Below are 144,179 nucleotides of genomic sequence, written 5' to 3' on the forward strand. Positions count from 1 at the left end.
AGGATCAGTGGCTGGCGCCCGGGCCACGGTGAAGTCTTCTCCACCTGCACATGTGGTACCTGGGCTGGGAAGACTTAAACAGTGGGGGCTGGAACAGCTCAGCTCCTTGGACAGCTCTCTCTGTCCTTTGTGATCCCTCCACGTGTTCTCTCCAGCATGGCAGCTTCACGATACCCCGACATTGTATAAGATGGCTCAGAGCTCCAAAGGTGGATGACTCAAGAGGGAGGGCCAGGCAGAAGCTGCATCTCCCTTTACGACCTAGCCTCCAAAGTCACGTAACATCATTTCCATCGCAAGACGCAAGGATCGCCTATATTCGAGGCAAGGAAATGAATATCCACCTTTTGATAGGAAGAGAGTCAAAGAATTTGTGAGTGTGTTTTAAAACCACTGCAAGCCCCAAACTCCTTTTCAGCTATATGGGGCAGGATTTCACTTTTCAGGAGGGCTATCTGCCTCCAGTCAAACTGCCCTACTCGTTATTTTAAAACCACACTCAAAACTTGCCCTCTCGAGTCCTCCATTCACCCTATTATCTCTGCAAGGAATGCTCCCATTTTGGCCCCTTGATCCCGCAAAGCCCATCTCACCCATAGGTCTCCCCCTTATAAGTTCAGTCTCTTGGGACTTCCCTGACCATCCAGTGGTTAAGACTCCGTGCTTCCACTGCAGGGGGAATGGGTTCGAAGGCCGGTCGGGGAACGAAGATCCCGCATGCCGCACAGTATAGCTCAGTCTCTTTCTTTTTTTTTTTTTTTTTTGCCGTACGCGGGCCTCTCACTGTTGTGGCCTCTCCCGTTGCGGAGCACAGGCTCCGGACGCGCAGGCTTAGCGGCCATGGCTCACGGGCCCAGCCGCTCCGCGGCATGTGGGATCTTCCCGGACCGGGGCACGAACCCGCGTCCCCTGCATCGAAAGGCGGACTCTCAACCACTGCGCCACCAGGGAAGCCCTCAGTCTCTTTCTTATGCCAATTATTCATTGTAAAATTCTGTTGGCAATCAGTCGTTCTGTGCTTTGTGACATCTATTCCCATCTTGATGTTTGGTTTAAATCTTTTAGGATTTAATTTCTCATGTGGATACTTTACGTCCTTAGTTGGCTGGCCAAGTCTTCATCATAATCACCATCTACAGGGCACTTGCTACGGGTCTGGCATAGTATCGATAATTGGTCCACTGACAACAGTCGCTAAACTTTTCTGGACAAGAGGCTGGAAACACAGGGATTAGTAACTTGTTTTACTGATGAGAAACTAAGGCACTGACAGGTTACCTCACATGGCCAAGTTCACATAGGCTCGGAAGCTGCAAAGCTAGAACTCAAGCCCATTTCTCCGTATTCCAAAGCCTAAACTCTTATCCCCTTGGTTGACCCATCTCTTACTTTTTATCTGTATGTCCTCTATCATCTCACTCCGGCCACTCAAAGAGCATTGTCAATTTGATTTTAAGGTGTCTACCTTGATTTGATTTTAGTTTCTTTACCTGGGGCTTGGGAACAGTGTCAGACGTAAGCCGAGCATAAAGGAGTTTCTTAGGAATAAATTAAAGTGTACGCAGTTAATAGTGTGGGTTTGACACAGAAAGATGACTTGAGTTCCAAAAAGTACTGTTGCAAAGACTTTGGAATTAATTCTTGGGTCTTCTCCTGGGTCCTGAGTTGCCTATATTGCCTGGTCCAAACCCTTCCCAGCTACATCTCCCCACTTCTCAAAGACGAACACCACTTTCTTACACATTCTTCAAGCTTCAGCTTTTCAGAGAAGTCTTACAAACCCCCCCGATCCACCACCACCCTTCCCTTCGAGCCTAGATCAGTTCCCCCATTACGCCCTGCTGCAAGGTGAATTATGTCTCCTATAAAGGTATGTTGAAGCCCTAACCCCAGGAACCTGTGAATTTGACTTTATTTGGAAACAGGGTCTTTGCTGATGTAATCAAGTTAAGATGTGGTCATAAGGTGGGCCCTAATCCTGTATGACTGATGTCCTTGTAAGAAGGTGAGAAGTGGCACACGGGGAAAATGCCATGTGACAACAGAGGCAGAGCTTAAAGTGACGCAGCCAAGGGTTATCTGCCGCTACCGGAAGCTGCAAGAGGCAAGGAAGGGTTCTACTGTCCAGGCTTCAGAGAAAGGAGGGCCCTACTGACACCTTGGATATGGACTTCTGGCCTCCAGAACTGTGAGAGAATAAATCTTTGTTGTTTTAAGCCACCCAGTCTGTGGTTCTTTGTTACCACAGCTAGGAAATGAATACACACCCTATCCTACAGTATTTCTTGGATGACCATATTCCAGGTAAGTGTCAACCCTATGAGAGCACAGTCCTGCCTTGCCTGCTGTCATACCCTCGGAAAGCACATAGTAGGACCTCAATAAATAGTCCTTACCTGCGTGTACGGGTGGACGTTCCTCCGCTCCACGTTGGTTGAACATTATCCAGACCCGTCACTGTTTATGTCACCCCAGAACCACATAGCCATGGATGGTGCCCATTTGGCTGGATCCTTCTCTCACTGGGACACACCGTGAATTCAGAAGGGCCTGGAGACTTGTGTCTGCCCCATCTAACCGTCTTAATCCCCCTGCTCAAGGATACCCTGAGGATCATCTCGGCCCCGCCCAATAAGCGCCTCACCCTCTGAGTAATTAACTAATGGGTGGTTAGAAGTCATTAGACGCCTATCAGAGTTGAACAGCCAAGACCTCTTTGGAAGTCTTAAAACAGAGATTATTGACGCCGCACAGGCCTCAAAGCCAGGGAAATAAACCTAAAAACTCCATGGACTGAATCAAACTCCTTGCCTCAAATGGAAGAAGGCACAGGCTCCCAGCATTCTTATAGCCTGAGCTGTGTTCCGCCGCTAACCTCTCTCCTAAATTGTGCATCCAAGATAGACCATTATTATAATGAAATACCTCAGCCAGGAATGTTCTGGGTTTCAGCTGAAAGGTTTTCTTTCTGACTGCTGTGCTCACAGGCACTGCCTTAATTTGGGGGAACTTCCCCTTGGCCGTCTTGAAAAGACTTCGACAGGTCTCTTTCTATTCTATTTAACTTGCTTCATTTCGGCGTGTGGGTCAGCATGCCCCATCCTAATGATGATGAAAACTGGAAAAGATGCGGCAGCCCCAAGAAAGGATTAAGGAAAGAGAGCCATCATTTTAGTGAGGGAGACATGGGAGCGAAGCCTCAGGTTCTAGAAGGTCCCGTGTCTTCCTGCCCTCTGGGAGACAGAGCTGAAGGGAAGAGGTTAGACCTGGATGTTTGCAGCCTCTGGACCCTCCGGGCCTCCTGGTTAGAACTGTGAGTTATAATGGTCATTGCACAGGGCTGTCCCAGGAGGCTCTGACTTTAAGAGAAGTGTTAAAGTTCAGTGCTAAATTCTGAAATGCTGAGAGCTCAGACTTAAGGGAGGCCGAGTGACTGGAGGCCTGGTCAAGACTTGAGGAATAAAGGGCTTGCAGGCTAGCTGGCCATTTGAGGTCCTGTTTACATGTTGTCTGCACGTCTCTTCCAGCCTCCATCCCGGGTCTCAAATTGGCGGTCCCTGGACCAGCTCTGGCCCTCACACATGTTTGGTTTAATCTGCCCAGTGCGTGTTGGTTTTATATTTTTTAATGCAATTTTACAAACTGGTCAAGATTTTAAAAATGAGAAATTCCACACTAAAATTTCCAGTTCCTCTTGAAAAATCAGAAAATCTAGTCCGATAAGCCGGTATCTCCTGTCCCCAGTCAGGTGGAGAATACCCACCCTTACCCACCTAACTCACTCCTCTCATAGGCCTGGCTCTGGTGAACAGATAGTTTGGGACACCCCACCCCCAAACATTTAACCCCTAGGCAACATTGTCCTCTCATATATTCTACAGTAACAAAGCAAATGTCACCCTTTCCACAAAGACTCTCCACCCCACCAGACAGAAAGATTCCCTCCTAGTCCTGTTACAGGCTTGTGTTTCATTTGCCTAACTCATTTGGGTATAGATCCTCCCCTCCATCCGAGTTATCTGAAATAACTCCATTCATCCCTCATGCTGAGCCACAGGTGTCACCTCCTCCATGAAGCCTTCCCGGACAGTTCCTTCCTGCCCCTCCAAGATAAGTTAAACACCCTTCCTTTGTGCAGCCATTAGCAGTCTGTTTCCCCCCATCCAGGCTCTTAGCACCCTGCATCAAAATGTCTGTTTCTTCTCTGTCTCCCCTGCTGAGCAATGGGGGCTGCGTATGAATTCTATAAACTCAGCATGAAGCTCGGAACCTGGCACCTGGGAGGGTCTCTGAAAGTGTTTGAAGAGAGAGAAAGTGGGACAGAGAGGAAGAAAGGGGTCTTTGCTCAGGACAGTCAGAATGCTGACAGCAAAAATGCATAATAATAATAATAGTAGGTAGTAGTAGTAGTAATGATAATGATAGCGCCTAACACCTACGGGGGCGGGGGCTTTCCATGTGAGTCTTTCACAAATTAACTCATTGTGTTAGCTTAGGTCTTCTGGGAAGCAGATGCCTAGGTGGAATCACAGTCAAGGGATTTGCCGGGATGCCTGTGGAGGATGGAGGGTCAGGACACAGAAGGAGGCAGGGGCAGCATGCAGACTACAGTGGGGTCTGACCCCTGGGACGGGAGAGGGGGAGGAAGTAGAGGGACTGGGCAGGAATTGCCTAAGACTGCAGCTCTGAGAAAGTCTCAGCCAGGGTGACAGGGAGTGCCCGACAAGGACCCCTGGTAGAGGAGTCCCGAGCTGGGCAGGAGGGGCCTGGCTGTAGCAGCTCAGGCACGCACAGTCATTGGCTGGGGGCAGCCCCGTGGACAGCGTGCCTTCGGCGTGAACACTGCGGTGGAACTGAAGACGGGTCAGCTGAGGGCTGTCAGCCAGCCCCTCCTTAACAGCTGGGAGGTCCAGCCCCACTGCTGCAGCACCTGCTTCAAACTCATGAGAACACCTGAAGAGCCATTGTTCTTATGGCCCTTTACCAGAGGATGAAACCTGGCCTTGGCAAGGTGGGTGATGTGCCCTAAGGCCACACACACACACACACACACACACACACACACACACACACACACACACACAGCTCTCAAAGATGGAAGCAGATATCAATACCAGACCAGCTGGCTCCCACTTGTGTGTGTCTGTAGCCACCCTGCCCTGGGGCTCAGGGATCTCAGCAACCCTTGGAGAAAGACAGTGATGGTTTAGGGTGCGGGCTGACGGCTCAAGGTACATTTTACCGACGGAGAAGGAGTATGAGACTGTGGGCCGGGAGCTGACTCGTCCATCCCGGAGTGAGGCCAGCAGGCAGGCCTAGGACTCCTGGCTTCTCTCTGTAGCCCAGAGGAAGGAGACTCAGAGGCATCAATGCTGGGGCTTAACAGAAGGTGGATTTCCACCGGCTCCTTGTCAACCCCTCTCTCCCCACACCCCGATAACGATAACACCAGCCAACGCCTCAATAACAACTTTTATGTGCCGGGACTGTCGAAGCATTACATCTTTGCACTCCGTTAACCCTCCGGCAGCCCTAGGGTGGAGGCGCTTTTCTATTCTCCCATTTCACAGAGAAAATTGAGGCGCAGAGAGGGGAAGATGCTTACCCAAGGCCACAGCTTTGTAAATGGCGAAGCTGAGATGCAAGCCCATTAGGCCCTACTCTTAAGGGCTCCGCTACCTTCAGCAAAGCAAGTACAAAGAATGTATTTGACGTACGTGTGTGTGAACAACAGCATCTTTGGAAAATGGTGGTTTTTATTGAGCTGTGAAATACAGCTGTTGCTCAAATGCAGAAGCTTCCTAAAGACGCCGTCTTCAGCACAGCCTCCCGGCCCCCCTCCATCTACACCCCCACACCCACACCCCCGATTGCAAGCCCCGGGGGGCGGCAGGGGCTGGTGCCACCCGGCCTCCGCTCAGGTCAGGTGGCTGGGGCAGGATCGGGGCGGGGTCGGGCGGGCGCCGGGCTAGTGGGGCGCGGGTCCAGGACGCTCGGCCGAGCGGCGGTCACCGGCCTGCGTGCGAAGCCGAGGCCGCGCCCGCACGCCCCTGCTCGCGCCGCGCCTGCCGCCGCCACCACCCGCCCGGCCGCCCGGCCGGCCACGGAGCGGCCGCCGCAGACTCGGCGGCGCCAGCGCACCTGCAATAAGGCCCCGCCGCCGCCGCCTTGCGCCCAAGGCCGCCCGGCCGCGCGCCGCTGATAAGACGCTGGGAGGGGGTCGCGGGGCGCAGGGGGAGTTCCCGGCCTTCTTCCGGATCGCGCTCTTCGTTGGCCGTGTCTCTCCCCAAAGGCTCTGCCTTGCCGATCTCTTTCTCCTGTCTGTGCCCCTCGGCTCCGTGTCACTTTCCTCTGCCCCTCCCCACCATGTGCCTGTGTGCCATTTTCTCACGTATATACCTGTCTGTGGTCACTCCCAGCCCTTTCTGTCTCACACTACCCTCTCTGTTTCTCTCTGTCTCTTACTGTCTGATTCTCTCCATCTCTCTTTATTCCCTCCTCTCTCTCTTTTTTGGTCTCTCTTTTTCTTTATGTTTTTTTTTGGGGGGGTTGCTTTTATTTATTTTTCTTATTTTATACATATACATTTATCTATTCCTTTTCAAATTCTTTTCCCATTTAGGTTACATAATATTGAACAGAGTTCCCTGTGCTCTACAGTAGGTCCTTGTTGGTTGTCCATTTTAAATATAGTAGCGTGTACAGGTCAATCCCAAACTCCTTAACTATTCCTCCCTCCCTTCCCCCCATATCCATAAGTTTGTTTTCTAAGTCTTGAGTCTTTCTCAGCATTGAATCACTCCACCCCTGTTTTCTCTCTTGTTCCCCTCTTTCCCTCTCTCCCTGTTGCCTGTTCCCTTTCTCTCTCTTCCTTCCCTTGCTCGCCAAATCGGTCCCCTCCGCTCCCCCCTCTCTGTCTTCTCTCAGTGTCTCTCACTGTGACTCCCCCCTCCCTCTCTCCCCCTTCTCTCTCCCTCTCTTTCCTTTTCCTCTTTCTGAGTCATTCCTTGCCTCCCTCTCTCCCTCCCACCCCCTCACCCCATCTCCCTTTCTATTCCTTGACCTGCATCTCCCTCCTTTCTCCCTCTGCCCTCCCCCCCCCCCCCCACACTCTGGCCTCTCCCCGACCCCACTCTCAGAGTCCTGGGCTCTGTCTCTCCGTTGCACCACCACCTGCCTGCCTGCAGGAGCTAGGCCTTCAGGGCCAGCTGGGGCAGGAACAGCTGGACCCCAGGCCGGTGGGGCTCGGCAGGTGTCCTGACATCAGTGGGCAGGGCTGTGCTCACCTGGGCGCCTTTCATCTGAGGCTCTCCACACATTTCACAAACAGTCATTAAGGCCCGCCTGGGGGCGGGTCAGGGAATATCACAGCCTGGACTGTTTGGTTATCTTCATTATTAATAAACACCCCCTCTCCCTTAAATGAGTTTAGTGCTGGGGACAGAATCTCGGCTGACGCCCAAGAGATTAAGGTCTCTCTGGGTTGCACAGGACAAAGATGACAAACTGATAGAGCAGGGACATGAGATGCTGTTGCTTCCTTCCCGCTGGGAGCTTAGGGGCTACCCGTTCTGAGAGCACTCCCCAGGTCAAGAGAGGAGGCTGGATTTCTCAGAAGAATGGGTCCCAGCCCTGTGGTCTACCAGCCAGGTAGCCCTGCCTCCAAGGAAGAAGCTAGCAGGGATCCCAGTGAAACCGCAGCCTCTCTGCTCTTGGCTAAATCAGGAGGAGTGGCAGGGAGACCAATATCCAGGCTTTATTTCAGTATTCCTTTCCTTGATCAGGTGGTACATCCAGATATTACCCATAGATAAACAGCTAGAGGCCTCAGAAGCCATAAGCATGGGCAACTCAGGAATGGATCCAGGGCAAAGCCTCTGGGCAGAGAAGGCTATGCCAAAACACATTAAGGGGCAGCAAAAGCTCTGCCATTTGAGGCAATTTAAGTCCACATTCAAGTCAATTTTCCCAACCAACATCTTTTCCCCCCAGACTCCCCAAAAGGGAGATTTCTGGCGCCTACGCTGGTGGTGGCAGTCACAACTATTGTTTATTGTTTAAGCACATAGCTCCCTGTAAATAAAGTGTTCATTGAAGCCTCCAGGGTGGTCAAAATGGGGGGAAGGTGATACTGACAAAATGCTATGGGCTTTCGAGTACTTTCCGCCAGCTCTGCCCCCAGTATCAGAAGTTACTGGTATAATTCTGTCACTGAAAGGCCCTCACTGTGTGACCTCAGGCAAGACACTTGGCCTCTCTGGGCCTCCTCCATAAAATAGGATGTAAAGATTTCTTTGGCTCCTTCAAGTCTCTGGCCAGGCCTTTTCTATCTCCTCACCTCACACACATTCCCCATAGGAAAGACCTAAAGCACCTATTCCAGGGTTGCCAAACTTCCTGTTCTAAATGCCTGTTTTATTTTTTAGCTGTGGGAGGGGATTTTTGTTTTTTTTAAATAGACAAATCTAGTAGCATATCATGACATTTTTTTTTAAAGACTCATGCTAGGATATATTCTCGATGTGAAAACGAACATTCTTGAAATCTGCTGTAATTTCCCTTTGGTACCAAATACTCTAGTCTATTGGTAAAGACCTGAAAGTTGTAAAGAATTTTTTAAAGACTTTTTCTTATCATTTGCAGATATTTTAAAAGATTTTTAATAGCATCACTTATTTTGACTGTCATCGAAAAGAATTTCGCCTTCACTGCTTTAGCAGTAGTTCAGCTAATAAAGTAAAATTAACAAAACATTAACTGTAGAATCTAGCCACTGGGTACACAGGTATTTGACTGTAAAATTCTTTCACTTTTCTGTCTGCTTAAGCATTTTTATAATAAATTCTAGGAACAAAACCATAGAATGTCAACCAGCACCTCTCTTGTTCTTCTAAGAGAATACTTAGGTTTTTTTTTTCTCACTTAGAAGTTTTTATTGACTCCCAAGAATTCAATAAAAAAGCTTGAAGAAAACTCAAGTTTAAAGACAACGGAATTAGGTCTACATAAGAGCAAATTATCAGCAACTGTAAGTAATTGGAAGCTTAGTATCTGAGATCGTGAAGGCAATCTGGCACTAGCAATGTATCAATTCAGAAAAACTGTTAAAATTTGTTTTTAAATGTCCGTGAATTCTTTAGACCACAGCCAAATGAAAAGTCAAACGCAAAGTATGGAGAGCTATTAATAAAAGTGTAGAAATATAGGAAACTAAATGTTTTCCATGAGTCTTACTCATAACTAAATGAGTCCTTAACTGACCGAAGACCAGAAAAGGGAAAAACTGTATTTTAGATTTGGGTAGTAGTCTTTAAAAAAAAATATTTTTTTTCATTATATGTACATTCATGTTACATTAGGTGGCTACTTGAAGTTACCAAATTAGTAATACCTTAAATACCAGAATGGAAGTGTTCTTAAAACTCAATTAGAATTTTGAAAATTAACTTTCAATTTTCACACTTTTATTCCATTCTGGAAAGTGCCCTTGATTTTGATATACAACAAAAGCAGATTTTTACTGCAGAGTCCAGCATTTAATTAGAAACCATTTTGATCTCTTCTTGTTACATAAGTCTTTTTTTTCTTTAACATCTTTATTGGAGTATAATCGCCTTACAGTGTTGTGTTAGCCTCTGCTGTACAACAGAGTGAACCAGCTATATGTATACATATATCCCCATATCCCCTCCCTCTTGCGTTTCCCTCCCTCACACCCTCCCTATCCCACCCCTCTAGGTCGTCACAAAGCACCGAGCTGATCTCCCTGTGCTATGCGGCTGCTTCCCACTAGCTATCTATTTTACATTTGGTAGTGTATATATGTCCATGCCACTCTCTCATTTCGTCCCAGCTTACCCTTCCCCCTTCCCGTGTCCTCAAGTCCATTCTCTACGTCTGCATCTTTATTCCTGTCCTGTCCCTAGGTTCTTTAGAACCTTTTTTTTTTTTTTAGATTCCATATTTATGTGTTAGCATACGGTATTTGTTTTTCTCTTTCTGACTTACTTCACTCTGTATGACAGACTTTAGGTCCATCCACCTCACTACAAATAACTCAATTTCGTTTCTTTTTATGGCTGAGTGATATTCCATTGTATACATGTGCCACATCTTCTTTATCCATTCATCTGTCGATGGACACTTAGGTTGCTTCCATGTCCTGGCTATTGTAAATAGAGCTGCAATGAACATTGTGGTACATGACTCTTTTTTTTTTTTTTTTTTTTTTTTTTTTTTTTTGTGTTACGTGGGCCTCTCACTGTTGTGGCCTCTCCCGTTGCGGAGCACAGGCTCCGGACGCGCAGGCTCAGCGGCCATGGCTCACGGGCTCAGCTGCTCCGCGGCATGTGGGATCTTCCCGGACCGGGGCACGAACCCGTGACCCCTGCATTGGCAGGCGGACTCTCAACCACTGCGCCACCAGGGAAGCCCCCATGACTCTTTTTGAATGGTTTTCTCAGATTATATGCCCAGTAGTGGGATTGCTGGGTCATATGGTTCTATTTTTAGTTTTTGAAGGAACCTCCATACTGTTCTCCACAGTGGCTGTATCAATTTACATTCCCACTAACAGTGCAAGAGGGTTCCCTTTTTTCCACACCCTCTCCAGCATTTATTGTTTGTAGATTTTTTGATGATGGCCATTCTGACCTGCGTGAGGTGATACCTCATTGTGGTTTTGATTTGCATTTCTCTAATGATTAGTGATGTTGAGCATCCTTTCATGTGTTCGTTGGCAGTCTGTATAACTTCTTTGGAGACATGTCTGTGTGGGTCTTCCGCCCATTTTTGGATTGGGTTGTGTGTTTTATTGATATTGAGCTGCATGAGCTGCTTGTATATTTTTGAGGTTAATCCTTTGTCAGTTGCTTCGTTTGCAAATAGAGCATATTTAGTTTGAAAATCAAACTTCTTGTCTTTAAAGGTCAGAGTCTAGCTAATAACTGAATTACTTGAGTAAGCTGGATGTTTAATGGTTCTTTTCGAGGAAAAAGAAATGCTGCCTGTTTGGCAGCCCAAAGCTAGCCTGGAGGATCCATAGAAACGACCTGAAGGTAGAGAAATCTGGAATCTGTTTACACATGGGCCACTGAGTCACACTCTGACGTTGCGTGAGCAGGTTACCTGTTTTTCCATCTGTGAGATGCGGGTGATAATGCAGGACTGTTGGGACAAGCCAGCAGATAACTTCCAGAAAGCCCTTTGAGCTTCTTGGAAATAGCACTTAAGATATGATTAGGCGCCAGCATGCTGCAAAGAAGCGTGCCTGGTGGCAATGGGAATGATCCGAGTTCACTCTGGGCAGACGTGGTCATCGAGCTATAAACAGAACTTTTCAATTCCTCCACCTGGTGTCTTTCCTCTCCTTCCCCACCCTTCTTCCCTGCAACCCACCACCAACACCAGTCCCACCACCAACACCAACCCTTCACCAATACCAAAAACACCACCAACACCACTCCCAACAGTATCTATCACCATACTCTCTCTGGAAGCTCCTCTCATCATTCCAACCTTGCTTATCTCATCTCCCACAGCCTGAAATGCCGCCTTCTCCTAAAACTACTGCTCTCTCAGCCCAGTCACTTCTTACAGTAAAAATGCCCATAAGAACCAGTAATTACTATTACAGCTATCTCCATGTTATTTGGTTGGCCCTGTGCTAAGTGCTTGAAAATCATCGTTTCATTTCATCTTCATTCTTACTATCTCCCTTTTACACGTGTTTCTAAGACTAATAGCTACCAACTCCAAAAAACTTTTCCTAACTTATTCCATTAAGATACAACTCCTGCTGGGTGATTTTTCATAAACGGTGTCCTGGAGTCCTCACCATGACCAGGCAGGATAGGACATCCTGTCCTCACTCCACAGATGGTCTCCCTTTCAGTCTTCTTAGTGCTGCTACCCTCCCCGTATTTCAGTACATTTTCTTTGACTTTGTCAAGAAGCTGTTTTGTCAGTTTCCCTGGTATTTCAAGGGTGTGTAGATGCCTGTGAGGCATGTATTAGGTTAGATTAGATGCTGTAACAAACAACAATCTCAACAAAAGTTTGATTCTCTATAATACTATAAGTACAACAAAAGTCAGCAGAGGGCTCTGTTCCATACAGTCATTCAGAGATTCAGGCTCCTTCCGTTTGGTAGCTCTGCCCTTCTCTCCGTCCTTGGGGTCTTCTTCATTTGGCAAGTGGATGGGAAAAGAGAGCATAGAGGATGGCCTAGACAATGGGAATATCACTAATGCCCACCATCTACTGGACATAACAACCACAAGGTCTTACCCAACCCCTGGAGACACTGGGAAAAGTAGTGTAGCTTGTGCCCAAGAGGGAAAAAAAAAAGTGAATTCTCTGTCACAAACTATCAGGAATACATATATGAAGCAAAGAAACGTTCTTCTTCTGTAACAATTCCAAGGTTGAGCATTTTCAGAGCTGTGCACCTCACCTCGGCCCTAAGTAACCTCTCTACAATACACCAGCTGGGATTCCCAGCCCCTTGAATAAAAATAAGAATATGTGACCTAGAAGTCTTGACTCTCTGCTAACAGAATTTCCTCAGGGCAACAATAGGAAGTCTGACCACTTCCAAGTTTAAAATCTATCAATGACTCCCTAGGAAAAAAAATCTCCTCTTCTTGGCATGTTATACCCACCCTTTGGGACATGGCCCTCCTCACCTTCTTAACCTCATATTCCATCACTGCCACGGGGCTATTGCAGTTTCCTGAACACACCAGGCTCTTTCTCATCCCCAGCCATTTGCACATGCAGTTCCCTCTGCCTAGAATGCCCTTCACTGTCCCTGCCAATAGCTCAGAGCAAACCCCTCCTCGTCCTTCTCAGTTCAAAAGACACTATTTGTTGAAAGCTTTCTCGAATGCCATCGTAGGATCCTAGAAGATGTATGACATTGCTTGTAGCTATGGGTTTGCATTTTCTTCCAACAGTGACCCCCCTACTCCCACCTCTGACTGACAGACATAACCTCTTAGAAGTCACAGTCTTTGAAAGAAGGAGGCTGGGGTCATGCAAATAGCAATCTGTGATCTTTCAAACTGGCTGGCCTCTCTCCACCTACGAGTTACAGCGGTCGCTATTCTTTGCTGACCCCAAAACATCCACTTTCCACGTCTTCCCTTCTGAAACAGTCCAGTTTCTCTTTCCTTGTCCAGTGGACCCCTGTGTTGATTGAGAAAAATCCTGATTAGTCAAAGCTAATCATGTGACCCCCCCTTCCCTTGCTAGTGATTGGTTGAAGAGAGAACATGTGACCCATGAGGGGCTATGTGCTAGGAGCTGCTTGCAAAGCTTCTTTGTTCTTATAAAGAGATACAAGGAAGAAATGGACCTTTGTCTGCCTTTAGCCATTGGTGTGTGAGAACCCCTAACCCTAACACCCATTGGTGTGTTGCCTGAAACAGCAGGGCCAACGGGGCAGAACCAACCTAGAAAGGCTGGCCAAGGAAAAGACAGAAGGAACCTCAGTCTTCAGTGTTGTTGAGCCTATGAATTACTCAAACCTGGTGCTATCCTAACTGCACTGCTTGATCTGTGAGATTATAAAGTCCCTAATGTCTAAACCTCCTGAATCTTGGCTTCTTGCTACTTGAAGTCAATAGCAATTCTAATAGGTGACAATGTAATTTATCATTCAAACACTTTTGAGGTGTGCAAGGAAACACTATTCATAATTACACCAAGACAACGAACGTGAACTGGGACTAAAACAAGTAAAGTGGCATGTTCATCTTAAAGCTCAATTAGATACATCCAACTTAATTCAAGTTCATATGCCTGTTGGACATAAACTTTCATTTCCTCATCTGCCAAACGGGGATGATGTTATCTAATTTGAATCATTGGTGTGAGAATTAAATAAGAAGGGATGTGAAGTACTTCCAACGGTCTTTAAAACATCGCAGGTAGCTTTCCTTCTTCCTACATACTAAGGAGAATTCTGGTCTACATAATCAGTTTATTTCCCTAACTCACCTTCAACTGTTGCCATTCTGAACCTTCAGGTTCCATTATACAGAGTCACAAGAACAGAGAATAGGAATAAGGAAAAAGCGTCCATAGGTTTTGTGCCCATTTCCCAGTGTCCAAGAGATACAAATAAAGAACTTGAGGTATTAGGAAATTACTTTTTGGTTGTCTGTGTTTTATTAACAGTGATGGGGGGGCCTAAGCCTGAATCACACAGCTCACAGATGCCTTACAGTAATAAGTGAGAGAATGAATGAATAAATGAATGAATGATTGCCTTACTTGGACCAACAACCAGGCAAGAATCTATCTACCAAGAATACAGCTCCTCGGGCTTCCCTGGTGGCGCGGTGGTTGAGAGTCCGCCTGCCGATGCAGGGGACACGGGTTCGTGCCCCGGTCCGGGAAGATCCCACATGCCGCGGAGCGGCTGGGCCCGTGGGCCATGGCCGCTGAGCCTGCGCGTCCGGAGCCTGCGCTCCGCAGCGGGAGAGGCCACAACGGTGAGAGGACCGCGTACCGCAAAAAAAAAAAAAAAAAAAAGAATACGCCTCCTCTAAGTGTGGATCCGAAAAGAAAATACGTTTTGAGAAATGCGCTATTCCACTTCATTCCTACTTTTCAGTGGCTGCGCTTCTATGCTGGCCATTCTGTGTCCTCTTGTTCTCCATGTCCCAGTTAGATAGTAACCTCAGGAATAAAATCAGCCACACCTATAAGACAAATCTTGCAGAAATCCCTGTGTCGATATGGTTCTTTGAGGAAAAAAATCTGATGTAACTAACAAGGCAATCTTACAGTGCCTGGTCTTCAATTCAAGTCAATCAACATTTATTGAGCACCTACAAGGGCTCAGGCACTGTTACCCCATCCAGAGGTACCTGAACTTAAAGAGGAAAGGGAAGGGCAAGACTTAGTCTAAACTGATTGATTTCAAATGCGCTGCCAAGCCCCTAAGGGAATGTTTCCCCACAAAGGGAAATACTTGTGATTTGGGAACCTCTCTGAGTCCTCATCATCCCACTGAATGAATGTTCTGTTGATCCCTGACCTACAAGTTTGATAAGTCATGAAAGAAAGTAGGTTAAAAATAAACTCAAAGGACAGTCAGCTTCTTGATCAGCCATATTGAAAGTTTTTAAACAAATATTTAATATGATTTTTTCTTATGATTAAAGAAATAACACAGAAGAATTTGGGCAATATAGAAATGCGTAAAGAAGAAAATACAAGTCACCAGTCAGAGAATTACTGGCACTGTGTCCACCCTTACACAATTTTTCTTGATGTGTGGATACAGATATGTTTTGGTTTTTGGCTGAAGTGGTATCCCATACTGCAGATTCTTTTAATAATTTTTTATTTTATCCATCATTAATATTTCCTCCTATTCTTTAAGACCATGGTTTGACTCACTATATATAGTTGTCCTTTGTATATATTTTCTGTAAGAATCTACTGCTGAGTAGCTAATTTCCCTTTTCCCTATCATGTCGTTATGACCATCTTTGTATACATGTCTTGGTGACATCTCTGCCTACCTGTATGTCATCTGGCTGTCCCCACCACCTCAATAATTGTCACTATTTTTTCCCCCATTTGATAGGCAAAACACAGTATCTTGTTGTTTTAATTTGCATTGATTTTATTGTAATGCTATTGAATAGCTTTTTATAGCCTTAATTCACCATTTATATTTCTTCTTTGGAAATTGATCACCCATAACCCCACCCTTTTTTCTATTTATACATTTATCTTCTTACTAATTTATAACAACTCTTCTTTACATAATAAAACCAGTAATCATTTTACTCCCATAATGTATATATTTTCTCCTAGTCACCTTCCTTTTGATATTTATGGTGTTTTTTGGTTTTCATTTTTTATTTGGTTTAATATATAGCTTATAGTTTTGCCTTCCTTTTAATGACTAAAATAAAAGGCTCCTCCATCCAGTGTTCAAATAAAGGTTTATCTATATTTCTAATTCTTTTCTGGTCTTACTGTTTACAGGTGACTCAAGCTACTTATATTAATTAATTTTGCTACATGACATAGGTAAGTGTTTGACTTTATTTTGTCAAATAGTTTATCATACATCACAGCATCATTTTTCACTTAATGGTCATTTCTCCATTGATTCGAACTTCTACCTTTATCGTGGATTTGATTCTTATCTATGATTGGGAGTATTTATGGGATTTTATATTTAATTCCATGTATCTAGGTGTCTATTTCGCATTAGGACCATACTGTTTGAATTATTGTAGCTTTATTATGTTTTAAATTTGGTAGTGTAAGACCTCTTTTATTTTTCGCATAAAAATTTATGGCTACTCTCACCTAATTTTAACTTTAAAATTGTTTTCACTTAATTTTGATGAGTTCTTTCTAAAAATCTTTTTTTGGGAATTTTATTAGGTTAATTTTTTAAACTAGAGAAAGTTCTGGTTCTTTTTTTTAAAGGCTGTGATTATTTCTTAAAGTTTTCCATTGATTCAATCAGGTCATCTGCAAATAATTACATGTTTATCTCTCTCTTTCTAGTTTATCTTCATCTTATCTGTTTTTTCTGCTTTACTGCATTGGCTAAAACTTCTTAAAAATTATTAAATTAAGGGTGATCACAGGACTCCTTGTTCCTGACTTTAATGGGAAGGCCTCCATTATGAATGATGTTGTTAGTGATTTCGAAAAAGATAATCAACATTAGGTTAGGGAAGCATGCTTCTACTTCTAGTTTAATGAAGGTTGGTTGTCATTTTTTGTTTTAAATCACATGGACTTTGTATATCAAATACCTTTTGATCTACATCAAAATAACTCTGTTGGACCATCTTATATTTCTGGTTTAGACCCTGCTTCATCATGACGATTATTCTTCTAATGTCGGATTTCCAGCTGTCCTTTGGAGAGCACTAGGGTTCTATGGAGCCCCTCGGGGAATATGTGGGAGTGGGTTTAGGAATGAGTAGGGAAGAAAGGAGAAGTTGGGGTTTAGGGAGAAACAGACCCAGACAGGGTTGTCCAAACCACCCTTGCTGCAACAAATTCAGACCTCACAAAGTATTTTATTGGAACAAAGCTTCTTAAGCAAACAAGCAAATAAATTACTACTTTTACATACCACGTGATTTAATACCTATGTTTCTTTGTCTACTATGTTCTCATTTATATTCATAAGTGGATACGGCCTGTGGTTTCCCGTTTTTAGTGCTGAATTGGCGTACTCTCTCGCATTATCTATGGGAAAGGTTTAGGATGACCAATCTGTCCAGGTTTCCCCAAGGCTTTCTAGGTTTTATCAGTAGAAGTCCTGCATCCCAGGAAACCACTCAGTCTGAGGGAAACCTAGACAGTTGGTCACCTTGACAGTTTATGGAGAATGAAAATTTATTGTGTCTTGAGCATGGAGTACAACTCACTGATAAATTCCTTTTGACCCAGAATTTTGTTTTTTAAAGGTGACATGTTGACACCTTTGCAAAGGTTCTTCCTGGTTTTTATACATATATAGAGACACATACACATGCATGGCCTACGTATATATCAGATTTTTAGTAAAATCATTAATATTTCCCTAGAATATTTTCCATGTCACTAAAACTTTCCAAAGTGATTAACGTAGAACAGGGGTTCTCAACCAGGGGTGATTTTGCCCCCTCTAGATATTTGGCAACATCTAGAGACATTTGGGGGTGTTATAACTTGGAGACAGGGGGTGCTACTGGCATCTAGTGGGTAGAAGCCAGGGCTGCTGCTAAACATCCTGCAATGCCCAGGACAGCCCCTCACAGCAAAGGATCACCCAGGCCAATAGGGAGGAAGTTGAGAAATCTTCCCCCAGAGCTGCGTGGGGCACCCTCTCATGATTTAAATACCCCTATTATAACTTCATATCTTGTTTCTCATTGCTAACTTGGAATATTTAGGTTTCCTCATTTCCTTTTCTTCTTTGATGTTTGGTCCTCTTAAAAATGTGTTTTTTAAGTTCTTAAAAACTTGTTTTTAAAAAACAAGTTGTGTTCTTTAAAGTTTTTAAAAACAAGATTTTAGAAACTTGTCCTCTTAAAAATGTGTTTGTTTCTCAGAAAACAATCTCTTAAATGTACTAATTAAATGTTGGTCATTTTTCAATCCTTACTTTCTGGTTTTATATTAACCACTTCTCTTCTTCTGCATTTGCTTGGTTTGTTTTGATCCTCTTTTGCTAACTCCTTTCATCACAAGCTATTAGGTGTGAATCAACAAGACCCATTCCCAGCTGACATTCAGTGACACACACTGTGGCTTGACATCATTTTAACCATCAAAGTCGCCCCAAAGGCAGGGGGCAAGTGGTCGAAGCATACATCACAATCTGTTTTCCAGCAGAAATCCTGGCTCCAACAGCTGGATCGATTCAACTCACTGTGTTTTAACTAAGCCTACTAATGTCCACAATTATAAAATGGGATTTTCTTTCAAAAATACAAAGAACTTGAAATTAAAAAAAAGATTCATAAGGAGACCCAAGTTATATAGGATATAAAGCAAGGGGATGAAAGAAACAACTTTAAAAGTTGGAACAGCTGGAAGGAGGGGGGATAGGGTCCAAAACAAGTACCAAAAATGAATGGAAATAATGGTGGTGGCGAAAAGGCGGTGAGAGGGAAGACAGACTGCAACAAAAATAAGTATCAGGATTGGATGAGAAGGCGATGCATAGTCATGAGTATCCTCTGTGCATTCCCCCAGGATAGAGATCATCATTCCTCTTTTATAGATAAGGACGTGGGGAGGTTTAGAAAGAGCAGATAACTTGCAAAAGTCACAGGGCTCCAAGAGGCAAACCCATGTGTTTTTCTGATTCCAGAATCAACATTTTTCCCCTATGCCAGGAATTTCCTCACAGTTACCCCTCTCAGGTAAGAACTAGTCTAAGAATCTCACCACAAAGCAGTTTCTCCAACGTCCTCTGTTTCACACACTTACGCCTGAAGGAAAAAAAAAAACACCCACAACCGAGAATTCACCTAAGCTGGGAAAAGTCCACATAAGGAACATAAACCTCTAGTTTACAAGAGCAAGGAAAATCCCCCTTGGGAAGGTGCTGGAGATGGCTGAAAAAGACAAAGTCTGGGAACTTAGAAAGAAAAGCTACAATGGGTTTGACAGTGATCCTCGTGAGCTGTCACATCCCGGGGGCACGCACATCCATGGAGAACGATGGCAAGGAGGATTATTACTTGATCACGTGACGGTTGCCAAATGCCCAGCGGGGCAGTGAGGGTGGGGAAAGGGATAAACGTTCCTTCTACGGTATCTGCACACAGGAGTGTGTAGCTTTGCCCCTGCTTAGATTTGCCTGTGAAACCTCTTTCATTCAACTCCACAAAGGGCACTGACCCAGATGTTGGCGATCTGGGGATTATAAAGAATCAGCGTGCGGGCAGAGAACTCACGATCAGTTGGAGGAGACAGGTTCACGAACAAATAACCACCACAACGTCCTCCCCAAGTAGGACGCTGTTGGGATTCGGTGGAGGAAGAGAAGTTCCAAGGTCAGATTCAAAATACTCATCTCTCTATATTGGAATATTATTCAACCATGAGAAAGGAGGAAACTCTGCCACTTGGGACAATATGGATGGAGCTTGAGGACATTATGCTAAGTGAGATAAGCCAGACAGAGAAAGACAAATACAGCATGGTATCACTTATACGTGGAATCTAAAAAGAAAGTCAAACTCGTAGAAAAAGAGAGTAGAAAAGGTATTGCCAGGGGCTGGGGCGGGGTTGGCGGGGGGGGGGGGGGTTGGGGGGGGGTGGGGTGGGGGGGGGGGCGTAAATAGGGTGAGGTTGGTTAAAGGGTACAAACTCTCAGTTATAATATGAATAGGGTCAGAGAATCGAATGGAAAAACATGACGACTATAGTTATTAACACTGTATTGTATAATAGAGATTTTCTAAGAGAGTAGATCTTAAACGTTCTCACCACACACACACAAAAAGATAAATATGAGAGGTGATGGATGTGCTAATTAGCTAGGTGAGGGGAACAGTTTCACAATGTACACATGTATTGTCAAATTACCATGAAGAAAACTTTAATACCTTACAATTTTATTTGTCAGCTATAACTCAAAAATGTTGAAATGTTTAAAAAATTAAAATTAAAAAGAAGTTTAACGTAATAGCCCCTACCTCCTCGTTGTAAAAACAAGTAAATATCCATTAGGTGTCTGACTCTCAGTGAATGCTCAGTTGTGGTACCTATTAGTAGTGATCATTAATGTTTATTAAAATATTTAATGGTTTGATATTATTTTACAATATACTTATTACTCTTATATCATTATCATAATTATTGTTATAAATGTGAGATATAAATTAATATAATTGACTATCCTACTGTTGCTATAAATGTTTAATATACAATTTTTATTCTTTAATACTAATATTTCGGCGGATCCTTATTCTTTGGGAATGCCAGCCCCCTTGCACAATATATACCATATAGTAGTTTTTATGGAAATGACCGCCTGAGCAACTCTTCATTCTTTGCTCTGCAGGCTGTGCAAATGCCTTATGAGGGTCAAGAGCGTGGATTCAAGCCAGACTTAAAAGATCTGTGACCTTGGCCAAGTTATATAATCTTTGGTACCTTCATATTCTCGTCTGTAAGTGATGCAGTGGTTTCAGCCTCACAGTGGTTGTGAAGTATAATTAGGTTAATTACATATAACACGTGTCAGGCACATAGGAAAGTGCTATGTGCTTGTGTATTATTATTATTATTATTATTATTGGATGGTTTCTTCATCTACAGATAGTCCCTATGACCCAAACCTGAATCCCCATGAGCTGCCATTTTCCGGTAGGTCCAACTGAAGAGGCTACCAGTGATTCTGGCTTAAAGAAAAGGTGGAGAGTGTGTTCACATTTTTGTCTGCTGTGAAACAAGAACCCACAGATGATAATCTCATAGTTGAGGCAGTCCCACCCTTGGTACCAAAATTACTGGACTCAGACAAGACCCATTTGTTGTTTTAAAAGTGGCTGGAGAATTTTCCTTTGGAGCAACAAAGCTCTCTCTATCCACTGTTTCCTTGTTGGGCAGCCTATACTTATTCGTTCTTTCATTCACCAAATATTTACCGAGCCTCTGCTCTGTGCCAGGAACCCTGCTAGTAGCTAGGATCTTGCCACAAATAACGCAGTATGGGCTTGTCCTTATAGTTTTACGTATAACGATAATACATGCACATATTACATATAATGTATAAATAAGAGAGCTTATAATCCTCTGTTTAATATATTTTTAACATATTACTAATATATATTATATTACATATATATATATGAGCTTAGAATCCAGTAGGGAGACAGACATTATTAAAACAGCTTTTATTCTAGTGGAGAAATAAAGGAAACAGCCCATTTGAAACAGACCAGGCCTTCTGCAAAATATTTTTTGCTCTGTGTAGAGAATCAGATTTTTTTCACTTCAATCAAGTTTAGCAAACATTGATTGAGCATCTATTATGTTTAAGGCCCTGTGCTAGGTACTCTGAGGATACACTGACAAAAGAGAAGCTGCCCTCAGGAAGCTTGCACTCTGGCATGATTAACGTTCATTCTCAAGGTGCTCATCTCTATTACAGGGAGTGGGATGGCTGAGGGAGTGGGGCCTGGGACCTGATCTCAGGTGCCCTAGCTGCCTGCAGCGGGCACTGCCTACCTATGACCTTGGACAGGTGACCTTGCCTGAGTCTCAGCTGTGCATCAAAGTAGCTCCTAGCTCATGAGTTTGCTGTGCAAATTCAATGGCGTGCTATGTCAAGGGCCAGCAAGGAGCATGGTAAACACTCTCAAAAGATAGCTATTAGTATTGCGATCATTTTAGCGCATCGTGGTGGAGTAGAAGGATATCACTTTAAAAGCCCTTTTTTGAATTCAGAAAGTGCTGGATTTAATAAAGAAGACTGTTGGATTGTTTTTCCTGCTGTTTTTAAAAGTCAGAACGGACCTTGTTACCTTCGACTGCAATTTTCTGTTACGCGGGTTGTTTTTGAGGGCCTCTTGCCTTTAGATAAGGCTTACCTGTCAATCTCTATTTAGGGTGACCAGCTGCCCTGGGTCGCCAGAGCCTGAAGGATTTCCCAGACTGTGGGACTCTCGGTGCTAAAACCGGGACAGTCTCCCACAAACCGGAATAGCTGGTCTGTGTGCTGGGCCTTCACGTACAGTAGATCACACGCTTGCACGTGTAAAGACTCTGCGTGTGCTGCCGTGCGAGCCTCGGAAAACGAAAGCGACACCTGGACAACACCCAGCTGGGTCTGGCACACAGAGGACAAGGTCTGTGTGACACAGCAGGGTCATGAGACCTGCTGCCATCCACCTTGGCGGTTCCTAAACCACATGCAGCCTCTCAGTGACTCATGAGGCTTCCAAGCAGGAAGCTGGGAAGATTTTTAAGTGATCTGGGCCTCAGCTTCCAATTACTCAGGGCAGCCCTGGCCCCTGACAGTAGGTGTGACCCCTTCTGAGTCACTCTGGAAGCCTTCGGGATGTTGATAGATATGAAGGGTTAGAGGGTCCATGCGGGGTGGCAGAGCGATTGCCTTTGCTTTTTTCTGAGGGTTGATCCTGGATACAAATGTTGGCCCTGCTACCTTCTAGTGATGACTTTGGGCAAACTACACACCCACTATGAGCATCAGTCTCCTCTTTGGAGGACTCGATGAAATAATATATACTTCTCACTTAGTGTAGGAAGGGCATATAGACAGGACTTCATAAACAGTAGCCACGACGGATTATCGTTGCTGTTGGATCAACATTATTATGAATAGAATTGGTATTATCAGATATTGTGAACATAGCTATTTCCTATTCTTCATCCTTCAAGTAAGCCATTTAAAATAGCTGCAGAATCTCAGATGAACACTTCCAGGAACAATAGCAATAATTTAGAAGTGGTGGTGAGCCTATTTACAAGTTTTAAAAAATGATATTCAGGTAGGATACATTTAAAACACAGATTTTAAAAAGATTTAAATCTTTTCTTTTTTTTTCCGGCCTTGGAGAAGACAATTTTCTCAAATTCTCTTGGTCTAAATCAGTCTCTCCCAGGGAAAGTATGTGTTATTTTATGAAATCACACCAAAAGAGGAGGGATTCAAGTGTTAAACAGGTTTGGACAGATGAATGGATAAAGAAGATGTGGCACATGTATACAATGGAATATTACTCAGCCATAGAAAAGAAGGAAATGATGTCCTGTGCAGCAACATGGAGGGACCTAGAGATTATCATACTCAGTGAAGTAAGTCAGATAAAGACAAATGCCATATGATATCACGTATATGTGAAATCTAAACTATGACACAAATGAACTTATCTACAAAACAGAAACAGACTCACGGACATTGGAAACATACTTATGGTTACCAAAGGGGAAAGGGGGTGTGGGAGGGGTAAATTAGGACTTAGGGATTAGCAAATACAAAGTACTATATATAAAATAGATAAACGACAAGGTCCTACTGTACAGCACGAGGAACTATAGTCAATATCCTGTCATAAACCATAATGGAAAAGAATATGAAAAAGTGTATATAATTATATACATGTATAACTGAATCACTTTGCTGTACACCAGAAACTATGCAACGTTGTAAATCAACTACACTTCAGTTAAAAAAAAATAAAAATAAAGAGTTGGGGACTTCCCTGGTGGAGCAGCAGTTAAGAAGCCACCTGCCAATGCAACGGACACGGGTTCGAGCCCTGGCCCGGGAAGATCCCACATGCCATGGAGTAACAAAGCCCGTGCGCCACAACTACTGAGCCTGCGCTCTAGAGCCCGTGAGCCACAACTCCTGAGCCCACGTGCCACAACTACCGAAGCCCACGCGACTAGAGCCCGTGCTCTGCAACAAGAGAAGCCACCGCAATGAGAAGCCCGCGCACCGCAACGAAGAGTAGCCCCCGCTCGCCGCGACTAGAGAAAGCCCGCGCGCAGCAACGAAGACCCAACGCAGCCGAAAATAAATAAATAAAACAAATTTATAAAAGATAAAAATAAATAAAGTGTTAAATAGGTTTGGAAAGTATTGAGTTAAACCAAATTCAATCCATTTCTTTACTGAAGGACTTCTACAAACTTTGTGTCTCTCCAAGAGGGAGGTAGAGTGTGCTGCAGTCTCCCCTCTTACTTGGCCATGGTACCCTTTGTCGATGGAGTGTGAATCAGTGGACTGGTGTTGGGTAGAACAGAATGGGAAACTCCTGATCTAGATATTTCTGTGCAGGTCCTAGTTCCCACTACATCTCAGCCCACACCACAAGGCCTGGCTTCCTTGGAAATCGGTGCTTGATTCCTGGTCTCTGAGTTCTTCCATTTGGCCACACAAGAGCTCTCCTTCCTGCACTTCGCCTTTACCCTGGGGTGATCCTGGGTCCTCCCCACTGACCTCCCAGGGAGTGTGGCACCAGAGTCTGAACAACCACAGAACTCTCTCTGTATGTCTCACGGCTCCTTTCTGGGACACTGAGTACCTTTTTGATCCACCAAGATGTTTCATTTCTCCTAGGAGAGGCTCGCCATTTGATGAGAATGATGAACACATTGTTGACCATTGTGATGATAAAACAATTAATAGCGTGTCTTTACAGAGCACTTACCAGGTACAGTGCCGTGCTCCACCCCTGGGAAGTGAATACTATTAGTATCCCATTTTCCAGATGAGGAAACTGAAGTTCAGGGAGGTTCTATGACCTTCCCACAATCACCCAGCAAGTAAGTCTGAGGATCTGTATTTGTATGGACCACCATGAAATCGACTTAATCCAGAACCCGTGTTCCTAAAGTACATGATGCGGATTCACTCAAAAATACAAGGAACTGGAGATCTTAAGTGAACTCACACTGGCCGAACTACATCCAGATGATCACAAACAGGGGCCCTGAAAAACCCTCAGCTCCAAAAACCAACCTAAAATGCCTCAAAACATAACACAAGCAACCCAAGCCCCACAAAATATGGCGGCCAATGACCTGAGCCTTGGATAACGACCTCATCTTCAACTTCACTGTGGCACGCAGCCCCATGAAACATGCTAATGTGATTCACAGATGCTTTGGCTTTACTCTGTCTCTGCATTGGCCATGTTTTGCTTTTTTCTCATCTATACAGTGGGGTAACTCAACACTAAGGGAAATTGCCCCTCCTCGTCCCGTGACTAAAAGATTCTTCCCTCACCTGGGTTTCTTCCGGAGTTGATCCTTCCATGAATTAACAACAGGCCGAGAATCACCTCCGCCCACCCCCACACCCCAGCCAGAGGAGATAAGGCACCACCTTACTTCCTGCATCAGACTGTCTCCTCGTCACGGCGCCACTGAGGTGACTGGCGCCTGCCGCTGCCTCCCATCCCATTGGGTAGCAGCTTATCATCTCTGGGTGAAGGGAAGTGCTGCGTGTGTCCTCACAGGGGCCGACTGTAGAGAGGCTTGTAAAAGGTGCTGTATAAATCAATTATTAATACTAATCAGAGCATAATAGCACCCTGAGCCGGAGACGGGAGGCCTGGAGACAGTACCCCCTTTGACACCGTACCAGGGGCCAGGTATCTCACGAATTATGAAGAGCTCTGAGGAGAGATGACCCGAGAGCAGTAAGAATTAACCCCTTCTCCGCAAATCCCGCCTGGTCTTTCAAAAGCCTCTGCCTGACAGCACTGCCTGAGGTAGAGAAGGTTCCAGAACTTTGGAACTGTAGCACCTTGAAAGCAACGTTTTAGGGCCACCACTTAACTCCTAAGCTCTTCGTCAAATTCCGTCAGGACGGCCGTTTGCCCCGCTGGACTCTGGAGAAAACGGTGCCCACCAAGACGTACTTCTCACAAGCCAGCTTGCCACTGCTGGGCGTGGGGAGGGCGCCATCCACAGGACCAGTGAGCTGGGTTTATTTTCTCAAGCCACTTCCTGTTCCCTCCTGGGATCCACCTTGTGGGCTGGGGACAAAAGGAACAATTTGTTCAGGTAATGGATGAGATGAATTGATTCCGTATTTATTCTCTGACGTTCTAAGACCTTGGTCTAGTTTGGTGACCCTCCTGAGAGTATTCGGATGTCTCTGTGGGTGGTGTAGAAGTCACACAAACTAAATTTCCCTGAGAAAAATTCATATGGGTTCTTTCAGAAATAAATATTATGTATCCATCCCATGGCACTTTTAGAATCTACTGGTGACAAGATGGCACGTCAGAAATGGACAGTGGTTAATACTAACACCCTAAAGGATGGCTATCCCGGCCCCAAGAAAAAAATGTGACAATAAAAATGAATATCTGTGCAGCGTGAACTGCCTGAGAATCTAGGGTACCGAAAAAAGGTGGTATAGGAAGGATGATGGAATCTTGGAGGAAATGAAATGGAGGAGACTCAGAGAGAAGTGGTACAGAGAGGGAGGCCTGAGGATGGCTGAGTGATGGTGGATCCAGACGGCAGGCAGCAGCTCCAAGAACACCTCAAATCATCCTTTTTTTTTTCAGCCAGTGAAGGTGGCATGGTAGGCAGAACAATGGTCCCCTGCAAAGATGTCCACATCCTAATCCCCAGAACCTACGAATATGTCACCGTGCATGGCAAAAGGGACTTTGCAGATGTGGTTAACTTTAGGATCCTGAGATGGGGAGATTATCTTGGACTATCTGGGTGGGACCAATGGAATCACAAGATCCTTAGAAGAGGGAGGCAGGAGGGTCAGAGTCAGAGAAGGAGACATGATGACAAGCAGGGTCAGAGTGATGCAATTGTTGGCTTTGAAGAATGGAAGGGAGCCACGAGCCAAGATGTGAGCAGCTTCTAGAAGCTGGAAAGGGCAAGCTTCTCAGTAGAGCCTGCAGAAGGAATGCAGCCCTAGGGATACCTCGATTTCCGAAGCTCTGATCTTCGAAACTGTAAGATCGTAGACTTGCATTGTTGGAAGCCACTGTATCTGTGGTCCTTTGTTACAGCAGCAATCGCAGACTCATAGCTCAGTAAGGTTGGGCCATTCTCCAATCTCAGCCCTATAAGGAATGCGTGCTCACTTCACAGAAACATGTTAAAGAAAGGTGGTCAGTGTGGAGTCTCATACATGATTAATTTCTAATAATCATTCAGTTGCTGAAGTTTGGGGATCATTTACTTAAAAAATTAAAAGAGCCTTGTACATTTATTCATTCATCCAACAAATATTTACTGAACAGCCCCCGTGTGCCAGGCTCTCTTCCCCGTCTTGGGGATGCAGATAGGAATGGTCCAGACGTGGAAATGACAGCCTCGTGGAGAGACACATAGTGACGAGGTAAACAACTAAATGACTTCCATCATTGCAGACAGCGATGAGGGCCATGAAGACGATGAAGAGTAGGTCCCTGAAGGCTTCTGAGGAGGTGACACTCGAACTGAGATGAGCCCGTGAAGCCCTGGGGGAGACCCCATGGAAAGCCCTAAGGTAGGAACTGGCTTGGTAGGTCCGAGGAATAGCAAGGCAACCAGTAAGAGAGAGAGCCCAGAGAGCCAGTAAAATTGAGAGAGCCCAGAGAGCCTGGTGGAAAGTGAGGTCAATGAGGGACTAGAGACATACCGTAAAAGGTCTTACTGACCACGGTGAAGAATAGGATTTTAGTGTAAGTGAATGGGAAGCCATTGGAGGGTTTTCTGCAGAGCTGAGTGATCCGTTATATAATGTTCTAAAAAGACCTTTGGTTATCATCTCATCACTCGTATCACATCACCCTCAATTGCATTGCAGGATGCTTCCTTGAGGGTAAGAGAAACAAAGCAGAATTAGACCAGGAACTGATCCTAACCCTACCGACGCCCACAACAGAGTGTGTTCTGCAGGTCAGCATCTCCGGTCAGGCATGCCAAAGAAAGAAACAGGGCCCTGGCTCAGCGATTCTCAAACTGTGTAATCCATGGACCCTTGGCATCAGAATCCATGGGCGGTTATTCAATATGCAGAGTCCTAAGGCTTCCCCAGACCAGTGAAATGAACATCTGTGAGTTGGGTCCTGAATCTTCCTACTTGAGAAGCATTTCGTGAGATTCTAGGCCAAGGAGGGTTTGATCCCCACTGCCCACCTTAGGGAAGACATTGCAGGTAGAGGCAGAATCCTGAGGGGTCAAAGAAACGAGGGGCCAAAACTGTGTCAGGGTTACTTCCTGTAGGTATCTCACAGCTTCCTCCCAAGCCAGTTACCTCAAGGTTATACAAGGACCAAAGTGGGTTAGGTTTACGTGGGCTCTACCTAGTTGTTATTTTAGTTATGCCATTGAAAGGATAATTTGCACATACAGACAAACATTTCTCAAATCCCAATGGGCACACAGATCCCCTGGGACCTCGTCATATGAGACTGATTCAGCAGGTCTGGGGCAGGGCCTGAGAATCTGAATTTCTAAGCAGTTCCCAGGCGATGTCAGTGCTGTTGGTCCACGGACCACCTGCTTTGGACTAGCAAAGGTAGAGACATCCAAACCTGCCAACAGCCCTCAAATGGGTAAATCTCCGAGGGTGGATGGGTAATAATTACCCTCTTGTACACCTGAGTGGTTTCCCACACAGGAGCTCGAGTGTAAATTTCCATTCTGACACTAGTTGTGGCTTTGGGGATACGTTACTTAATGACCACGCCCCCAGTTTCTCCATCAAAAAATGGGATAATAATGGTATCTATCTCAGAGAGCTGTTATGAGGATTCAAGGAGCAAAGAAAAGAAAAGCAAGGCATGTCGTAAGTGTGAACACAGTATGTGAGAGCTATCGGTCTTAACATTTCCCTCCCTCTTTAGACGTAGCCTCACAAAGCATCTAATATTTTTCTTCCATACCCTTTTGCCAAGCCTGGATTCTGGCATCTAGTAAGTACTCAATGTGTCTGAGGAATGAATGAATGAATGAATGAATGAATATAAGCACACCAAATCTATTTACCTTCCGAGACACAGTCAAAGGAAAGAATAAGGAAAAGGGGAATTCACATTTGGTGGACACCAATTCTGTGTTGGGCAGGATGCCAGTTGCTTTACGTACATTATTATGGTTCATTCTCCCAAGAGAACCTAAGATGTAGGACATGGAAAATCGGCAGGTTGAGGCTTAAAGAGGTAAAGACACCTGCCCAAGATCCCGTGGCCATTAAGTGACAGAGGCAGGGGTCGAAGCCGTTTCTAGCCAGGGAGGCTTTCCCTCACCAGCCCCATGACCCCAAACCCTCTCTGACCCACAGAATTTCCCATTGAGAGAATTAGTCACAACTGGCTTTGATCAGCTGGGCGGTCAATGCAGTCCTAGTTCAGGGCATTTCTCTGGGGCCCTTATCTTTATTAACTGTGAATTTATCTCCCTGCAGAGATAGGGCTCTGGGTGAAGGGTCCCCCTGTCCACACCTGGGTGAGTCTTACCCGCTTCAAACAGGTCAGCAGGCAACTGGGAGCCTTGTAATTGCCTTCTTCCTCACCTCGCCCCGTCCCTCAAGTTCAAACCAGCACTATAAACACGGCCTCCAAGACCAAAGGTATGGGAGGTGAGGCATCAGGGTATTAACATGTAATCCCTTGATAAGACGAGCGAATTTCACAGCACCATAAATTAATTCCTGTCCTCCAGAGCCCGCGAGGAGTGCAGAAGGTGAAGAGCAAATGGAGAAATAGAGAGAGGCCAACAACTGTACAGGTAGAGCAGAGCAATGCTATCAGAGTAGCAGGAAGTCCCGCCGACCGTCCCCTCCTAGCAGGTGAAGGGTTTGGTCTGGACCATCCCGCGTGGTCTGTGACATTCTGTGAGTTCATGGCAGGCTTCACGGAGAAGAAAAAAGAAAACACTCTGAGAAGGGGCACGAGAGGGCTTGAGCCACCTGTTCTCGATGGTATCACACTGTTCATCTCACGGCCCATGAGAAAGAAGTACGTGGCTTTCGGTTTTTCAACAAGGCGGAGATTCCCCCCCAAATCAGGCCGAAATGCCCCCTCTCCGAGTGAGCCTAGAATGAGTGGATGGTGACCTACAGGCATGCTTGAACTCATGCCAGCCTCATCGGTCAAAAGGTTGTCATCCTGATCTCAGGAGCCACCTCAGTGAGAGCCCTTAAGATTCTAAAAGGTCCACCCATATGAAGCTTGAAAAATGGTTCAAAAACCTTCCAGTCTACAATGATCCCTAATGAACACAGTCATTTCCCAAGTACTTATTTGCAAAATTGTCTATAGCTACTTTTCTCACTTGTTTGCTTCCTTTTAACAAATTTTCGGAATGCCCACCAAATGCCAATTATAGGAAGGCCCTGGGGATACTACAGTACCCCAGATGTAAATCCATGGCTTCCTGAAATTCCTGATCTAGTGGAGGATAAAGACAAGTCTACAGGAAACTATAATATACTGTGACAAATTATGTTATGGGAGCCAAGTCCTGGTGGGGTTTTGAACAAACCCCCATATGGGCTTGTTTTTGCTACCCAGCAAATCTCTTTCTGATCCTTCACCCATTTGGAGTCAGCATACACGTGGAAAATGCAAAATCATTTCATTATTAGCTAAAACCAACTTACAAGGTAAAATTGCTGTTCTAATAACACATTCCACAGGCAATCATCAAATATATTTAGACTTTCTGCTTCTCAGGATGGTCTGCAGCTCTCTTCCAATATAGATGGTATGAGATTGCCCGCACTCCAAAGGCTTTAAAAGTGTCATTTGAGCTGTAGAAAATAAAATGAAAATCTATTTAGCCATAGAAAAGAAGACGAGCCTTTAAGAGTCCGGCTTCGAGGAACTGTTTCAGGATCGAGATATGGTTAAATTCAAAGACTCATCTGGACCTGGCAACTATCTTTACCTCCCTAAGACAAGAAAGAAGGAAACAGTGAGAGAGAGAAAGAAAGAAGAAAGGAACGGAAGAAAGGAAAAGAAGGAAGGGAAGGGAGGGAGAGAGGAAGAAAGAAAGAAATGGACTCAAAACCACAACCTGATTTTCAAAATCAGTTCACATAAACATGTGCGGACTTCAAATGAGCTGAAATCATTTTTGAATCAGAAGTCAACAGGAGCCAATGTCTCAGACAGGTCTCCCCAGATTGGTAAAAGAAAAACATGGGAATGCAGCCATCTATCCTAGGATCTATTTCCAGGAAGCTGGGTCTCGACTGCTGAAGCTGATGGGGACCACAGATGTGACCTGAGCGAGGTGGAAGGTAGAAAGTGGGTAGGAAGAACAGGACCCTTTAATGCCTCTGCTTCAGAAAAAAGACTGAAATGGGTTATCAAGACAACAACAGTAACAATACGTATTAGTAATGAGCCAAAGGAAACAGCTAGAAATAAATCTTTTCAAAATCATCTATTTAAAGAAAAATATGTAACAGATGTTAAATAGGAATGTTGGCTTAAATACATTGATGAGGGTGAAAAGAGAGAGAGAGAATTTGATCATGTGGTTTTAACTCCTATAGAAAACCTAGTCAAGGGACTCTGGGACCAAATTGCATACAGGTGCCTGGAAGAACAATGAGAACCTCTGAGAACCCAGTCAAGGAAACGATATTCTGGAATTGACTCTTTTACTTCAAAACTGTAACTTATCCATTCTTCTGTTTATCCATGCATTCATTCACTGCTCAGATGTCCATTATCTACACCCCAAGTACAGGAAACTGAGGTACAGGGAATTAAGTGACTTGTCCGGGATCACACAGCTGGGAAGAGGGAGAATGTCGGCTCTAGACCCCTATCCCTTAAACACTGTGTTCTCTGTCTTTAGGTCCCTGGCATATATTTGGCATCAGTAATGTTCTACCCCGACTCCATCCCTCCCACACTTACCCTAAGTAGATATTGCTAATTGATTGCTACACTCTTTCCACAGTTCTTGCATGAATCCTCTGAATCTTTCTTAACACACCACTCCATATAGTCACTACCAATCAATTGGCATTGGCATGGGTGATAAAGCCAGTTTGACTGAACCATTTAGGACTATTTGATTGCAAGCAACAGAAGCCGACTCTGGGTATCATAAGCTTAAAAGGATATGGGGGAACTCAAGATGATTGATGGGTGTGTTCAGGAACCAGGAACTTCCTGGAGGCTTGAGAACAAGTAAGCATATGACAGGTTTGTCTGGACACCTCCACTAAAATTAATGTGTTATAAGCATATCTTTTTCCCTGTCCTTGAGTCCTTCTGATCAAGATAAAAATTCCCAGAATGTCTACTGGTTTATTGGTGTAGCTCGATAAACTGTCTCAATAAACTGTAACTGTCCACTGAAACAACAAGAGCAAAGATGGGTGAAGTGCCCACAAAGGTAACGAAGGGGCTATATTAAGGGGGGAGAATTCTGGGAAGCCCAAAACCACATCGCCAGCACCACCACCAACTGTCCACTGCAACAGATTTGATCTACACCCAATTAACCTGGTCCAAGAATTCTAACAGGGCCATGCACTGCTGAATGGGTTATCTGGTTGGACTGCAAGTCGTCACTAAAACAGTTCTGCTGACGATTATAAATCGAGCCTGGGTGACTTCAGGTGGGGAACTAACTCATCAACCAGAGAAAGAATTGGCCACATCCAGGATGGGCCTTTGAAAGCCTCTGATGAAATCAGCCCGTTGATTAAGGCAATTAGCACCATTAGGAAAGGAAGTTGTTAACCTAAATCAGTTATCCACAGACATCTATCACACTAAAGCATTCCTCTTTGTCTTGAGCGTATTGTATTGTTGGTGTTTCAGTGGTGATGGCCACTAAAAATAAAGGATTATTGTTGATTTTCTATTGATATAGCCGTTAATGTATTGGTGCCTGTGTGTCTAGGCCGCTTACATGTAGTGTACGGAAAATAGATGTACTAACAATAGGAAGTGAGTATTGACTCCCATTTGTCAATTCAGGAGGTAAATATTGACCAAAAAAAGTGCTACTAGCTTTCGACGAGCTAAAAGGCAAAACGTTCATATCAGCTCAATTTTTCTTGAATTCTTTGTATCATTTATCTTCTGCAGTGCAAAGGTTCAGATGCATGGATGTAATTCTTCATCTCTGCCTCAGTATCTACTTCAGCCTCGTTAATCACGATTCTAACGCTCTTTGTGCCAGTGGGTTTCCATCTATATGAAAACTCCTCTGAACATTTCACTTTACACTAGCAAATTTAAGTCTTCTGTACCAATCTTCCATACTAACCATGATATCATTTTCTTAAATCCAGCCTCAAATGCACAGAACAATTGTCTATGACAATGACAATTCACATTTATTGAACTTTGGCCACCCAGCCCTTTGCATAGATCTCTGGTGATTATATCCATCTTATAGAATAATAATAAGATAATAATAGTTATTGTTTATGTGCCAGGTATGAATTAATTCAAGTATGAATTAATTCAAACTCTCAACTAGCTCTGAAGGTAACATTATTATGGCCAACTTACTGATGAGGAAACACAGGTATATAGGAAAGGTAAGTCCTAATATATACCTGGTAAATAAACCCAGTTATTCTGAATATAATCCCCCCACCCCCACTCCCACTTGTCCATGCTTCTCTGTATGGACTTAGTGAAAGTTTTGTAGCAGGTGTCAAGTTTCAGGAATATATTTTTGCTCTCATAGAAGCCTGTCCTGGTGTGTGGCATGCTCACGTTTGTGTGTGTATGTGTGTGTGTGTTTGCCCCGATTTCACCCCCAGATAAAAGGAACTGGAATTTATCAGTTCAGGAAATTTGCTAAGGTTATACACCCAACGAGTGAAGCAAGAGATTCAAACCAGCCTCTGCCCCCAAACTTTCCTCTGTAGGGCAAGATAGAGTCTGGAAAGGTGTGATCTTTTAAGAGAAACATAGTTTTTAAGCGTTTTGTTTTTGGAATGAACCACTGAATTTCTGCATCACAGCAGTGCCTCATTAGCACCTACAGGAATAGAGACGACGTATAATGCCTATAATGTTGTATGTTCTGATTGGGGCCCGGAATATGACTGCAACATCTAGAAATATCTGCTTGATCCATTGGAGTGACCTAGATTCAACAGATCAAGTAAGCCTAGGCTGGGGAGGGAAGGAAGGTTGCTGAGGGCAACCAGGGAGCATGAATATGAAGAAAATCACATGAGGGAGAAGGGCCAATTGTTCCAAGCACCCTGGCTGACGGTGCCCGAGAAGGTCAGACTTTCACAGAGTCATCAAAAGGAGGTTTAAACACAGCAAACCAGAAAGGCAAGCTGGGCTTTCCCTTGGGAGTTGAATTGCCAAGAACTTATTTCAAAATACCTTAGAATTTCTGCCAAGACAACACTTCTTCAGCTGGTTAATTAAAACTGGGTGTCAGCAGTGCTTCAAAATCACAAGGAGAGGTGTCAGTTTCAGGGCATGCTTGGGAAACCTCACAGGTTTTGATCTCAGGAAGGAGTTGCTTAAGGGCTCTGGGTACCTCTCGGTCAAACAAGCTGGGGAAGAGGCGTGGGAGGGAGGGAGGAGAATGGAAAGGGAGGAGGCCACTGAGACAGGGACTCAGGATCGATTTATTCCTTAAGTCACTTAGAATCACACCCCGATTTCTCTGGAAAGATTGAGCTTCCAAAGTGAAAGTTCCATCTCACTTTTGGTTATTGTTCCTATTAAAAGTTCTTTAAAGACAATTACTACCTGAAAATCCCAGATCACCATGTATTGCTTTGCCCTCAGAAATAACCTAATTAGCTAGGTGGTTGGTTGGATGGTGAGGGAAGTAGAATTATCCCCCTCCCCCGAGAGATCTACTTCCTAATCCCCGGAATCCCAAGGACCTGTGAATCTGTTAGTTTATGTGGTAGAAGATTTTGCAAGAGTGATAAATTAGAGATTTTGAGATGAGATTATTCTTGATTATCCAGATGAGCCCTAAATGTAATCATAAATGTCCTTCTAAAAAGGAGGCAGGAGAGTCAGAGAGAGGAGATATGATGATGGAAGCAGAGGTCGGAGTGACATGGGGCTACAAGCTGGGGTATTCAGGCATCCCCTGGGAGCTGAAAAAGGCAAGGAACAGATTCTCCCTTGAGCCTCCAGAACATGTACAACTCTGCTGACACCTTGATTTGAACCTCGTAGGACCCATTTTGGACTTCTGACTTCCAGAAGTGTAAGATAGTAGATTTGTACTGTTTTGATCTACTAAGTTTGTGGTGATTTGTTACAGCAGCAAAAAGAAACTGATACAGACGTTGACCTCATTTTTTTCCTTTAGGAATGACTTGAGCTCACTTCCGGTGACACATAAAATGCAACAAAAATAACCCAAGGTATAGTTGGTTTAGGAGATTTTTTCCTGAAAAACAGACAAGACTATCGAGTTTGAGGGATAAAACATCAGAGAAAGAAGTAGCTCCGCGGTGACCCATCCATCTGCTAGGTACTTGTCCGGCTCTCAGCTTCCTGGCAGCCAACATGAAAACGACGAATCAGAAAGTTGTGTGATTCTCAAGCCTGCACAAAACCAAGCCAATTGCTCAGAAGAACAGCTATTCTTCATATTAAGACCAGGAAACCACCTTTTCTTGGGGTCCCCATCAACATCTTCCTCGTGTGATGAAATGGAACAGAAGTTACCTGACCACGCATTCCCTCCCCACCGACGCTTGGGACATCGCTATGGTCTGGAAGCTGAGACACAGAGCTGAAAGGTAGTCCCGGGGACAAAGTGCCTATAGCCTGAGGGGAAAAGCGAAATAATAAATATGATGCAGTTAAATGGGGATGATCGAACTGGGGAGGATGAGGGAAGCCCAGAAGAGACACCTACCCCAGCCTGGGTACAGTGAGGAGAAATTGCTTCCAATGGTATCCAGGTTGAGTCTTGAAGGCTGGAGAGGGGTAACCAAGGTAACCAAGCAGAGAATGGGTGTATGTGTGTGTGGATGGGAGGAGGTATGGGGGAGGTTGAAGACATTGTAGGAAAAAAATGGAATAAATAAAGATACATGGGAACGAGGGGTGCCCAGCAACTGTGCTGAATTATGTAGATCACCCCCACCAAGATTCCAGGGAAGGGGCAGAGGGTGGAGGGTGCAGGCCTGGGAGGTAGGGAAGGGTCAGATGCTGTCTAAAGAGCTCCTACTTCTTTTTTTTTTTTTTTGCGGTACGCGGGCCTCTCACTGTTGTGGCCTCTCCCGTTGCGGAGCACAGGCTCCGGACGCGCAGGCTCGGCGGCCATGGCTCACGGGCCCAGCCGCTCCGCGGCATGTGGGATCTTCCCGGACCGGGGCACGAACCCGCGTCCCCTGCATCGGCAGGCGGACTCTCAACCACTGCGCCACCAGGGAAGCCCGAGAGCTCCTACTTCTAATACGCTTCCCTACAGAAGAGAATCACAGCATTAGTGAGCCACAGGTGCTACTTAAAACACTCCCTCATAGCATCTTCCACTAGAACATTCTAGGGAAGAACTTGAGTATAAAAACTGACTATTGCTTATTGAGCAGAGACTACGTGGCCTTCATTCAGTAGATACCATCATTTCTCTCATTTGACAGAGAAAGGAGTCCAAATGGACTTTCTCAGCATCACACAGCAACAAAGGGGCCCAGGAGAAGTTGAACTGGGTCTGTCCCCTTCCTAAGTAGGAAGACCCATCAGATATCAGGAGATTAGGGCTTAAAGAAATGTCAAGGTAGAGTTCCCCCTCACCCCCTAACCTTGAAATGACCACCATGGATAAGAGAGAATTTCTACAATGAACATTCATTCATTCATCCATTCATTTATTCAGTAAACATTTATTCAGGGCTTACTACGTACCGGGCACTCTAGATAAAATAAAGAACCAGGGCTTCCCTGGTGGTGCAGTGGTTGAGAGTCCGCCTGCCGACGCAGAGGACACGGGTTCGTGCCCCGGTCCGGGAGGATCCCACATGCCGCCGAGCGGCTGGGCCCGTGAGCCATGGCCGCTGAGCCTAAGCGTCCGGAGCCTGTGCTCCGCAACGGGAGAGGACACAGCAGTGAGAGGCCCGTGTACCGCAAAAAAAAAAGAAAGAAAGAACCAAACAGGCAACATCCTTGAGCTTTTTGGAGCTTAGATTTTGGGGGGAAAAGATAGCAAATGCACAAACAAATAGAAGTATAATAGGTTGGGCAGTGATAAATGCTATACAATACATAAATCTGGGCAAAGGGTGAAAATCCACCGTAGTGATTATGCTGTGGTAGAATGGGGGTCAGGGAGGAATATGGGATTGGGGCAGAGAGCAGAGGCAGCTCCACGAGGAGTAGCTGTGTTTTAGCTCTTCAGTGGTGGGCTCACGGGGGTTTATTTTATAATCAGGCTTTCATAATTATATAAATGCTACGTATATCGTTTTGGGCGTGTCAAATATTAACTGACAAACATTTTAGAGGTTTAGGGGACGCTATTTTACATTGGTGGTCAGGAAAGCCTCCAGGTTGAGTTGGCATCTGAGCAGAGATGTAAAGGAAATGAGAACTTGTGCCATATCTGTGGGAATAGCATCCAGGTAGTGGAAACAGCAGGTGGGAAGACCCTATGTGCTTGAAATTTTGCACAATCAGTGGTAGGAACAAACCTTGGAAGCACAGAGCTTCCCAGGATATCCTCCTGATAAATAAAGATGTTCTCTGTGTTTTATACTCTTCCTCATTATTCCAAGGTCTTCAAAGGAGATAAGAAAAAGCCATTAATCCGTGCATTCATTTGTTCACTAGACATTCATTAAACACCTGCTGCGTGATTATCACTGGTGATAAAAACAGTGAAAACATGGACCATGCCTTTAAAGCGTTTATAGGAATCGAGGGGAGGAAATTGGGGAAGATGGAGGCGAGACTAGATGTTCATCTTGCCCCTTCCTAGGACCCTCGCACATGAACTTGATTTGAGTTCTTCTAACCTCAGCTAATACGACAGGGTACCAAGCCTTGGCTGAGAAAGCTCTCCCAGGTCAGGCAATTACTCATGACTCAACCATCAGAGACTTTCACGTTCCCTGCAGGTGGCTTTCGCACCTTGTAAGGAGCCACGCACGATAACGTTTCCAGCCAGCGATGGCCCAGAAAGTGCCAGGGCGCACATGAGTTATCTGCACCCAAGATTTGCTCAAGCACCTGCTTGTACAGTGACAGAGAGCGTCACGTTTAGGAACATTGCACCAGAACTAGAGATTCTCAGGAGAATTAGCACAAACTTCCCAGCTCTCTACCCACTACCAACTGCTAGAGAAATCATAGGAGAACGAGGTAAAGAAAGTGGTTTGTACAAAATGGAAAATTCTGTAAATCTAGTGTAAAGATTTTCCTACGACCTATGGCGTCAAAGAAGGTTGCTTAACAATAACCACCCCAACTTTTGGGGCTACTCTCCCCACTTGCTCAAGCGAGAGCTTAGCTGTGTGTATACTGAGCTATCCTTGCCCCCAGGTTTCTTGAAGAGTCCACAGGAGTAATTCACCCATGGATAAAAACAGGTCAACTGATTGCTCAAAAAGTTAAACATAGAATTATCATAGGACCGGCATTTCCACCTGTAAGGATATACCCCCCCGCAAAGAAACTGAAAACAGATACTCAGATAAATGCTTGTACATGAATGTTCATAGCAGCATTATTCACAATCGCCAAAAGGTGAAGGAAACTCACATGTCCATTAATCGATGAGTGGATAAACAAAATGTGGTATTTTCATACAATGGGATATTATTCATAAAAATTAATGAAATTCTGATACATGGTACAACATGGATGAATCTGGAAAATAGGATGGTAAGTGATACATGTCAGATACAGAAGGTCACATATAGTATAATTCCATTTATATGAAATTTCCAGAATAGATAAATCCTTAGAGACAGGAAGTGGAAATGGGGAGTGACTGCTTGACGGATACAGGCTTTTCTTTGGGGATGATGACATACCTTTGAACTAGGTAGAGGTTGTGGTAGCACAACACTGTGGATGTACTAAATGTTGCTGAATTGTATACTTTTCAATGATTAATTTTGTGGTATGTGAATTTCACCTCAATTGAAAACAAATGGTCAGCTTATTGGCTGCTACGATGTTCTCACTGTGCTGTGGACACCCATTGGCCACTGCCAGGTAACCACTGGGTTTCACCACGTTTGTTAGCTACAACTTGCTTTTGCCAGCAACGGTTGGGTGCCACTATCTCCTGTCGGGTAACCTGCACAGCTGAAGACCTGGAGTTCTAGAAAGACCAAAGTGTCCAATCCCTTTATTCTACACACTTCACTTGGATTTGATTTTGAGCAAAATGCAGGCAGGAGTCACTTAGAAACAGAAGGATATGCAAAGCAAGCGGTAGATGTTTGGGTCTCACACTAAACCTACACCAGAGTCCTTTCAACTTAGAACCTGCTAAAAGGATTAGCCCTTTGCCATCTGCAAGGCTGCATGAAAGCCAGTCTGTCTGTCGAAAGACTCTTGTAGGCACACCCCAGCTCAAGCATCGAGCTCTCCCTGTCCTTTGATGAAGCCAGATCTGCTTATACGGATGTGCGGCAGGGGAATAACGGACACCTGCTAAGAGAATAAGAGAACTTTGCTGGGGGGAGGGGGAGCGACGCTAGATACAAGCACTTTGCACTGTACATCATCTGTACGGATGGTAGAGAATGAATTATTTCTTCCCAATTTGGCGCCATCATCCATCACAGTCAATTTGCAGTCCATCTGGAAGGTTTCAAAAACCCAAGGATGGGGCTTCCCTGGTGGCGCAGTGGTTGGGGGTCCGCCTGCCGGTGCAGGGGACGCGGGTTCGTGCCCCGGTCTGGGAGGATCCCGCGTGCCGCGGAGCGGCTGGGCCCGTGAGCCATGGCCGCTGAGCCTGCGCGTCCGGAGCCTGTCCTCCGCAACGGGGGAGGCCGCAGCAGTGAGAGGCCCGCGTAACGCATAAAAAAAAAAAAAAAAAAAAAAAAAAAAACCCAAGGATGGGATCAGAGTCACAAAACAGTCACAGCAACAAGCCTTTCTAAATGGATTATAATAAATACAAACATAAAAAGAGTTCCCTGTTTAGAGGAATTTACCCTGTGCTGTGCCTTACACTCGAGTTCCCTCATTGAATCCTCTCAACAAACTTATGAGGGGGGAACTATAATCATTCTCATTTTGCAGATGAGAAAACCAGGGCTCAGAGATCAATGGAATTCCTGTGGTCACACAGGTAGAAAGTGGCGGATTTAAGATGTGGAGGTAGATGTCATTGACCTGATACTGCATCTCGGTCGTGATGCAAGTGTTATGAGCTCAATAAATCCTACACTCCTCTGTCTACACTCTTTCCACTCAAAGTTCACCTTGCTTCTTTGTAGTGAAGTAAAACTGCATCAGAAAAAGAAACCCCTCCCTTTAGACCCTTCTGTCTTTTCTCATCTTTCTTGGATATTTTCTCATAGCCAAACATAGAGGTGGCTTACAAGACACATGACATAGATTTGGAGACAAAGGAAAATGTGTTTTGTGTGTATTGAATTTGGCTTTCCCCAGTGGGGTTGGTTCATCCTGATAGTCCCAGTATTTGCAGGCAAAAGGAACTCACCAGAGAGAGAAAATATGAGTGTGGGAGGCTGACTCTTTCCCTGCATTAACGGACTGGGACCTGCTGCAGGGACTCAGAGAAGAAATACTTGCTCATTCTATAGTCATCAGTGCCTCCTCTAGCCTAGCCATCTGCCACGTGCTAGGGAGTAGCAACAAATAGGAAAGACACAGTCCCTGCTTTCATGGAGTTGCACCCTTTTGGAAGCATAGATTAAATAATAACAATTGTAAAATAAATAATGCAATCAGACTGTGATGAGTGTTGTGAAAGGCACATAGAGGATGTCATAAGAACATATAAAAGAGTCTGAGTCAGAGCACATAAAGGAGAAAGAAGGCTGCAATAGACCGAAAACCCAACATGAAGTGGCTTAAACGAGGTAGAAGTTTGTACCTCTAGCATCTAACAGAAGTTGAGAGAGAGCAGCTCAAGGCTGATATGGCAGGAGAGTGGTGACATCAGGGACCCAAGACTCAACTTTTTGTACTACTTTCTAATATGTGATCGAGTCTCATAATTGGTACATGGTTCAAAATGGCTGCTGAAGCTCCAGCCATCACAGTCAAGTTGTAGCCACAAAGAAGGAGGAAAGAAGGCAGAGAGCTAAATAGGCTTCTCCCACTTGGGTCACCTCCCTTTAAGCAGTCTTCCTCTGAGGCCCACACATCAGTTCTGCTTTTATTTCATTGGTCAGAGCATTTTAGATCACTGGCTGCAAGTGATGCTGGACAAGGTACAATAGTCGTTTATGATAGGCAGCCATGTGCTCAGCTTAAAAAGTGGGGCTCTTGCCACAGGAAGTCCAGACTATTAGAAGGTGTTTGTAATAAGATGAAGAAGTATTCTTCTGTTCAAGCCTCATTTTCGTCACTTACCTGCTGTGTGAGCTAGGACAACTCACTTAACCTCTCTGAGCTGCAGTTCGCACCAACAGCACTTATTTCACAGTGGTGCTAGAGTCTTAACTGAAGAATGTAACTTGAATGTAATTGCTTTGCAGAATCAAAAGCTGAGTATGCCTGAAAAGACCCATTATACTTCATAAAACATTTTCCCTTCCTCCTTTTTATTCCTCAAGATCTGGCAAAGCTGGAATATTTCCTTGGGGCAACTGATTCCAAATTTCTCTTCCGAAGACCTTGACAATGACCTTCCTGCTTAAGGGGCTGATCTCAGAGATGGAATACAGGAACTTTCAACACAGGTTCCGAATCATGACAGTGGCACAGGGGTCATGCAAAGACACCTTACGGGAACAAGGAACAAGGCACGCTACTGAGGGCTTTCAGAGGCTGTAATCAACACCCCCAATTGCTGTCAGAAGGAAACCTCTTTAAAGTAAGAGGGGGCTGGCTGGTCTGCTTTGCAGGCTAGGAAAATGTTCATGGTGCTTGGTTGCTAGATGGAACTTCGGGGAGATGGTTGCCCCTGGAGCTGTAAGAAATCAAAATAAGCCTGGATAGCTGGGGAAGTGGTACTTTTGACTATAGCAAGAGCAGTGACAGCTAACTGTGAGCCTACAGTGTACCAGGCACTGTGCTCTACCCTTAACACGTAATGTTTTATTGACTCCTGGATATAGCCCTCTAAGTATGTCATCTTATGATCCCTTTTTTACAGATGTAAAGTTTGATGCAAGAGGCAAAGTACCTTGCTCAAGCCTGTGCCACTAGCAAGAAGAACAGGTAGGACAAAGTTACAACAGATGGAGCAGAAGTGGGAAAGGCACTCCATGCACCAGGGACCTGATGAGCAAAGGCTGGGGGGCTGGAAGGGCATGGCATGGTGGGGCTGTGAGGAAACAAGACTGGATGGAGCAGCTGGTTCACAGATGGACAGAGGATAGGACAAAGTAGGTCCAAACCACATCATGGAAAGCCTTGAATTCTGGGTAAGATACTTAGACTTTACTCCCAAGGTAGCAAGGAGCCATTGAAGGTTATTGAGCAGAATAGTGACACAATGGAGGAAGATTTAGGGAAAGCTTTGTCTGATCAAAATAGAGCCTCCAAGTTATTATTGGTCCCTGGACTCAGGCCATATGGTTGCCCTGCTACACGGTGGGCAGTGGTATTTCCAAGGTAAAAAGTCACGAGTTAAGTGGAAATGTCATTAAATCCTTGGCGTGGGAAACTCTGCAGGTTACAATGTCAGGCTGAAGGACCATCAAGAAGAAGCCATGGTCCCAGGAGCAGTTTTGCAGGTTAAGTTCTGAGAGCAGCTTTCCCCAACCGGCCTGCATTGGCCCCAAGAAGTACCCCTCAGTGATCCCTGAACTTCCATACCTCTCATCCCTGCGGAATGAGGGGAGCAGAGAGATAACCCCAACTGCCACCCTGGAAAAGTGGGGCTATGGGAACCCAGAGGCCAGTATTTCTAACAGATAATTGCTCTAGCATTTAAACAATAGTTACTGAAGTAGCTCATTAAAGTGACAAAGGCAGTAATTACCCAGATTTTTATCTGAGGAATCTAAGAGAAATAGCAGGGGTTACATTTCTGCGTAACCTAAGAGCCTGAGAATCAGAGCAAAGCAGAATCACGAGGACCCAGACCAGTTTGGCAGAAATCTTTGCTCCCCTCTTAGGGGTTCACTGTACTCGGGAATGATCACAGATGTGGCCAAATTTCCTGTGCATTTCATGCTCACCAGGAATTATGCTCAGTGTACACTTGTTGTGTCTTTGAGGTTGCACAACAGCCCTAGGGTGAAGGCACAATTAAAAGCCCCATTTTACAGATGAGGAAACCGAGGCTCAGAAAGGGGATGTCACTTGTCCAAAGTCGTTAGGCTTGTAGGTAGTGGTGCTGGGACTTAAGTACAGGTGGTTTGCCCCATTCTGCTCACAACTCAAGGTCTTCAGGTATCGAGATCTCTGCCTCAAAGCCCAGCCAAGGGGACCCTCAACAAACCCTCAGAGATCGGTGATCTCAGCCTGCAGGGATCCAGGGCTAGTCTCCTGACCCCCTGGGAATGCCCAGAGGTCTTTGTGCTAGCCTAGTCGCCCCTGACACATGACTTTCTCAAGCCAGGTGGAGGCCACAGGAGGGAGGCCAGTTTGACCTGTATAGACTGAGGGTCTGGACACTATGATCCATGGCCCAAATCCAGCCCACCACCTGTTTTTGTACGGCCCATGAGCTAAGAATGGCTTTCACCTTTTTAAATGGTTGGAAACAATGAAAAGAAGACTATTCTCTCACATCTGAAAATTATATGAAATTCATATTTTAGCATCCACAAATTCAGTTTCACTAGAGTACACTCATACTCATTCGTTTATGTATTATATGAGGTTGCTGAAACTTTACAAAGCAGAGGTGAGGAGTTGTGACAGCGACCACACAGCTTGCAAAGCCTAAAATACTTACTGTCTGACACTTCAAGGAAAAGTTTGCCAACCTCTGACCTAGATCATGAAGGTTTCACCTGTGGGCATCATCTTGACTAGTTCGAGGATGTGCGATGGTAGAAAAACCCTAGTTTCTTGGGAGAGGAGTGCAGGGAGAAATACACACACCACTGGGGGTTTACACACAAAGGATCACACCTTTTAGGGTCATGGAGGAGAACCCAGACAACCAGATATAAATCCACAGAGAAATGCAAACATCCAAGGGAACAGGCAGAAACACAGGGAAATATCCAAGTGTACACACTCAGAATCTTCAAACCATCCAGGTGTACACAGACACTAAAGCACATAGGTAAACACACACAGGAAAGCCATACCTCCACACGTACAGACACACACAGACTCCCAGGGACCCAAAGAGAACACGCCAGCTACCAGGTGTACAAATATATATCATGCTACATAAACAAGGAGACGTACCCAGAGCCATGCAGGTAGATACACACACAAAGGGAACCCCTTACTGTCCGGGTATCATACACTCTCAGGTAAAGAAAGAAATGTCTTATTGTACACAGTTACACAAACATTCAGAGAGAGAGAGAAGGAAGGGCAGAGAGAAGGGTAATGAGAGACAGAGAGAGACAGGGAGAGCTACTGAGAAAGAGGGAGGGGGAGGGAGAAGGAAGAGGGGGTGGGGAGAAGAGAAGAGAGGAAAGGGGAGCAGGAGACCCCAGGTTCCGTCCCTCTCACCATGTGCTCAGCCCCTCCTGGAAGGTCACTAATCTAGGAGGATAGAGATTTCTTCCCTCATTAGCAGTTGACACAGGAGAAGGAAAGCTGTGTGCCCATGGCCAGAACAGCCCCTTCCCTTTACTTGTCGGTGCCGGGGACTCCGCTGGCAGTATGGTGATGCCTTGGACCCCACTCCCAGAATAACATTTCTAAATTATGAAAGGAGTCGAGGATTCCACTGAAAGAGCGGACTCAATCCCTAGAACCCGGGCACAAGGACAATCACGCCCGAAGATGCTAACCTGTCCCTTCCTTCTAAGGGCAACTTGCACCTCGTGACTCCATCCTTCTTCTCGCCACTCTTAAGAATTCCTTTCTGGGGCTTCCCCGGTGGCACAGTGGATAAGAATCCGCCTGCCAATGCAGGGGACACAGGTTTGAGCCCTGGTCCGGGAAGATCCCACATGCTGCAGAGAAACTAAGCCCGTGCACCACAACTACTGAGCCTGTGCTCTAGAGCCCATGAGCCACAACTACTGAGCCTGCGCTCTACAGCCCTTGAGCCACAACTACTGAGCCCATGTGCTGCATCTACTGAAACCCACACGCTCTAGAGCCCATGCTCCGCAACAAGAGAAGCCACCTCAGTGAGAAGCCCGTGCACTGCAATGAAGAGTAGCCCCTGCTCGCCACAGCTAGAAAAAGCCTGCGTGCCCCAACGAAGACACAACACAGCCAAAAATAATAAATAAATAAAAATACATAAATTTATTTTTAAAAAAGGAATTCCTTTCTGGAGGCATTTATGGAGCACCTACTGGGGTCCAGGTGCTGGGGAGACAGAGGTGAATGGAATGGGGTCCCTGCTCACAAGGAGCTCGCACTTGAGTGGGGATGAAGGATGGGTACCCAACGGTGACGTGAATCATAATCTTTTTGCAATCGTCACGTCAAAGATCAATGATCACGGATCCATCGCAAATATAATAGTAACGAAAAAGTTTAAAATATTGCAAGAATTACCCAAATGTGACACAGAGACGGGAAGTGAGCAAATGCTGTTAGAAAAATGGCGTTGACAGATTTTGCTTGACTCAGGGTTGCCACCAACCTTCAATCTGTAAAACACAACATATCTGCGCAACGAAAGGAGGGATGCCTGTATTTGGTTTGAGACTTCTAGAGTCAGAAGGGAGGTTTTGTTTGTCTTCGTTGGTTTGTTTCTCTTTTACAGAAATTCTCTCCCTGGGGAGAAGGAGAGAAAGCCAACAGGATGGTATTCCTAAGAGTCAGCACTCAGCCGCCCCCCCCCCGTCCACAAGCAACAGAGGAGACCCCTCTGCCTGCCCGCTTCCCCTGTCCCTGGGGATCTCTGGGAATCTGGCTGAATGACAGTGCCAGCTGAGATGTCCTGGGGGTTCGAGGTAGCAGTTGCTTCCTGCCCAGTGGGAGCCCAAAACACAGAGGAATGTTGGAAGGAAACCTCCCAGGCGGGTGGGCGGCTCCTCAAGGAGCCAGGGAGGGCTGAGAAGGGAAGCTATTCCTCCCTCTGCAGGAATATACGTATCCCTGGCCTCAGACATCTCGGCCTCGCATCTCTGCTTCATCAATGCCCAGGATCTCTGACTTGGCTTCATTTCCTTGGTGAGCTGGGCTGCACACTGGGGATGCAGAACAGAGCGGGGGTTGGGGGTCAAGGTGGTCCAAAGCTTCCCATCAGAAGGCATCTGGCCTCAGACCCTTCCGAGGCAGGACAGGTGGCACGTGGGCTGACCAGGCATCCCAGGGCTTGTTTGTCTACCTGCTCAGACCATGCCCCCAGAGCCGGGAGGCCTGTCAGATCTGGAAGTGACAGAAGAGTGAGCTAGAAGTAGAGATGGGCCCGGGTCCTCCCTGTACCGCCAGACAGCATGGAGGGGAAGGAAGCCGGCGTGCAAGGCCCAGGCACTGAGCACCTGTTCTGTTGCCACAGAGATGGGTCCTTGCTACCTCCCATCGTACAAAAGCAAACTGAGGCCTGGAGAGGTTCAAGCACCTGACTGAGGGCACACCGGGAATAAGAAACAGAGTTGGGCTCCCATTTGATCTAGTGAGGACTGAACGAACAAGTAGATGGATAGATGAATGCATGACTTCAGACCCAGAAACCACGCAAGGCTAGCTCTCAAACCTGCATGATCAGTGCACCCATGTTCACAGCAGCATTTTTCACAATAGCTAAAACATGGAAGCAAATGAACGGATAAGCCAACTGTGAGTTACCCATACAATGGAATACAATTCAGCCTTAAAAAGGAAGGGAATTCTGACACAGGCTACAACATGGATAAACCTTAAGGACATTATACTAAGTGAAAGAAGCCAGTCACCAAAAGACAAATACTATATGAGGCACTTAGAGAAGTCAAAGTTATAAAGACAAAAAGTAGAATGATGGTTGCCAGGGGCTTGGGGGAGGGGAGGATGGTGAGTTATTATTTAACAGGTAAGAGTTTCAGATTTACAAGATGGAAGGCACAGTGAGTCTGGACGGTGGTGACAGGTGCAGAACAATGTGAATTTATTTAATAAATATTTATTTATTTAATTGAACGATGCACTTAAAAGCGGTTAAGATGGTAAATTTTATGTTTTGTGTGTTGTTTTATTTTATTTTATTTTTTTGCGGTACGCGGGCCTCTCACTGCTGTGGCCTCTCCTGTTGCGGAGCACAGGCTCCGGACACGCAGGCTCAGCGGCCGTGGCTCATGGGGCCCAGCCGCTCCGCAGCACGTGGGATCTTCCCGGACCGGGGCACGAACCCGCGTCCCCTGCATCGGCAGGCGGACTCTCAACCACTGCGCCACCAGGGAAGCCCTGTTTTGTGTATTTTAACACAACCAAAAAAAAAAAAAAGAAAAGAAATGAATGATCAACAGCAGTAGCCTCGTATTGGTTAGCTGTTGCTGTACAACAGATTGTCACAAGGTCTGTGGACCAGCAATCCAGTCCCGGTTTCGCTGAGTCATCTGTTTCAGGCTGCAATCAAAATGCCAGGCAGAGCTGAGGTCTCATCTGAAACTCACCTGGGGAAAGACAGACTCCTGGTTGATGCGGTCGCTGGAAGAATTCAGTTTCTTGCGTCCTGTTGGAGCAAGAGCTTCGGTTTTCTGCTGGGTGTCAATCAAACGCAGCTTTCCCAGCATGGCTTCTGGCTTCCTCAAAGCAAACAAGGGAGAGCGTCTAGTCACTGAATGAAGTTACAATCCAATCGCCGGCAATGTCATCATGGAAGTGACATCCTATCCCGCTGCTTTATTCTACTTGTTTAGAAGGAAGTCACAGGTTCTGCTTATCCTCATGAAGAGAGGTTTATACAAGGGTGTGAACAATGAGAGATGGGGACCATGGGGGCCACCTTGAGGTCTGTCCTCCATAATTATCATAACCAGATTATCATCTTTGTTTCAGACACTGGGACATTATAAAATCTCACTCCCTTACTCTCAGAGATGAGCTTAGAGAGGTGGGTAGAGGTCACCTGGATCTCGCAGGCCTTGTCAAGATAAAGATAAAAATAAAGATTTGGGCTTCCCTGGTGGCGCAGCGGTTGAGAGTCCGCCTGCCGATGCAGGGGACGCGGGTTCGTGCCCCGGTCCGGGAAGATCCCACGTGCCGCGGAGCGGCTGGGCCCGTGAGCCACGGCCGCTGAGCCTGTGCGTCCGGAGCCTGTGCTCCGCAACGGGAGAGGCCACAACAGTGAGGGGCCCGCGTACCGCAAAAATAACTAACTAAATAAATAATAAAGACTTGTATGCCAATCTTAAAGCAATGGGCGTCATAGATGAATTTTAAGCAGCCAGTTGACGTAGTCAGATCTGTGAGCGGCGTTTTAAATTATTATTTGTAACTGCAATAAAACACATGTAACAAAATCTACCGTCTTGACCACTCTTAAGTATATAGTTCAGTGGCATTAGGTATATTTGCAGTGTTGTGCAACCATCACCACTATCTATCTCTAGAACTTTTCACCTTGCAAAACGGAAACTCCATATTCCATTAAAACAACAACTCCTCGTTGCCTCCCCTCCCCAGCCCCTGGCAACCACCATGCTTCCTTCTGTCTCTGTGAATTTGACTCCTCTAGCTTCCCCACGTAAGTAGAATCATACAGTATTTATCTTTTGGTGACAGGCTTATTTCATGGAGTATAATGTCCTCAAGGTTCATCCATGTTGTAGCATGTGTCGGAATTCCCTTCCTTTTAAGGCTGAATACTATTCCACGGTATGGATAGACCATATTTTGTTTGTCCGTTCGTCTGTCCATGGATACTTGGGTTGTTTCCACCTTTTGGCTACTCTGAACACGGGGGCGTAAATATCAGCTCGACATTCTGCTTTGAATTCTTTGGGGGTAGATACCCGGAAGTGGAATTGCTGGGTCATATGGTCATTCTATTTTTAATTTTCTGAGGCACTCCCCAGATCTGTGTTTTTGCAAAGGACACTCTGGTGGCTCTGTGCAGAATGGACCAATAGGAGGCAATAAGAGACCCATCAAGAAGCTACTATGGGGCTTCCCTGGTGGCGCAGAGGTTGAGAGTCAGCCTGCCGACGCAGGGGATGTGGGTTCGTGCCCCGGTCCGGGAAGATCCCACATGCTGCGGAGCGGCTGGGCCCGTGAGCCATGGCCGCTGAGCCTGCACGTCCGGAGCCTGTGCTCCACAACAGGAGAGGTCACAGCGGTGAGAGGCCCGCGTACCGCAAAAAAACAAACAAACAAACAGAAAAAGAAGCTACTATGGTTGTCCATTAGGGGAAAAAAAGATGGGGGCTCCGTCTAGATGGGGGCTGCTGACAGAGAAGGTGAACATGCCTGGAATGCAAATCACGGCTTTCCTGGGAGGTGTGGGACTCCTACTCACGGAAAAGCTTTTTAGAGAAGGGCAAGGAGATTGCTGAGATGAACCGGAAGTTTTCTACCTTCAGAGAGTGGCCTTTCACAGTGGTGAATCACACGGGCTTTGAGGCCAAACTACCTGGGTTGAAATCCTAACTCTTGCCTCTTCTCCCTGAGCCTCAGTTTCCTCATTTGTGGAAAGGATATAATAATACCCATTTCTTGGAGATTGTGAGAATTGAATGTGATCATTCGAGGGGGTAGTGCCTGATTAAAGTAAATGCTCGGTAAAATCTAGATGAATATGAAACCCCTACCAAATCTAGAATGATGTCGGATACCTAGCCTGTCTTCACACAGCCCTCAGCCAGGAAGGCTGGGGTGGTAGTGCCGCGTGTCCCAAGCTCCCTGTGGCATCAGCACTGTTACTCGGGTGGTCTTGGGAGTCAGGACTACAGGGCGCCCTTTTTGTATGTTTTCAGACACCTTCTGCATCACCCCCATCCATCACCAGACCTCTTGCCTTGGTCCCCTCCAGTGACTGACAGGCCCCTGAATTATAAAAAAGGGTGAGAGATATTTATACCTCCTCTTGAGCCTCACACTCACCCGCCAGAGGAGTGGGAAGGTCTTTCCGTGCAGGGGAAATCTATAAAGTCCTAGAAAGAACGATTTTTCTGCCGTTCTCAGCATCCTCCGTTAGCTCTGTTCCCCCTCAGAGGACAGCTGCCTCACGCTGTCTGTCCAGGTGGAGGGGGGCGGGAAGGGAAGGGGGAGGGGGGAGAGAGTGGGGGAGGGGAAGTGCCACCTGCCAGTCTCCATCAACTCTGCACCCTCCTCTTGCTGCCTCCTCAGAGCAAGCACTTTCCTCCTTTCATTTGTGTGTCAAAGAAGAGCCAACCCTTCAGATGTCCGTCACCTGCCTCTCCGTCTCCTCCTTCAATACCCTGAATCATCCTCTTCTAGTCAACTCAAAGCGAGCACACGCTACTCGGACCTGGTTCTGAGCACTCAGGTTCACCGATGCCTTCAGTGTCATGGTTCTGTGTATGAGCTATGAAATACGACTGTCCGGGGTTCAAATCCTGGCTCTACCACTTACTAGCTGTGTTCATTTTGGACAAAATACCTTATGACAAGGTGCCTATTTCCTCTTGTTACAAGTTGAATGATGTCCCCCCTACCCCAAATTTCATAGGTTGAAGTCCTGACCCCTCAGTACCTCAGCCTGTGACCTTATTTGGAAATAGGGGCATTGCTGATATAATCAGTTGAGATGAGGCCATGCTGGAGCAGTAGCTGGGCCTCTAATCCAACATGACTGGCATCCTTATCAGAAGAAGTCTGGACACAGGCGTGCATGTAGGGACGACACGATGTGAAGATCAAAGTTGTGCTGCCACAAGCTAAGAAACTACTAGATGCTAAGAGAGAGGCCAGAAACACATCCTTCCCTAGTGCTTTCAGAAGGAGCACAGCCCTGCAGATGCCTTGATCTTCAGCTTCTAACCCCCTGAACTGTGAGAAAATACCTTTCTGTTGTTCAAGCAAACCAGTTGGTAACATCATTATACCCATTTTACAGATGCAGAAACTGAGGCAAGGAGGAAGCTGAGCAGATGTTACCTGTCCCAAATCATACAGCTAGAAAGTGGCAGAGCTGGGATTTTTTTAAAAAATAAATTTATTTATTTATTTTTGGCTGCGTTGGGTCTTCGTTGCGGTGTGTGGGCTTCTCGTTGTGGTGGCTTCTCTTATCGCGGAGCATGGGCTCTAGGCGCGTGGCCTTCAGTAGTTGTGGCACACAGGCTCAGCAGTTGTGGCTCGTGGGCTCTAGAGCGCAGGCTCAGTAGTTGTGGCAGCTGGGCTTAGTTGCTCCACGGCATGTGGGATCTTCCTGGCCCGGGGCTCAAACCCATGTCTCCTGCATTGGCAGGCGGATTCTTAACCACTGTACCACCAGGGAAGCCCCAGAGCTGGGATTTTGAACCCACCCAGTAAGACTCCCACCTACCATGATAAGAGGTCTGGCTCACTGGGGTATCCACAGGTCAGGGGGAAAAATCTTTCAACTCAACCACGCAAAGACACTCTCTGAATCCGGTCCCTCCTACGCACATCTAGTGGTTTCCACTGAAAGCATTTCCCTGAGGCCTTCAGAGCAGCTCCTTGGCTCTCCAGAAGTCCCCAGCTGGGGCCTTCCTTCCTGTTTTAAGAAGTGAAAGCACAGGGACACCAGGCCGGGCCCAATATAGTTCCAGATCTAAATTTAACAACAATAACAGGGCTCCAGCCTGACCCTGCAGAGAAGAAAGGGGAGAAGGGAAGGAGAAAAAAAATAGTAACAACTAATTCTTCACAAATTAGGACAATAATAAAAGTTCCTTTCAAGTGTCAGGGCATATTCTTAGCCATAACGTAACACCTAAATCAAGTCCAGGTTGCAAAAATGGCATAATAGCAGGAAGCCAGGCTACAGGCCTAACTTCCTCCGGGGAGACAGGGGATCTAGGGGGTGTCGTAGGCTGGGCGGGCAGGGATGGAGCCAGGCAGGGCCTGACTCACTGGGAGGCGCACACCTCTGTCTGGCCTCCCACCAAGTTCCATCTGGGTCGCCCGCTCAGCCCCTCCTGCTTGGGCCTTTGGAGCCAGAGCTCTCAGCGGTCATCAGCGTGTCTCTCGCCCACCTTCCCAGCCGGTCTTCTTGGCATAGCCCAAGTGCAAGTCGAAAATGCAAGTTGGAGAGGGTAACATGAGAATGCATCTCTAGACCAACAACTGCGGGAGCACGGTGAACTGAGGGCCCCAGCTGCTGGGCTCTGAAAGCCACCCTGCATTTGCTGGGAGGCCACAGTTCCCACGGGCCGTGGCTCCTGTGGGCCGCGTTTAAGCCAATGTCTAAAATTGACAAGGATGCTAAGGCAGGTCTGTTCCAGGGAGACATGGAGTTCCTCTGACAGCTCTAGGCCTCCCTACGGCTTTCCTGAATCTTCCTCAGTCTGCGTGGCAGCCAGGGGTGCTGCCATCCGGCCTCTTCTCCCTGTCTCCTCACTCAGAATCAGACCTGCACTGAAGTTCAACAGCTCTCCCTGCCTGTTCTGGCTATCTCTACTTGCTCTCAAACAGGCACTTCCCGTAGTTAAATCCCTGCACATTTAATCCCATCTCGGTATGTGCTTCTTGCAAAGGTCCAGACGAATACGTAGAATCATATCCCTTCCCAGCATAACATGCTTCCAGGAGCTTATTGTCTCACTGGAAGAAAATCCAAATTCCTTACTCTGGCCTCCATGGCCCCTGCCACCTCTCTGACCTTGACTTCTAATCTCACCCCCTGTCTCAATAGTCTTCTTGGTGTTCCTTGAACATCCAAAGTTGTTTTTGCTTCAGGGCCTTTGCACCTGCTATCCCTGCTGCCTGGACCTCTATTCCTCAGGCCCGGAGGCTTCCCACTCATCCTCCAGGTCTCAGCTCAAGTGTCACCTCCTCAGAGAGGCCTTCCTTGACCCACTTGATTGAAATAGGCTTCCTGTCTCTGCTCCCTAATCAATATCTACTTCTTAGACTGAGAAAACACATCACTCTGTTCTTAGATGATTTGTCTGACAGCCCTTCTTGAAAGTAAGCATCTAGAAATATCCTAAGAGCCAGCATTTACTGAGGACTGACCAGTGGCCAGACATTCTTCTAAGAGCTTCCCATGTTTAACTCATTCAATCCTTCCCAAGCCCCTGTGAGATGTAGGTACTGCTCATATTACAGACGAGGAAACTGAGGCACAAGGCATTTAAATGAATTCCCTGGGATCATACAACTAGTAGACAAGAGAGCAGGATTTGGATCAAAGCCGTCTGGCTCCAGAATCCACACCCTCTTCCAGGACACAGTTTTGCTTCCCGTGAAGAGAGAATACTTTTGAGTGCTAACAAGGACCACCATGCCTCATCCTGTAACAAAACTGAACGGATTTGTTGCATGCCTCCTACAGAACAGGTGTTGACACGAGTCGCCTTATTGCCTTTTCATGAGGACCTTGGAAGGTGGGACTTGCTTACTCTCCATTTGTCCTCTCCCCCTATCCTTCACCCTTCTCTGTCCTGCTCTGTGCCCCAGAAACTGACCTCTATCCCTACGGACTACATTTCCCAGTATCCCATGTGCTCTGGTTTCCGGTTGGGATCATCCAATGGGAGGCAGTGCCCAAAGGTCAAGGGGTAAAAGGAAAGAGGCTGGGGTATCTCTTCCCTGTTTTCTCTCTAATTCGGGATCACATCACTGGCAGGGGTTATTCCCCTCCCCACTGCAGCTCCTGCCAGGTGGCTCATCCACCGCCACCCCAGCCCTCTTTGGGCTCCTGAAACCTCATTTCCTTACGCCTTGCTCCTCCAACCTACAGAGGGGACAGCTCCCCACTGTTGCCAGACTCTGGGAGTCTTAGCATCCCTCGTTTGTTCACTTCTGCCCACCCCTCTCTAAGTCACCCCTTGATGAAACTCTCACAGTTTGAACTATCCAGGGTAGATTCTATTTCTTGCAGAGACTCTGACTGGTATGCAAGCATTAGGACTCCCCATTTTACAGGTGAGGAAGGAGGCTCAGCAATTAGAGGCCACCAGCCCAAGGTTGCAGGGATGGCTAAAAGCAGAACCCAAGTGTGCCTGCTCTCAATGTCCCTGCTCCGTTCTTTCTTACAAAGGCCCACTTGAACCTAGCGGTTAAGCGCACGGGCTCTGGAGTCACTTAGACCTCGGTTCAAGGCCCAGCTCAGTGACCTTGGGCAAGTTATTTACTCCCCAGATTCTCCTTTGTCCTCCTCTAAAAATATGCATAATAATAATTGCTTTACCTTACAGGGTGGTTGTTAGAATTAAATGCTACTGTATACGCAATACTTAGAGCGCCTGGAACGCAGTAAGTGAACGATAAATACAGCGAGCAACCTTACCATCACCATCATCACTGTTACTATTGTTGCTGTCACTGAAATTCCCTGTTCACCAATATCATTTCCAGACTCGCCACTCCCCAGAAGATAACACGAGAACAATTCGCACAAGACTTGATGAGCTAATAACCCCAAAGCTATTCAGAGAGTTTATTCCCACCAACACAGGATGACAGCGGACCCCAGAGTGACTTAACTGGGTCAAAGTTACACCTGACCCCTCCTTTCCTGCTCTCCCCTCCCCAGCTCTGGTACAGGAATTATCACAGCGTTCATCGCCTCTGAAGGCCATCCCTGCTGCGAGGCTTTGATAGGGAAAGTGTGAAGAACAAAGGCCATTGTTCACAGAGGCGGCTGGTGCCTCTCAGGCCCCAGGCCAGCTTCCCAGGGGTGAGGTCTGGCTCCGAAGACACAAAGACGAAAGTCATTAGGACTAGGGACAAACAATGATGGAATCACGTCTATTTACCTGAACCGGAGGGGGCTGCCAAGTGGGGAACAAAGAAGTTAGGACATTCTCCCTCTGCTCTCCCCTTACTGCGTTTCTCTCAAAATAATGGGAGAGTGAGTGGTCTAGGAATCTCAGACCGGCTTCAGGTTCTATTTCTGAAAAGGTGTTATAGAACAGTGCTTGAAAGAACAGGCTGTGACATCCAACTGCCTGGATGCAAACCTCGACTCCATCAATAATTAGCTATGTAACTTGGGTAAAGTGACTTCATTCTGTAAGCCTCAGTTTCCTCACCTGTAAAATGGGGATAAGAATCGCTCCACCCTCTCCTAAAATGTATGTAATTGTGACCTACAGGAGGGCTCCCTACAGGATTTCAATTATCATCACCGTCCTCCTCCTCTCTGTAGACTTGGTCAAGTTCCCTGCCCCTTGATGAACTTTAGTTTCCACATCTGTCCAACGAGAATAAACAACCAGTTCAAAATAATCAGGCGAGGACCAAAGGAGAAGAGGAAAGCCTTTTGGAATCTGCAACGCGGTGCCAATTTGGAAGCAAGATCTCATTAAGACTAGTCCCGGCTCACCTCCACAGAGCAGCCCATGTGAAATTGGCCATGCCCTTCCTTCCCAGGCTAGTTTCTGCATATATATATAAAATGGGGAGAGCCATAGCATCTTCTTCATAGAGTAAGTGCCCTGAGAATTCAGGGAAGTATTTGATGTTGGCGAAGTGCTTACCACGTTTCCTAATGTATACCGAGTGCCTAACACCTTAGCTATCTTCTTACTGTTAGGAGACTGAAGGTCAGGAGCAGATATAGACAAGTAATTAGTAGAAATTAACATGCTGCTCAACCAGGATGGCTGCACTGCACAGGCATACCCATTTTGTGGAAAGAAAAACTGAGGTCTGGAGGACAATGTGGGTGTGGGGTAGGAGATACACCTTCTAATGTTTAGTGGTATCTGGTGAGTTCAGGTCATTTTTACCAGTGTCCTAACCAGGCAGTGTCAAAAAACCTAGGGCTTCCCTGGTGGCGCAGTGGTTGAGAGTCCGCCTACCGATGCAGGGGACACGGGTTCGTGCCCCGGTCCGGGAAGATCCCACATGCCGCGGAGCGGCTGGGCCCGTGAGCCATGGCCGCTGAGCCTGCGCGTCCGGAGCCTGTGCTTCGCAATGGGAGAGGCCACAACAGTGAGAGGCCCGTGTACCACAAAAAAAAAAAAAAAAAAAAAACCTAGAATGAACCCTTGTCACTCGCTTTCCCAGCATCCTCACTCTCCTGTCCTCACCCCGTGAGGTGCTGATGGGGGTGTGGGAACAGACAGATACTGCCTAGTCCAGACAGAAACCAACTCAGATTGGCTTCAACCAGTCCCTCTCCACCTCTCAGGTCTGCTTGTATTGGCTTCATTTGTAGGCAGGCCCATCTCTCATGGTGGCAAGGTGCCCACCAGAAGCTCCCAACAGATGTCTTACCAGCTCAGCAACTCCAATGAAAAAGAGAGCTCTTCTTTCCCAGTACTCAGGCCAGAATCCAAGGAGTGTTGGTTCCCATTGGACTGTCTTGAGTCACATGACCATCCCTGAACCTATCACTGGGGCCCAGGGAATGGAATGTGCTGACTGGCCAAATCTGGAACAGGAAGTAGGTCCATTCTTCTTGGATGATGAAAGTGTGGGGAGAGATAGTATCTGGAGGGAAAATCGGGGTGCTGTTACCAGAAGAAGGCAGGGTGGGTGCTGGGCGGGCATGAAGAACAGATGTCACCCCACCACCACACACCGTTGCACCGGCTGCTACCCGGGACAGGCTCCTCCCTGGCCACTGCTCAGGGTACCCCTCTGATGTCTTCCTATATGTGTTCAGGAAGGTTCAGAAGAAGGAAGGAGACCACATACTGACAGGCTGAGTTAAGTGACCTGACTGACTCCCTGAAATTCCAGGACCTCCATTCCTTCCTCTGCCATGTGAGGCAAAAATGTCTGCCCTCAGGATGTCAGTGAGCAAAAGCCCTTTGCAACGACTTTTTAAGGGCAAGGTCTCACTGGATTGGACGGATACCTTTTTCTTTGGAAGCAAGAATCTCAACTTCAGTTTTTGTTTGTTTGTTTGTTTTTGCGGTACGCGGGCCTCTCACTGTTGTGGCCTCTCCCGTTGCGGAGCACAGGCTCTGGACGCGCAGGCTCAGCGGCCATGGCTCACGGGCGCAGTGGGATCTTCCCGGACCGGGGCACGAACCCACGTCCCCTGCATCGGCAGGCGGACTCTCAACCACTGCGCCACCAGGGAAGCCCCTCAACTTCAGTTTTATTTGTAACTCACCTGATCACTCAGCTCTCACTCACCTGGTACCCAATTAAAACAGCTTTCCCTGATTAATCCGCACACAGTGAGGTATGGGCTTAGTTATTCCCTCAACCCCCACACGAAAACCATAAGCAACGGACACCATTCTAATGCCAACTTTATAAATGAGGAACCTAAGTAAGGAGACCTTTAATCACTTACCCAAGACAACAAAGGTGTGAAATAGCAGAGCTGAGATACAAGATCTGCTCTGCCCGGATCGGGCCACACGCACGTGTGTGGCGGTCTGTGAGGCAACTGCATCCCACTTTCTGGAGACTGTGCCCAGACCACGCACAGACATGCTTTTTTGGTTTGTATTCAGCTAACAATTATTGAGTACCTATTGCATGCCAGATACAGAGATGAATCTAACCTCGTTCAAGCCCTCAAGGAGCCCCACTCTCTCAGTCAGTACCTCTCACCAGGGGGTGATTTTGCCCCCCTCCCCAGGGACATTTGGCAATATCTGGAGGCAGTTTTGTCACTGCTGCGGGTGGGGGTGTGACAGGCACCTAGTGATAAGAGGCCAGGAATGCTGCTGAACACCTCCAGTCCCCACCACGAAGAATTACCAAGCGCCAAATGTGGAGAGGGATGAGGTGAAGAAACCCTGACTCGGGTGAAGGAAAAATACAAATTCCATTTGGTGATCAAACTTCTTGGGTTCACCCAGGTATTTCTAAATACAATCTAGATTGTAATAGACAAAATATTCAAACGGGAATTGAAACAAACACCAGGTGAGGAGACACCGAAACTGTGAGAATGGCACGCTTAGCCCTCCAGTTGGTGATGGCTTTTGAGGTGACCCCCTAGGAAAGTCAGCCACACCCCCAAGCCTCATTTTCCCCATCTGTAAAGTGGACACGCCCTCCCCTGTACAAGTGGAGCAGGAAGAAGCCAGATCTGTCCCCCAGACGTGTGTTGCTTGCCAACATAATGTTATTCTTCGTTGAAACTTTTAAACGAAAGGAAACGTGCAAACAGTAAAGTGAATGCGTTTAAGCATTGAAACAGCTCAGTTTTGACAAAAATCAACATACCCCTGTCACCACCATCAAGACGGAAGCATAGAACACTGCAAGTGTCCCCACAGCCTCACTCAGTCCCACCCTCCTGGTCATTATCCCTTCCCAAAGGTGGCCCCTATTCTGACTACTTCCCCATAGTTTTAACTTGTACGTTTGAACTTTAAATAAACGGAATCATAGAGCTTTATTCTTCTGTGTCTGGATAGTTTTTCTCTATATTATGTGTGTGTGATTTATCCAAGTTGATGTAGCTGCATTTCATTTTCCCTGCTATCTAGTATTCCCCTGGGACGTGACACCACTATTAATCTATCCATTGTGCTGTTGGTGGGTATTTAAGTTGTTTCAAGTCATTTGCAGCTAAAAGCATCCTAGGGTGTGTCCGTTGGTACACGTATGACCCCATTTCTGTTGGGCTGGGTTGTGAGCTCGTCATGGACTTACAGTTCCTTTTTAAAATTCCATATCCTTTCTACTACATTGTGGTAAATTCTGAGTCAAAACTGTAGCATTAAGTCCTGCCTAAAAGTTTCCAGCCTGTAAGTCTGGGCTTGCTAGTGCCCACAACTGTGTGAGCCACTGCCTTAAAATAGATCTTTCAATACACACACACACACACACACACACACACACACACACACACACAAACATATACACCCCCTATTGGTTTATTTCACTAGAGAAACTTGGCTGATACAGACTGAATAGGCCCCAACTGAATTCGACACCTCACTCTAACAGAACATGCCCCAGCATGGTTGACAACCTGAGTGAGATTTGACAAGGAAAAAAATGATGGTGACATAAGAAAACCGAGAAGGGCAATGAAGAGAAACCCAAAGAAAAGCCAAAGTCTTGTTTCCCAAACTGCACATATCTAATCCTTGCAGGAAATACCAAATGAGCCCTTACTTTGTGCCACTTTTATGCCCATTATACAGATGAGGGAAACTGAGGCTCAGAAAGAGGAAGAGGGTTCCCCCAAAGTTGTACAACTATTAATAAACAAGGGTTAGATCTATTTGTCATCAAGACTTATGCTCTTCACCAATAAGCTTTGCTTCCACCTCCTTTGGAAGCTGCAGTTTGTAAGACCTTCCTCAAGGTTACTTTCACCTTTGAAGTCGGTCTCTCCTCCGTGTGCCTCTAGGCGGAAATGCCCAGGCTCACACACACATGTGCATACAAAACCGTATCACTCACCAGAGAGACTGAGTAGCAGATTTATTCTCAACCCCCCTCTAATCCCAGATGACCAGTAAACCACCCAGCAGTGACTTTGACCACCCGACTCATGGTTGCATATTTTTACGTGCAATGGCAAGAACTGAAACTCAGTTATCCCAAGCGTCAGCCATACAACCTTTCCCCGGAGTTGTCTGGGATGCTGTCTCCAGACTCATCTCTCTAGTCTAACCCTTCCAGGCTGTCCTCTACTCAGGGGCTAGAGTGCAAGTTGCCAAAACCCATATCTGATCACATCACTTCCCTGCTCACAATCCTTCAATGGCTCCCTATCACCTTCAGAACAAACTTCACAATTTGGTCTAAAAGGCCCTTCTTGATCTGACCCTGTTTGTTGTACTGGACTCCTCTCCCATCGTTTCCTGAACTTCCTCCCCCGGCAGTCCTGAGTTATTGGTAGTTGCCACAGACGGCACTCTCTCAAGCCCCCATGCCTTTGCGTTGCTGTTCCCTCTTCCTGGAATGCCCTTCTCTCATCCTGTCTACCTGGCAGCTCCTCTTCACCCTTCAAAACCCAGCTTAAGCACCATTCCCTCCTCTGTCTTTGAAACCTGACTTCCTCTCTGGGGTCGATCCTGACTTCTGCCTACTTTATTATTTTGCCCAACTTTCACTGCCCCCGCCCCCCACCCCATGCTTCTACTGTGAGCACCCGTGTCCTCTGTGCGTTCCCCGTCATAGCCCTTAACACACATCATCACGTAGCTCATCTAATGTTCTGTCTTCCCAGCTAAGCCTCAGCCTCTGCGAAGGCAGAACCAGCCTGCCATGTTCACCATCATAGCCCATTGCCCAGAGCCTGGCACGTCAATAAATATTGTTGTAGAAAAGGAAGAAGGGAAAGAAAGAATAAAGGAATCAAGTGTCCTGACTATCCCATTAGATGGTGAACTTTCTCATTGATCTCTATATTGACAGACCCAGATCCAGGTCCAGAAACACGCTAGGCCATCCATCGAGGCTAAATCAAACAGCAGCTATGGAGATACCACTGCAAAATCTAGCATGACTCCCCTACTTTGGTCCAGTAGCCCTATATCTTCATTCGCCATTAGTCACAGCTCAAGAGCACCCCTAAGTCTTCCTCCCCAAGGCCTTCCAACTCAAAGAGCCTTTGTTTTCCAACTCCAGGCGCCTTCAGTGGTTTTGTTTCTCATGGAAAAGCAGGGTGAGTCCATTACATTGTGTTCCTGACTTGGAGATCATTGTCATTCATCTGACTTCAAAGTCCGAACCGTGATCAGCTCACTTAAGGCTCGTCCCACCCATATTTTCTTACAACCAGGAAATGGGGAATTTCCTTCATTTTTTTAAACCATTCCAGCGAGTCTCTGTCACATGGCTCCCTTTACAAACCCTTCTTGAAACACAAAGATGGAATGAGGCCTCCCCCCCGACTGCTGTGGCCATTAGGGGTCCCAGCCTTCCTCTGATCTCTATCAAACACTCATCCAGCACATTGGAATGACAGTATTTTTTGTTTATACAACACCTTTCATTGGGGGCCAGGGTTGGGCTGAAATTAGGTGGGAGCCAGATTAAAGCCTTATATAGATGTTGCTTCATATATCCTGCAGAGCTGGAAATAATAGTCTTTACTGGGAAAAGATACAAAGCTTAGAGAGTGGGGTGGTTTGCCTCCAGAACGAAGGAATGTGTCGAGACTGGGACCAGCTACCCGACCTTTTGATGGCTTTGTTCCACGTTGATTGTTACTCATTTGTCCTGATTCTTAAAGCTCTAGATTCAACATTCACCTAATAGCCATCAACCCAAGCCCATTTCTGTTACCCACCTTCCTGCTGGGCTCCCAATCTTTCTTCCATCAGCATCCATGGCCTCACTATCTCCTGGATGTCCTCTGACCTCCTGCCGTCAGCATCCATGGCATCACTATCTCCTGGATGTCCTCTGACCTCCTGCCGTCAGCCTCCTTTGGAGAGTCTCTCCTCCTCCTTTGGTCGTATCCTAAAATTGCCTAACCCTGAGCATTCAGGGCCCTTTCTCATCTCACTATCTTGGTGATCTCAGGTTCTCTCACAGCTTTGATTGATGATAACTCCTAAGTCCGTAACTCTAGCCCAGACCTACTTGAACTCCAGGTGTGAATGGTGTATCAGGGTAGGTGAAGCTGTTGTAACAAATAACCCCCAGATCTCTGTGGCTTAACGCAGCGAAGGTTTATTTCTCATTCACGTCACAGTCCAATGAGGATCAGCAGGGTGAGCTCTGCCCCACACAGTCATTCAGGGACCCCAACAGCTTGTGCCTTATCTTCTAGGACAGTGGTTCTCACACAGGGACATTTGGCAGCATCTAGATATGGTTTTGGTTGCTGAAACCAGAGGCAGGGAAATCTGGCATCTCATTGGTAGAAGCCAGGGGTGCTCGTACATACCCTACAGTATATGGGACAGTCCTCCGCATCAAAGTATCATCTGGTCCTCGAAATCATCGTTCAGGAAACATGTTCTCGGGCATCAGAGTCCTCTACTGGACCTTGAGCATCTGGCTCCTAGGTGCTCAAGGGAAGCAAAAGTGAGCAAAGGGAAGGCATGGAAGATTATGTGGGAGGTTTTAGAGGCCCGGCCTGGAAGGGACCCAGGTCATTCTTGCCCGTATCCCACTGGACAAAACTCGTCACCCGATCCCACTTAACTACAAGGGAGACTGGGGAATGTAGTCTAGCTGTACGTCCAGGAGAAAAACACACTAGGGCTAGATGAACACATAGTGTGTCTCTGTGATAGGTGGCATAAACTAGGTATGTCCAACCCTGAGTGTATCACCTTCCCTGTCTCCTAAACCTCCCCATCCCTCTCTCCATATTCACCTCAGTTCCCATTACTTCCAGTCTGTCCCCCATTCAGTCCCATGTTCTTCCACACACAGTAACTTTGTCTCAAGGGAACTTCTTCCTGGAATACCCTCCCAGGCCCCAGATCACCCTAGACCAGCTAAGGAGCCCTCAGCACTCACTATCACATTGCCTTTTTCTTTTCCTTCATAGCACTTAGCACTATTATATATATAGATAGATAGATAGATAATATTATTATATAATAATATATTATTACATATAATATATATAACATAATATAATAATATAATAAATATTATATGTATTTATTTATAGAAATAAATATATATATTATATATAATTAGATTGTATGTAATATTGTCTCCTACACTAGATTGAACTCCAGAAGGATAGGGTGCTTGTTTGTCTTGTTCACTGCTATTCCTAATACCTAGCAAGAATGCCTGACATATGGTAGCACTCAATGTATACTTTTTGAATAAATAAGTGAAGCTTTTCTATACTAAACAGCCATATTGGTCTTTGTAAATACAGATCTGGATATAGCCCCTCCCTATTCTAATCTCCTAATATAATTAGATCCAAACTCTTTAGCTCGCTGTTTAAGGCCATTCACCATCTGGCCCTATCATATCCTCTCTCCCTCTTCTCATACACTCCCAACCATGTACCCTACACTTTGAGCACCCTACACTTCAGCTCACAAGTCTCTGACTACAACACGTTTACCATGTCTTATTTACTTATTTATTTTATTCTCAGCTTCATGCTTTTGCATGTGCTATTTCCATTGCTTGGAATATTTTATCTTCTTCCACCTGGCAAACTCCTACTCATCCCTCAGTACCCTGTTCCATGTCACTTCCTCCGAGAAACCTTTTCTGATGACTTAGGCAGTCACTCACTCCCTCCTCTTCATTCCTTATGTGCTTTGAGAAATAAATCGTAATTATTTTCTCTGTGGCTGCTTCCTCCCCCATCAGACTATGTGTTCTTCCAAAAAAGGAAGAATGTTTTACTTGATTATGTGGCTGCCTCCCACGCCAGTGCCAGGCAGAGTTCTGGGCCCTGAACAGGTGTTCAGGACACGTGTAAGGAAATAGAAGATGGATGGATAGATGGGTCAATCTCCCCAGATTCTCCAGGCATTTTCTTAAAAGAGCCCAAAATCAACCTGATGATGATATCCCTCTTGGAGTCACAGCCACTTTATCTGTAGAGCCAACAGGTGCTCAGAAATGTTTGCGGTTGGATCCAAATCTCCCAGATTGAGTGCAAATGGCAATCAATCGCTGGAAGTAAAATGAGCACCAGTGCCAGGAAACAGGGAGGGCAGGGGGCAGCCCAACCCTGCCCTGCCAACTGATGCTACTAATGGTAATCAGCAAGGGGGCTGGCCCCTGCCTCCCGGCTTGGGAATACCAGAAACTTCCCAGAGGCCTAACTCCTGTTTACCCTCCAGATCTCAGCCTTTCCAGACCTCCAAGACTGTATTAGAGTCCCCAGGGCTCTGTAATGCCCCTTCTTGGAGGAGTCGCCCTGTGAGTCTGTCTGCCCCATCAGAGTGTGGGTCCTCATGGGGCAGACCCATATCTGCATCATTCTTTACCGCATCCCCTGTCTTTCTATAGACCCCGGCTCAGAGTCCAGGCATCAGTCAGGGTCCAATTGTGGGAACAGAAGGTACTCCGGGTATTTGAAATCAAGAGATTTTAACGCAGAGAATCAGTTACCCAAAGAATGGAAAATCTGAGAAACCAAAGGGGATGGTGAGGAAAGCAGAGATTACTAACAGCAGGGGGTTACCGACACCCCTAGGCTAGAGGACAGAAAGAAAAGGTGATATGACTGCAACCCAGGCTTGGGGTCTCCTGGTGGAAGGTGGAGGCACGGCGAGCCTCGTAGAGGGAGTTAACGACAAAGAGAAGATGTAGTTTCTGCTGGAGTAGCCGCCTGACTGAGAAATGAAGGGAAAGAAATATGTTGGCCTCTCCCTTTCTCCCACCCTCTGATATGTCATGAGTCCCACCAGTGGAAACAAAAATGATAGGCAAACTGCAAACTACAGCTTGCAGGGCCAAGCCCCTGAGACACAGAGCAGAGCAAGGGAAGAGGAAGGAATGGCTCTGACAGCAGATGGGTCCTGGTCCAGCCTTGAAGGAGACCTGAATCACCTTCTGTCTTGGACTCTGTATTAGTCAGGGTGAGCTAGGTTATGCCACAGCAACAAAAATGCCTCTCATCTCAGTGGCCTAAAACAACAAAAAGCTGGGCACCGGTAATTAAATGCTTCCACTTGGAAGCCACATCTGTCACTTTCTCACATTTCACTGGAGGGGGGAGGGAAGGGAGTCAAGGGACGGACATCTTGTCATTTTTTTCTTTGAATAAATGTCACTTTTAGAGGCAAAAAAAAAAAAAAAAAAGCAAGTCATTGGCTCATAATTAATTTCAGGTGGGAGGCAAAGTGTAACCCCCTCATATGCTCTAAAGAAGAGACCTGGAAATATAGGTGGGCAGCAATAATGTCTACCACTGCCATCTTACCTGGCCCCTACTCAATTCTGGAGTGTCTGCCAGTTCAGGTAACAACCAAAATCACCCTCCACACACTCACACACAAACACACATTTCCAACTGCCCCCCTAGGGACCTACTAATAAGATGCTATAAAATAATATTTGTTTACAGTCAAAGATGATCATAATACACCAATTCAGAAAACAGCAAGTCATAGATACCTTAGCAGAGCTTAACACAGTAACAGTTTATTACCTCACAGCTTCTGGGAGTCAGGAATCAGAGTGGCTCAGCTGGTCAGTTCTGGTTCAGATGTGTCATGAAGTCACAGTCAGATATTGTGGGGATTGCAGTGGCAGCGGAAGCCTTCACTGGGACTGGAGCATCTGCTCCAAGGTGACTCAGTCACATGGCTGATAAGTTGGTATATAGACTACAATGCCATTTTTTGGTAAAAAGAAAACGGGTGTGGATATTATATGATGTTATATATTTTTATAATGGTAGCCAACCACCAACATGGCCCCTAATATCCTTGCCTCATCACCCTTGAGTAGTTTTCTCTCACGTTGCATCAGGGTTGGTCTGTAGGACCCATAGAACACGGCAGAAGTGATAAAGTATGACTTTGGGACTACGTCAAAAATGTCATTCCCACTTCTGCTTGGATCACTCACTTTGGGGAGAAGCCAGCTGCCATATTGGGAGGACATTCAAGCAGCCTATGAAAACAAATTTCACCTGGTCTCCCGCCAACAGCTGGCACCAGGTTGCCACCCATGTGAGTGCGCCATCTTGGTGGCAGATCATCCAGCCCCAGTCAAGCCTTCAGGTGAGACTTGCAGCTCCAGCCAACAACTGGCTGCAACTTCACGAGAGATCCTGACCCACAACTTCCCACACAAGCTGTTCTCAAATTCTTGACCCACAGAAACTGTGAGATGATAGATTTGTGTTGCTTAAGCTGCAAGGATTTTGGATAATTTGGGGGATTCTTATTTAGTCATATATGGGAACACATGTGTATATCTATTTAGAGAAAATTTTTAGAAGGATAGGATTATAGGATGGGGTATTTATTTTCTCCTGCGTGCTTATCCAGTTTCTCATTTTTCTACGGTGAACGCATTACTTGGAATAGAAGAGAAGACAAGAAGGAAGAAGAAGGGGAGAAGGAGAAACAGCTGCAGCTGTTGGGTGATGGGGGGACTGTTATAGCTGCTTCAAACACTGCAATAAGTCTAGACTGTGCCAGAGAGTTAGCATAGCAGCTGCCAGTGTAGATAACTCGTTAAGGAAGATGGCTGAGCCAAAGGAAGAACCGCCAGTGTCCATCCTGGGCTTTTCCATCCAGTTAGCTCTGCTCTGAGCTGCTCAGAGGATGTGTTTGGAAGGAACATGGCTGGAGACTGGCCGCCGGGAAGGGGCGGGGCTGTTGCATTTGGAAAACCTCAAGGTTTCTGAGCTGGCAAGATATGTCAGCAAAAAGCCCTCGCCTGTCTAGACAAAAGTTTGATTTTGAATCAAAAAAGGGAACGGTTGCAAGTCAGAAAGCAGTTTAAGCATTTTTTTTCTCCTTTGAAAATAACCATGAATTTTTAACCATCAACCCTAAAGAGAGACAGTGAGACTCCAACTGTGACACCAGGGATTTTAGTATTGCCCACTCCCCTGGATGGATTGTGAGATGGGGCCATTTCTGAGACTGGACATTGACTCCTGGAGCTGAAGAGAGAGGTTTAACAAGGCCCCAGGGCATCGAGGAGAAGAGACAGTTTTCCACTGCGAACATCTGAGGCTCGGGAATCAGCGTTTCTCAGGCAGCCTGAGAAAATGATCAATTAGGCTGCTGACAAGAGGGAAATCAGTGTGCTAGGTTTTGCTGACCTTGGGGGAAGAAATCCACATTGGTTCACCCGGCCCAATAGTAAGGGCTCCTGTGGGCTGCTGTCTGAAACCACAGTTCAAGCTGAGTCTGAGGGTTACAGAGAAGGTCTGCTCGGAAGGGATTCCTCCTGAACATTCCTTTGCCCCATAGACTTGACTCAGCTTTGGGCAGAGAAGTTGGGCATTTGAGGCCAAGCCAGGGGGTTGTAAGTGACGGAAATCGGATGGAGGTTTTTTTTTAGGCAGCGTATATTATAAAGGACTAAGGAAGTCTTAAGGAACTTTAAGATTGGAATGCAGCTGAACTTGTGGAAGGGGTAGAACAGGAAAAGAGGCCCTCAGGGACCCAGGGGCCCCTTTTCTTTACTCCTTGTCTCCCTCTCTCTCTACAGGCTGGCTTCATTCCTCTCCCTTTAACTGGAAACACAGTCCAGATGCATCTTGGGTCACACCACAGCACTCAGGGGAGCATGTCACTGGTTCAGCTACTAGAAGAGAATGAGGCAATATGCATGTGAGTGTGAGTGTGTGTGTGTGTGTGTGCCTTTTAATTCCTCTCTCTCAACTCCAAATTATCAGGAAAGGAGCTCTGATTGGCACATCTCGGGTAAGGTAACCACCTTGGTCTAAACAGGATGACCAATGAGTACAGACTTACCATAAATACCCTACAGGCATAAAAAATCCCACCAGGGCCCTTAGCCAGGAGTGTGGGAATCATGGGAAGCTGGGAATACATTCCACAAGGATTCAGCTACTCTATAAAAGGGACTCATGCCCCAGAATGGAGGGCTCTGAATGATCATTCTCACTCCAAATATTTGAGAATCTGAATCTACGTGCCTTTCTTTGATGCCTCTCCCTAGTATTTCTCATGGCACAAGCTCCAGCACTAAGATTTATTTTTATTTTCCGTAAACCTTTTATTCCTAAGCCTTATTCTGAGCAATGATAGCAACGAAATCACAAGTTTAATGTGATGAAGAGGCAAAATTAGGCGGCGGTCTAGAGTCAGACAGACTGGGTTTGAATCCCTGCTCTGCCACATTCTAGCTGTGTGACTTTGGGCAAGTTGTTTAACCTCTCTGTGCCTATGTTCCTTTAATTGTCTAATAGTTTAACTGGTGTAATAGTAGTAGTTGTGTAATAGAGATGCTTCAAGAATTAAACTCAGATATACTTACTACAGTGCCTGGCACAAGATAACTCTTAGCTACTAAGAGCTACCGTTGTAATCGTTATCATTGTGTGTTTACTATATACTTTATCATAGAAATAAAATAAACGTAAGCACTCAGAAAATTTACAAATGACCATCTACGTGGTACACCTGGTTAGAAAATGATTCCTAACATAAATTCTCCCTAGTAGTGTTCTCCAGTGCTTAACAATAAAACTTTGTGTAAAGCAAAGGATCAAGGTCTATAAATGAGGACATGATGGAACAAAAGGATAAGAACTAGATGGCGTAACAGAAGGGCATTGCATGGTCAGATGGGAAGGCAGTAAGGGTCATATCAAGGGCACAGGCTTACGAATAAGGCCAACTTAAAATCAACAAATGCTGGAGAGGATGTGGAGAAAAGGCCACCCTTGTGCACCGTTGGTGGGAATGTAAATTGGTGCAGCCACTGTGGAGAACAGTATGGAGGTTCCTCAAAAAACTAAAAATAGAGCTACCATATGACCCAGCAATTCCACTCCTGAGTATATATCCGAAAAAAACAAAAACACTAATTCAAAAAGATACATGCACCCCAATGTTCATAGTAGCATTATTTACAATTGCCAAGATATAGAAGCAAACTAAGTGTCCATCAACAGATGAATGGATAAAAAAGATGTGGCATATATGTTACCATCCAGGGTTTTTGTCCTCCTTAATCAATAGAAATTGATCAGAGGCCAGACAAGAAATTCAGGCAAGGCTTTATTGGGGCCCCGGCTGTAGCAGGGGGGAGCGAGAACAAATGACATGTTCCCTTGCTTCCCCGCTCCCCGAGGCGGGGTGAGCTTGTTTCTTTTTTTTTCTTTTCTTTTTTTTTAAATAAATTTATCTATTTTATTTATTTATTTTTGGCTGCATTGGGCCTTCATTGCAGCTTTGCGGTGCGCAGGCTTCTCACTGCAGTGGCTTCACTTGTTGTGGAGCACGGGTTCTAGGCGCGTGGGCTTCGGTAGTTGTAGCTCTCAAGTTTCCAGAGCACAGGCTCAGTAGCTGTGGCGCACGGGCTCAGTTGCTCCGCGGCATGTGGGATCTTCCCGGACCGGGGCTCGAACTCGTGTCCCCTGAATTGGCAGGTGGATTCTTAACCACTGCGCCACCAGGGAAGTCCCGAGCTTGTTCCCTATATGGGGTGAGGGTAGAGGTGTGTCCGGGGGTCAGGACGGAGGGCTGGCTTAGGTGTTTTGCCCGCCCCTTAGGTGGTGCTGTGTGCAGGGGGCATGCCCAGAGCCCTGCTTTCGTTCCTGACTCCCTGCTTTTGCTCCAGACTCTTCAAAAGTGGCAGTTGGGTTTTGTGGTCTCTGTGCATCTTTTGTCCAGAATTTGCCCCAACTGCATATGCATGCAGTTATTTTTGGTCCCGTACAGTTTCTTTGTATTTTGTTGCTCAAGGAGAGGTGTGTCCAGGTGCAAGAACTGCCGCAGAGGGGCCCAGGTCCCAGCCTGTCTCATATATACAGACAGTGGAATACTACTCGGCCGTAAGAAAATAAGAAAATGGTGCCATGTGCAGCAACATGGATGGACTTGGAGGGCTTTATGCCAAGTGAAATAAGTCAGAGAAGGAAAAACACCGTATGATATCACTTATATGTGGAATCTGAAAAATACTACAAACTAGTGAATATAACAAAAAAGAAGCAGACTCACAGATATAGAGAACAACTCGTGGTTCCAGTGGGGAGGGAGGGGAGAGAGAATGTAGATGGGGGAGTGGGAGGTATGAACTATTGGGTGTAAGGTAGGCTGCAAGGATGTATTGTACGATACCAGGAATATAGCCAATATTTTGTAATAACTGTGAATGAACTGTAACCTTTAAAAATTGTATACATTTTTTTAAAAAAATACATACAATGAAGGCAAAATTAGTTAATTAATAAAATCAAATAAAGCAAAAGCACACGTTCATAAAATCATTTTGAACAAGTAATTCAGCCCTTCTATATCGTAGTTTTCTCAGCTGTAAAGTGGGGATTTTTATAATACTTCTCTGTTGTTTGTCAATACCCACTCACCCTTCTGAAAAGCAGTACTCTGAATTTTGTTGGGAAACATCCCTTTCCCATTCTCACCCACGTGGTTTGGGTGGGGTGGGCCTTCTCCACACCTTGGCTACAAGAATAGGCCCTGATTAGACGAAGCTGATTGTCACAGTGATCGAGGTGGTGATGACACATCACCTCCTCTCTGAAAGACAATGAGATATAGTGAGACTTTTGCTGATGCTTCTGGGAAAGACTCTTGCTTTGCCTCTCTGGGGTTCAAAGCTGGGAGGAAGTAAAGATTGGAGTGGTTACAGCCATCTTGTGACCTTGAAAGAGACCCTGTATGAGAAAAGTGCCAACACGGGGGAGGTGGAATCAGCGAGGCCCGACAAGTGGGTCCTGGACCCCGTCATTCCTGAAGCTGGTTACCCCAGGACTATTCAATTCCAGAAGCCAATAATAATTATCCTTTGCGACTACGCCTTTTTGGCACAAGGCAACCACAGTTGGGTTCTCCAGCCTTGCGAGCAGAACAGTCCTAACTGCTGCTCTGATCTACAGGATTAAATGAGACGGTAAGGCTCAGAAAGTACTTAACACAGAGTAAGCCTCCTACACACAGTTATTATATCTTCGACGTGACTAGGGGGAAATCTTTCATGGAGTGCCATACAAAATGGTACGCCAGCCAGATCGTACAGCCTCCCCTCCCTTCTAAAACCAGCATTTCTCCGCCTGCCTAAGAGTCACACAGACATCAGCACACCAGCCGGGTGACCTGCTAAGTTAATTAGCCCAGTGATACAGGCGTTACGTGGACTTGCCGGAGACGATGGTTTGCAAATTCGGGGTGAAATATTTGATTAATCAAAGCTGCTCAGCCGGTTGTCACACCGAGTCAGTGTGCGCTTGGACGAGGGCTGGGCCTTCGTGGAAGGATGCCAGGGCAGACATCTCCTCAGCCTTCCATGGCCTTCACCGCGGAAACCAGTTGAACAGCGTCAGCCACGCTGGTGAATTTAGAGCACTTGCTCCTGGCACCTGACATTTCACAGCTCCAGGGTGTCTGTCTAGGGTGTCCAGTGGCAGGTCGCCACGTGTCCCCGGCGTTTCTACAGCACCGGGCCAGAGCAGTTGAGATTACATGGTTTGAGGAGTAGACATTCCCACTGGCGGACCAGGTCAGGGGAGAGGAGACCAGTGTTTCATGGATGTGAGTATGCATGCGTGCGTGTGTGTGTGTTTGGTAGTTTACCCATAAAATATTTCAGGAGAGACACTCATTGCCTCCAAGGAGAAAACTACGGGCAGAGAATCCCGAAATACTTTTTTTTCTATTTCCAACATATCAAGTGACAGAGCCAGTTACAAAAATGCATGTCAAATACTTTGATTAAAATGTATATCAAAGATAACAATATAATATTGTACATAAAATTACACACGTGCCATACATATTTTTAACCATAATAATGTATATTTTTAAATGTAGTTTATTTTTGATATTACTCATTTTTAAGTAGGTAAGATACTTGCATGTTCCAACATTTTTAAAAATAATAAAAATAATTACAACTACAGCTATACAGCTTAATGTGTTTTTACACACATACGCATTTTTTCAGTCCTCACAACAACCCTATGAGCTACATACTATTATCCCATCCATTTTACTGATGAAGGAACGGAGACACAGAGAGGTTAAGTTATGTGCCCACAGTCACACAGCCAGTGAGCAGCAAACTAGGACTCAAACTGGAGCAATATGCCTTGGAATCTGAGCACTTAAGCTCTAGGCGGGGCTGCGTCTCACTGTCTGTGTCCTGTTTCAGTTTTCAGATTATAAAAGTAATATGCTCACTGGGGAAAAAACTCAGAAAATACAAAAGAAAGGAAAAGGGATCACCTGAAATTGTACCACCTTAAGGTATTTTGTTATATATTTCTCCAGCCCCATTCTGTATGTATTTATGATTTCACATAAAAAATGGGATAGTATTTGACATACATTTTTGTAACCTGCTTTGTTACTTACCGGAAATATACTAGAAATATAAAAAAGTATTCAGGTATATACATATTGAATACTACCTAACTAACACACACAAACACACACACACACTCTATATGTATTTTTTTCCAGATTTACAATCTATACCTTGTTTTTTCTTTTTTCTTTTCTTTTCTTCCTTCCTTCCTTCCTCCTTCCTTCCTTCCTTCCTTTCTTTCTTTCCTCCTTTCTTTCCTCTCTCTCTCTCTCTTTGTTTTACTTATTTTTTCTGCAGCTCACTCCTTATTCATATGGGCAGAGCTTCTCATTCTTTTATAAAACAGCATTGTGTTCCATTGTTTGCTTGTACTCTAATTTATTTTACTATTCCATACTGGTAACTATTAAGGTTAAATCAAATCTTCACAGAGGAGGTGACATTTGAACTGAGACCTAAAATAAGGCAGAGAGGTGAAGGTCAGGAGAGGAGGGAAAGAAAACAGAGTCAAGAGGTAGGAAATAGCACATGCAAAGGTCCTGAGGCCAATGAAGTAGAGAGAAGTTGTGCATGGCAGTGGCCCAGAACAAAGTAGGGACACTGGACAGTGTCTGAGGTGGGCAGCAGAGAACAGACCCTGTTGGGCATTGCTGGTTCTGGTGAAAAGTCCCATCTCCATCTTAAGAGCAATGGACATCACTGACAGGCATGCATTTCTGGGAGCTAAATAGAAAAGTCCCACTTCCCCTCCTCTAAGAAGCCCCACCCAGGCCTGAGCTCCCCCACCCCCAATGGTGTGGATTGAATCAGGCAGGAGTCTTGACCCCACGCTCTGTCCCAGGTGGCCTGTCCACTTTCTTCCAGTTAGCCAGAGTCAGAACTCAAGGAACTTCCTCCATCCTGCCCAGGCCCCCTCATTCCACCCCAGGGCAAGTGTTCTCTGCAGTGCATCGGGAATTTTTGTCATCTCCCACCCAGGAGTGGGTATATAGAGATACAGGAGAGGTGCTAAGCCTTCGGTAATTATCACCTCTGGGGTGGGAGGAGGGAGTCCAGATGGGGTCAAGTGGAGAGTGAGTTTATTTCCCTCCAAATCGCCCTGAATTCCATGTTCTCTTTAAGTCCTAAGGCCTAGGCTCAGGGATGTGTATATATATCCCTCCATCAGAAGCAAGGGGAATTCGTGCCATTGCTGCCTGATTTCTCAGACAGAGGGGTCCCTGTGGAACCCACAGAAGCAAGTCCGCTTGGGCTAGAATCAGGCTGGGTATGATGGCAATCTCCTCACAGTCTAACGACAATTTTCATTTGATTGGACCAGAAAGCCTCCCACTACCACCACTTTTCTGTAAATCAAGAATGCTTTCTCCCAAGCCTCACTTCCAGAATGAGGCATGTTCGTGTGTGGATTACGATGTTCCCATTTTATGAGCCTCAGAGTCCCCCTGAAATGCCAAAAAAGGGCTGAGAGAGAGACAGAAGTGGATCCCAGATTTCAGAAGTGTTCTAAGACCTCATGAATCCCATGGGGTCAGAAGGAATTGATATTCTGAACCCAAGCCACATCTCTGAAAAATCTTCTCTTCTAGTCCTTGAATCTCTTTTGCTAAGATGCCAGCAACAAACGTTTAACTGGTCTACCCACCATCCTCCTGGCATTTCCAACTGATTCCATACCTTTGCCAGGGTGATGGGTTTTTTTTCATATAGTTATAATTATCATTGTTGCTGTACGGTTTAGGTTCTTTAAGTGTATCAATTTATTCAATTCTCTCAATAGTTCTATGAAGTAAACCCTATTGTTATTTCCATTTTACAGATGAGAAAATAGACTGATGGAAGAAATTGGGCAGGTTAAACAGCTAATTAGTGGTAGTGCTGGAATTTGAACCTAGGTGGTCTCACCCTACAGCTGCTCTGTCTTATATGGCAGCCACGAGCCACACGTGGCTAGTACACATTTGAAATACAGCAAGTCCTCGTGGAGATGTGCCATGAGTAAAATACACACTGGATTTTGAAGGTTCAGTATGAAAAAGAGAATGTAAAATGTCTCATTCATTTTTTTATGTTGCTTGCATGTTAACATGAGAATACTTTGGACATACTGGGTTCCATAAAAATATATCATCAACATGAATTCATCCTGTTTCTTTTTTTTTTTAATGTGGCTATTAGAAATTTTAAGATCACATGCACGACTCATACTTTATTTCTACTAGACTCTACTAGAGTCTAGTCTACTAGACTCTAGCACTGGGCTAGAGTCTTAACCATCAAGCTATATTGTCTCTCAATGCAAAACAGGCTCAACCATTTCTTTTCCCCTAAAACCAGATGATGACTTGGCCTGCACACAATCTCATTCTCTAGTTCCTGCCTCTCTCCATCTACACCTCCCACTGCTCTTCTCACTGGAGAGGTGTCCCCACCACAGACTCACCAACCTTGTACTCACTGTCCTGAGCCACTGACCAGGGAGGCCAATGTGCCTTGCTCTCCCTTTCTGCCCTTCTTGTCCATGCTGTTCCTTGACCCAGAACACTGTTCCCCGCCTTCCTTGATTAACTCCCACTTACTCCATTTCTTCAGGGATGCTTCCTCTGACTCCCAAGTTTCCCCATAAATGCTCTCATGGCCTCCTGAGCCTTTCCTTCATAGCACAACCACTGTTTATGATTACATATATGTGGGATTTTATGATTACTTGCTTTATCTGTTAGAATTCAATCAGGAGTCAAAAATCACACCAGTTATTTTAACAGAGAGAATTTAATATAAAGAATTGCCAACCGGGTAACTGGAAAGATGGACACTAACTTATCTCGGGGGTACCAACTGCAAGGAGATGCTACCACCTCCAGGATTGGCAAATAAAGGGAAAATGTTGGAATTATTAAAATTTAGACGCTTAGAAGAGACACCCCATGGGACTGACACTTGGCTGGTGACTCTAAGCTCAGAGAAGGGTCCCTGTGGGGCTGGATCCCTGACCTCTGAGGAAGCGCACTGTCGGCTAGTGTTTTTAAGAGGGATGTGATGAAGCTGGGTCTGCATCCACTGGAAAAAGTGCAAACGGGATTCAGCTGTTGTTACAAGAAGGCATCATCCCTGCGGGGGAGGCGCAGTACTGGGCAATGTGCACTGGAGCTGCCAGTGGACGGGAGGGAGCAAGTCCCCTCGCCTCCTCCAGATTCTCTCTGTTGCTCCCCACTGGCAGAGCCCAGGAGAGGGCCAGGCAAGGCAGAAATGAGGTTTGCAGAGTCCCAGCCTAAGCATCCCAGCACAGGGTATAGAAGGGGGGTGTGGAGCTGGGAGGTAGGAATAACTGGAAGGATGGCTGACTTCCTCACCAGCTTGTAACCTCCATGAGAGCAGGGACTGGGCTGAACCATTCTTCTCCCTGCGTCTAGAACACAGCGAGTGGAACGTGGGAATCAGGAACGAAGACCTTCGCCTTGGAACTGGGGGCATACGGGAAGTCACTTCCTAGTCCCAAGGCCCATCAAGGGCTTGCTTTGGGGATAGTTTAATGATGGCTGAAGAAGAACAAGGAGTTATAGATTTTGTCATTGGCTTGAACATCATAGCCCACGGCTTTCTCATCTATGGTGATGTACATGCCCAGCTACATTGACTTGTGTTCCCTAAACCTCGGCTAGGGTCATTGGTCTGACTGAGAAGAGGACAGATTACTTTAAATCAAGACTCGATCAGGAATGTGGAGAAGCGTGGGTGCCAGGGCTCATGGTCAATCTTGCCCAATGACATGCACATCCTAGGTGGCCAATAAATATTTGCTGAATAATAAATAGATGGAGGAATGGGTGAGTCTATGTGCAGGAATGGATGCATCTAGAGACACTCCAGCCTACTCACAAAACAACAGGACTCCACGTGTAGAGAAAATCTTGGACTGGGTTGAAAGAAATAATGGAGCTCAGCTTCAAGGACTCGTGGTAACAGTTTACAGATCGGGAAACGGATCCTCAAATTCCTGGGATTCGTTGGGAAATTCAGCAAGTGGGAGCTCTCATCTGTAGTATCAATATTATTATTTTTCAAATAAACTCTTCATGCCTATTAAGACTATAAAAGTGAGACCTTTAATAATGTAAATATTTAATTCACTGTTGCCCAGTTCAATAAATAATGTAAGAATCATTTATTTTTAACTTCAAATGTTAAAAATTACGCTCATTGATTTTTAACTCGCTCTTTGCTTGTTTTTAAAAATAAATTATGTGTCGGAGATGTTAATATAGATATAAGTGCACATATATATATACTTTTGCCATCAGCTGCTCATGATAAGTGACAGTTAAGAAATTACGAATAATCAAGGCTGGGCCTGGAGATGCTATTATTAATCCCAGGAATTTGGGGGTTAGTTTTACTTCTCTTCTCACTGGCTCTCTCATGTGGGTGAACCACAGTTAGATTTATCCTGACAACTCAGAATGTTTGTTACGTGTCCCTAGCAAGTTGGTGACCTTGGACAAACCACGTAACCTCTCAAAGCCTCAGTTTCCCAATTTGTAAACTATTAGCCATCTCCAGTGTTTCTTCCAGCCACAAACGACCATTCGAATAATCAGTATCGTCTGCCCCTGATTTATATCAATTAATGGAATCTCACTGTATCCCACAGGTCTTTCTTACTCCTAATGGTGGGGACAACGTGACTTCAGGGGCTCAGAAGTAAGATGTGGGCAGACTACGTGCGCTAATAACAATAGAATTGGACTCACACACAAAGGAAATGAGATTCCCAAGAAATGCCCCCATTTATGAAAGGGCAGAAAGAAAAAAGGGAGAAACTTTTCATACTGCTGGGGTTTAAACACTTGAGAACATTACCCAGGCATCGGATATCTCGGAAACCAAGGGAGCTGGCGTCCCACTAGGTTAAAACACATATGGAATATGTTAAACAGGGAGGCGAGGGAAGTAAGAGTCTACATGAGTTCAGGAGACACCTCGATTTGTTTCTGGGAAAGGAGGAAATTGTCGTACACGGCAAACAAGTCAAAAGGTTGAATTAAGCTAAATCCCAATAGAGGAAATCGGCACAGAGTGGGGATGGGTCAGAGTATAATTTTTTCATTCTTTCTTTCCATGTGCGTGTGTGTGTGTGTGTGTGTGTGTGTGTGTGTGTGTGTGTGTGTGTGGTGTTGGGGGAGGGGGAGTATTGCTCTCATTCCTTTTCCTCATATTCTTCTATTAGCAAAACTTCTCTGCTCAAGATCCTTAACCAACACGCCGTAGAAATTAAAGTGTTCTGAGTTCTAATCCTAATGTCACCACCAGCTTGTTGAGTGACTTGCAGCAAATTTCTTAACCCAATATGGACCTCAATTGCTCCTAATGGCATCTGGTGGTGAATTTGCTTATATAGACCTCCTTGGGTGGAAAGCAGGTAGATGGGATTCAAGACCCACGGTATTCGTTGCAGGAGACCTGAGTTATCCATATTTCCATCTGCACATCCCAAAGTTCACTCAATCCCTTGAAGAGAAAGATGCAGCTGGAGCAGCCCTCCCTCCGCTGTCCACGGGTAAGGATGGCTCTGGATTTCGGATAAAGACAAAGTTGTAGGAGCCTTTCGGATGTGTACCTGAATCTTTTCTTTTCATTTGGAAGGTACAGAATAAGTTTTATCACAGCATTGTCCATAATAGCCAAAGAAATGGAAACAACCTCCGCTGCAAATCAAAAAGCATCATGAACGTGTATATACGAGAACATTGAACAGCCGGTAAAATTCAGGTTTTCGTAGATCTGGTCGTATGGAAAAGTTCTTTTATACACAAGCATAATGAGCGGGACTCAGAACTGTACATAAACTTAGAGTCTAAATTTATAATATATATGCCCACGTATGCAGCAATTAGGCACAGATTTCGGGATTGGTAAACTACCCTGGAGGTAATATCCAGTTCAGTGTCTCCCTATTTTTTGCCTGTGAGCTAAGAATGCTTTTTTAAAAAAAAAAAAATTTTTTTTTAATGATTCAGGGGAAGAAAATCAAAAGAAGAATACTGTTTCAGAGCACATGAAAGTTGTGTGAAATTCAAATTTCAGTGTTCAAAAATCGTTTGACTGGAATATGGCCACGCTCATTCTTTTACGTGTTATCAATGGCTCTCACACTACAATGGCACAGCCGAGCAATGCAACAGAGAACGGATGGTGGTAAAGCAGAAAATACTGCTATCTGGTTCTTTACAGAAAACGTTTGCTGACCCATGCACTAAAGGACAGCTAGGAAGAGTACATACCCAAGAGTTCATTGTGGGATGGCTGGATTGTACAGGCTTTTTGTTTTATTCTTAAAAGTTTCTGCCAATTTCTACTTTTTCCAAACAATGTCTGTTTGATGACTTTGATCCTAAACAAAACACGCCCATTTATTAAAACTCTGGCAAATAGTGAAGACCTAAATAGACATTTCTCCAAAGAAGACATACAGAAGAGATGCTCAACATCGCTAATTACTAGAGAAATGCAAATCAAAACTACAATGAGGTATCACCTCACACTGGTCAGAATGGCCATCATCAAAACAGTCTACAAATAACAAATGTTGGAGAGGATGTGGAGAAGAGGGAACCAACCCTCTTACACTGTTGCTGGGAATGTAAATTGGTGCAGCCACTATGGAGAACAGTATGGAGGTTCCTCAAAAAACGAACTAATAGAGCTACCATATGATCCTGCAATCCCACTCCTGGGCATATATCTGGACAAAACTATAATTCAAAAAGATACTTGCACCCCTGTGTTCATAGCAACACTATTCACAATGGCCAAGACATGGAAGCAACCTAAAAGTCCATCGACAGATGAAGTGGATAAAGAAGATGTGAGATATCTATATCTATAGATATACAGATCTATCTGTATATATAATGGAATAACACTCGGCCATAACAAAGAATGAAATGTCATTTGCAGCAACATGGATGGTGGAAGTAGAACACGGAGGCTGCATATCTGACTCAGACCCTTCTTCCCCCAGGTGGCAAGATGGACGGCACTTTGCAGAAGTGGAGGACAAGTTAAGGATCCCTCCTGGTACCCTTGCCAGGGTGTCCGAGAAGGTCATGCCTCCGTTTATCACAGCTGTGTGTGCTGTCCTGTCATTTGCCTTTTAAAACTCTATTTAAGCATCAGATCACTTTTCCATGTAAGAAGGGGAAAACCCCAGCCACGTATCGCAAGCCATGAGCTGCTGACCAGATGCGCCAGTCTTAGAGTACATGAGCTGCCGGCTTATAATAGTTAACATGGGCTCCCCTAGAAAAGCCTGTAGTTAATAATATCCCCTTCTCCGCTCCCCAGGGACCCCCTGCTTCCTCCACTCCTGTCTCCAACACCCCCTAGGCATGCTAAGCACAGAGAACCCAGAAAACAAGACGGGCAAAGGCCCACAAGGATGCATGGTCATTTGGCATCAACACTGAGGTCAAAGGTAGTCGACGTGGCTCGAGCAGCAGCAGGAGGGTTTGGGGGCAGATGAGACAGAGGATTGCCAAAAGGGGGCTCAAGGCTGTAATGAGAGTTGGAGACAAAGGAGCAACATTCTTTAGGGAGGCGGTATCCGGTGGAGTTGACGTGCTCTGGACCAAGTATCAGACACACCTGGAGCTATTCCCAGCCCTGCTGTTTACAAGTCCTGGGACCACGGGTAAGTCCCTTAATCTCTCAAGACCTCAGTTTCCTCATTTAAAATAATAATATGGATTGCCACTTCCTTGGGCTGTTATAAGAATTAAATCAGAGAATGCAAGGAAAGAGCTTAGCATGGACTTTGGAACATACTAAACACTCAACAAATGACAGCCATGTTATTAGCATTCATATTTTTGTCATTATTGATTATCATTGTGGCATTAGGCTTATTGGTTTGGAGGTGGTTTCAGTGTTTAAGGTTCCTTGTGATTCAAGCGACCAGATGAAAGAGAGAAACTCTGGAAGCTTCTGCAATCCTAGGAGGACGTACGGGTGGTGGAGTAACTGTGGGCTTTCGTATCATAAACCCTGGTGATCAGAATCCCAGCTCTACCCTGAGCTAGTCCGTCTCACCTTTCTGAATCTGAGTTTCATCACCTGCAAGATGGTGATCATGGAATTTTCCTCATTGTAGAGATCGCAAAACAAAGAATAAAATTAAAACGTCTCTACAAATCAGTTACTTTCTTGTGACTCTGCGTGATGTGATTTGTTAAAAAGGTGAATGAGTGAGCTGCATTGCCTGTCGCCCCACCAGTCTCCAGACCTCACTACTTCTCTCATCCGATTCCCACCCTCACCATCACCTCATGCCCACCGCTGCCAAGGTCTTTATGATCTGAAATCATCTTTCACATTCTATCCTGTCTCATCTCTGAAAGGGCTCCATTGTGCTGGAAGGGGCTTACTCTGAGTAGATTTCCTTGCAAAAGTTGCCTGGCCCTGTGAGTACCTGCTGGCAGCAAGGGAAGGTGTCGAGGTGCAAATGGGAACCAGATTTCTCTCCTTTAGAAGCTTCCCAAGGTTGCAAACTACTGGGTTGGTCTGCCTTTATGTTCCGAATTATTGGGCCAAGCTTTGGCCAACAAAACAATATTCTTCAAGATTAGAGTGAGAACATGGAGAGAAAGGAACTTGACTGGTTGTTGGGATTAGACAGTATGTTCTCCCCTGGAAGAGAGCATCACTGAGCATTCTTTGGGATGCCAGGAAAAGAACATTAAGGTGGCTTCAATGGGAGATTACTTTTCTCGTGTAGCAAGAAACCTGACCGAGGCAGTTCCAGGATTGTTACTGGAACTGATGATGGCAGGGATGGGGGCAAGATACATGATTCTCTTGGCCATCCCCTCATGGTCATGCAATGGCTGCAGCCACTGTTAACATCAAGCCCTCACGAGGTAAAACCCAAAGTGGATAGAAAGGGGGCTGGTGAGAAAGGATTCTCTCCTGGCAAATCTCTTTTTTTTAGACAAGAAAATATTTTCTGGAGGCCTTTGTCAGAGCACCCCCTTACGTCTTATTGGCCAGATTTGAGTCACTTGTCCGCTCTAGACAACCATGGACCCAGGGAAAGGGGTTGGCTGATATCGACACAGCTCAATTGTGATCATTCCCTGGGGCGTGGCTTGTTGTCATCTTGAAGGAAACTGGGGTTTTGTTAGCAAAGAAAAAAAAAAAATGGCAAGGAGGTCAACTATCTCAGAGAGATGCTCCCTGGGGACCATGTGTGATCATCCTCTTTGCCCTGTCTCATCTGACACAAAGTCAGGGCTCCATAAATCTCTGTTAAAAGAATGAATGAATGTATCCAACCTGGCACTTACCATAACACCTAGTACTTAGTATGTGCTCAGCAAACATTTGTTGAACAAATGAATATGTCCGTCCCAGTGCCTTGAAGAGCACTGAGGACGCTCGGTAATAAATTGTTGAATCAACTATAATACCCACTTCTCAGATTCCTTATTTTCTAAAGAAATTGAAGGACAGCAAGGGCAGGGAAGATGCTGTTTATCGAAACATGATTCAGAGAACCAGATAAATTGGTTTAGACCACCTACTGGCAAACTCTTCCTATAAAGGGCCAGATAGTGAATATTCTAGGCTTTGCCGGCCAGATGGTCTCCATGGAGACCATTCTACCCCGCCGTTGTAGCACGGAAACAGCCAAAGACAACACATCCATGAAAGGTCCTGGCTGTGTGTGAATAAAATGTTATTTGCAAAAAGAAGCAGCAAGCCAGATCTGACCTGAGGGCAATAGTTGGCCACCTCCTGCCCTTGACCACAAAAGTAGGATCCCAACCTGGAACATAGCCATCAAGCTCTGGGGTGGCAGCAGAAGCCAAGGATGCTTTGGCTGCTCTGTTAGGAACCTCTGAAAAGTAGACCCCCAAAGAGGATTTGATGTGCAAATGATTTATGTAGGGGAAATACCTGTGAAGGATTAAGGGGAAGAGACAGGAGAGGGTGGGGAGAGCTTTTATACCCGGATGCAGGTCTGACACCTTTGAAGGAGAGGGGGAAGGAAGGCGGCCTGAGCAGGAAAAGCCTTTGATCACAGTGCAGGTCTGAGGCGGATGGGGAGGCCTTAGGTCAATGTCACCTGTTAGAAGAATCCTGCAGCCTGCAAGCGTGGGCCTGAGGGACTGAGCCCATCCTGTCCAGTCACTGGCAGGAAGCAGCCTAAGAGAAACATGGTCTCATTATCAACGCAGTGAAAGATCCAGAAATGTGGTCACTGAGGTTTTTCAGTCAACTATGCTCCCCAGAGCAGAGATCTCATTTCCACCACAACCTCTCCAAGGGCCACTGCTCAGAGAACTCATCAGGAATTACATCCATAGACAGCAGGACACATGGCAAATACTGGCTGGTGTCATCCTTTTCTGCTTGGGACCAGGGGATCCAATGCATAAAGCCCTAGGCGTAGTTCTTGGCGCTTAGAAAGTGCCCCATATGTGGTTGCTGTTACTATTATTGTTGTTTTAAGAACCTTAACATAGCTTTGGGGTGTCACAGTGTGGACGAAACCCGTCTTCATTCTACAAGACCCTAGAAGAGCGAGAGTCGGATGCTTTCCCTGGGGAGGCCTGATCTCCTTGACATCTAGATGGAGCCTTGTTTCCCAAACTGTTCTGTGGAACCCTGGTCCACAGGAGGGTAAGGCAGTAGATATAATGCTAGGCCAAAGGGTTCCGTGCTCAACTAAGTTTGAGAAATGTTTCTTTAAATTCAAACAAGTTCCCTTCCTGCAAACCTTCTCAGAGACTTTGGTCCAAGATGCTGAGAACTGCCCAAGCCTAACTTACGACGGGGCTCTTTTTATCATTCAGCAAATTCATGGATCTAACAGAATGGGCAATCCAGCACAAAAATTACAGGCCCACTGTGAGCCTGTGTGTATAACCCTGGTTGTCTCACTTTGATGAGTTTTCCACACTCTAAATGAATATTCAGATAATAAGAATGGTTGTGGATGCTTGAGAGTCTTCTGGAAAAGCAGTATTACATCATGGTTTAGAGCACGGGCTGGGGACCTGCCTTGGTTTCCTCATCTGTAGAATGGGGATAACAATCATTCCTACCTCCTGAGGTGACTGTAAGCATAAAAGGGACTGCTATTGCATAAAAACATTTGAAACAGACACTTAGAAAGTTGCGTTGAAGTGTTACCTACAGCTCCATGGTAGGCATTTTATAAATGTCACCTGTATTCCCCCAAGGGCTCTTAGAAATTGGCTCAAAATGCTAAACGAAACCAAATTTAACGTGTGTGACTTTGAAAGGGTTTCGGTGAAATCTGGTACCTGAGTTGCGGCAAGATGATTTCCTGGAGGAAAGATTACATGTCACAAAACCACCAGAGTACGTGTCTGCGGCAGGGCTTGACAAATCTCTCCTCAGCCCAGATGCATCGGAAACTGCAGGGAAACGTGGAGAGGCCAGAACCCAAGCCACACTCGGTGACATTCCCCAGAATCTTTTCAAAGTGTCAAAGGATATTGGAACCATGCTAGGGAGCACCGCGTGGTTTTAAACATTGTGAAAATTGGCCACTTTGGAAACAATCTAGTTCTACTCTGCGTATTAAATCATTTCCCCATTTTATGAGTTTTATAGAAAAATAATAATAAATTATTTCTCCCCAAGGTCCTAGGAGAAATTGTGTTGCAGTATTAGGTTATGATCTCTTGTACGATCTAATAGATATTCAAGGCTGTTTTGTTTTAATACACAAATATAGAGATTTAGTGAAAGGTGTGATGGGACATACATGTTCCTGGATCATTGAGGATTAAGCATTGGGGTCCCTTCCAACTAACTCCACAAGCAAAATTATATTTCACTTACAGGAGTCCTTGGGGGACCACTGTACCAGGTGAGTAAATTACTCTGTGGGCACAAGTTGAATATTTAGGGAAGTTCACCGATTGTGGCAGGGGGTATTTTAGTGAATAACAGTCCCAGGAACCTGACGATTGGGGGAGTATCTTTTTCATAATCAACTCTTGCTTTACTCTTTTAATCGAAGAAGCAACAGCAATGGGAATCCCACAGAACGCTGTGACCCCAAAGTTGATTCTGACGGAATCAGGGAAGTATGTTTCATAAAAAGATACTGGTTTCTACAGTGAATTTGCCATGTAAAATGGAATGGGAAAATGAGACAAGACAGAGCAATGGAATGGAAGCAATGCTGGGAGTGCCTACAAGGTGCCAGGTGCCAAGGATTCGAAACACAGTAGGAGACAAAACCTAATGTCTGCCTTCATAGAAGGTGGCAGGCGAGATGTGGGCGTGACCTTCAACACAACTGACAACCCGTGGCTGGTAGACTTCTAGGACAGCCCCACGCTGAGCACCGCCTCCCCGGTATTCACGACCTTGCGCAGTCCCCTCCCTTTAAGTAAAATGTTTCTAACTAACGGACTAGAGCATCACCGGATACTAAAATAGTGTGAACTTCTGACTATTTATACACAGTTGGGATTCGGAGAGAAGGATGGTGATTCTGAGCTGTAAATAAACTTGTAGATAAATAATTGCAGATGAAACAGCTCTCATGAAAAAGCCACCCTTCTCCGAGGTTCTCACTTCTTAAACTCACTTCCTTTACTCACATACACACAGGATCTTGGCTCCCGGGACCCAGCAAGAGAAGGAAGTTCATAACGGTTTACCTCTCTCGGATCCTGTCTTTATAGCCCGATCAGAAAGTTACTGACCATGAGTATGTCACGTTTTAGTGAGTACAAACTCAACCATGCTTTGGCCATTGAAAAACCTTTTCCTCTCCTCAAAGGCTGCACCTCCTTCAGTCGCAAGGCAGAGAGAGGCCGGTCTGGACATTGGCTGCCTCAAACCACCTAGCAACGCGTGAGCTGATTTCAGACACCGATACCGAGAACCTGGTACCCAGGGAGTCTGGGAGTCACCAGCCGTCCCAGCACAATGACCTCCAAAAGGTCATCTGGTGGGAAAAGAAGGATAAAGTTAGAAGGAAAAAGAGGAAGGATCTGACTGGGAGAGGGGGAGGGCAGAACCAGAATCTGGACTACGAGAGAAAGCAGAGCTAGATGGCAAGGAACTTTCCTCGTTGGCCTCAAAACGTCATCACCGGTGTGGCTTTGGAGTGTGGATAACTAGAAGAATACTGAACACACTATTCTGGAGACTTCCCAGGAGCACAGGAGATGTTGAGACGGTAGAGTTAAGTGGTTGTGAGCATGAGGTCTGAGCTGGAAAGACTGGGATAAAATTCTGGACCACTACGTACTGGCTGTGGAATCTTGGATGCGTTCTCTGAACTTTGCAAAGCTTAAGTTTCTTTATTTGTAAAATGAGGCTTATGAGAAAACCCACCCCAGAGAGGTTGTGTGGATCGACGGAGATGGTGTGTTTAAACAGCGCAAAGCAGGTGTGGAGTTAGCTTTGTTAGTGATTGCCATGGGCGTGGGTTGGGGGGGGGGGTTAATACGAAAGTGAAAAGGATCAAACAGATCCATCAGTCTCTCCCCACCAACTCTGGATTGCTTTGGAAAGTATGGTATCCATCGGTAGGGCCTCTTTGGAAGTCCTGAGATGCTCTGGGCTCGACTGAAGGTGTCTGAGGCACTTTTTTACCACATTTGGAAAGGCAGCATGGTGCAGGCAACACGGAGAGCTGTGGAAGAGGAAGTGTTTCACTCCTTATGGACTCTCCTGGGCTGGAGTTCAGAGACACACAGTTGGCCTCCTTGCCAACAACAGAAGGCTGTGGGATGACCTTAAGCCAAAAACTGTGCAGAAAAATCCAGGTCAAAATAGGGGAAGATCCAATTGGTGTTGGAACCCAGGTACAAAGTCAGGGATTGAAACCGAGAGTCGGCCGAGGTAAGAGGAGACTGAGGAAGAAGAGGGGGAGTGGGTCGATCACATCATCAGGGACCCAGGTTCTTTCTGTCTTTCTGCTCTGCCTTTCTCCCAGGGTGGGTTTGTCCTCTCAGGCTGCCCAGCCTGGCTCCGAAAGGTCGCTCAGATCCAGGCATCACGGAAAACAACTTCCAGGTGTAGAAAACGGTACATCCCTTTCTTGTATCTCTTTTCAAGGGTGAGATAAAAACATCTCAGGAACTGCTCAGCAGTTTTCCCCCTGAATTTTTATTGGTCACGGGCACATCATATGACCTCACCTAAACCAACCGAGACAGGCTGGGACCTGGGACCTGGGCCCCTTTGCTGCAGTGCTTGCGCCTGGACAAACGCCTCCTGCAGCAACGAAATACAAAGAAACTATAAGCGGCTAAAAATAACCGCTGCATGCACAGTTGGGGCAAATTCTGGACAACAAGATACAAACAGACCAAAAACCCAACTGTCACTTCTGAAGAAGCAGGAACAGAAGCAGGGGGTCGGGAGCAAAATCAGGGTATCGCACATGCCCCCTGCACACGAACCACCAAAGGGGTGGGCAAAACACCTAAGCCACGCCTCCAGCCCTACCCCTGGACCCAGCCCTACCCTCACCCCAGATAAGGAATCAGCTCGCCCCCACTGGGGGAGCAAGCAAACCTGTTACCTGTTTTCGCTCCCCCTGCAGCTGCAGGAGCCCCAGGAAAGCCTTGCCTGAATATCTTGTCTGGCCTCTAATCAATTTCTACTGATTGGGGCAGGCCAAGAACAATGGTTGGTAACATAATCACTGGAAAGCAGGAAGGAGCAACCATGACTGGCATAGACCAGACACGATTCAGGGGACCAGCTTCTCGTGGGATAGGAGCTGGGGAGCTTTACATCTTCTTGTGATGCGCACGGCTGACCAAGTGATTCATGAAAAACATTAGAGCTGTATTTCCAAGGCAGAATGGACAGTGGCTGTTAAGTAGACAACCAAGAGCATCTTATAACTCCACCCTTACGGTCCCTTCCCTCCTTGCACTTTGTTCTCTAACATTTATTGAAAGCTTGGGTACCAGGCGCCAATGCTAAGCATTCCAAGACGTTACCTTACTTAGTCTTCACATAAATTCTAAGAGGCACGTACCATTTTTAGTCTCATTTACTGATGAGGAAACGGTGGTTCAAAATGGTGAAGCAACCTTCCTAAGGTCACGCAGTAATAAAGTAGTAGACTCAGGACTCTTGAAATTGACGTACAGCCGCAGCAGTCACTAGCCACACGTGCCTCTTCAATTCTGAAGCACTCCGAATTAAAAATCCAAAAGAATGTCTGTATGTGTATAACGGAGTCACTCTGCTGTACAGCAGAGATTGGCACAGCATTGGAAATCAACTGTACTTCAATTAAAAAAAATAAAATAAATGAAAAATCCAGTCCCTCAGTTGCACTAGCCACATTTCAAGTGCTCGTTCAGTAGTGACATGCCGGCTAGTGGCTGCCATAATATGGTAGCTATAGAACCTTGTCATCATCACAGAGACTTCTGTTGGACAGTGTTGTTCCAGAACCCAAGATCTTAACCACTTCACCAAAACGGTTCCATGAGACTCCCATCGTGGACTGGGAGTCTTTGTGGAGGTTTCCAAAACAACGACATTCAAGACGGGAAGATTCCCATCTCTTTCCACACACACCCCCTTCAAGAAAACTTCTCTGCCACAATGTAAGACTCTTAATTCTTTTCTGAGAAATTTCTAAACGACCAACCTAATAGTGGAAGGGAGGGAAACATTGAAAGGCATTTCTCATACCCTGGAAGGGACTTGGAGGAGGAAGAACTAGAAAAACAACAATTCAGTAGTGCTCTTTGAACTTGGAGGCACTCAACGTTGCACTGTGGTTACCCTGTCACTCCACACCCAGATCCAGCAAAACCCCTGCCAGGTCCACATTCCCGAGCTCGCCCCAGCTCTCACCCAAACTGCCAATCCACAGCAAATGCGTTTCCCAATTCGTGACAAGAAAACCCTGTGTCAATACGGGGTGACAATGTGGTATGAGGCCCAACACCTGATGGAAACCCCAAACACTCACTTTGTTCCACCCTCGCAAAAATTCCTCAAGGGCCAGAGCTCATGAGTCAGTTTGTGGTGGTTCATCTGATTTTGAAACACTGGTGAGTTAGAGGACTGGGCACGGTTCTTCCCCAAAGGTGTCGTAACAGCCGTGGAGATATTTATGAAAGCACACGAGCCTCTACCTTTGTCACCTCCCTGCGTGCTTAGCGGGCTGACAACTTGGGGTTGCCAGGACTAAACTGTCCTCAAGAAGATGGATAGTGTCCAGGAAGGAATATGTATTTAGGAGACCCAGACCTGGGCTGGATCTCTCCTCTGTCATTCACCTACCCTCCAGAAAAGAAAGGTCACTCATCTTTTAGATCCCATCTCTACAAAAAGGGGCCAATCATTTAGGGTTATTGTGAGGGTCAGAGGAGGGGACGGTTTTAAAGTATCCGGCACGTAGTAAGACTTCTAATGAATGTGGCTTCCCTCTCCCCTCCAGTTACTGGATATTTGCATTAAGAATTTGGATAGAGTTGGGGGTAAATGTAAACAGTACTCTGGACAGGAAACCAGAAATATTACAAATCCTGACAGTTGCCCTTTTCTAAAGGGGTTTCATCAAAGAACAACGCCAGACAAATGGAAAGCAAAACAGCATTGTGTTATTAACTGGGGCCTTGGTGCCAAATCCCCAGGCAGGCATGAGAGTCACCTGGGCTGGGTCACACCACATGAAAGGCTTCTTTTCTAAGGCTGCTGCCGTCTCAACAGCCTCTGGCCAAAGTCAACCTCGACACTAGCTCTCCTTCACCCCATACTGCCTCCCCTGCAAACTGACACCGCACATTTAGGGGCGGGGAGCAGTCTTTAAGAGAAGAGGCTGTAGGTCTGTGTTAACCAATCAGAAAGCCAGAAAAGAGAGGAGAGAAAAAGACAGACAGACACAGAGCCACTATGTTCCTGCCCTGGAAACTCCAGCCCTAGAAAATGGAACCTAATCAATATCCCCAAATATCACTGATCAGATCCCAGATTACTCCTGGTGATGTGGGTAGCATTTATGGCCACTGATTTCGATTAGGAGCATGGAGGTAAGGAGAAGCCCTGACCTGTACCTAGAAGACTCTAACTGGATAATCCTCCTGGCAGGGAGATACCTAAAGATTCAACTTGTAATGATTCCGGGCTGGCTTTACAAAGTCTCTGGGGAGGGAGGTGGTGAAAGTACAGATTCCTGGGTCCAGGCCTGGAGACTGTGGTCTAGATTTTGCAGGTTGACGTATCATCAGGTGGGAAAGACTCTTGTGACTGTTGGTTTTTTCCTCTAGCGTTGGATCGATCTCCTGGTGACTGGTCTACTTCTCAGGCTGTTTCCATTTTCATCTCCCTCTTTCCTTAGTGAATTCTGCTTCTTCCTTGGATCCAAAGCCCCAGCCTCCTCTGAAGAAATCTTTCCCCTCCAACCCACTTGACCTTCAAAGCCACCATTGTGGTGGTCAGAGTGGATTTTAGTTAGGAATGTGTTTTTCCGAGCAACTTTTATTGCTGCCTACATGTCTTTGAGAAGGCCTCGCAAAAGTCTGGTAAGAATTTATCATGGAAAAATCTGCATCTTCAAAGCTCAAAAGTAAGTTGAAGGATCAAAGAATCACAGGTCAAATATGTAGATTCACACACACACACTCAGACAAAAATACAACCAAATGTGGAATATTCTGGGCACACATACAAGACCCATAGGGACCACAGAAAAGTCAATACATACATTGACCTACATTCCTCTGGACAAGCAGTGCATCCTCCCCCCACCCGCCCAATGCATCTAGTTCCCTTCCTCCGGGACAGGATAAAACAACAGGCAATCGACATGCAAAGGCCACCCGCATAATTTGTCTTAATCCCCATACCTTACTCTCACCCAGCCGTGATCCATCAGCCAATCCTGGCCTTTCATTCCAAATTCCATCTTTAACTACTCTGTCCCTGACCATTTCCTCATTCTACTCCCCACCTCCGCAGCCACCTTGATCCTCGTCCAGAGGTGGAGGCCGATTATTAAGTGAATCTCAGGGATGGCATGAGAACATCTACACATCATTCAACTGAAGTCATCTTCAAGGATAGATCTAGGTATAGAAACAGATCATAGGAAACACACACACACACACCACAGGAACTTCAACCCCCAGTGGGGAACACCATTGGTTCCAGCCACCAACAGAGACTCACTAAAGTCTCTTTGTAATGTGAGAAGGAATCTGATTGGCCCACCTTTTTTCCCGAGCTTATGCCTGATCCAATCAGCTGCAGCCAGGGAGGGTCATGTGACATCAACATGGCTGCTGAGGATCATCCAGTGGGTGAGAGGGGTTTCCCCAGAAATAAAGATTTATGGGATGGGTGGCCGCTCCTAAAGATAGCTGTTACTGCACTTGGGCTATTTTCATTTTTAAAACTCTTCTATAGCACTTTTTAGGTGCCAGGCGCTGTTCTAAGTGTTTCCTTCACTCATATCAACCCTTTGAGACAGGCTCTATTATCAGCCCATTCTAATGATAAGGAAACTGGGGGACAAAAACGTTAAGCAGCTTTTCCAAGGTCATACAGCTGATAAATGGCAAAGTTGGGATTGGAAGCCGCAATTGGACTCCAGGATTCATGCTTTTAACCCCTATGTCTACTATGTCTCAAGTTTAAGTAGAAGGAGACAGTGGTCTCCATCCCTCAGCTCCTTAAACCCTTCAGAGATCAAAGTGAAGGAGTTCTCCACAGCCTTAAAAAGTTGTGTGTTGACCCCAGAGTAAACCACAGGCCTTAACTGGCAAAGGAACCTGTCCCCCCAAACCCGTCCCATCTCTTCCCATTCCCCTGTCTTCTAGCAACAGGTTTGGAGAACAGAAATGAAAGTGAGAGACCAAGAAAAATAGAATTCTCAGGCTTCATCTGCAAATTATCAGTAATGGTATCATTCAGAAAACAAAGCACCGCAACAAACTACAAATGTAAGAAAATGCTCGAGAGCCGTGGAGTTTAATGGTTGACTTCTAACAAGAAGCCGGTCTATTCAGCAACTTGGCATCACGTCCCACCTGCTCCTATTCCAGGGCCCCGAGCCTACACAGGGTACCTCAGGCCTGTCCTCTTCGAGGCAAACCAGGCTTCTCCTTGGGAGACCTCATCCAGTCCTGTGGGTTCAATTACCTACCAGTTGCTGGTGACTCTCCAATCTACCCAGCTCAGATCTCTCTCCTGCCCTGAAGACCAATGAGCCAACTGCCCACTGGCCATCTCCACTTGGATATGACACAGGCCCTTCAAGTACAGCATGCCCCAAACCAACTCTGACTTCTCCTTGCCCAGATCCACCCCTTCTCAATTGGTCCCCACTTCAGGGGGACTGGTACCACCATGTATCCAACAACACAAGTCAGAACCCTAGGAATCACCCTTGACCCCTTCTTCTCCCTCATTTATTCTTCTCACATCCATTCATCAAGTCCCGCTTATTTGGCTTCCTAAATATCCCTGGAATCCTTCTACTTCTCTCTATTGTCTTCACTACTTCCCCACTTCAGGCCACCATCGTGCTTGCTTGGATGACCGCTGTGTTCTTCTAGCAACAACAAATGCCTCCCTCCAATCTATATCCCAAGCTGCATTCTTCTAAAATTAAAATCAGATCGTATTTCATCTTTCCTGAAATCTCTTCAAATTTTCCCCATTACTCTTGGAAAAGAAATCTCAAATCCTTAACATGGCCAATAAAGCCTCTAAGGTGCCCACCTGCCTCTCCAGACTTATCTTACACTACCCTTCCTTCCACAAGCTATACTCCATGTGGACTGAATTCTCAATCCTTGAATATGCTCCTGGTAGGCAGCCTCTAAAATGACCCCAATGACCCTTCCTCCAGTGTTCAAGCACATGTATAATCCCTCTCCCTTGAGTATAAGCTGGACCCAGTGACTCACTTCTAATGAAAAGAATATGACAAAAGTGATAGGACATCACTTCCAAGATTAGGTTACAAAAAGATTCTGACATCCATTATATCCTTTCTCTCTCTCTCTCTCTCCCTCTCTCCCTCTCTCTCTCTCTCTCTCTCTCTCTCTCTCTCTCTCTCTCTCTCTCCTCTTTCTCTCTCTCCATCTCTCTTTCTCTCTCTCTCTCTCTCTCCAAGCTATTGTAAGTAGCTCTATGGAAAGCCTCAAGTGGCAAGAAATTGATACCTCCGCTCAGCAGTCAGTGGGAACCTCTGGTACGGCAAAGCCATACCAGATTCCTAAGCCAGAGATACTGACATAATAAATGCTTGTTGTTTTGAGCCATTATACTTTGGAGTAATCTGTTATTCAGCAATGGGTGACTAATAAACCTCTAGAGACTCTCTTATTTCCGAACAACCGCACATGCTGTTCCCAACTGCTGGCTTGCTCCTCCCGGTGCAGACCCATTTCACCTAAATCCAATTCATTCTCAGGTCTCAGGTGAGATGACACTTCCTCCAGGAAGGCTTCTCTGACTTCCCTCATTATAGCATTGATCACACCAGACAGAAAGCTCTAGGAGGACAGGCACCATGGCTGTCACATGATTCACTTTGGATCCCCTGTATCCAAAAAAGGACTGGCCATAGAAGATGGGTTGTAAATATCTCCTGAATGAATGAAGGGCCTAGAAAGTCCTCCCCTCTCCATGCTGAGCTCAGTCTTCTCCTTGTGCCCAGCACATGACTCTATATCACATAGACATTGACTACGCCCTGGGTTTCTAGAAGCCACGCTTTTAATTTACACGGTTATAATATTGAACTCAAATCTGATATTTCCACTGAGTTTTAACATTTCCTCTTCTCATTCATTCTCTTCTTTCACCTTCACAATAACCATGAGGGGCATCACTAGCCTCATTTTACACATAGGAGAAATGAGACGGAAGGACCTGAGTACGTTTCCTGGACAACCAAGTGCAAAACTTAAGCCTCGAGGGGCTTCCCTGGTGGCGCAGTGGTTGAGAGTCCGCCTGCCGATGCAGGGGACGCGGGTTCGTGCCCCGGTCCGGGAAGATCCCACGTGCCGCGGAGCGGCTGCGCCCGTGAGCCATGGCCGCTGAGCCTGCGCGTCCGGAGCAATGGGAGAGGCCACAACAGTGAGAGGCCCGCGTACCGCAAAAAAGAAACAAACAAAAAAAAACTACGATACGAAATGCTCGGTCTCGAAGGGCAAAAGACTGCAGAATCAAGGAAATAAAGCAAAATCTAATGAAATCAGATCTGGAAAAAAGGAAGTTATGAAAAAAAATCCGTGACAAGCAGAACATTTGGAAAGAAATCCGTTTCGATGCCTTCAGACACATACTGGTAAGCTTATCAATTGTCAGAAAAAAAAAAAATAAAGTAGGCATAAGCAAACTAGGCTAATGCAAAAAGGAACCATTCACAGCAGGCTACTTTACAGATCAACACATCAAATACGAGATTCCAGGCTGGGCTTTGCGTCTCTAAGTAGTCACGAGGCACTCATTTTCTGTTTTGGGTGGTTTTTTTTTTTTTTTAAACTCCATAAGGATCCTATTTACCATGTGTGAGTAACATTTCTAAAACTACAAAGTTCTGCATTAAAAACAATTCAATGGAAAAAAATCCCAATAAAAGCAGTTGCAGTCTGTACAGTGGAGAAAATGCTTTAGAATCTATGACTTTTTCTTCTGCAGTAATTAAACGCCTATGGGTAGCTCAGACACACCCAGCATATGCTGAACTCCACTTTACTGTAGAGAAGATTCTAGAAAAGTCTGCAAAGAGTGAGCCTGGTTGGCCCTCACCATAGCTTTTAATTAGTTATTAATTTTTAATTATTAGAGAGTTGACATAAATTACAGATATCCAGCATCCGGCCTCACATCCTCACACGGCAAATATCGGCCGGAACTCGGTAAGGGTTTGCCTCTTATCCAGGGCATGTGGTCTTCGTACCTTTAGTCTTCATCACCCCCTGTTTCTTCTATGACCAGCCCACTTCTGGCATTTACAGTGTTTTCCTGGCCCCTAGAAGCATGGTGTTGAGATCCCTACGCTTAAAAAAAAATGATGGCTGGAATTTCTTAAAATTCCACTGGTTAAAACAGAGATTTAGGCAAGTGACCTCGAGGAAAAGGGAATTTTTTGAAGGAAAAAAAAAAGCATTACCAGGAGCCCATCAGGCAGCTTTTCTTCTTTCCCTCTCTTCCTAGCCTCTCAATCATGGCACCTCTGCTTCTCTCCGTGTCTCTGCCATTTTTCTCGTGCACTGAGGTCACTTTCTTCATAACATCAGTTGTAAATGATCTAAAAGAGCCAGCCTGGTCTGGTATCTATTTCGTGGGCTTTCAACTCAGCTTTCCCAGCTCCCCTGGCCCAGTGTCTCATTTTCTCAAATCCAATTTGCCCAAACAGGAATCAAATTGGTGGAGTTATCTATTCAAGTCAGACCAATCAATTACTGGTCACAGTTATCAGTCACTCTATGAAATCAGGGTGCCCGGGACCCTGCCCTGATAGCAAGCACTAAATATGGCTTCCCAGAGCATCAAGGATTCTAGGCAATACACCCTTCCTTCAAGGGCAGGCAGGCTGTGACCCCCCCCCACCATCACTACAGCCACCACTTCCCCAAACACAATCCGAAGTCTGAAGCAATTTGCCTCTCCGTTCCCATTAGCTGTGGCCCGGCCAGGGCCTGGCTTCCAGAGGGCAGAGTTATGCCCAAAGGGATAACGCGCTTCCCTTGACGGCCGAGCCCTCAGCCACATGCACAAGTGGAAGCAGTTAGTTGCTGTAATGAATTTGTAACGCTCCTCCGCTTGTTTCCTCTCGGTGCCGGTTGGCCCTTCGCAGCGGTGTGAATCCACCGGAGGACAGTAATTGGGCTGCTTCTAGCCAATGTGGGCGGTCATGCTCGCTGCATGCCCCACCCAGACAAACCACTGCACATCCTCTGAAGCGGCCGTAACAAATTCGCCCGGAGCGCCCGACATTGGGAACTCCACGTTACTTGCCTGTGAGACAGAACAAAGAGAGTCTCTGTTTTCTCTGGCTCCTCCCCGCCCCGAGATAGCCAAGCCCAGAGCATGATTCTCAGGCTTCAGTTCAGCCTACAGAAACAAGGAAATCCTAGCAGCACGAGAGGCAGAAGGGCAGGGTGGCTAAGTACACAGGACCTGGCTCTCATCCCAGCTCTGCCAGGAAAGTGCTATGTGATCTCCCGCAAGTTGCTTCACCTCTCTGAACCTCACGTTCTCCATTTGTTACAGATAATAACACCTCCCTGCTTTGTGGAGAAGACAAAGTGAAAAATGTTAGCAAGCCCCAGGGCTTGGGTCAATAGACAGTAAATAGCATTTCACTTCCTCTCCTCTCAAATCCCCTCTTCTAGTATTTGAAAGTGGCCGTCAGGAGTTGGGCGTCTTCTCCTGCAAATGTGTGCCATGCCATGAGAGATTCAATCCCGCCCCTCCCGCTGGCCCATTAGGCTGTGTCCAGTTTCTGCTCTAACACACAATGCTTCACGCACGTCTCACTTTTCCTCCACGTGTATTTTTGTTGGATACATTTCTAGTAGTGCCATCGCTGGGGCCAAGGATTTTCGCTCCTACCTGCCAGACGTCACCGGGCTCATTTTAACCCTTTTGGCAGGTGGAGGCCTCCCCTTGGCTCCAGCAGTCATCCTCAGAGGGGGGCAGAGGGAAGCCCTGGCTGGCTTCAGGCAGCTGTCACACTTCCTGTCTTTCTGCAGCTGGCAGAAGGTACTTGATGCTTCCACCAGAGACTGGGCCCAAGTGGAGTTCCCATTTTCAGAAGAGAAGAAGACGTAAAGTTGGACAACCTCAGTTCAAATCCTTTTTGTGCCTCTTGCTGGCTGTGTGACCCTGGGTGAGTTGCTCAACATCTCTGAGTTTTTGTTTCCCCGTTATATAAACAGAGCATCAAAATGTGTACATGCAGACTTGTTGAAAGGCTGGGAAATAATGAGTATAAAGCCCTGAATGCAGTGCCCAACACCCAGGCCATTATCATCTTATGTCTGGTGCCCAGTACTTACTTGAGAATGCTATATTTCTCCCCACAGGCTTCTCTGCTGCTTTCTTTGACATTTGACCAAGAATGCTGAAACAGAGCACTGAGACATGCAAGGCCTGGTCCTGCCTTCCAGCTGCAAGCCTCAGGGTCCATTCAAAACCCTTTCAAATAAGACCTTCCACTTGAGATTCAATAGCTGAGAAGGTTGACTCACTGAGAATCAGAGACAAAGGGGACATTTGTTTGGTTTGGCCTCAGCACAGCTGTCAGGGAGTTTGAGGGCTCTTTTTCTAAAAGCAGGCCTGTTATCGTTATCGTTATTGTTGTTGTTGTTGTTTTAATAGTTGTGATGGCACGGGGGAACCATCCTCACTCACACAGATAAGGGCACAGGGGACCCAGTCTCAACTCAGAAGACCAGTGTCCCCTCTGAGACACTACCATCGGATTGGAACCTGCAGTAGAAATCTGCATCTCACAGTCAGTCCACACTGTCAGCAGCTATTTAGTGAGCACCTACTATGGGCCAGGTCTTATACAAGGTTCTAAGCATGCAGTGAGCAAGACAGGCAAGACCCTCCCCTGGTGGAGCTTAGAGTCTGGTGTGGGAGCCAGATACTACATCAGGGGTGGGTTTGGTTTTGATTTTAGGCACATAATGGCAAATTGTGATTCCTACTATGAAGAGAACAGACTGTAGTGCTTGAGACCAATAAGAGATGGAGATAGAAAGATTTGGGGGTGCCCAAGGGACTGAAGGAGGTCTTAGAAAGCTGTGTGGCACTGGGCTAAGCCCTCACCTCTCTGAGCCTGTTCCCAGCGATTTAAACAGGGGGGTACCTTACCTGTCCCTGAGTTGCTGGGGCATGAAATGGGATCTCCCATGGAAGGGGCCCAGCACAGGTCCCGCCCCACAGTAGCCTCTAAGTGGGGCTAGTTCCTCTGCATCGGTTGATCCCAGGCATAAGCCTCCAGACTATTTAGCCCTTGGAACATTCCAGTTCATGCTGGACACCTGGGAATAGCAAAAAGAGCTCCAGTTGCCGGCAAGCTCAGGAAGAGGCCTTAGGAATTTAGGAACTTCCCAAGTAGCCTTTCCAGGGCACACCCTGATTTTGGGAAGAGATGCTATCTGCCTCTTCTTCCTGAAATGTTACATCCTAGTGACACGAACATAGCAGCCCTGTCTGCATTATTGTATTGTCGTTGTCGAGTTTATTGTTGCCATTACTACTACTAATGATAATAACGATGGTAGTGTTTATATTGCAGCCTGTCTGCCCAGTCAGTCTGTTAAGGGCTTCCATGATTTTCTCTACACGCCCAATATCCACCCAATTATCTCTCAGAAAGAAAGGGCTTGTCTAAAATCTAATGCAAGAGTCAGCAAGCACTTTATGGAAAGGGCCAGAGTGTAAATGTTTTTAGGGTTTGTGGATCTCTGTCGTGACTGTGTGAAAGCAGCCATTAGAAAATATGTAAACAAGTAGATAGGGCTGTGTTCCAATAAAACTTTATTTATAAAAATCGGCAGTGGGGGCTGGAGTGAGTTGATGTGCAGGCCGTCGTTTGTACCCTCCAGGCCTTAAAAAGTTTCTCATGTTACATGCAGGATGTGTAGAGGGTGACGCCCTCACAATTACCTTATTTTGAACAACATATTAGTCTGAAATGGCTTAAGTCAGTGTCGTTGCGGAAACTTTCATGTCGCTCGTTGGACTCATTTAACCATCTTTGTAGTTGGTGGGTTTCATTCTTTGTTACTACGTATTTTCCAAGTTACCTTAAGATGTTTATAGATTTAACTTCTTAACTAAAGATATGTCTGTCTTTCTGAAGGGGTGGTTGTAGAACCGTAGCAAACCATACGGGGACTATGGTGCAACCCATAATGAAAATGAATATTTATAAAATAGTAAACCTACATAGATTTAGTAGATATTCACAAAAATATGATCTCCCAATTACAAGTGTTAGAAATTCTTAATAAACCTTTGTAGATCAGACATAGTAAAGGCAAATCTATAGGACAAATGAAAATCGATTGTCGTGGGAAGTAAATGAGTGGGTGGGTACATATGGCTTAGAATAAAATTTCCAGTGATGACATAAGGTCAGCATTTGGAAGAAGGCTGTGTCTCAAACAACATAGATGAAAATGAAGGTGATCTGCTCTGAGCCTCCCTTGTGATGCCTGAAAAAGTATCTCGAGTGAATAGAAAGACACAGGTGGGATGCATGGGAAGGGTTTGAAGAAAACAGTTTTTTAAATGGGAAGGTTGGGGAGGAAAAGCATCAATTTCTAAATTAATGTATTATTTTAACATAGGAAGTGATTTAAAATGTTGTTTCTATAACTAAATTAATACAGCAAATGGCAGGAGACATTTGATTATTTCATCTCCATGTGCTTAAAAGCCAGTACATCTGAGCTGTTTAAAAAATGCTAATTTCTCCTTGGGAAAATAGGAGTATGCATTATGGGCAGGCAGAACTGGTACCATCTGCTTTGTTTCCAGAGCCCCTCTGCAGGGCTGGGCTTGGCACACAGTGGGTAGTAATGAATAAATGAGAGAGTGAGTGAATGAATGAATGAACAAATCATTTGAGCACTTCCTGTTAAGCACACCACCTCAGAAAGACTCAAACTCCAGCCATTGAGGAGGTCCACAGCCGTTCAGCCAGCTATGGGAAATTCACTTAATCCCCACCTATGATTGTTCCCCTCTCCCAGAATTTAGCATCTTCATCTCTTTCTCTGGCCAGGAGAAAGCCAGAGGGTTTCCTCAGCCTTAGAGCTCCTGGATCTCAACTCCCCCAAAGGAGGACAAACCCCCAAGCCAGACACAACCCTGCCTCAAAACAGGGGGCCAGGGCACGGGCTAGGCAGGAGCAAAAATGGTAGAGGTGGGATTCTGGAAACACTTTCTCCCTGGGAGAAAGAAATCAGTGCAACTCAAGGCTTGGACTGTCCTTTCTGCTGCCCGTGGTAACTCTGCAGGGAGGCCTGAGAATCTTGTAGGGAAAGAATGATGGGGCAAAGTGAGAGATGGGAGGGGAGGACAAAGGGAGATCTCTGATGGGAAGGCAGCTGGTCCTGGTCAAAGCTACCACTATTGATTGAAGGCCCGCCTGTGCCAGGCATAGTGCCTGGGCTTTACCTGCCTCACCTCACCTGCATCGTTAGCCCCATCTGATGGCAGAGGCAAGCTACTGGGCGACACTGCTCAAGACCGCAGGGCCAGCCCCTCAGGGAGGAGCAGTAGTGCAGCTTCTCTGTCCATCTGCAAAGACTGAGCTTTTAACCACAGAGGCCAAACTGCCTCTACATTCTTGAACTGGTAACCATGACAACAGTGAGAAAATCAATAAAAATAACTAACACGTAGACTCCCTATAAGCCAGGTTTTACGCACAGTACGAGTCACCATCGTTATGCCCATTTTATAGATGAGGAGACCGAGGTACAGAGAGGTTAAGTAACTTGCCCAAGTTAGCTAGGGAGTGGCAGAGTCAAGAGCTGGGTGACCAGCTGTCCTGGTTTGCTCGGGACTTATTCCCATTTTAGTATTGAAAGCTGTGTGTCCTAGAAAATCCCTCTGACCAGGGCAAACCAGGTCAGTTGGTCACCCTAACCAGGGACAGGCAGCGAAGGACATGTGCTTAGCCAGCTCCTGACCCTGCTCTGGGGAGCAGCATCGTATAACTGTTACAGGCATGAGCTTAGAAGTCAGGACTAAGATCCAGGTTCAAGTCCAGCCTTTGCTTAGTATAAGCCACAGGGTCTGTACAGCTTAGTTTTCCTTATCTGTGAAATGGGAATCATAGAATCTGCTTCATTTTCTGGTTTCGAAGCCCGGGGCTGCACACAGGATGAATGCCCAGCCGTGGTTAGATTGTATGGTCACCCCCATCGCTGTAAGACAGTAATAGGTTAGTCCAGAGGGAGTGAGGTGGGAACTGCTCAGGCAGGAAGGTGTGTTAAGAAAGGATTAAACCAAGCACCTGCTGAGGCCGGGTGAGGGGAGCCCGCATCACCCTCGGGTCACACCAGCTGCTGTCATCTCCCGTCCCAGGCGCCCAGATATCCTGGTGGTGTGAGGAGGCATCTGTGCTGCCCACTCAATCCTGTCTCAGCTTCAGAGTCCAGGGAGAGCTCCTCTGGCTTCCTCCCTCCTCCCTTGGCTATTTGTGGCCTTTGTTCCTTGACAGGGGACGGGGAGGTGATGCTGGTCTCTTCCGTCCCACGTTCTATTCCAGAACAGCGGGAATCAGAATGTTCAGCCCATCAAGCCCCCTCTCACCACCCTCTCCGAATCGCAGACTGAAAGCCCTGCCTGGCCTCGGCGCTGCATGAATAACTAGGCCAGGGCTGAACGATGAACGACGTGTTTCTCCGCCTCCCGTGCTAATTCGGATTCCAGACCCAATGAAGGTCATCATTCAGTCATTCAACAAACACTGAGGGAGGCCCAGTACCCCAGTGAGCCTGTGCTCTGGAGCCACACTGCTCAAGGTTTGACTGCAGCTCACCAGCTGCCTGACCTGGTCGTCAAGTTCGTTAGCCTCTCTGTAACCCAGGGTCCACATCTGGAAATGGGTTCATAATAATCCTCACCACATAGTGTTTTGTCAAACCCTTAAACAACGTCTGGCAAATGGTAGGTGGTCAATAAATATTACTTACCATTATTCACAGTATTATTAATGTTAATATTAATACATCTTACACTTTCATTATATCCTTATTTCTGGGCCATTTTGAAAGTACAGTTGATCCTTGAACAACATAGGGGTTAGGGGCACCAAACCCCGGGGCAGTCGAAAATTCATGTATAACTTTGATGCCCCCCGAACTTAACTACTAATAACCGACTACTGAACAGAAGCCTTACTGATAACATAAACAATGGACTAACACATATTTTGTATGTTATATGTATTATATACTGTATTCTTACAATAAAGTAAGCTAGAGAAAAGAAAGTATTATTAAGAAAATCATAAGGAAGAGAAAATATATTTTATGTATTCGTGACATACCTAATGTTTTCTGAATTTTTCATTATTTCTAGGCTATGCAGTTCACCTGCGAGTTTTTTCAAATTGTCACAAATCTCCAAAGTTTCTTCCAATGTATTTATGGAAAAAAATTTATGTATAAGTGGACGCGCACTGCTCAAACCTGTGTTGTTCGAGGGTCAACTGTACAGAGCAGAACCTGAAGAGAAAAGTCTTACGAGGGCCTGAACACTAAGAAACACAACTTTTGCTTGTTAATGTCATGCACCGAGGGCCAGCTTCATGGGCGTGTGGGCAGTGCAGCCATACAAGGTCCCACACTGAGAAGGACCCCATGCTTGAGCTTCACTGTCCCGTGGTCTGTGTTGAACTGAGTGGTGTACGTGAACTTCAGGAGACAGCGGCGCATGTGCTGAGTTGAATCCTGGGCTCCTGGGCCCCCCGCCTGCCGCCATCTCCTGCTACAAATTATGCAGCTCTACCGCGCGCCCACCTCTGACTGAGTCACTTTGATGTGCAATTTCGCTAACAGAATCTCTGTCTCTTTTCTCTGTCTTCATAAATACTCCCTTCCGTGTAGGAGCAAAGTGGGGAGAGAAAAGAAAAATACGAGAAAGCAATGAGGAAGGAAGGAAGGAAATCTCACCCTGCCACCCACCTCATCCCACAGCAGCCAAGGTTGGGAAACTGACTCCAACATGGGGGCACCTCACTTTGCCTCTCTGAGGCTCAGTTTCCCCATCTGTAAAGTGGGTATAATGAGAAAGTCTCCCTTCTGGGCTCCTCAAAGGATTAAGTGAGACAGGGCTGGACTTGATTCTGTGCCTGGCATTGAGGGAGTACTCAATAAATGGTGTTTCTATAGTAGTAGTAGTAGCAGTAATGAGGAAGAGGAGGAGAATGGTAGTTAGGTGGTAACTAGACCTATCGCGGTGAGATCATTTTGAAATGTACAGACATACGGAATCACTGTGCTGTGTACGTCGATTACAAACATGCAAAAACAAACAAACAAAAGAACTCATAGAAAAAGAGATGGGATCAGTGGTTACCAGAGGCAGGGGTAGTGGGGGCAGGAATTGGATGAACGCAGTCAAAACGTACGAACTTCCTAGTGTAAGATAAGTAAGTACTAGGGACGTCATGGACAACGTGATTACTGTAAGTGACACTTCTGTATGGTACATGTGAAAGCTGTTAAAGGGAGTCAGTCCTAAGAGTTTTCACCACAATAAAAAAACATTTTTTTTAATTTCTTTTCTTTCGTATCTATATGAGGTGATGGAGGTTTACTAAACTTCTTGCGATCATCACTTCGTGCTACGTGTAAGTCAAATCATTATGCTGTATACCTTAAACTTACACAGTGCTGTATGTCAGTGATATCTCAATAAAACCAGATAGAAAGAAGGAGGCGGGGGGAGAAGGTGGAAGAGTGGGGAAAGGAGAAGAGTCAGCAGCGGCAAATCCGGTCTCACCAACTGCAGAGACAAGTCCTAGGACCAGATCAAAATTGTCCTCTCTCCAGGCTCCACTTGCAGATTGGTTCTTCTGCCCACGAAGACAAAAGACAACCTTTTTTTGTTGTGATTCTCTAGGTCACTTCCTCTCCTGGGCAGCAGGTCCTGACCCAGAACTTCCTGCCCCAGTTAGTCTGCGCACTTCCATCCCAAGCTATGCCAATCAAATCCTGGCTTATTATAACACAGACATTCACCAAACCTACATTTGCATCAAATGCCCAGATTGGCTGGCGGCTGTGTTTCACGGTATTGTTTTAATTACTGTAAGCCAAAAAGAGATAATGAAAATATACCTGAACATATGAATTAAGGAAGGAGATACCCACCCAAGTCAGGCCTTGATCTTTTGTTTACGTAAGAGATTCACTCAGCAAATCCTTTTTATGGCTGTAGTAAAAGAGGGAAGCTGTACCTCAGCTTCAATGACAGTAAATTCTCAACTAGGAATAAATTTTCACGACCAGTTGACATTTGTCTGGTCAGAGGACCAGAGATCTTTCTCCCCTCTCCGATTCTTCTTCTTCCCTCCACAACTCAGAATGAGCTACACTCATAGAACCAATTAAAAAAAAAAAAAAATACATCACTTCTCACTGGAGTGTAAATTGGTTCAACTTTTGGGGAGAGGAATTTGGTAGAGTCATTCCTGTGAGCGCCAACAATGTCTAAACTTCTCGATCCAATAAATCTGCCTGCAAAGACCTCACCTAAACAAATAATCTGAAATGGGGGCAAAAGTGACTAATTTCACAACATTTATTGTAGCTTTGAGTGTAAAAGGAAACAATGGGACCACTACCAACAAGGTCTTGTTCAGCCAATGTTCTGATTATCTCCTGTTATGTAACCCAAAGCGTGGTGACAACCACAGTTCTTTATTTTGCTGATGGATCTGCCACGTGGGCAGGGCTGGATGGGGACGCCTCCCTTCTGTTCTATTTGCCCGTTCTAAGCGGGGTTGACTCAAAAGTGAAGGGCTGGACCGTGTCTCTTGACAAGGAATTTCCAATATGGTAAACTCATCTCAAATGATGGCTCAGGACTCCAAGGGACGGAAGGTGGAAACTGCCAGTTTCTTAAGGTTTGGGCCAGGAACTAGGCACAGCACGACTTCCGTTCTCTTCTATGGACCGAAGTCACAGAGCACCATGCCTCTATTCAGGGCATGGGCCACAGACCCACCTCTTCATGGGAGGTGCGTCTAAGAACCTGGAGCCATCTTTCAGCTCCCCAAATCAGTTATGCTACAGTCACGCATGTTGCAATGGTACTGACGTCACTAAAAATGATGTTAAGGAAGAAAGTTAAATGTTTGTGCTAGATTAAGGTTTAAAAAAAAACCTGGACAAAAAACTTTATAGACAACTTGATCCAAACACCAGAATGTTATATCTGGTGGCCAGAAAGCTGAGTTGTTTTCTTCTTTACATTTTTTCTGTTTTCTAAGATTTTCACAGGCCGGGCCCAGCCCATAGAGCTGCTCTGTCTGGCTCTCACAGTGATTGTAAGCTTAAGAAAATTCATGTTCAAATCTGCATTCTTCAGCTCCAATGAGGAATTCTAGCCATCTGCAGCCCCAGCTGGCTGGTGGGTTCCTGATGACCCCTTAGGCGGGGTGTAGATTTCCCGGTTTACCACCTCCCCTCACTGGCCTGTTTCCTGATCTTATGATTTCTGCCCGCCTTCTCTGGACATTTGAGTCTGCAATCCCCCAAACCATGTTTCTAACTGAAAATCAACAATAACAGCTTCATGAAACAAGTCTAAGGCAGAGCACGTTGAGATGATTTGTCCGGAGAGAGGAGAATGGTGCCTGGGATGCAAAACACCCATGATTTCCCTACACCTTGTACAAACTGGTCCTTATTCCAGTCCTCCTGGACAGGAGCTTCCCTCACGGCTCCCACGTCACGCTTGCTCCCCAAGGGCACATCGTAGGTAAGGCGTGGTGGTCCACCGGCCACTGAGTGTCTTCAGCAATGAGGCGAAGCCTCAAGAAAGGAGTGGGTAGGAGAGTCTGGGCAGCTGAGGGGAGGGCTAGAAACGTGGGATCAAGGGCACTATAGACACCCGCATCGGCACTGGAGTAGGTGCCTTGGGTTTGGGAAGAAAGAGACAAAGAACGAAGTCGGTGGTAAAAGGAAAGAGCGTGAAATGGCCATTTCATGCTTCCTAGCAAACAAGATAGAGGGCAGCAAACCCTGGCCGCCCCGACTGCTCCCACAATCGCTAGCAAATTGTCCCTCGGACAGCTGGAAGGAAACTACCCCTCTTTACGAATTACAATCACGTGAGTGTCAACCTCATGACTTCTGCTATATGTGTAAATCACCTGGGCCATTATTCATTTAATATTTTTCTTTAAATTGACCTAAATGGAATCTTTTTTGAAAACAAAAGAAAACTCAGTTTCATCTTTTGCAATTCCCTCTGAGATACCACGGGAATCATGGGTGATGCGCCACACACACACAATGGTGTGCTACAGCTGGCCCGGAAGGTTCACGGAAACCAGTGTTCAATTTTCAGGGGTTTTGCGAGCCAGCCATGAAACACAGCCATGGTGAAAAATTAAATTATATAAGCTTGCAGTTCAATTCTTTTCAAGATAAGGGTAACAAGTACTCAGAACTCATCCCTTCCTAATTTTTTTTTACTACATTTTACTGTGATCTCCGTTCTTGGGGTTATTTTCACCTGTTGCATCTGTGTGATGGAAAATACTGTATTCACTGTATATTCTTGTACATCTTTTTTCCAACTCTGTGCTCAGTGACACAGTGGCGGCTTGACGGCAGGAGTATTTACACCGTGGAAACTAGCAAATACTCCAGATCAGGGCTCTCTTCCCCTGCAGAGCTGATGGCTAAAGATTCACCGACATACCGCACCTTTGTGTAATTATTCAATACGTATTACGTGTCTAGTGTAATATGGGATGTAAATATTTCCCCTAATGCACACTGAATCAAACTCAGCTGTAAATTTAGAAGCATATTGATTCCTAGACTTCCTCAAAGGTCTTGGTGTCCCTCAGTGAGGACGTGAAGTATTTTGACACTCACTAGCCCAACCCAACAGTCATCCATTAGGTAAACTGAGGCCGTCATTGAGTTTGCTGAGACTACACAGTGAGTTCAAGGCCAACTCCAGCTTCTGCACCACCACCCCCCCCCACCCCCGCCACCAGTGCCCAGTCTCTCTGTTCCATGCGGCCTCCCTCCATGGATAGCACCAGGTCACATCCCCGGAGTACACTGTTCAGAAGCAGCTAGAACAAGAGGGGGCAGCCCGAATGAAGGCGGAAGGGAGGGAGCTGGGGGGCTAAAAGGGTCATTAGAAATTCACACAATTAATTAGACAATGCTGGGGATGCAGCCATCTCTAACCCATTGATAAGGACAGCAGGGGGCCTATTCCCCACGGGCCCCTTGCGGGTTACCGCAAGCAAAGCTCAATGGTCCCCCTCCCCCTCAATCCACCCCCTCCCCAAATCCGCTTAAATATTTGATGCAAAATTAAAGCCCGTTCCAACTTCTATGAGCAGCGTAGCAGTGTCGGCTGCCGCTGGGTGCTCACCGCTCCCACCATTTCCCAAGGAGCCCCCCACCCCCCATCCTGGGCGGGCTCGTCCTCCATCAAGCCAAGTGCATTAGGACAATTAGCACCAGCCCACTGGCGCCAATTAGCAACCAATAGTGTCTATATTATGGAAAGGGAGCAGCGGGGGCGCCTGTGTCTCCAGCCGGCCTTCACACTCAATTACATTAAGTGGAGGCTCCGAGCTGCGGTCGGTGGGATGGACAGTTGCTGGAGTAATTGTGTCTCCTCTGTGCTGCAGGTGATCTTCTCCCAGCTCCCTGATCCGGAACTGACTCCTCTTCCTGTCCACTTACATCCATAGCCACTCCTTCAAAAGGCAGGAGTAGGGGCAGGCACGCAGTAGAGGCTGCAGTGTCCAGAGACGCAGGTCATGGAGCTAAATCATAATACGGCACATTCATTCATTCATTCCACAAATATTCACGGAGGGTCTGCTGTGCACCTGGCGTGCTTCTACAGCTAGGACCAGCTACAGAACTGACATTGCTCAATGCAAAATGAGAACATGAGATTCACTGTTCAAAACACTATTAGGACCTTTACAGTGATGGCACAGAGCATTAAACCAACTGCGGGGTCCTTCCAAGCGGGAGACCTTCTGAGCGCAGGGGCTGTATGCAATAGCACAGCTGTGCATTGTGGAGCCAGCCCGATCTGGGTTTGGGGTTATGGTAGTGAACACACCTGAACAAAAAATGCCTGCCTGCAGGGGACCTCACATTTTGATGGAGGGAGACAGTCCTTAAATGGTAAACGAAATGGATTAGTAAATTGGCTAGCTCGTAAGAAGGGAATGAGCGTAGTAGGAAAAAGGAAGGAAAAAAAGTAGAGCAGCGTAACAGCGGTCACGAGGGCTAAGAGGAGTGGGCAGGGTGCGGGACTAAACGAACACTGGAAGAGGTCTCGCGATGGTGAGATTCAAGCTGAGTCGAAGGAGGTGAGAGAGTGAGCCCTCCGGGTGAGGAAACAGCCAGTATAAAGGCCCTGTGGCAGAGGTGTATTTGTCCTTTTCAAATAGAAGCAAAGAGGTCAGGGTGGCTAGAGTGAAGCCAAGCGGGAGAGGAGGAGATGAAAGCCCAAGAATTAAGAGGGAAGAAGGGCCGTTCGTTGGGTGAATCAGGTAGGGCCTTGTTGGCCATTATGAAGACCATGGATTTTACTCAGTGTCTCAGGGAGCCACACTAAAAGGCTATGAGCAGAGGAGAGAATGCATTAAAAGGATCACTCAGAAAGCTGTGTTGGGACTAGACAGTAGGGAGGAAAACATGGATGCAGGGAGGCCCATGAAGAGTCTACCCCTAGGCTCTGTGGGCTCTGTGGTCTCTGTCACATCTACCCAACTCTGCTGCTACAGCACAAAATCAGCCTTATTTGATGCAGAAACAAATGAGCCTGGCTGTGTTCCAATAAAACTTTACGGACGCTGAAATCTGAGTCTCTTATAATCCTTACACGTCATGAAATATTTTTCTTTTGCTTTCTTCCACAACCATTGCAAAATGTAAAAACCAACCTTAGTTTACAGCGTACCAAAAAAAAAAAAAAAAACGCAGCAGGCCAGATTTGGCCCAGGGACTGTAGTTTATCAACCCCAGATTTCTGAAGTAATCCAGGGGGGACCAGAGTGGGAAGGCAACATGAGGGCACTGGGGAGATTCTGGATATATTTCACGGTACAGCCAATAGCAATTCCTAGAGGTCAACTGCAGGGTGTAAGAAAGAGAGGAAAACCAAAGATGACTCCAAGGTTTGGGGCCTGAGCAACAAGAAGGATAAGATTCAAGATGCACCTAAATGGAGAAGACCCTGGAAGGTGATGGTTTGAGAGGGGGGCGGGAGAGGACGGTAGTCCTCAATGCTATTTATTAGTTATTTAATCGGGTGTGTAATATGTGCTCAGCTCTTTCAGGACACCACTTCACTCCATCCTTCCATTATTCAGTGAATTTGACTCCAGTTATCTCAACCCATTTCACAGATGTGGAAACTGAGTCTTTCTCTAAGATCGCCAGCAGGTAAGTTGCAGACACATGTCTTTCCCACTCAGGAGCCTGCACTCAGAATTATAACGTGACTCTGCCCATCCTGCTTCTGAAATCTTATTTGAAGCAAGAAACTTTAAAACGGAAAGGGTGATGATAGAGCTTCCCAGGGTTGTGGGAAGCTTCCCAACTTCCCAAGCCCACGTGTTGGTTTAAGCTTTAACTTGTTATTGGTTTAGAGGTGGTATGTTTCAACAAGCATCTCCCCATCTGTGGGCCTCAATCTCCCCTATCTTTTCATGAAGCTCCAGCACCAGAGACTTTCCCAGGTTCCTTTCTAATATTTGCTGACACCCTGATTACTCAGATTCTGAGCAAAGCAACCTGGGCAGGGATGGTCCAACAGCCTAAGGAAAGAATTAATTCCCTGTGAAATTACCGGGTATTATTTACGTCTTTACATGGTGTTTTATATCTGTAAGTGTTTTCTGATCACTTAGAAGCTAATCCCAGGTGGAGGCTAGAGGGCTACGGGAAAGCCTTTGTCAAGTTGAAGCTGGAATCCAAAGGAGCTGGCGGATCTGGGGCAGGGGATGACGTCTGCTGCAAACGCAGTCCTCCCCCTGGCCCGCCTCCAGCAGGCTCCCTCTCCCAAGAACTGCCACTGGGTCACCCCCCACCCCCCGCCGGTGTGCACCTGATCAGGTGGAAAGATGGGTGAATATGAGCAAAACAGCCCCTGCCCTTGGGAAGCGTGCAGTCTGACTAGGACACGTGATTTACATGCATGGCCCGAAGCAGCCTCTGGGAGCTTATCGATGGCCCAGTGCAAAAGGCTGTCACTGAGTCATTCAGTGTGTGACACCCGCTCTGTGCCAGGCACTGCAGAGCCCGTGGTGGCCAGACCCAAGGTTCCTGCTGGCATGAAACTTTCCACCTAGTAAACTTTCCACCTAGTGCAGTGGGCCGGGGAAGGACACCGGCCTTTCTAACCCGGCCTCCAGCCTGGAAGACTTTGTCCTGGACATGTTTTTTTGGACTGTATCCCGTTTGCTGACAGTGAATTTTCTGTGCGATTATTAAAGACTCGAGTGGTGAAGACTTGGGCCTCTGGTCTCCTCCTGCCTGAGTTGGTACATGAGCTGTGTCACTTCATCTCTCTGTGCCTCAGTTTCTTCATCTGTCAAATGAGGATAATAATAGCATCTGCCTCATAGGGCTGCGGTGAGGGTTAAATGCGATCATGGGAAGTGCAGAGAACCAATGCCTTGTAATATACAATGTAAATAACCAGGAGCTCTGAGCTTCTAAAACTGGTTGCTGCTCTACACTAAGAGATGGGACTCCTGGAAGATCACAGAGACTAAGTGAATACCGTGAAGTCAAAAAGGCAGTGAGGGAGGAAACCTGGATAGGAATTTCAGGCTGGAGCCCATTCACACTTGTGCTTCTCAGAGTGTGGCTCCAGATGGGTCCTGGGGGCATGCGTGCTACCCTGCTGATGCCCACTATACTCTCTCCTGCCCGGGTCCTCTGCATTCTCCAACTATGGGATCTGGTCTCAGAGCCCTGGACCAACCAGGGACAGGGCAGGCTGAACAGGCACCTCTTCTTCCTTGGAAAACAGCCCCAGATGCCTCTGCCCTTGGCCCAACCCAGGGTGGGAACTTCTCAGCACCTGCCCCAGCCAGAGCCCCAGAGGCTCCAGGCTCATCCCGGCTCCCACCTTCCTATTAATTCTTGGTCGAATTTATCTCCTCTGCACTATATTTTAATTATTCCAAGTCCAGGCTTTTTGTCTGCCTTTCTCTCCTTCCCTTAATGCTCAGCCTGACCTCTCTCCAGTCCTCCCCTCCGTCGGCTGAGCTCCCTGTCCGAATGCAGACCTTTCACTCTGTCTTCAAGCTGAACTCCCGCCTTCATTCAGCGCACGACAAGCACACACAGACATCCCATGTGTGTATCTTCTCTGCACCCATGGGTTTTGCTTGGTCACACGTCTAACTCCCCACAACCCTGGGAAGCTCTACCATCACCCATTTTACACAAGAGAAAACTGTCACTATAGATTTAGCAACTGAACATATATTCAAACCCAGGTCTTTCCAACTAATTGTGTTGTAATGATTATGAGAAGAAGGAGGAAGAGAATCCCTGTTTTTATTTATGCTTGTTAGGTTCCAGGCACTGTTGTACATAGATGCTTTAAAATCATGTCTCAGTTGAATTTCAGAGCAAGCCAATGTGGAGGAGAAAACTGAGGCTCAGAGAAGTTAAGTAACTTGGCCAAGGTCACATTTCCACTTCTGGACAAGTGGTCAGGCACTATCCCCAAGGGCCTCCCACAAAAGGCTATTGGGCCAAGTTGCCCCAGTTGGACAAGGTCCTGGCTAAATATCCATCCCCAAGGGCCCAGGAGCAGGAGCTGAGGGGCAGAGGTGTCCCAATTCAATCCAGTTGAACTTCCATCCTGCCTTCGCAAGGACTCAAGGCTCTAGGGCAAAACGCTGGCCAACTCCTAAAGCCCGGCAAGGACAAAAGAGAACTAATTAAGAATGAAAGCAAGACAGGGTCCCCGAGCACTGCCCAATAGCGCTACACTCCACTTGTTTCTTTGCAGACATCCCCGGTGGCATCTTCAAGAGACCTGGATGCACCAAAGTAAGACCTTCTTGTCTGCACTGAAGAGGGACCCACCCCGAGGAGGAGCTTATTCAATAGGAATGAACAAATGCACATATTAAAATCAAACATCACCCAATGCTCATCTTCTCAGTTGCTAATGCCCAGTGATCTTAGTTGCTCTGGGATTATTTTCGTGGGCATCAGGAAGACACATTACTGTGGCAAACCGCTGAGCTGAGAAGACGGACTGTGGGCTCGTTCAGTCACCAAATGGCTCATTCATTCATCCTCAAGATAACTGCCAATTCCTTCCTTCTTTCATCCGTTCTCAAGACCTATCTTCAAGCCCCCATTCCATTGGGATGTCCGTACAAGTCTAATTTGGTTTTTTTTTTTAAAAAAAGAAGACATTTTATTTCCCAGTCTTCCCTGTTCTGGCCAATGAGGGGTGTGGCTGGTTGAGGCTTTTTTGTCCCTTCATTCTCCAGTCAGCTTAGAAAGCAGATGTAATGTCTGGAGGCACAGTAGCTATTTTGTGATCATGAGGTATTAAGCATGAAGAGAATCAAGCTAAGAATATCACAGATATTGGAGCTACTAAACTAATTCCAGCATCCATCTCTCTCTGGACTTCTTGTTATGCAAGGAAAATAAGCGATTGTTTGTTTAAGTCACAGAAGAGTTGAGTTTTCTCATAATTGTAGCCAAATATATTGCTGATATAAGTGCCAACTATGAGCAAGATGGGCACACCCCTCAGGGAGCTCCTAATCTAGTAAGATGGGATAAGAAAGAAAATAAGAAAGTAACGGTAAAAGAAGGTGCCGCGTACCTACAGTTCCGCTGTCACCATCCGGAGAAACAGAGGCAAGGACATTTCCTACCCAAACGCTGCTCCTAAGATTCTTCTCATTTCCTTATGCAAAAGCCCCTGCCTCTAATGGAGCTCCCTGCAGCTGAAGCCACACACTGTCCCTGGTCTCATGTACACAGGCACGCCTCTCCTATAGGTACAAACCCCAGAGTTTAGACCACATGCCAGGAAAGAATTTCTAGATTATCACCCACCTTAGGTGGGCTCACACTTTCGATCCGTAAGTGCACTTCTCCCGTCACCAGTCCCAATCTAGCCATTTTTTTCCTCCTCTAATGTAATGCCAGAGCAATTTCTCCCATCTATAGTGGCCAGCAAGGAGAAGACTTCTTTCCATCTGAACCCCAGGTCTATCCCTCAGTTCCAAGGTGCAGTGACCCTCCTTAAAGTCACAGAAAGGAAAAATAATCCCTGTTGCTGATTTGGTGCCTAATAATGAGAAGGAAAATGGTGGGGACTATTTCTGTTCCTAAAAATAGTAACTACAAACATTCACTGATCATTGATCACGTGACTCAGTCCAGAAGAGCCCTCACACTCCTGATCTCCTCACATTCAGGGAGCCTGGAAGCTCCTGACACGGAGGGACGATGCTTTTTCCCTCCATACTGTGGACCCAGTGGCTGGCACATACTAAGTACTCAGTAGATATTTATCGAGGGAGTAAATCCTCACCACAACCTAATGAGGTAAGTATGATGTCAATCCCATGTGACGGTGAGGAAACCGAGGCTCAGAGAGGGAAAGGGACTTGCCTAAGGTTACACAGCTGACAGTGGCAGGGCTAAGATTTAAACTGAGATGGCCTGTGCTCTAAATACCACCTCCAGGACTCAGGGCTGTGTTTTGGTCTATTTAGAGGCACTCGGACACGTCCAGTGAAATTTAGGTATGAAAAAGTACAAGGACGGTGACATTAGTTAAGGGCTTTTCTTTTCACTCTGTTGAAACAAAAAAAGGCTCATTGCTGATTCTCTGCTGCTTTTCTTAAGACAACATCCCAAGCTGCATAGGGAGGGAGCGTGCCACAAAGAAACAGTGATGCTGAAAAAATCGCTTTTTCAGAGCATGCATTGAAAGCAATTATTCAGATTATCAAACCACCCTTCACAATGGATTCTAAGCAGGCTTCCTTTAAACAGCAGCCCCCCATCCCTTTGACGTATAAATGCATTCACTGATTCATTCATTCAACAAACACTTATCAAGCCTCTACGTATGCCAGGAACTCTTATATAGACACTGAAGCCATAACTTTGAACAAAACAGACAAAATTCCTGCCTTCATGGGGCTTATATCCTTCAAGGGGGGAGACTGGTAATGTGATAACCTGGGAAATAAGCCCCCGCCAAAGAGATCCACCTCTTAATCCCTGGAAACTGCAACCTTACCTGATATGGAAATGGGGGAGGGGTTTTACAGATATAATTAAGTTAAGACTCTTGAGATGGGGAGAGTTTCCTGGACTGTCTAGGTGGGCTCTGAACACATCAGTTACAAGAGGAAGGCACAGGGATACTTTACACACAGAGATGAGAAAGTGATGTGAAGACAGAGAAGAGAGCTTTGAAAGTGCTGGTCTTGAAGGGTGAGAGCGATGCCGACACAAGCCAAGGAACATCAGAACCTCAAGAGGCAAGGAACAAAATCTTCCCTCGATCCTCCAGAGGATGCCCTGCTGACACCTGGATTTTGACCGCGTGATATTGATTTCACATTTCTGACCTCCAGAACCGTGAAAGAATAAATATCTGCTGTTTTAAGCCCCCAGGTTAATGGTAATTTGTTCCAGCAGTTGTAGGAAGCTAATACAGATAATTTTTAAAAATCTGATAGATTAACAGTACAGGGGCAGTTGCCGTTCAAAGAGGATTCAAAGCACACACACATCTTTCCAGAAGAATCCGCCACGTACAGCGTAGCCTCCTGTGATGGAAAGTCCAGGGGCAGCTTCTCAGCCCTAAGGAAAGCCTGGACTTCCTGACTCCACTTTCCTTTGCTCCCTGTCAGCATAATCCCAAGGCCACGGCGGAGCCTGGATGGGGCCTTCTGCCTGCATCCTGTTTAAGCCGAGCGACTTCCCTCGCCAATTAGAGGTTTCCCCTTCAGCTGGCCCTGCTTTCCCCACACCTGCCGAGGGAAGCACGTGTCGGCCATCAGACGCCATTTCTGCCACTGTCTCATGTCACCTCATTGTTCCCGAGTTGGCAGCCACTCTCCAGAAATCACCCCTTTTGGGAATGTTTGGGAGACACCGAGCAAAAGATCTACACAGCCCTCTTCTGGGGAAAAAAAATAGCGGTGATCATAGCTACCGTTTATCAGGTGCCAATTTCCTACCCTCGCTACTCAGGGCATGCTCCAGGTATCCACAGCGTCCACACCCTCTGTCCCCGCTCAGACCTGCCCATTCAAGACCTGTATTTTAACAAGATTCCCAGGTGAATTCACATGCTGGGCGGAGTAAGAGCTTACCCAAACCTCTGCTGGAAATAAGGCCAGAGACGGGGGGCGCGCCGCCCTGGTTTCATTGCTCTAGGCGATCGGTAGTTCCCATGTGTCTGGCTGTGGGGAACCAAGGCCGAGGATGTCTGCGTGTAGCTCATGCTCAATGTCCTAGATCACTGGGGGTCTCTGAGGACCCTCCAGGATCCACTTCCCACTTTTTCCAGGAACAACCCCTTATTTGAGGATCAACGCAGGTCTGCCCGTGACACTTGGGGTCTCGGGGTGAAGAGGCCATAAGAATGTGTCTTGCATAGAAAACAATGGTATGGTTACCAAAGGGGGAAGGGGGGGGGATAAATTAGGAGTTTGGGATTAACATACACACACTACTATATATAAAATAGCTAAACAACAAGGATCTACTGTATAGCACAGGGAACTATATTCAATACCTTGTGATAACCTGTAAAGGAAAAGAATCTGAAAAAGAGTACATATATCTGAACCACTTTGCCGTACACCTGAAACACTGTAAATCAACTATACTTCAATTAAAACAGATTTTTTTAATTAAAAAAAAAAAAAGAATGCGTCTTGAAGGCCTCTCATCACAAGGAATGGGGTCCCAGCGCTGCGCTCTGACGCCATCTCTGCATTTGCTTGGAGGTCACATTTCCCAGGGGCTGCTCCCCACCAACGACTGGAAGTGGGTGGGACACTAAGGCAGGTTCATTCTGGAAGCCATGGGACTCCACTGATGGCTCGCTGACTTTGGCTGAGGACTTTCCCGTGGCCTTGTCAAACATCCTTAGACTGAGCAGTGGCCCAGGACTCCTCCAACCAGCCTTCCTTCCCCCCACACACACACCCCACGGCCTCAAGTGCACACACGTGGACTTCCTAGTCTATACATCATACTCCATGCCTACCCTCCCCACCCCCTGAACAGCTGCCCCGTGGGTCTACACCAGAAGCGTCAGCATCCTCTGGGAAAACGGACGCAGGAGGAAATCTACACAGACCCTGGAAGACCTGGAACGATTACAGCATGAAATTTAGTTTCTGGAACAAAGGCTTCCCCTTGGCCCCATGGACCTTGTACCCTATGGGAAGGGGCACAACCCAAAGAGGGACAGAGCAGAGCCCTCTAACGCATGACGGGGCCCCCATGCCCATTGACATGGGTGTCTCCCACCTTCAGTGCATGAAGCCCTAGGTGGGCCTCCATCTCCAGCCCTAGGGGTGGGCGTGGAACCTAGGTATTAGCCAATCAGTCTCCATGTCCACCCCCTGGCCACAGTGATTGGCTCTTAGTGACCAAATACCTAATCAGCTACAGAAACTCCTGGCTGGGAAAGCTGGGAGAGAAGTCAGTGTTCCTTCCCGCAGGGCTTGGGCTTCCTGGGGCAATGACACCATCTTTCTTCAATGAGAAGAGGTCTTGGAGCTGCCAGGGCGGCCTCGTGGAGAATGAGACCAACACAGAGATGGAAAGAAACGGAAGCAACAGAAGCCAGTGCCAACCTGGACCCTTCAGTTATGCAGCTTCATCAAGCTCTCAAAGCAGAGTGATTCCAAACGCACATAAATGGACATGGAGGACACAGAAGTAGGTGGCTGTTTTCACTCCTTAAAGCAAAAAAACCAAAGCTCCCCAGAGAAGAGAGACGTTTGCCAAAGAAGCACATGAAAAGATGCTCATCATTACTATTCCTGGGGAAAGTCAAGTTAAAACCCCAGCGAAATGCCGCTGCACACCTACCAGAAAGACCAAATTAGAAAAAAAAAAAGGGAGAAGCTGATAATATCCAGCCACGGTGAGGATGTGGGACAGTTGGAATTCTCCTACACCGGTGATCAGAATGCAAAATGACACAGCCACTTGGGAAAACACTGGGCAGTATCTTAGGCGGTTACACATACTTTTATCATGTAACCTAGTAATGTAACTCTTAGGTACTAACTGAGGAGAAATAAAACAGACGTCCACACAAAGACCACAAACGCGTGTACGTGAATGTTCATAGCAGTCCTTCATAATCACCCGAAACCGGAAGCAGCCCAAATGTCCCCCAACCGATGACTGAATACACAAAAAGTGGAATTTCTATATAATGGAATATTACTCAACCATAAACAGGAAAAAATGACTGATACACACAACAACATGGGCAAACCTCAAAAGCCTTATGGAAAGTGAAAGAAACAGGGAACAAAAGGCTACATGCTGTATAATTTCCTTTCTATGGCATTCTGGAAGAGGTGAAACTATAGAGACAGAAATCAGATCCGTGATTGTCAGGGGCCTGGAGCCTGAGGTGGAGGTAGAAGCACAAAGGAACTTTGGGGGTGATGGATGTTTTCTGTATCTTGACTGCGGTGGTTACATGATCATAAATATTTGTTAGGACTCATCGAACTTATCAGTGAACTTATGGATGAAAAGGTGTATTTTACTGGATGTAAATTAAACCTCAATAAGCCTGACTTTAAAAAAAAAAAGATAGGGCTTCCCTGGTGGCGCAGTGGTTGAGAGTCCGCCTGCCGATGCAGGGGCCACGGGTTCGTGCCCCGGTCCGGGAAGATCCCACATGCCGCGGAGCGGCTGGGCCCGTGAGCCATGGCCGCTGGGCCTGCGCGTCCGGAGCCTGTGCTCCGCAACGGGAGAGGCCACAACAGTGAGAGGCCCGCGTGCCGCAAAAAAAAAAAAAAAAAAAAAGAATCTACCTGCCAATGCAGGGGACACGGGTTCGATCCCTGGTCTGGGAAGATCCCACATGCATCATGTGTTCTAAGCCCTCTTCCAGGACTAACTCTTTGAACCCTCATGAGAACCTTATAAGGCATGTAACTAGTATTATCACCATTTTACAGATGAAGAAAATGAGACACAGAGAGGTTGAGTAACCTGGCCAAAGTCCCCCAGTGAGTAACTGGCAGGCCTGGAACTCAATCCCAAGAAGTACAGACTCTAGATCATGCCCTTACCCACTGTGCCATCTTTGTAAACAGGGGACATGGATGCCAAATCATCTGCTACGTGCACAGGGAAGGCTGGGGGATGGGGGGGAAATAAGCATAAAATGGGATAAGACCTTGTTCCAGCCCCAAAGATGATTTCCCCACAGTTGCTGCTCCAATTCTTCTGGCTCATTCCTCAAGGCCAACCAACTCCCTCTGGGCCCCTAACTAGAAAGCCAGCATGATTCTGTGAGAGAAAATGACTCCTTCCTAAAAGCACTCGGTGGATTTCCCCCGACACATGTCGGCGCTCAGAACGCCCGTGACAGCTTCTCCTAAAATACTTCCCAGGTGAACTCGCTGGCTGCCCCAGCCAGCCGGGCCACTGATGACCCCCCTTCCCACACAGTGGAAATACCTGTTGACAAGGCTTTCACTCTTCCAAGGCTCAGAAGCAACCTCTCCCCACCTCGTGAGATCAAATGCAGAAGGTGCTTACGGAAGGTCATTGGATGGTGTTAAAAGCCCATTTCTCCTCCTCTTACCAATGTGAGTTGCAAGGTGGAGACTGGAGGGGAAACACGAAGAGCGATGTTCTCCCAGGTGCTGTCTCCATTTGGTGGGCCAGAAGCAGAGGGCGTTCCAAACAGCAAGGAAAAGTCACGGGGTGCTGCCCACCCAGGCTCTGGGCCTGATGCGTGGGGGCAGGGAATATATCGTCCGGGTCTGGCTTCCAGCTCTGGAGCTTTGTGAAGGGTTGCAAATGTCTGCGCTGAAATGTTCCTCCCAGCTCACCTGGAAAGACATGCCACACTCCTCACAAAGTCTCCCCCAGGAAGCAGCTGGGACCCAGCTTCCAGGGGCCCTAGAATGACAAGAGTGAGAACACCTGCTGAGACAGGGAAAATGCTGGACCACTTGGCAAGGAGATTTGTTGACTCTGCCCTGGGTTTTGTCTATTGTAAGGCTGTTAAAGCAGGATTCGAGCCCAGGGGTACGGAGGATTTGGGACTCATAGTCTTAATGCCATTTTGGACTTTGTTCACAAACTTTGTTTTTATCCTTCCTTTGTTTTCACTCTTTTCTTACTATCATAGCAAACGGGTTTCATGTTGAGGGCCACATCTAAGTGGTCGGTTGTGACTGCTTTATGTTAAGAAAGATTCTGGGCTAGTCATGGACTCAGTGAAGAAAAACAGTATTGTGATCCATTAGTGATGTCTACCACGGGTGAGGCAAGGGGGAATACTGCAGGCACGCCACATATCTTCCATCCCTGTTATATACAAGAAGGACACAGCAATAGGAGTGAGACTCCAGGGGAAAAAATGTCAAAGGTAAATGCAATTTGGTTCAGTGGAAACCACCAGTTATCTTTTAGAAACTGCACATGAAAAGCAGAGCTGCAGCTACTGTCTTTAGCTCAAGCCCAGAGAGTTCAGGGAACACTTAACATCTGCAAAGCACACAGTTTTCTTCTGAGATGGACACAGTTTCTTCTGCAGAAAGATATCATTATTGTGCTCCGTGGTCCTGCTACCCTGGCCACCACTGATTCATCGAAGGCGCCAGGTTTTGTAAATAAAATTTTATCGAAACACAATGGGACTCATTTGTTGATGTGGTGTCTCTGAATGCTTTTGCACTCCAACAATGGAGCGCAACAGCTGTGACAGAGACTGCGTGTCCCACAAAGCTTAAAATATTTACTATCTTGTCCTTTACAGAAAGTCTGCTGGCCCCTGGATTAAAGAATTGCCATTCAAGCCAAAAGCAATTGAGAAAAGTCTGTTCCTAATAGGAGTCTGCCGTTTATAAGTTATCTTTGAGACAGATTCTGCCCTATAAAGGTGCGCCATATTGGTTGATGACAGTTATCCCAATTGGATTCTCTCTGTATCTGTCTCTCTCTTCCCCTTTCTGTCTCTCTCTCTCCTCTCTCTCTCTCTCTCTCTCTCTCTCTCTCTCTCTCTCTCACACACACACACACACACACACACACACACACACACATACATACAGTATGAATGGGAGGTGCAGAGGAAATAGAGGTTACTGGGACTACTGCTAGATCTAGAATGGAAATGAATCATTGGTTGAGTTCTCCAGGAGGCCTACTCCCTATCCCGGTCTTAGAAGTACTGAGCTACCAATGTGTTCATGGCTACCTAATTCTCTGTGTTTTCGCACTTATCTGCATTTCTCTAAAATAAACCCTCATCACCTAAGGGGAGGAAGGTCATGAGATTTCACCTTGTACCACCTCTGGTAGCATCTGACTAATCCATTGTCTTAAGAAACTGGACTCTGAAGGAAAGAGTAGCATGATAGATTAGTGATGTCTGCCACGGCAATGGAAGGAGAGATAACAACGTGCGTCGTGTACTTGACAACTAGGGCTTCAGTTTCTTCATATCAAAGAAGGATATGTTTCTTCTTTGCCACCAGTCGACCCACCTTCTCACCACCTTCTCTCATCTTCTTTGGAAGTTACAGTTTGTAACACATCGTTCCTTTTTTTTTTTTTAATCATCTCTATTGGAGTATAATTGCTTTACAATGGTGTGTTACTTTCTGCTTTATAACAAAGTGAATCAACTATACGTATACATATATCCCCATATCTCCTCCCTCTTGTGTCTCGCTCCCACCCTCCCTATCCCACCCCTCTAGGTGGTCACAAAGCACCGAGCTGACCTCCCTGTGCTATGTGTAACACATCATTCTGTTCTTGATTATACACTCTTGAGCAATTCTCTCCCAGTCATTTCAGGTGCCGTTTTTATTTCCTCCACCAAATGACACACAGCTCAAAAACATGCTATTCCTCTTATTTTAAAAAGACCCTTGGCAGCAGGCACCCTACTAGGCATGTAGAACTCACTTCATGGCTCCATGGAGCCTAGAATTTGAGCACTGGGGTCCCGCCCTTCCACTTAGAAGTCTAATTCTCCACATACTCATATCAACTTAGAGGAAGACTTTCCTTCTAGCTGGTCTAACTGTTTCCTTTAACTCCTCAAGCCCCTTTTCTCGCTCAGCCTACCGTGCAGATGCAATGGGGGATCTCTGCCCCATGAGTCCAGCTGGCTTGGCTGGGGGCCACATGACTGCAGAGTCCCTGTTTTTACAGGGCCCAGTGACCATCCACGAGAAGCTGAAATTACACTTTGTTTCCAAGTTCTAATCCAGATGTGTGTCTGCTTCCTTCCTGGCTTCTCCTCACCTCTAAGCTTACCTCACTAGCCAGCCCTTCCCCCACCCGGTCAGTGACCCTTCCCTCTGAAACGCAACTTGCAGGGGACCCCGTAGAACAAAGGAGGGCCATACTGGCTGGTGAAAAGAACTCCAAGGCCCCTCATACCTCTTGCTCTCCAGATCCTAATAAGGTTACGTTAACTTAAACACCCACATGTTTCTGGCTCACAGCCCCTACCTGTGAGATTGCTGACCCTCAGAATCAGCCCCCAAGCCACTGTCTTCTCCAGTTACTGCTCCGAGACCCCAGGAGGAGGCCTCATCTGCCAAGCTGATTCACCATCTTCTCTGTCCTTGCCCTTTGTCGCCTGGGCCCCAGAGCAGAAAGTCTGAGTCCCCAGCATCACCGAAATCTTCTCCGCCTTTAGATTTTGCTTCCAAACTCCCTCTCCACAGAGCACAGGCATTAACTTCTCTGGGTAAGGAATGTTTAAGGGAAGGATTTTGAGCAATCCTTGGCATCCCTTGGTCTGTATACACGTCACTCCAATCTTTACCTCCACCACCTTCTCTCCTGTGTGTGTCTCTCCTCTCTGTGTCCCTTATAAGGGCACTGTCATTCATCGGATTTGGGACCCATCCACATAAAACAATACGGTCTCATCTCCAGATCCTTAGCCTAATTGTATCTGCAAAGACCCTTTTCCAATTAAGATCACATTTACAGATTCCAGAGGTTAGAAAGTGGACATATCTTTGGGGGGGCACAATTTTACCCACCGTGGTAGGATGCATGTATTATGCTTAGCACACATGGAAAATGGTTGTACTATCATCATTCTTCAAGGAATCAGAGCTCGACCGTAGATCAGGAGACCAATAATCCTGGTCCTTCATTTCCCACGTCTCTCTGTCTTAATTTGGAACCCACCAGAAGCTGAGCCTGAGACAAGGACGTGGAAACAGGTAGTTTTATTGGCAGCGGGGGTGGGATGGGAACTAAGCGGTGGTGGAGGAGGCCAAGGTGATCCCAGGACTCAGGCGCAAGGGAGTGGGAAGAATAAGACAAGGAAGAAGAAAGAGTCAAGACAAAGGGTATCACTGAGGTCACTGCAGTAGGCAAGGGGATTTCAGAGGCAGTGGAACCTCTGAGAAGTGTATACCCTGCATCCCGGAGATGTCCCTCCAGAGATCAAGGTAGGACATTTATCCCCAGCCCCCACTGAAGCCTCCCATTGGCTGAGGGTCACCCTCAGGGTCATTCGCTCTCCTTTGCTTTTGGGCTCCTCCCGGCCTAAGCAGCACCTGCAGTTTCACAGACGGTGCTCGGGAGGGATGATGGCAATTTGAGCCTGAGCTTGCGGGGAACTGTCCCTGGCAGCTCTGGCTGAATTCAGAGGCAGGCCACTGGGACGTAACGCGGATCGGCTTAAAGCGGCATCACTCTTTAAGCAGGAGCCAAAACCTACACCCCTTCCATGATGGACTTATTCCTTCCATGCTTTTATGGGTTGAATTGTGTCCTCCCCAAAAACATAGTCCTAAGCCCCGTGAATATGGCCTGATTTAGAAACAAGGTCTTTGCAGATGTTATCAACTTAAGATGAGGTCATTAGGGTGGGCCCCTAATCTAATATGACTGGTGTCCTTTTAAGAAGAGGAGAAAAGACACAGAGACAGACTTGCATGGAGGGAAGATAACTGAAGATACATAGGGAGAAGGCCATGTGGTAAAAGAGGCAGGGATTGGACTGAAGCTTCTACAAGCCAAGGGATGCCAAGGATTGGTGGCAACCAGCAAACACTAAGGGAAAGGCTTGGAACAGAGTTTCCCCTAAGGCTCTGCAGAGAGACCATGGCCCTGCTGACACCCTGATTTGGGACTTTGACCCTCCAGAACCGGAAGAGAATAAACTTCTGTTGCTTTAAGCCACCCAGTTTGTGGTACTTTGCTACCGCAGCCCTAGGACACTGATATACGTGCTCGTTAATCCACCTCTACGATGCCTGAGTGTTTCACGAGATGGAAACTGTTCACAAGTTCTTTACGTAAACCAGTCTCTGGGTCCCACTTTGGTTCAAATAGAACCGCACTGCCGTTAGGAGTGGTAAAGGGGGGGCCGGGTTGGAGACACCGGTATGCAGCTCACCCAAGCCTTCCACCGGTATTCTCCTCTCCCCGTCCCTGTTCCTGAGACAGTTCTGCTCCCAGCATCAGTCTCAGAGAGAGACACCTGGACCAACTCAGGCAAGAACGATCCACCTTATGGAAGAGTGAGAACTTCACCGACCAGGTGCCATGCACACCCATTTCCACTTCTTCAACTCACATGCTAATCAGCTTCCCCTCCTGTCCTCTCAGTGGACTGGACACCGAACCCTCCAATTCGATGTCCATCCCGTTGTAATGACGGATTGTTGAGCACATGGACCCTTGGCATTACCGAAGCCCATCCTTCCCACCTTCCTCTTGGAGAAAGGGCATTATTACCGCATCACCTACCACCCCAGACCTACTCTTCTTCCTCCCATTCTACCTCCTGCTCATCTCTCCATTCTGGCCTCGGTCACATTCTCTTTTTCTGGAGGCTGAGCCCCTGGGGTCTTCATACCATCCCCTCAGCTTGCGGCTGGATTCTAGACTTAAAGATTTTATCCAACGTAAGCAAGAGGTTCCACCAATGCCGACGGCTAATGGAAGCCATCGTACTTGTGAGAAGCAGGGGATCAACACCTCGAGCTGGGGATTATAAGCCTGCTTCAGTTCTTTCCCACAGTTCCTCCTACTGTGCTGGGTGTCCCAAAGACAGCTGATGCCTTACCCCAAACTCCGCGGAGAAACGCATGGAAGCATGAGAACATGAAATTGGAGATAAGGAGAGAGCGAATGGGGGGAGGATACGGGAGTAGAGGAGGAAAGAAATCTTTAAGAACTACACTACTTTGTATAAAATAGGTAACTTACGAGAACCTACTGTATAGCACAGGGAACTCTTCTCAATGCTCTGTGGTGACCTAAATGGGAAGGAAATGTAAAAAAATGAGTGGCTATACGTACACATATGATTGATTCACTTTGCTGTACAGCAAGAAACTAACACAACATTGTAAAGCAACTCCAATAATACTTAATAATAAAAAGTATTTATACCCCAATAAAAATTAATAATAAAAAGAAAAGAACGCATAGGAAACTCCATGTATCTGTCAGTTCAATTCTAGGCTTTGAAATGTAAAGAATTGCCTGTTCCTATAGTTTTTTACAGACCCATCGTCTACAGTGTTCTAGACAAGCACAGCAGACACCTAATTTCACTGTTACATCCTGATTTGGTTATTGATGCTGGTGACATTAACGGATACCCTCAACAGTGAAATCCACAGATAATCCCCAAAGCCTCCAATTGCTTTGGCTTGGTCCTTCCTCTAAAACGTATGATCGCTCTGTGACACAACCAGAAACAGCCATTGCACGTCCTTTTAATGATTCTTCCCACTTTTCTCAAATAGCGAAGTGTTCCCAAAGCCAGAAGGGATAAATCTTAGATTACAGCCCATCCCCACCCGCCCCCAAAGGAATCCTTGCCCGCATGGTGCATGCCTGGGCCATTTTTACAGGTGGTAGGTTGAGGGATACCCGGGATTTGAAGTGTTAACAGTACCGTCTTTCCCTTCCTACTAAAGTTAGGAAAGTCATAGGGTGGATGGAGAATGGACCAGATTATGAATCAGCAGGACTGGGTTCCAGTTCCCCTCACTCTTCCAGCTGTTTCCTGTGTAACCTGGATCAAGTCTCATCCCCTCTCTATGCCTCAGTTTCCCTATCTGTAAAATGGGGGAAATTATGCCTACCTCATAGGGTTGCTGTGAGAATTCAACGATATGTCCATAAAGTGCTTAATCACAGTGACTGGTTCCCGACAAGCACTTAGATGCCGGCTAGACATCATCGACCTCATCGTTATTATTACTGATCAATATTGTCAACTTCATGAACTCTTCTCTCTATGGAACCCCTGTTCCCCAAACGCTCCAGCCATTAGAGAAGAACCCAGAGCTGGCTCCAGGAAGGACTCACCCCCACTCCCCTGCTGCTTGTGGGGAGTCTGCTGAGCCTCTCTGGCGTGCGAGACAAGCCACAAGGCCAAGAGAGGAACAGCAGCCTTTAGCAGTACTGGAGACAGGCGGCCGGCGGAGGCTGCATGTTTCTCGCCCACAAACAAAAGTTGCCTTTCATCCGATCCACTGCTCCCAGAGAGGACTCACTTCCTCCTGCCTGGGCGTTGATGAAAGCTGACAGCAGAGGCGAGAAAACAGCCAGCGCTCTCCGCGCGTGATAAAACCATTACAATCAATTTAGGTAGCTCGCAGGCGCGCAGACAGACTCCGTGTCGACTGGATTCTGTTACGAGGAGTGGGGTGAGGGAGTCTGGGGATGGGGCTGGGGCAGGTGGGGGGGCGGGAGGGGGGCCCTTCTGGGAGGCTGGCGCATTTGGCCTCGCTCGGATGGGCCCCATTACGGCTGCAGGCTGGCGCCACTGCTGCGGGAGCTCGCTACCAAATGAAACTGTCATCCCACTGCTCTTGGGGAGGAAGGGAAGATGGGGAGGGGAGACCGGTGTTAGCTTAACTCCTGTGGTCTCGCAGACTAATTGCTCACTGTGGAAACACGCCTCAAAGTGCTTTGGGCTCGTCAGTAATAGGGTATTAGATGCCACCCATTCCGCAGCGCATCGATCTGTTTCCTCCCCAGGCCTGCTCGTGGCTCCGCTCCCTGACATCCTGATGACTCTTATTCTTTTTTTTTTTTTTTTTTTTTTAAGTGTTTTCTAAGCGTGTGTTTAGCAGGAGTGGTGCCTAAGTGCTAACTGTTACACCACAGATTGATTGGCGACGAGATGGCTTGCCAAGTTCCTCCATCTCCTGGGGGAGGGGGGCAGGGGAGGAGGGAGGAAGGACACGGAGGGTCCAGGGGGCGGGGAGTGGTTGTTGGGGGAGGAGGGAGAGGAGAGGGGAATCCTTGATGCTTCTGAGTTGGAAACCGTGCCCGCAGCTGCGGAGGCAGCGGGGCAAATCTCTACTGATATTTTAGCATTATGTTCTGCCTTGGAAGAGTGGCAAAGATTTAGCCACAAGTGCTGACCCTGGACCAGGATCCAGCTGATGGAGAGCAGCAAGGGGGGTAAGTGGGAGGAACAAACATCCCATAGCCCTGGGCGGGGAGAGCATTGCTTATCCATGAGACCCTCTCAGCAGCCCCACCCTGGGTCTAGGTTAGGGATCCCCAGTCTGTGCTCTAGAGCAGGGGTCCCCAACCCCCGGGGGCCGCAGACCGGTACCGGGCCGTGGCCTGTTAGGAACCGGCCACACAGCAGGAGGTGAGTGGCGGGCAGGTGAGCGAAGCTTCATCTGCTGCCCCCCCACCATCGCTCGCATTACCGCCTGGACACCCCCCCCCCATGCCCCCCCACCATCCGTGGAAGAATTGTCTTCCACGGAGCCGGTCCCTGGTGCCAAAAGGTTGGGGACCGCTGGTCTAGAGGACCTCGTACTTACTCCACTGCCTTTTATCACAGTTATTTCTTTAATTACCTGGCTCTTTTCACGGGCCAGTGTGCCCCTTGATGGTCAGAACCATCACTGGGCCAACCATGGCTGGATCAACAGAACTTAACACAAAACCTGACACATTCCTCCAAAAGCACTTGGGTTTGATGTGTCTGGAAGACCTGGTTAGCTGAGAACTTCAAGATTCCCAAAAGACACACACAACGGGTGCCCCCTTGGGCCCCCAAAATTCCTTTGAAAGATAATACTGAGTGCTTCCTTACAAGAAGTGGAATCTTAGTCTTGGCAACTAATGCCCCCAGACATTCCCACCTGACAGGTGAGCCTGAAGATTCTGAGTGAGCATCCAGTTAAAGTGAGACACTACGGAGACTATTACTGCAATTGTGGAATCCAACCAGTTTAAGAGAGCAGCTTCGGACCCACTTCCGAGCTCCATCTTCCAGGTGAAGGGGAGGGGGGAATAGGAGACGTATGTGGTGAGGGGCATTTTGAAGTTACACAGCCTGGGTCCCACCTCTCATTAGCTCACTGCCACTGGCAAGACACTTGCCTTCCCGATGCCTCAGCTTCCTCATGTGTAAAACAGGGATGATGACAACACCTGTGCCCGTGTGAGCCTGTTTCCTCATCATGAAATGTGGGGTAATGATATCTATTTCATGGAGCGTGGTGAGGATAAAGAGATGTAATGCATGTGAAAGAAGTTGGCTGGGCCATAGCAACCCCTTACAAAATGCTACCTTTTCTAATTTTATCCTCTCTCCAGCTGCTGTGATTGAGCCGTACTTGGAAGTATTTGCCTCATTTTACAGGCAAGGAAATGATGCTCGGAGAAGTTGGAGAGTTTGTCCAAGTCTCCTCTCTCTCTCATACACACACTCTTCTCAATCAGGGAAGCAAGGATAAAAACCCCACCGTTTCTGCTTCCAGATCATCCCTGCAAGGAACAGCACCAAGACTCCAACCCAGTTCCAAGCTCCAGCTCTGAAATTTTGTGCATCTAACTACAGCGATGTCGGTCAGCACTAGGGGGACCCTCATAAGGCATTTTAAGACCTACGAACAGGGCTTTCCTGGTGGCGCAGTGGTTGGGAGTCCGCCTGCCGATGCAGGGAACAGGGGTTCATGCCCCGGTCCTAGGAAGATCCCACATGCCGCGGAGCGGCTGGGCCCGTGAGCCATGGCCGCTGAGCCTGCGCGTCCGGAGCCTGTGCTCTGCAAGGGGAGAGGCCACAATAGTGAGAGGCCCGCGTAGGAAAAAAAAAAAAGACCTATAAACAAATTGTGGAAAAATAATCTTTGTCTGGGACGGTTGATCACCTTCTTTCTGCAACCCAAGCTAAGGATTCTTACACAGTTTTTCTTAGGTCTTTGTTTTACAAACTATTCCTTCAGCCTTAGTGCTATTTGTCATGTAGACTCTCGTCTGGAGCCACAGATAAGGATGATGATGATGGTGGTGATGGTGATGTTGATGATGACGACGGTAGCTAATTTTTTTGTGTGTGTGCGGTACGCGGGCCTCTCACTGTTGCGGCCTCTCCCGTTGCGGAGCACAGGCTCCGGACGCGCAGGCTCAGCGGCCACGGCTCACGGGCCCAGCCGCTCCGCGGCATGTGGGATCTTCCCGGACGGGGGCACGAACCCGCATCCCCTGCATCGGCAGGCAGACTCTCAACCACTGTGCCACCAGGGAAGCCCGGGAGCTAATATTTTTTAGTGGTCCCTATATGCTGGCAACTCTACCTAACATTCTAGATGCACTTTCCTCTTTAACTCTCAGAATAACCTCATGACTTAGGTATTTCCCTCTTACAGATGAGGAAGCAGAGTCTCCAAGAAGGGAAGTCGCTTCCACAGGGCCATGCAATCAGTGTCTGGTCAGGCCTGGATGTGAAGCCAGATCTGTTTAACCTCCAAGTTGAAATGGTGACCTCTGATCATGTCCAGTGGAAGCCTCAGAAAAATCTCAGGGAATCCTTGGGCTCTGGGGGACTCCACTTGAAAAGCACTAGCCTCAGTTTCTTCTAAATCCAAGAATCTGTAATTTTAGGTTGCTGGACGTTTGAGCTCCATAATCCCCTCTGCTGCTCACTGTAAAAATCTCAAGGAGGAAATAAAGAACTGACCGAGGGAGAGACCAGAACACAAGCCTGGTTGGTATTTCTTCTCCAATAGCCCTTTGGCCACCACTTGCCAGGTAAGTAGCCTCCTACTGCAGGCAGGGTGCATTTTGGTGATAATTCCTGGGTTCAGATCTGAGCTCCGCTGCTCCAATTGCTGTGTGACCTTGGGCAAGTACCTTGATGTCTCTGAGCCTCAGCTTATGTACTTATTACGAAGATAATAATAGTACTAACCCCATAGAGTTGTTATTGGATTAAATGAAATCCTCCATTTAATTGTTAGCACACTGCCTGGCTTACGATACGAACTCCACAAAATCTGTATGTGTAGCTATACAAGGGCTTTAAAAAACTGTGCTTAGCAGCTGAAAACTGTTTTTTCTTAAACACTTTAAATTCAATCTTAAACAGAGACCAACATAAAAGGCAGATAAGATGGGGAGCTGCTCTATTTGAAGTGGCAGCGCCTCCATCAGAAACCCCATTGGCACAAGCACAGAATCTCTGGAAGCCAGTTTCAAAACCACTGAGCTACCCAGCTACATGTGTTCTGTCCTTGAGGTCAAAGTCCCTTTCCTCCTCCCCACCTGCTCCGTGAGAGACTAAAAGGAAGAACCTTATGGCTCCAAAATCATGTTGTTCCTCTTGTTTTTATTTCTTCCTTCTACTTCTCGGGCTATCAAATAGAATTTTATGACAAGGCATGATTTAGGCCATTATTACTTACTATGCAACCATTCTGAATAAGTGAACGAATGGATGGGTGGATGGATGGATGATGCATGGATGGATGGATGGATGATTGATGGTTGGATAGATGGATAGGCGGATGGATGGATGGATGGGTGCATGGATACATGAGTGGAAGGGTAGATGATTGATGGATGACTATACGGATGGATGGATGGATGAAAAATGGCTCAGGAGGAAGCTGGTACTAACAAGTAACCTGTCCCCATGATCAGTGACGATCAATGATGAAACTCTCTGGCTAGAGAGGGAGTAAGTGGCAGGAGAGAGACCAAGTAACAGCCACCAGGCTCTATGGCAGGCGATTATCTCTCATCATCTTGTTTAATCCTCACTACTGCCCTTGGAGGAAGAACTCTTATCCCCATTCTGCAGAGGAGGAAAGGGAATATTAGAGAACTTCAGTTGCCCAAAAGGCAACACAGCTATTAAGTGGCAGGCCCAGGTCCTTGTCATCATGTCACTATGCTTTCTGCCCAGAGGTTTTCCACCTACAGTGAATCTTCCAGAAATGTAATAGAAAGGTATTAAAAGAAACTCAGCTAAGAGAAGAAAAGTAACAAAAGAGGGGAAAAGAAGAAGGCTTAAGGATGTGGTAAAACTAACATTTATTGGGCATCCACTGTATACCAGACCCTGGATTTTACGCGTATTTTCAGGTTAACTCTCAACAATAAGCTGTAAAGCTGCGATTATTAACTTTTTTTTGGTAATGAAGAAACGGAGGCTCAGAGAGGTTAAAGAACTCTCCCAGAATCACGGTCTTACTTGTCCAGGTCAAGAGCTCCTATCGGAAGCTGATCAGAAGTCTAATTCCATGAGACAGAATTTTCAAAAATAAAGGAAGAATATATGCAGACACCCAAATAAGGGAGACAAGAAGGAAAAGCCAGATGATAACTGGAAGGAGGCAGGCTGAGGAAGCACACTTGAGACAAAAAGAAAAGAAAGGGAAGATAAAGAAGGGAAGACAAAGGGCCCTATTCTGGATCTGTTCCTGTCCAGAGAAACCACAGCACAAATTGCAACGGACGGTTTCCCCTCACACAAAGGGCCTTTTAGCTCGCACGCCTCCCTTGGAGGGCCGGGCCAGAGACGGCTGGCGAGGGCTACAACGCATCTGAGGGCGCTGGCAGGAAACTCCCAAGGAAAGCTCAGTGTCCGGGGTCATCTGGTTAAAGGAATCAGTGAGGCTGCAAATGGAGGGGGCGGGGGGAGGGGAGAGGAGGGAGTGGCCAGGGGCGCGGCTGACCCCCATGATCTCCTGCCTGCTCTAACCCGATATCACAAATAGTCCTGGAAAACAAAATAGTATTAACCCTTCCAGCCAGGTCAACCTCTTCTGCGTTTGCCTGGGACGGTGGGACTCTGCCTGTCAGAGGGTTTACCTCTTTCTTGGGACCCTCCGATCCCCACTTTTCAGCCCTCTTCTCAAATGCCTCTGTATTCAACAGGTTAGATGCCCCCGTGGGAGGGGCAGAGCCTGTGGCATATAGTCAGGCAGACAGAAAGTACCTGCTGCCCATCAAAAACTGAACAACGGCTTCTAGAGTGAAAAATGACCTCTAGATTCTTGATCAAGTCTGAGATTGTATTCTGTAGAGTCATATTTGCTATTTCCCCTCCCTAACTTGGTACACAAAGCATGGTGGTCCAGGGGCTGGCAATCTCGGCATCCCCTGGAGACTTGTTAGAAACGCAGAATCTTAGGTCCCACCCCAGACCTGCTGTACCGGAACCTGCATTTTAACAAGACCCCTCTAGATAAGTGGTGGGCACGTAAGACTTGCAGAAGCCACCACCCAGCTTAAGAAGTCATTTTCCACAAGAAAAAAAAATGTGTAACTATATATGGCGATGACCGATGTTACCTAGATAGCGTAGCGATTACTTTGCAATATATACAAATATCAGATCATTCTACGGTATCCCTGAAACTCATATAATGCTATATGTCAATTATATCTCAGTAAAAAAAGAAAGAAAAGAAAGAATTTTGCCATTTAGGACATCTGTCTTAAGCAGAAATGGAACGTATACACACTTCAAACACAACAATGACATTTTAACCCAATCAAATCATCAGGGCTTTTGATGTTTCAGAGATGGTCAAAGTAATCATGTTCCTTGGCCAAGTATTATTACTAGAGTGAGTGTTAAGCATGGTGGTTTCAGGAAGACTAGAGAGTTTTTTCAACAGTTTAGCTTCAGCGCAGCGTCCCTTCCCCGCTTACTGGGGCAAAAATGCCCCATTTCTTGGGGGCTACTCCCGTTCACGCAGTCCAAGTGGTTCTGATGGCGCTGCCACCCTGGCCAGGGATTGGAAGATGATGCAAGTCAGGCCAGTGAGGCTCCTTCCCTGGCATTCTGCGTGCCCTTTGGCCAGGTAGCCTGGGACTGCCTGCAGCCATTCTCCACTCTTCTTGGCTACGTGGATGGGCAGAATGCCCATCTTCTGATGGAGAGACTAGGGCAAACACAGAAAAAGCCAAGCCCGGAGACAGGGAGAGAGTGAGAACGCACGTCATCATTTAAACTTCTGAGGTCAGCCCCACCTCTGGACTCTCAGATACTTGTGTCAATAAATCCCCATTGGCACCCTGGCCAATCTGAGGGGATGTGTGTCTTTTGCATCGAAATTAGTCCAGGCACTCACTGAGCCATTAGCTCACTCTGTGACCTTGAATTTCTTGGGAACTATGGCGCACCACCCACATACTTTCATATGTGCCATGATGCTCTCTTGCCCTGAATCATAAAGCACTTCCCTGGAGGAGGCTGAGCTTGGTACATAGACTTTCCTCCAAATGCCAGAGCCTGGATCTTCCACATCTCCTCCCCTAGAAGACTTTCCCTGACCCCCAACCTTCAGATCCCCTGATGGCCACTCCCATAACGTCACCATTTACGACACTCATAAGAACTCCTGTGGATTATCTCTTTAACCGGCAAAGCAACCTTATGAAGTAGTACCATGTATCCATTCACCAACAGCTATTTATTAGATGTCCACCATGTGACAGACATTGGGCTAAGAGCTAGTAATATGCTGGTGAATGAGTTATCTACGGGTGCACAACAGATAACCCCAAGTGGTTTAAAACAGTAATAGCCATTTATTATCATACAATTTCTGTGGACCAGGAAGCCAGGAGTGAATTAGCTGGAGAGTTCTGGCTTAGGATCTTTCATGACGTTGCAGTTAAGATGTCAGCTGGGGCTACAATCATCAGAGGATTTGACTGGAGCTGAAGGGTTGGCTTGTAACCCATGCCCCTGGTTGGCAGCTTGGTCCTGGCTGACGGCATGAGGCCTCAGCACCTCCACAGGCCTGCTTGAGTGTCCTCACAATGTGGCAGCCAACTCCCCCACCCCCCCGATATTGGAGCAAACGATCCAAGAGAGGGCAAGGTAGAATCCACAGTGTTTTTCATGACCCAGCCTCAGCCGCCAACATCATTTCCACAGTACCCCTTTGGCGATCCAGGTCAGCCCTATTCTGTATGGGAGGGAACTGCACAAGGACACAAATGCCAAAGATGGGGTCAACGAAGAACATCTTGGAGGTTGGCCGCCACAGTTGGCGAATACAAAGGTATGACAGCTACACGTATGATGCTTACTATCTATTAGAGCATTATGCCATTTTAAAGTTAGGGAAAATGAAGGCCACAGAGAGTAAGGAATCGGTTCAAGGTCCACGTTTAGGAGTGCAAGAGTGGAGAAGTGAGGGGCTTCCCTGGTGGCGCAGCGGTTGAGAGTCCGCCTGCCGATGCAGGGGACGCGGGTTCGTGCCCCGGTCCGGGAGGGTCCCACAGGACGCGGAGCGTTTGGGCCCGTGAGCCATGGCGGCTGAGCCTGCGCGTCCGGAGCCTCTGCTCCGCAACGGGAGAGGCCACAACGGTGAGAGGCCCGCATACCGCAAAAAAAAAAAAAAAAAGAGTGGAGAAGTGAGACTGCTACCACCTCACACCCCAGCGGGCTTCTTCCATCTTTCCTACCGCTGGGCAGCCAGGATTCCAGGGTGGATCAAGCCACTAAGATTTCAGCTTGGCGAGAACCAGCACCCCAGCCTTGGCCAACCTCCAGCAACCTCGCCCCTCCTGCCCTCTCCACGGATCACTTCTTCCAAGAGTCCAGCTATAAATATCCACTTACTGCAATGCCTTCCTCCTCAGGCACCCTCTCCCCCCGCCCTCCGGCTGCCTGTACTTGGCTCAGGCAATGCCAGCTTGCAATCGGTCTACCATCTGAGTCCACCCTGCACACCCAGCGCCAACGGGCTGCCTAAGCTAGTCTGCGGGGCTGCACTGGCAAGTCCCCAAGATTGCCGTTGTAAGTTAATGGCACGGCAATTTTTGTTAAAAACACTAATGAACGTTAAATAGGTGATGTTATCCCCATAATGGACAGGTTTCCCCAATTCTTTCTTTTCTTCTTCCTTTTCCTTCTTCCCTATTTTTTAATGCTTGAGAGCTTCCCCCGATGTCCAGAGTCACCTGGCCACAAGGCGACACCTTAGGGCCAGAGGACAAGCACACACAAACGGTCACTGGCTCCCATCGGCAACCCAGAGAGAGAGAACGGTCTGGCAAGACTGAGGCTGGACCCTGCTTTCTCCTTTTGTGCCTCCTTAAGAAAGACTTTCCAACTTGAAGAATCAGGAGATTCTGAGAGGGTCAGGGATGCGAAAGATGGGAGTTCTCTCCTCTCGATGCAGTTTGGGAAATTTGCTTTCGACACGCAAGACATCATTGGAAAGAAACCCTGGCACTTCTTTAGCATTGAGTGCAGTTTAGAGTCATTTTTTCCTTTTTATGCTCCCTCTGGTCAATGGCTAATAATAATAAAATTCATTGCCGGCTAAGAATCATAAAAGTACTCACGTATAATTATTGAACATAAACGACGGAGACCAGACCCTGAGCTAAGCCCTTACGTTCATTATCCCAGGGAATCTTCACTACCCACTGCAACCAGGAAACTCAGGATCAGAGAGGGGATGTTAGCTGCCCAAGGACACACAGAACCAAAGGAGTCTAGAGCAGAGATTTGCATGCAGGCAGATTTGCAATGGCCTTGGACTGAGAGGCAGCCAGCTCTGACTGTTGAAGCCAAGACCTGCTCCTCAAGGAAGATGGGTCCTCTTCTCTCCAGGCCCGTCTTTTTTTTTGGTCCCAGGTTCACGGGTGCGGTGTGTGGCATCCACTGTGCCATTGCCAGAAGCTAGGCTGGTTTATGGAGGTGGCAGGCTTTAAGGGACATTAAAACAAACCCAGGTGGAGTTTGGGAGGAAAAACCCAGATATTTGTTTCCCTGCACTCAGCCCACAGAGCACCTATACATTCCAGGCTTGAGCAAAACTCACAAAGGGCAGAATTAATATGAGAGCAGAGGGTCAGAATCCTCAAAAAAGCACCAGTGGTGCCCACACCCTGGCATTATGTGCTTACGCTCTGCCAGGCAGCCTCTCCAAGGCTCCCCCAAAAATCCTGCAAGGGAGTCTGTATCTCACCCTTTTATAGGTGAGAAAGTTGAACCTCAGACATTCTTTCCTCTCTAGATCTGTGGTTTCAAATTGCCACTGAAGGCTAGGAGTGGGCATGGGAGTGGGGAAGGGGGCAGTCTCAGGCCCCCAGGTCCCCTATCTTGCCCTTCAGCCTGAGCAACTCTACTGACCTTTATGGCTGAAATTTAAAAATTAGAATGCTCGCTTAATCCGCCTATAAACCAGCGCCTACACCCCAGAGCAGAGAGCACGTACCTCAATCAACTTGAGCTGCTGACGCCCACCAAAGAATACATATTCATCGAGTGACGAGCCACTTACAGATGCCAGACGCTTCGTATGTATTGTTTCACCTGCCAGTGATCCGGTTAGCAGAGGAAGATGAACCTCAGAGAAATGAAGCTATTAAATTAAGGACCTTGAGATGGGGAGATTATCCTGATATAATCACAAGGGTCCTTGAGAGTCAGAGAAGCAGGTGTGAGTATGGAAGCAGAGTCAGAGAGAGATGATAGATGCCGTGCTGCTGGCCTTGAGGGTGGAGCCACCAGCCAAGGAATGCAGGCGGCCTCTCGAAGCAGGACAGATCCAGGAAGGGATTCCCCCCCGGGGTCCCCAAAAGGAACACGGCCCAGCCGACACCTTGATGTCAGTCCAGTGGAATCCATTTTGGACTTCTATTCCTCCGCAACTGGAATAAATATGTGTTTTTTTAAGCCACTGAGTTTGGAGTCATTGTAACAGCCGCAATAGGAAATGATTGCACCAAGTCACACCCTCAACCACCAAACTCTGATGCCTCTGCTTGCTCTTTATCGTTGCTGAATCATTTTTAAGTCTTGGGGGTACCGAAAAAGTCTTTCTCTTCTTGCTAGAGTGAGGCTCTGGAAGGCATTCTGAATACCAGCCATCTCTGTTAAAGAGAAGTGGGCTTAAGTGGCCTGAGCAGCTCTGGATGTAGGAACAGCTGGGTAAGACGGGCGAGGAATCCCCATTGCAGCCTGGCCGGTAGAACTGTTCCCACCCACAGTCTCGTCATCCAAGGAGCGGACGGAAGGGAGGATTCCACAGTGTCGCAGTCAGCTCTAGGGGTCAGTCTGCGGGTATCTGGGGTCTTCACCCACCCTTTAGGGACCCCAGGATGACAGGCGCCTCACCAGCCCGTCGTCTGGGCCCCTGGCGGAGGCAGCTTGGCGTCAGGCTTTAATGGGGTGATGAGCCGTAGACGTCAGAAACACTGAGCGCAGCCGTTAGGAGGACGACTGGGCCGGCACCGCGAGGACAGAGGGGGCCACAGCTGGAGACGGGGAAATGGGTCCTCGGGGGCCTGGTGGAGCCTCTGCAGGCCCCAAAGGGGCTGGGTGACCAGGCTGCCACTGGTCCCTGTGCCTCTTAAAGCCCATTACTTGCTGCCTTTGCCTCGGGAGCTGGGAACAGAGCGTTTCATCCATGCAGATTGGGCCCAGCGGATCAATGGCTCGGCTATGGCCTCTTCCTCCCCCGCGCCTCCGCCTGCCCCCCTTCCTTAACTAGATGTGGGCGCCAGACCCACAACAGGTCCTCGGCAGCTGTCAGTTGAGGCCATGAAATATTCATCTCGTTTAATCTTCTTCAGGGACCAGCCCAGAGCCCTGGTGGGGGCAGGACAGTCTTCATCAACTTGTAAAGGCTGGATGGAGGAGAGGGGAGGGCAGGGGGCCAAGGGCAATACTGCAGGAGACAGCAGAAAAGCAGCCAGAGACCCTTGGCTGGCGCCTTCTCCAAAGACATCCATCCACTGGCATTTAGCACCCACTGTGCACCCAAAGCTGCTGGACACGTTTGCATCCGCTTTCTGGGGGCTTCCCAAACCTCAGCTGGCTGTGGACCCATCTTCCCATCTTCACAATATTTATGTACCACCCGGATTATTAGTCATATCATTTTTTTTTCTTAATCTCACTTTAAGCAATGGTTTCTGGGAAATCACAATGCTAGTTTTACTTCTATGTTTTTTCCAAAAAATACATTAGCATAAATACATATATATATATCAATATAAATATATTTGTATAAATTTTTATTACTGTATATATAGTAATAAAACTAAACATACACACACACACACACACACACACACACACACACACACACACACACACATATATACATATGCTTTTAAATCGCCTAATGTTCCATTCTTTGGAGATTCCTGGGACATACATCTTAATTACTTCTCACTCCACTTCCGGGAAGAAGGCATTATTGCCTCCAATTACAGATGAGGAAACTGAGGCTCAGAGAGGTGACGTGAGTTGTCTGAGGTCACACAGCAAGTAGGGGACAAATCCTGCTTTCAATCCCAGGCATGTGAATTACAAATGTAATACAAAAAATAGCTTCTTTTAATCACTAGTTTTCAAGATATTTTGGGAAAACTCGTTGACTAGGACTTTCGCCTGCTTTGCCCTCTTTAGTAAATTGAGACTCTTTCTTAATTTCTATGTAAAACTATGTAACATTTGAAAAGAAACATCCTTTCTATCTCATCATCCCAAAGAGTCCCAGAAACAGCAGGAGTCAGTGGTTGTTTCTTGGATGAAAACACAAGCAGCTGAGAAACCCAGGCTACCCGAATTCCTTGTTTTTCCTCGCCTTCCCCGCGTTGGATCTATGATCAGGTCCTGCACAGTGTAATTCCTACACAGCACTCACTCTGCTTGTTTTGCTTCATCTCACCTCACTTTCCCCAGCCAAAAGCAATGTCCTGTCTCACCTGGATGCCTACAGCAGCCTCCTGACACTGACTTGCTTCCTTAACTAGACATGGGTACCAGACCCATAACAGACCCTGCATTCTCTCTGTGCACGCTCCCCACAATGGCCAGAGTGACCCTGCCTCCACCTGCTCATCTGTAAAATGGGGAGAGGAGGGATGTCCGAGTCTTGAATGAGATTACCACGAGCACTTAGCATCATTCCCGGCATCGGTGTGCCACTGATAAACATGCTCCATCAGGAGGGATGGAGAACCGTGAGGACCAGCCCCAGGTGTCCAGGTGGACTGCAGATGCCCAGTTACCTTCCCCACCCAAATAACAGGCAGCTACAGGGACCCTGAATCCTCTCCTCCAACTGCACAGACTGGAGTTCCTAGCAAGTAGAGATTTCCCAACTGCTAGAGCAATTCCTTCCCCAGAACTCCAAGAAAACAAGGTCTGGCCTGGCCCACACGTGGCACGTCTGCCCCTGAGGGTGGGCCGAGAGGTCAGACTGACCCCCATGTGATTGCTCCCTGACACTTCCTCCCTGTTGCCCGGCCCCCCACCCACTAACCCTTTGCAGATCCCTGGAATAAGTGGGGCTCTGTTAGGCCAGGACCTTCAGGTGCCACCACCCCAGCTGCTGAGCCCGCCAGCCCTCCAGGCAGGTGGGCCTGAGTGCCGGAAAGCTCCAGCACTTCCTCCAGCCCTGATGGGGTCAAGGATGGCAGCTAATTGGAGGATGCTGGGCTGATGCCTGTCTCCGGCTTCCTGCCGCCTTGCTTGGGGAGGTCACTGTGGGGAGCGATAGCCTTCCTCCACCCAACCCCAGCCTCTGCAATGCCAACAGAATTCATTCCCAATCGCAGGTGTTTTACTCACCAATTGCAAATGCAGCAATGTCCCCAGTACATTGTTCCATCATTGCCTAGTCCCTCAACACTCCCCCAAAACTCCTAGGCTAAACCCTTGAGAAAGGATGGAAGAGCTATGATAACAGGATCCAATTTTTTAGCACCAGGTCTATGTCAATTACTATAAAAACAATATTAATCAGGGCAGGCCAGCTGCTGTAACAAGCAATCCCCAAAACTCGGTGGTTTAACTGTGGGCCAGCAGGGCTGTGTTCTGCTTCAACAGGGCCCCAGGCTTTTTCCCACTTGTGTCTTTGCCATCTTCTAGGGCAGAGGTCCTCAAATGCAAGTGTGCATCACAGTCCCCCGGAGGGCTTTTAAAAACACAGATCACTGTGTTCAGCTCCAAAGTATTTGATTCAATAGGTCTGGAGTGGGACCCCAAAATATGCATTTCCAGGAGATGTTGATGCTGCTGGTCCAGGGTTCCAGGTCATCAGAATCCCTTGATTTCTGCGTCTAGCTGACAGTTGAGGGAAGAAAGGGTGTGGAGGACTAGGTAGTTTTTTAAGAGGCTAAGCCCAACTTCCATTGGCCAGAACTCTATCACATGACCCCCTTCTAACTGCAAGGGAGGCTGGGAAGTGTAGTCCAGATGTGTGTCCTATCACTGTGAGCACTAAAGCATTCTCTGTCACAGACACTATCTGTCTGTGATAATCCTGATGACACCTAATAAGAGAAGTGGCATTTTACCCACATTTGAAAGAGGAGAAAACAAGTTCAGAAAGATTATATTGCTTGCCCAAAACCACAGAGCTAGTAGAAAACACAGGTGGGGTTCAAATCTAGGTCTGTTTGACGGTGCCTGCATCTGGGTACGAGTCTCTGCTCTGAGCCAGGGATGATGCTTGCTCCATGCTTTTGCATCTGTTTCCAGCTTTTACACAAACCCCCTGAGCAAAGCACTGTTATGCACACTTTGCAGATGGGCAAACAGAGCTCTGGACATGGTCACACAGCCAGCCAGTATATGGCAGAGCCAGGATCCACATCCCTAATTAGAGAGATGCTCAGTCGGTAGGGCCTGTCCATGGGGAGAGTGGAACTGCATGGTGGAGGAATTGGGGGACTCTGGGACTTGACATTCAGGAGGTGATGGGTGATAGCATAGTTACCAGGGAATATGGGAGTCTTTCCCCACCTGGGGCCTGTGAGCCAGAGGCAGATGGGCCTGAGGTAGGAGGCAGAGTAAGGCTGTCCATGACCCTGAGGGGCCAGGACTGGGGCTCATGAGGAAGGGAAAAGTCCGTCTTAGGAGACAGAGGACCAGAACGTCGCTTTGAGGAAGGTGGCTGGTTTTAGCAGATTGAGTCAAAGTGGAAATTTGTGAATTACGTGTGATGATCATTTTTTGGATGGGGAATCTGAGGGTTAGCAAAGCAAGTACGTGGCCAAGGTCACACAGCTGTGAGCCGCAGCATTTGACTGTGGCCCCAGCTCTCAGCCGCTTCATCCCAGCTGGATGGGCTTCCACTTTCCACCGCTTCCAGCAGGCAGGCCAGGATGACAGTGTGGGGTGAGTAGCGTAGTCCAGCCAAGGAGACAGGCAACTGTCAGACAGACCTGAGTCCACATGCTGCTCTGCCACCTCCTCACTCTGCAGATTTGGACACAAGACTCTAATGTATCTGAGCCTCAGTTTCCTCAACTGTAAAATGGGAGTTAATAATAGTGCCCACCTCCGTCCTACACCGTTAGTGGGAAGGTAAACTGGTGCAGCCACTGTGGAAAACAGTATGGAGATTTTTAAAAAACTAAAAATAGAGACACCATATGATCCAGCAATCCCACTCCTGGGCATATACCCAGAAAAGATGAAAACTCTAATTCAAAAAGATACATACACCCCAATGTTCATAGTGGCACTATTTACAATAGCCAGGACATGGAAGCAATCTAAATGTCCATCAGTGAATGGATAAAGACGACGTGGTACATATATACGATGGAATATTACTCAGCCATAAAAAAGAATAAAATATTGACATTTGCAGCAACATGGATGGACGCTGAATCGAGCACAGGTGAGCCGCAACCTTCTGACACAAAGGGGAGGGACCACGGATGGTAGATGGCGGCAACCAGAAGGAATGCAAAAGAGCCCTGTGGTGTAGGCTTCAGAGGGATGAGGTTTCAGGAGGAGGCAGGGACGATGGGCATCCAGTCCGTTCCAGGCTCAGTAATAAGCAGGGAGGGGAGAGAGAAAGCCCGCATCATTTGAAAGCCCTAGGAGCGGGGGCAGCAAGCCTCAAAGGAGAGAAACAGACTTCAGCTAAAGCAAGAGAGCAAAGGAGAATTTACTGATGACAGATCAGGTGTCGGGGTGAGGGAGGTGGGTATTAGGAATTGGGAAGGTGTGATATTGGATCCTACCAGAGGAAGGACAGAGCCCTGAGTGGCCGGGCCATTAAAGACAGGCCTGGGATTCCCACACTTCTCATGAATGGAGATGTAGCACGATGCCTGGAATGTAGTAGTTGCTTGATAAAGGGTGTCTAACTGCCAGGTGCCCCGTTTCCCAAGCAGGCAGTCTAGCAAGGGTATTAGTGCAGGCGTTGGGTCTGGCTTAAAGCTTCCTCCTGCCGCTTAACCAGCTGGGGGCGAGTCTCCCCACCTCTCTGACCTTCAGTCCTTTAGCCTGTAATGTGCAGCCAGCCCATCATCCTATGCACTCCCAGAACTGCTGGGAGATTCACGCAGCCCCTGGCTCCTAGTAGGTCCTTCATTGGCTGGTCTTCTCTTATCTCTGCCTATCAGGGACCCCTGACCTCTGAGAAGTCACAGCAAGCACTTTGTGCCACCTGCCTTGCTGTGTGACCTCAGACAAGCTACTTGAGCTCTCTGGGCCTCAGTTTCTCCTTTCTGTGAAATGGGAAGATGGTCAAGCCTTACACGACAATAGACGGAAACCACGTTATCTGAAGCAGAGAGGTGCAGTATGGGGGCCACTAGCTCACATGGCTATTAAGTGCTTGGAATGTGCTATCCAGATTGAGATATGCTGGAATTGTAAAATACACACCAGACTTGGCAAAAAAAAAAAACAAAAGGAAAATATCTCATTAATCCTTCTATATTGATTACATATTAAAACGAGTATTTTGTATATACTAGGTGAAATAAAATATACTATAAAGATAATTTCATCCGGTTTTTTTTTTTTTTTTTTTTGCTTTGTTTTAAATGTGGATGCTAGAAAATTTTCAATTACCCAGGGGGCTGACATTATATATCTAAGCAATAGTGCTGTCCCAGAACTGCTGGCAAACTGTGGCCCTCGGGCCAAACCTGGTACATTGCCTATTTTTATATGAGCTGTGAGTTAAGAATGATTTTGATGTTTTAAATGGTCGAGAAGCAAATTAAAAAAGAAAACTATTTCATGACTCGAAAATGATACAAAATTTAAAATTCAGCATCCATAAATAGTTTTATTGAAATACAGCCTGGCCCATCCAATAGCATATGGTCTGTGGCTGCTTTCTCATTGGAACAGCAGAGTGAGAAGTTGGGAGCTGGTGACCAGCAAAGCTGAAAATATTGACTCTCTGGACTTTGAGAGAAAACATGTGCTGACTTCTCTTCGAGAGCATTCTTTTTCCACCTTTACTATGCACCCAGTCCAGCCATAGAACCTATACATGCAGATTCCTTGGCTCTAGTCACAATTCTGCAGATATGGAACTGAGCCCAGGAATCTGCATTTTAACCATCAGCTGTTAGCATTGGTGAGGCTCTTACTCTGCCAGGCGAGAAGCTAAACCCTTTAGGTGCATCATTTCATTTCATGCTGGCGGGTCAGATACTGGAAACATCCCCATTGTATGGAGGAGGAAACTGAGGCTCAGAGAGGTGAGAGGTTTGACCTGCACGCAGCACAGGAGGTACTCGTGATCCCCTTTGTTGTTGAGCAGAGGAATGTACCCACCCGTCCAGCCGCTGACGCCCAGGCCTTTGTGCTGGCCCGGAATGCCTTCCTGTCTTTCTCTGCTTGTGTTTTCCCCGGACGCGGTGGGCTGAGCTGAGTTGCATCCCAGGGGGCCACCTCACACTGGGCTGTGTGTGATGTCCGGGGGGAGGAGGGGGGCAGAGCCGGCTCCAGGCAGAGCTGTGATTTAATAACCAGACACTTAGAGCCCTGATGGAGGGCCCAGCCCAAGCGGGACAGCCCTCTCCGCTAATTGTCCATTGGCTGCCGCCCGCCGTCCTGCCGGCGTCTCCGGGCTGATTAGGAAAGGGAAAGGGGGAGGGTCTGGGAAGAGCCTCCTGCAGCTCCAGAGGCTTCCAAGATTTTTATCACACTGGACAGCACAATTACAGTCACTCTTCTGAAGGAGGATCAAAACAAGGCTAGCTCTGTCCTGGGCGTGGCCCTCCAGGCTTGGCTTAGAAAAGACAAAGGATCTGGGTTCAAATCCAGACTCTGGCTGTGAGATCACGAGCAAGAAATTCAAACTCTCTGGGTTTCAGCTTCCCCATCTGCAAAATGGCGATGACGCAATGTCTCCCCTTCAGAAGCAGTATAAGGTTGTGGGGGAAAGCATGGTCTCTGGAGCTGGGTAGCCTGGGTTCAAATCCCAGCTCCACCACTGAGGAGCTGTGCGACTTGAGCAAGTGACCACACCTCTCTGTGCCTCGGTCTTCTCATCTCTATAACGCAGGTAATAATACTACCCCCTAACAGAGGCGCCGCGAGGTCTAAGTAAGTTACTAGAATGACCTTAACCAGCACCATATGCATTTATTTGCTCCTGTTACTGTCTCCAAATGTTCTAAAACTAAAATAAGGCAGAACGTGGAAAAGCGCTTCGATAACAGTTGTTTTTAGTTATTGCCATTTCTTTTGGGAGGTGGTTAAAACATGCAGCTGAGAGTGGCTGGCTGATCTCCTCCTCCCGGGATCCCCACTAGAGCACATTTCCCAGCCTCCTCTGCAGTTAGGTTGGACCACGTGATTGAATTCTGGCCCAAGAACCGGAGCAGCTGTGTGGCACGCCACTTCTACGCCTGGCTGCCCTCATCCAAACCTCTCTGTCATGACCCTCACACTCTTCCCCCATGTCCCCTTTGCCTTCTGGGTGGACAGGAAGCTAAGGCATAGAAGGAGGCGGGGTCCAAGATGGAAGGCCCCTGGAGCCCTGAACGATGGCCTGGAGCGGGGTCCTCCCCACCCACCACTGCCTCCAGTGGCACTGAAATGAGCAAGAAACAAATTTGTTTTGAGTCAAGCCATGTTGGGGTGCTGGTTGTTGCTTTAGCAACTAGTCTACCATGACTAATACAGAGGACAAAAATGTCCCAGGCTGGGAGGAAAGACAAATGGTTAGTCTCTCTGGACAGCTGTTGTCATATTCTAAGAAGAGCATCAGGCCACATAGCACAAATGGCAGATGCTTTAGAGTCAGTTAACTTATCTCCTGTGTGACCCTGACCAAGTGGCATAAGCTCTCTGAGCTGCTATTTCTTCCCGTGGAAAGGGAAGAGAGTAGTTACAAGGATTACCCAGGGTGTGCATTTGTGACAGTGCCTAGAACACCTGAGACACAGTTAGTGCCGTGGACTAGCTAGTCCATCCTTACCCATAGATGGAGCAGCTCTTCACTCCTCCACGGCAGCTTCCACCCTCAGAGTGCCTCATGGTCCAACCACAAACTGTCTTCTCCATCAAAGATTTCACCCTCGATTGTGGGATACGTCCCCTTGGCCCCAGTGCCAGGTCGGGTGATGAGGTGTAGGAAGGACCATCTCAGGTCAGCCTCAGAGACTCCTCTGAGCTTTCAGCTTCTCCTAGGGATCCTCTGCGACCTGTTGGGCCAGGTGGGAGGCTGCAGAGTCTGGATTTAAGGAAACATGTGGTTCGTTCTTCCTAGAACGCTTTTCCTGCCACTCTTCAACTATTGGTTCCTTGTTGTCCTGCAGGCATCAGAGTAATTGTCACTACCTCCAGGAAGCCCTCCTGGACCTCCTAGCTACAGTAGATCTGCTGGTTAGTTAGCCTCTCTTACAGACTTGGTCCTTTTCTATCACAATAGCACGTGTTGCAATTTGTAATGTTATATTTATTTCTCTGATGACTTATTTATTACTTGTCCCTCCAGACTGTAAGTGGTTGAAGAGCAGAAATAATATTTATGTAAAGTATTTTATCTGCTGCAGTGTTTCACTATTGTATCTATAATACCCAGAACTGTGACTAACTGTTGGTTGAATATTTGAATAGTTTGACATTTGCTAGCTGAATGTCTTGAGTAATAAGTTATTTATCTTTGTGAGTTTGCTTTAT

This window comes from Phocoena sinus, chromosome 14, assembly GCF_008692025.1.
Source record: "Phocoena sinus isolate mPhoSin1 chromosome 14, mPhoSin1.pri, whole genome shotgun sequence".
NCBI classification, from domain to species: domain Eukaryota; kingdom Metazoa; phylum Chordata; class Mammalia; order Artiodactyla; family Phocoenidae; genus Phocoena; species Phocoena sinus.